Source organism: Vigna umbellata, chromosome 1 (assembly GCF_029865625.1).
Source record: "Vigna umbellata cultivar VRB3 chromosome 1, Vumbellata_1.0, whole genome shotgun sequence".
Lineage (NCBI taxonomy): Eukaryota > Viridiplantae > Streptophyta > Magnoliopsida > Fabales > Fabaceae > Vigna > Vigna umbellata.
In genome coordinates this window covers 28,150,374-28,294,552 of record NC_142165.1, presented here as the reverse complement: position 1 = coordinate 28,294,552, position 144,179 = coordinate 28,150,374, and the positions used below count along the sequence as shown (strand labels likewise).

Genomic DNA, 144,179 nt, shown 5'->3' with positions numbered 1-144,179 from the left:
TCTGGGAGTATATCTGAGGTTCAGCCTGTTACACTGGGATTGGGTGTTACACCTTTGCATGTCATTTCTTTGGAACCACATTGCACTAACCCTATTGCAGGAGGTACACATGAATTTGACCAACATGCACCCACAATGGAAGACAAAGGTGCTTACATACACAATAGTTTGAAGATCAATAGGCACCGGCTGAACCCGCTTACCAACAATCACTTCTTCTTAGATCCAACTATTGAAGACATTTCCCTACTCGATCAAATCTGGAGGATGAAGCAGTTCTTCCTTAAAACTTCCTTGTGGGATCCTGTGCTGGAAGACATCTCCCTAATAGTCCAAAATTGGCAACTTCCACCCTAACCTAGGGGAATTTTCTTTTTCCTTCTCCCCCTTTCCCTACTTTTATTGCACTTCTCCATGATCTGCTGACTGTTCTGATTTCGGATCTTATGCTTATGACACATTGAGGACACTGTGTAGTTTAAGTGTGGTCTATTAGGGGAGATTCTGATTTTCTTTGTTAGTTTTTGTTTTTCGTGTTAAAATTTTTTCTTTTCTAGGTAGTTTTTGTCGTGTCTTGTGTACAGTTTTGCATGTTTCTCTTGATTTCTGGACTTTGTTTGGGTTGTAGACTTGTCATTTCCTTCACTTGATTGATACTTATTGGTTTGAAATCCATTGTTTTTCTTTGTTTGGAAAGATGATTATGATGTTTGAGAGGTTGATTTGATTGTGACAAATACCCTGTGTGAGATTTGAGCCACTTTATGTTCTTTCTTGTGTGTGATATGTGTCTTGATTGCTTGCACATATGCCTTAGCTTGACTCTTGTTCGTAATTCTTGATTGATATGCATGTTTGGAAGTGATAAAGGCAGTTTTGTCTTGAGCCTCTCTAGCCAAATAAGCCTACCTTGTTCTAATCCTTTGATAACCCCTTTTAAGCCTATACTTTCACTGGTGCAAAAAGGACTTTAGACGTTTGTTATTTTGGGCTTTTAACGTCTGATCTCTGTCCAACGTCTATATGGGTGACGTTAATGAGACGTCAGACCCTTTAGGTTAGACGTCTCTATAGACGTCGGACCTATGTAGGACCGACGTCTATAGAGACGTCCGATCCATACAGGTTAGACGTCTCTGAGGTTGCTCCTGAATCATGGTAATTCGAGTTTACAACTTTATATTTTAGTTGAAGAGAATGTATTGTACATTTTTTTTATTGGATGGTTTTAAAAACGTAGTGGAGGGAATTAGAGGAGTACAAAACGCAAGAAATCACTACCATAGAACGCCTCCTAAAGACACGAGAATAACTGCACCAAAACCCAATGAAAACGCATTTTAATCGGTTCAAATGAAAGATAATGCATCAAAGAGTGATGTAATCAGAGTAAAATTAATTTAAAATGGTGCAAAAGTAAGAAAACGAACCTGAAAAGCGTAACCTGTAGAGAGAAAACGCGACGAAGATGATGAATAATGAGTACGCGTAACGGTTGTCTCGCGTTTGTCACAACCGGAATCGCGACGGGACGACGATCCAAAAAAAGAAACGGGTTTTGAAAAGAGATTTGGAGTCGCCACCATAGTTTATTCTGGAAAAGTACGGAAAAACCATAAAATGATAAGACACGGTCCACGAAAACCAGAGATTCTGTGTTCGATCCCCAGTGGAGTCGCCATCTGTCGCAACCGGAATCGCGACGGGACGACGATCCAAAAAAAGAAACGGGTTTTGAAAAGAGATTTGGAGTCGCCACCATAGTTTATTCTGGAAAACTACGGAAAAACCATAAAATGATAAGACACGATCCACGAAAACCAGATTCTGGGTTCGGGAGTCGGTTACGCGTAGGGAAGGTGCTAGCACCCTACAACGCCTGCCCTAAGGCAGTACCTTTAACTAAATGCACGAATATGATGTGGTTTTCAAAATGTTTAACTATCCCATAAAATAAAATTCTAAATAAACAAAATGTATTTTTTAGTTTTTTGGGCCCGACAAAGATTGACCTTGCTCCTATGTATTCTCATCCAAAATGAGAAATCAGGGTTACGTAGTTCTTTTGAAACTGTTTGAGAAGTTTGTTTGGAAATTGTTTGAAAATTTGTTTTGAAATGATTTTGGATTTTTGGAAAGTGAACCTGACAAGGACTAGCCTTGCTCCTACGTATCTCCACTTTTGATGGAGAATCAAGGATCACGTAGTTCTGGCGGAAAGGTTGATTGTTGTTTAAAGATGTGGATGTTTTTAGTTTTTTCAAGATTTTATGCTTTTTTTAAATATTTTCTAGAAAAGAAGGTAAAGAGCACTAGGCCGACGCGGACGGTCACACGAGCACTCATACCATTATTTAAATTTATGTAAATAGGAGAGAAAGGTATCGAACACTAGGACGATGCGGATGATCTCACGAGTGTTCGACCTTTAAAACATATTTTTGTAAATTTATTTAAGAAAGAAGAAAAGGTTTTTAGCACAAGGACGACGTGAGCGGTCACACGTGTGCTTAAACCTCAAAACGTATTTTTGTAATTTTATTTTAAAAAAGAAGAAAAATGTTTTTAGCACAAGGACAACGCGAGCGGTCACACGTGCGCTTAACCTTTAAAACATATTTTTTGTAAATTTTATATAAGGAAGAAGGGAAGGTTTCTAGCACAAGGACGACGTGAGCGGTCTCACGTGTGCTTAACCTTTAAAGCATATTTTTTGTAAATTCTTTTATTTAAGCTATAAATATTGTATTATTAAATATATATTTTAAAATCAGTAGATATTTAGAATAAATAAATAAAATAAAATAAAACAATAATAAAAACCAAATGAAATGAGAAAAATAAGGAACAAAATAAAAGAAATAAATACAAAGCAAATAAATAAATAAATAATAAAAATAATGTAAATAACAGGGGTGTCTAAATGAAAAAAAAGGGTGTCTAAACTATTTTTCCTTTTATAAACAGATTGGGCCTAAACCCAAACTGAAAGGGGGTGTGGAAGTGAGCAACAGGGGTGTCTATACTAAAATGATTTCTAACAACAGGCTGGGCCTAAGCCCAAGTCGAAAGGGGCGTGAGATACGAATAACAGGGGGTGCAAAACAAAAATTGCTTTTTTTTGTTTATGGGCTTGACCCAGCACTGGCCCGGGGGTGATATGGGGGTGCGCGGGTGAGAAAACAGGGTCTACAGAACGGAAAAACTTTCTATTATATCTTTTGAAAGCTAGGTCAGAAACGCAGGCCCAAGGCCTTTTCGTTCCTCAGCTCAGGGAACCTCTAGGGGTTCCTCCCATTCTTCACATATCATGCCATTTCACTCAACTGAGACCCATGGTCTCTTTTCTCTCTGAGCGAGAAATCCTAGAGGTGCTCACCTCCGCCTCTCAACGGCCACGCCGCAGCCACCTTCCAACCAGTCACCGTGAACCGCCCTCGACCGTTCTCAGCATCGCCGGCGACCTCAGGCGCCGCGCCTCGATCCGGCCACCCAGGGAGGGGTTTCACCTCCGTCGCACCTTCACCGTTCAACGACCACGTCTTCTTCCGATCGACCGTCGCGAACCAGACTAGCTACCGCGACGAAAATGGCCACCGCGTCACTGCCTAACTGGCCGCCGCTCACCACCGCGACCCAGCCACCATGCCACCACCTCTTTCGATCTTGGCGTCGGCGACAAACCCAAGCGCCACTGGATCCGTTTCCAACCGCGGCGCCGTCAGCCCTGGAGGCCGCCACCGATGGGCTCTCCTATTCTCCTTTATTTATCTTCCGTTTGAGTTTGGGTTGATTGCAGGTGAGGGAGAGTGACACGGGGTTATGTTTGTTGGGGTTGATGATGAATGTTGGTCGTGTTGAAGATGGTTACGGGTGAAGATGATGATGCTAGAGGTGGTATCCTGTGGGGAAGACGAGATGGATGTGGGCTGAGAGGTAAGGATGAAGATGGGGTGGCGAGCAAAAAGGGAATTGTGTCAGTGTGCTTGAGATCAAGTGTTGGAGGTGAAAACGAAGAGGGAAGGGATGAAGATGATAGGTGTTGGTCGTGGGTGTCAATACGGCTTGTGGCAGTGGGTGAATATGGATGATGGGTGTTGGAGGTTCAGTGAGGATGAAGACACTGTTCTATTGTCTCTGTTACATGATTTTTCTGTCGTGTGTTTTATGTTTACTGTTTCAATTTCAGTATTGATGATTGGAGATGAACAGAGGCTTGGGGGACATAGCTTATGGAACCTACCTCGTTTTGAACTTGCTTGGAATAGAAAAATAAGACCATAGAAGTGGACGTGGGGATGGTGATGCAATAGTGAACATATACATTGGAATGTATTCAAACAACAGTCATACGCAAACAACAACTTCAACAGAAATATGTGTAAGGGCAAACAAACAACTCTCTAAACAACATTACTTACCTCTCGAAGATCCGCTTGCTATGGTCAATCTCGTGCTTCTAATGAGTACTCTTCTCCCTTGAGTGGTTGACTTCTGTCTCTCTTTGCAGGTGCAAAAATGGTGAAAAACTCCTCAGCAATGGATGATCCAAGATGAAGGCACGGAGCTGCGTCAAAATCCCTTTACTTTTCCTCCAAAACCCCTCCTCCAATCTGCTCTCCGTGCTTCTTTTTGTGCAATTTTCTGTGCCAAATTGCTTGTACTGATTTCGTACGCACCCAAATCGCGTCTGCCATCCTGCTCTCCTCCAAAACGTCTCTGCCACCACCACTTTTGCTCTCTGCAGCGTTTCTGTCCCCTTTCGCTCCGCACACACTTTTTTTCTTTTTTTTTAGTTATATTAATTATATTAAAATAAAATAAAATATAAAGAGGTAAAACAAAACAAAAAAAATAAAAAGGAAATAATAAATAAAGGGGAGAATAAAATAAAATAACTTATATAAATAAAGATAGAATAAAAACAAAATAATAATGGATAACAAAAAATAAATAAATAAAAAAAGAAAATAAAAATAAAAATAAAATAAAAAAATAAAAAATAAAAAGTAAATAAATAATAAAACAAATTACAGTAAAGCCAAAAAATCAATCTGGACGAAATTCGGTATTAACAGCGTTCACGGTGTTTTAATGCCAAAATTTAGACGTCGGTTCCCCCAATTAACAGACGTCTAAAGTGCTTTAGAAGTCGGATTGGCGGGATCAGACGTCTAAATAGAGTCAAAAAGTGACTTTTTAAATTTCTGGATTTAGGGTTTAGACGTCGGTTCCCCCAATTAACAGACGTCTAAAGTGCTTCGGAAGTCGGAGTGGCGGGATTAGACGTCTAAATGGAGTCAAAAAGTGACTTTTGAAATTTCTGGGTTTAGGGTTTAGACGTCGGTTCCCCTAATTAACAGACATCTAAAGTGCTTCAGAAGTCGGAGTGGTAGGATCAGACGTCTAAATGTAGTCAAAAAGTGACTTTTTAAATTTCTGGGTTTAGGGTTTAAACGTCGGTTCCCCCAATTAACAGACGTCTAAAGTGCTTCAGAAGTCGGTTCCCTTCATAACAGACGTCTAAATAGAATAAAAAATTATTTTTTTAACTTTTTCGTTTAGTTTTGGCGTCTATTCGGAGGAGCCGACGTATATGAGTATTTAAACGTCGGGCCCTTCCATAACCGACGTCTAAATAGTTGTTTTATTTACGAAAAATGCAACCGGTCATTTTTTACGTTGGATATTCGAGGGTCAGACGTTTAAATGGTGACCTTAAAGGTCTTTTTTGCACTAGTGTTTCCCCATTTCTTTGTTTTGAAGCTCATACACTAGCCCTAAGTGAAAAATCATGATTACCTTAACCTTAGGGAATTTTGGAGCATTGGAAGTGTTTTGGGAACAAGTGTGGTCTCCCTGGGGATTCTTATGAATTGGCTAGTTGGTTCCTCTTCTTGTTTTGTGTTTGTAAATATGTTGTGTATCTTGTCTCTTACAATTGTGTCCTAAAGAGAGAGAAAAGAAAAAAGAGACAAGATGAGAAATAAAAAAAATAGATTTTTTTTTTGTGAATAATGGAGTCAAGAAGATGATTGAATTAAAGGTTTTGGGTGTGATTTGATTGTGTTTTCACTTGTTCCCCATTGCTCATCTATTCTTTTTGGTTTGTAGCTTCTCCTCATCCATATTTATCCTCCCTTGTCCTTGGCCCCATTTCACTCATAAAAGACCTTTTGATTTGAACATGCATATGTTTTGAGTGTTGATATTAGAGGCTTGCCAAGACTGTTGTTGTTTGCTTTCTTGAGTGCATTGAATTGAAATTCTTTACCTTAGACACTTGAGAGAAACACGATAGTGCATTTGTGAGGTTCTGTTGCTTTTGGATTCACCTCTTGAGTTGATTAATCATTTTGCCATGTCTTGAATTGCTTAGATGATTTCATGAGTATCTGTTTTCTCCGATTCCTTCTGTGTTGGATATTGTCTACTGCTTTTCTTTGTCTAGATTTTTTGAGAACTATGTAATTTTATTTCTTTCCTTGTGAGTCTTTGTTTTCTGTGTGCTGAGTTTGTGTCGTACCCCTGATGTCCTCTGAACTATTCTTTGATTTGCGTCTTAATTTTGCCCAGCAGTGCAAAAGACTAAGAGTGGTCTATTTTGATGAGTCAATATTTTCTTGACTTTACTTAATTTATTGTACTAGATTTAGTTAGGGAATTGTGCTTAATTGTCCAATATTTCTCCATTTTTTCTAATTGTTCTTAATTGGACCAGAAATTCTTATTTTAATTAATTTGAATTATCTGAAGCTAATTATTTGCATTTTTAATTGTAGGAAAATTGTTGGATAATATTTTGGAACTTAAAGATAAATGTCTCATCAATTATATTTTAAACTAAAATGAGAAAGAAGGGTGCTACGTCCAGCAGCTCCCGGCCCACAATGGATAAAGGAATTCTTCGGCAGCAGCTTGGGAGGTGTCACGGCCTGGTTTGAAAGCACATTTAATTTCTTTTAGACAAAGTGCAATTCATTTTCTTGCTAAAAAAGGTGCACACGTTCAGGGACTTCATTTATTGGAAAAGAAGAGCGGGGCCCATGGACAAATTAAAATTGGTCCGTCCAGCAAAATTGGAGAGACATCTTTCTTTTTCTTCTAGAATGAAGCACGCTGGATTCATTATTTGAAGGGACATTGGGAACGTTGATTCATTCAAGAAGTGGAGTGTATGGTGATTGGAGAATTCAATTTCAATTGCGGAGAGGTGGCACACATTAAGGAAACGCTGAATCACTTGGGCTAGAAAGAAGCACACTGACTCAATTAAAAAAAGGTTGCACGTCCAGCAAGCTTGGGAAGTGCAAACGGATGAGCTGGAAAGTTGGACGGTGCTGGATCTTGGTAGCGGGATTCACTTGGGCTCTCACGCATGTCACAGCCTTGGTCCAGCAGCAACGGGCTTGGATGGACACCGAGATGGGGACACGCTGTAGCTGCTTGCTTCACTTTGAAATGGGAACATGGTCACAACCCATTGGGAGTGTCCAGCGAGGATGGAGAACGGTGTGCAGCAGCCACACACAAGAAGAAAAGAAAGGGGAGTGACGTCTAGCAACTATGCACACACGTCCAACGTGGGAGAGAAATGGGCAGCATGGCCTGGTCCAACATCCAGCCTTCACACGGACAGCAGGAGCAGCTTTGGATGCACGGTGATTGAATGTAGAAGGGCGTCCAACAAGCACGTCCAGCAACGTGAAAAAGCAAGTCCAGTAGAGAGCAGCGGATTCGGTCCAGCAACCCTTCAGGTCCAGCCGCTACAAGGGCATTCATGATTCTTTCTCACAAGGAGCGGAGGAGAGTGGAACGGTGATTTAAGAAGGAGCTGGAGCAAGGATGGAGGGCTACGGCTGAAGTGGAGCAGTGTTGAGGGGCACAGTGCTGTCACGTCCACAAGGGGAGAGCTCCAAATGAAAAAAAAGTCTTCTTTTATATTGTCTTCACGCTTAACCGAGAATGATTTTTATATTCTACATGTTGAATGCCGGCTAATGTTTTAAGCTATTTAACTGATTCTTCATTTGTGTTTTTTTAATGTTCATCATTATGGAAGTTCATTTTTGCTTTGAAGGTTTGATTGCATTTAATGATTCGTATTCAAGCTCATTTTGTTCATTTAATTCAACAATGAGCTTCGTTATGCATTTATGCTTGTTTCTGATTTCTCTATTGCGATTTAATTAGTTCCCACGTCTTGTTTTAGGACAATTCAATTTTCTGTTTTCGTTCACTATGTTGTTTACTTTGTTCGGCTTCTTTATCTTCTTGCATTTCCAATTTCCTCACTTGCTTTAGAGACCGTCCGGTCTCAATGTAGAATCGTTCAGTCATTTGTAGGATCGTTCGGTTTTCATGCTTTGTTTATTTATTTCAATGTTTTTCAATTATGTTTGGTTGTGTTTAATTTCCATTTTAATTTAATTCATTTCTAATCAAGAAAACACTTTCAAAACCCCCACACTACGTGTTTGACCTAAGTCTCAAACCACATTTGGTCCTTGAGAGACAACCTAGGAGTCACTTCCTAGCACTATACTGCATTCTTAATGCACATCAAATTTGTATGGGATGCGACAGCTCCATCAGGGAATCTCAAATTTGGAGTTCCGAACATCCATTTTAGACGTTCTTTAAGTCGTTTTTAAGGGGTATTTTTGACCTTTTTAGAGCTGTTGGTGAGAGTTTCAAGCCTTTTTTCCCTTGTCTAGTGTGGGTATCAAGCTATTATGACGAAAATTATGTTATTATGTGATTATTATTTCCAGATTTGTTATAAGTGAATTTTATCCTTGAATTACTTTGAGTATATAATATGTTAAATGATGATGATGATGATGATGATGATGAGTATGTTGTGATTTAAGTGAATGGTATTGAGGAACATAAGTCCATGATGCTCGTGGGGAGGTTTCATGGTGGTGCTTGATAATGTTGTTAGTATGAATGACCAGAGTTAAGTTTGGAGTTCATCCTACATTCTAATGATCATCCATGCTTAGTTAGAGAGTGATGAGTCATGTGGTGAGAATAGCAGGAGGTCCTTGTCTATGGCTTTTGTTTTTGTTAAAGACAATTGAAATGGACTAACCTTGTATGATAGCTAGGATTGAGTTAGTAGTATTACCATTACAGGTGCAGGAACCACTATAACTTGACATTCGTACTATATTCGGATGAGTCAGGTCTGTGCGTAATATATGTTGCTAGAATGTTTGTATACTTGGTTTGGTTTGATGATCTATGTAGAAATCATAGTCATTTTATAATGTTTCTATTTACACTAGCTTATCTTTTGTTTGTGCTTGGTTGTATGTTCTTGTGCTATGTGATTCTTGGTTATGATCATTTGATAGATGTGAGGAGAGGGTGAAGAGATATTTGTGAAGCTGGTGTTGGATGGCGAGACAACGAATATTTAGTTTTCTTTAAACTAGTTTCTAGATTTATAGTTTTTGTTCTAAGTTGAATTGGGCGAAGTCAAATTTATAATTATGTTTTGTATAATCCTTGTTTTGTTGACGGTTCTATCTTATTAATTATACTTTAAAATATTTAATTAAATTTAAAATATGTTACAAAAACTAAAAATAAAAACATTAGTAAAAATAATTTTATAAGAAAAATATTATTCAATTTTATATTGTAAAATAGTTACAGAAAAATTTAATTATAATTTTATAAATTTAAAGTTGTAAAATAAATATATTTTAGGCTTAATACCTCTTTTTGTACCTCTTTATAAGGAAAATGTTCAATTTCGTCCTACATTTTTCAAAAAGTTCAATGTGGTCTCAAGTTGTGTAAAAAGTGTCCAATTAAATCCTCTTTGGTCACGGCGTTAAATATTTAACGATCCAGTTGACAGCGTGGACAGATGTGTACAACGTGACTGTTTACCTTCGAAACGTGGCAGTGACAGTGTTTTTCATTAACTGAGAACGTGGCAGTGGCAGTGATTAAAATTTCTGACATCTATGGACTTCACAATATGCCCAAAGATAAAGAAGAGGCATGAGAAAGAATGTAATTTGTCTAGGTTTTGGCTGCCAAGGTAATGTTATCACCACAATTTATATACATTTTGTTATTTACGTTCATTGATGTGCTTTACTTCTTTCAGCTGGGTTGCACGAAAGATTTTTGAGGTTAGGCACACTTCATCTGTTGGGAACAAGTTCACAGTGGATCTGGACACTAAAGAGTGTAGCTGCACAAAGTGGATGATCAGTGACATCCCATGCTGTCATGCAATTGCAGCAATGAACTACTGTAATGTTCATCCAGACAATTTTATACCCACTTGCTTCAGAAGATCCACATATGAAGAGGTGTATGCGTCCATAATTTTTCCACTCAATGGTCCCCAACTATGGCAAACCACAAATTTCAATGATGTACTACCACCACTGATAAGGAAGTTGCCTAGCAGGCCAAAGAAAAAATGCAAGTTGGAGGCATGGGAGTTAACTAAGGACCACACTCAAATGCGTGTTGGAGGGCATAGGAAAAAGTGTACCATTTGCCATCAGACAAAGCACAACAAGAATAACTGCCCTTTACGGCCCCAACCACCAGAAGCAACCCAGCCACCAGAAGCAACCCAGCCACCACAAGTAACCCAGCCAACACAAACAACCTAGTCACCAGAAACAACACAACCAACCCAGCCACCTCCAAGTTCCCAATCGTCCCGTCGAACAAAAAAATTCAGAGTCAGAAGAAAAGATAGATAGATAGATGAATTGGTTTATTATGTGTTGTACTGTCTTTATTTTGGTGACAGACATGTATTGACTTTTTAGTATTTTGGTGACAGATATGTATTGACTTTTTAGTATTTTGGTGACAGACATGTATTGTCTTTTTGGATGAATTGGAGGTTATATGTATTCAATATCATGTACTTTGGTGACAAACCTTTACTGCCTTTATTTAATGAATCAAAGTGGTTTCATCATGTTTTAGTCAAAGCTTCTACTTAGATTTGTAATATGTGCCATTAGTCCTCATTCATATGCCTTATTGGGTTGACCAAATGGGGGACTGATTCGAATAATCTCTACTGAATTTAACTTCATCTATTGAATTTTTAAACCAAATGGGGGACTGATTCCAACAATTTGTACATTGCATTGCATAACTGATGTTAAACCAAAACACCTTCTCATTGTCAACGTACTTTTTTCAAGCATCCAAATACATAACAGGTATTAAGCCAACTTATAACAAACACCCAAATTCACGATCTAACTAAAATCAAACTAAACACAACTTGAAAATTACAAGGTCAACCACAATACACACACAAAGTTACAACTAACAACTTCATCATTTTCTGCAAATCCTTCACTGCATTTTCCAGCTCACTTATTCTCTTCAGAATTGTGCAATCTTTTTCATCCACGTTGTCTTCACAACACCACTTGAAAAAGTTACAACAGCTCCCAATTGAAGATCCACTATGTTATTCACCATGTTAGGGAATCTATGAACAAATGCATCAAATCAACTCAAGAAAACATTAACTGAGAAGGGTATACTTCAAACCTTGTAATGAGGACAACCCCAAAAATTTCTCCTAGCATTCTTCGTAGTTCTGGCCACTTTGATTACTGCAATATCACCACAGTAATAAGTAGGGATTAACCCACCTCCCCTACAAGCACCACCATGGGACGAACGAGAAGATCCTTTGGTCCAGCTTTTCGAAAACGAAGAACACCCTTAGGAACCCATTCCCAATCCTCAAAGACTAATTCGGAGGAAACCAAACCCTAACACTTTATTTAATGAAAATCACTGCCACTGCCACGTTCTCAGTTAATGAAAAACACTGTCACTGCCACGTTTTGAAGGTAAACAGCCACTTTGCACACATTTGTCCACGCTGTCAACTAGATCATTAAATATTTAACGCCGTGACCAAAAAGGATTTAATTGGACACTTTTTACCCAACTTGGGACCATATTGAACTTTTTAAAAAAGGTAGGACGAAATTGTAAATTTCCCTTATAAAGATGGACAAAAAAGGTATTAAACTAATATTTTATTCTTTAAAAAGGCCGTGCATTTGCAAGTTATAATACTGGTTAAAGACAACCTTTTAGTGTCTCCATCCGTTGGTTCGTAGGATCGGATGGATAATACACAGTACAACTATAACTGATAATAAAATATGACCCCTCAAAACAATTGAAAATATCTTCTTTTGTCTTCTTAGTAGTTGAAACCCTTGCACAACAACAAATAGTCTCAAGAGAGCGTAGCAAAGAGTTTATATCAAATGCACACAGCAACGATGAAAAGACGAGTAAGAATACCTATCGTCGTCATCCTTCTACTTATACAAACTTGCGCCGCCGCGCTCAGCTCCAACTGCCCTGCTTCCTCCTGCGGCAACATTCCCAACATAAGTTACCCCTTTCGACTCAGCGGTGACCCATCTCACTGCGGCGACACGAGGTACCAATTGCAGTGTGAGAACAACGCAACTCTTCTTACCCTGTTTTCTGGTAAATACAGAGTCCAAGAAATCGATTACAAGAGATACAAAATCCGAGTGAGTGATGCGGAGGACGGTACCTGCTCCTCCATGCCTCGCTATTTCTTGCAGTCCGGCAATTTTAGTAACGATTTAATTGGTCCTGGGACGGATCTGCTGAAATTGGAACCATTTTTTCAACCGTCGATAGCGTATTTCAACTGCAGCTATCCAATCGCTGATGATCCTAGATATGTTGCTGTTGAAGCCAGTGGTTGCGACCTGAGAGGACACGTGTATGCTTTTGTTAGGGATTCGCAAAACGGTTTTGGTGTGAAGGACATCAAAGTTGGGTGCCAGCTGATGGTGGCTACTTTTGCTGGTGTGGGAGAGCACAAGTCCAACGAAGCAATTTCGTACAGTGAAATCTACAAAATGCTTTCGCAGGGATTTGAACTCTCTTGGTTGTATGTTATCTGTGAAAATCGATGCGGAAAGGGAGTAGATTGTAGTGTTGATGAATCCACACATGAAGTTCGGTGCCAGCAAGACTGCCGTTATATCTATGAAGAACCTAACTCAGTCACATACGAATGCAGCAGCGGTAATTACACCATTTCACTTGATCTGTGTCTATATTTGGTTAAATTATTATTTCAGTTTGTTTTATTGATCAAAAGTTGTTTTATTAATTTTCGTAATCATTTGTAGCTATTAATAAAATGATTTTTCTCTATAATTATTTTGAAATGGTTTTAGATTTAGCTTATTTATTACGTTTTTTTTTTATCACCACAGTCTGTTTTATTAATTTTATTGTTTATATTAAACTATTTGCGATAAATTTAATTATCCTTAAAGTTAATAAAAAATTATTTCATAATTACTTTTTCTATATTAATTTTCAATAATTTTAATGAACATTTTAATAATTATTTTTATTTTAATAGTTGTTATAATGTCTAATTTTTAATTATTTTTATTATTTTAAAAAAAAAGATACACATGTGAATAGAATGTGTTTATGTTCCCATTGATATTAATATAGACATCTATTTAAGTAATTCATTTAGTGGATGAGCTACTAGTCTTCCTATCAAGTTGAACATAGACAACTTGTTAATTAAATACTGGTTCACCTCATTTATGAATACCTCCCATAAGTCAATCTGTCCAATTTATAATAATAATAAAATTTAAAATTTTTATTTTATAACATTCATTTAAATGAACAAATTTATTAATGAGAAAAGTATATTAGTAAATTTAGTCTACCTTTCATTTAAATATTTTTTTATTAATAATATAAAAATTAAGTTTATAAAATAACTAGTAATAATGAAAACATATATTCTAATTTTTTTAGATGCTTAAAATCTTAACAAAATTACATTATAAAAAGTTTTAATAGAACTTTTTTAAAGGGTAGTGGTCCAACTGTGCTCCGTATGGTCGGCTAAGTCGGCAAAGTAGCATTAAATGAGATGAAATTTCCACCTCCAATTATTTGATGATAGTCTGTCTTACATTGTTATCCATGCTTCTTTCTTTCACATTTTATGATGATATAATTAAATGAAAATTATAATATTCTCTCTTATACTTGAATAATTAAATTGAATTTTTTATTCAGAAAATGATTAAAATAGAATAACAAGTAATTTAGTTTTTGTATTTTCTTTGTTTGGTAAAGTAGACATATTTGCATTTTAATATGTTTCATATTTTTTTTTTAGCACTATGTTAGGTATTTTTGTTTTATATACATGCACAACTTTTGGAGAGGGCTGGTACCGTTTCACATAATTGAAGAAGAGACCTCCCTCTTAAAAGTATTGGGATTCCTGTACATTCTTATTTTGTTGAAAGTAGCTTCATCACCATTGAATTAATCCTTTATTTTTTTTGTAGGAATAAATAAAATACATAAATGGAAGCAAACTATATATTGAGAAATTGAATATTTAAAAATGATTCAACTAAATTAAATATAGATTATATGATTTTTTTTTAAAAAAAAAAAACTAAAATAGATTACAAATTGAATGAACTGACCACGTTATGGTGAATTCTAAATTGCATTTATCAACACTTATGCCTAACATGTTCGACAGGTGTTATTACATAGTTAAAAGATATGAAGGTCTTAAATAAATAAATATATTCTGATTGGAAGTTTTAATTATAAAGTAAAATTATTCTGCAATGTCTTTATGTAAGATCTTACAAAGTTCTTCTAAATCTTCTTTCAGTTCCCTGAATTTCATTCTCATGTTTTTCAGGTAGTAATGCAAACATAATATACGTAATAGGTAAGTTTCTATCCTTGTTTATTCCATTGTTAGGTTATTTTCCTTTATACATTTATATATAATCTAGTCCTTTACCTCCTTGTTCCTTAGATTCTACTGGTTTGGTTTTTATCCTTTCAGTTTGTTGACATCGCAAAACTTTCTTGCAGTTTTATTTTGCATTGGTCTTTATAGAGGTAACTTTCTTTTCTTCCTAGCATGTACCTTCGTTTCTATAATGATCACATTTATTATATTATTATTTCTTACAAGAAAACATTTATTATATTATTTAATACATTTTTATCAAGATTAATCTAAATAAGATATTTAAAATGTTGAAAACTAATCAAAGAGATTAGTTTCATATAACCGTATTAACTGTCATCTAGACAGTTTATATACTGGTGCATTTATGTAATGTGAAGTGGTGGAATGAGAAAATCAGTACCTGTTTTCTCTGCATATTTCTTTCCCTCTATTTTTTGTACATCATAAAATATTTTGATTTGGATGCGGGTGATGTAAATTTATGTTCGAGTGCTAGTTCGATGTAAATATGTTATATCGAACCTAGATGCACGAAACTCAAAGTGCATAAAAAATAGGAAAAAAAGTCCAAATTTTATAGTAGAGTATACACTGACCGACATAAATTTTGGACATATTTTTTAATAGCATTTGATTTTAACTTCAAACAAAAACCTGAAAAAACAATAATTCTCAATACAATATAATTTTCTAACTATTTGAATAGAAAATTCTAATCTAGCATATAAAGAAGTCAAACAAGAAAATTACTTAACCTACTCTATATATTTGGAGAAGGAAATTTGATCACTATTCTCTTATTTACTTTACGTCTTATGCAACACCCCTACATATAAAGAAGTCCCACTTATTTTTCTTCAAAACTTTCTCCCCCTCTCACCTAGCGAGACCAGTTGGGAGTTTTCCAAAAACTCAAGCTCGCCTAACACAGTCTCACTTGCTCAACAAGCTACCCTAGAGGTACACTCGTCCAACGTGCCATGAGTCACCAACTACCAATTCCTTATGAGCTTCTTTGGATATCACAGATTTATTTTTGCTTGACAGGAAACCAACTCACTCAATGACCAAACCTTGGATCAAAAACCTAACTAGTTCGCTCAGTGAAACCAATGGCTCGGCGACCAACCACCCTATGCTTTCTCGATTTTTGTAAAAGTATTTTTGCCGAACAACTAAATCCTTGTGAACCAATTTATCTAGGCTCACCCTATGAGTGGAACGACTGGAGCTATATGGAAATTTAATTTTTCATTTTTGCCTAATGACTAACTAGTTGGTCCAATGAGTTAGTATAAATTCAAAACCCTAACACATACACCAATTTTCTTAGTTGCCTTCAACATGCATTTGTTTTATATCTTTTACAATCCATAAAAAGGCACAAATCAACTAAAAAATAGATCACCATGAGCCAATGTCCAAACTAATATACTTAACCTTAATTTGTCCTTAATCACATAATATCATTCAATTCACAACCACCAATATTCAACAAAGAAACGAACATTATCACATCTCAATTCAAACAACATCACTACCCATCATAAATGTATTTCACTTCATCTTCTGAACCAATCACAATTAATCAAAACAATCAAGTTGAGTAGCAAGGTTCACTTACTTGTATTTAGGCTACTATCTCAAAAGGCTATATAAACTCTATGTCACAAAAGAAAAGTCCGATTATTAATTTGAACGCATCCTAACAACCTAACCAAACCAAATAGGGATTCATCTGAAGTATTTTTTGACACATGCATTAGTATAACAATCCTCGGACAAACAAATTCTCAAAATGACTCGAGAAAAGGGTAAAGGATCTTCAAACAAACTGATAGATTGGTTAGAAATTTAGAAAGAGTGTAAAGTAGGAAAAAAGGCTTTTTTCTAGAGAGAGATATCATCTTTTATAAAATGAATCGTCATTAACTAATTTTCTATTTATAGCTCAAGCTTTTTAATAATAAAATAGTCAAGTTTCATTTATAAAAAACTACTTCTACTCTTAGGTATTTTTTAGATCTTACATCATGCTACGATAATGGAGATTAATTATTGAAGACCTGAAACAGTTAAGTTACATTAATATGTAGTAGTAATTTAACATAACTTCCAAGGCATCAGGTAAGGAAATGTATAATTGGAAATCAATAATATTAACTTGAAATACTCTAAAGTCTCATCGTAGCTACATAACCTTCCTTCTCAAATTGGGTATATGGTCAAAAGATTTGGTATGGAATCATTCTACCATGTCATCATCATCAACATGTTGTCCCAGAACTTACTTATCATGACGGAAAAAATCCTAAACAAAGGAAAAACGTTTGGGTCAACATTGATATAAATTATTATAATAAAAACGAAAAAAACAATGTAATACTTGTGCTCATGTTAAAGCCTTCCCAACCAATGGAACCTCTGTATTATGTATGGGCACTCAAGCAACAACATCTTGAACTTCATCAATCACAACATGTGGCTAGTCAGACTGCAGAGGGACATTATGGATGGTTAACCCTCCCTCTATTTGTTGTCCAATTGCGACTACACTTAGGGGATATCTTCAAGATATAACTCACACTGATTTGTTACACTAGTGTAACTATGATCTGCTAAAGGATCTACAACAACACATGACCCTTTGGTACTCACTCAAACAACCTTAGAAAATGTAGAAGTTATTCCTTGAGTTTCTGCTAAGAATGAGCAAGGGACTATAAATTCTCATCAATCTTTTTGCTTCAAGGATTGCCAAATTTGATAAGTTTTTTTTTTTTCAAACTACATCTCAATTTTATGCAAGACATCCTGAGTGCAAGATTTGACAGTTCTTAATGGTGGTGGGCTAAAGTAATCTCAGAGTCCTATGCCCCACCAGTATTGCACAAACGTCTTGGATTCTTTGGTCTTACTTTGCCCATCGTCAAAATATCATCTTGACCACGAGGAATAAATGAGCTTGTGTGCAAACTGAGAAGTCATTTGCCTGATCTGGTACAAGCAACCTTACACATCTCATAGAGGTCAGTAGACTCTAGCCTGTCTCTGCTTGAGCCTTCTTGAGGCTCTAACAATGTATACACACACCCTCATGATAGTAGGTAGAGTGCATCATTTAGTTTTTGTCGGTTTTGGGCGGCCAATCTCTTTTTCTGCAACAAAAAATAAAAAATGAGACAACAAGAAGTGTACCTATACTTTTGTTTCATTAAAACAATTGTAAAAAACTAACCTGCCAAGAATCACCCAACCAACTAACATGAAATTCCGTCAAATCCTCCTGACGGATCTAGTACTTGACACGAGGACTATTGATCTTTATGTTTTCTAAATGCATATTCCTGTGTTAAGAAATTCTTGAAGTCCGTCCATTAGGTGGCAGTGGCAGATGAGATCATCTTTTTTACCACCTTCATGTTCGAAATATCAAAATTTTGTTGTAGAAACAAACTTTAATCAATTTCCTATAAATGTAGATTAATAATGAAATTAACTAATATCATGTTCACATACTTAATATCCTTCCACGTGAGATTCTTCTTTGTCTCTTCAACCTTATCCCAAGTAGGAATGACAATAGAAACATGTCATCAAGTAATAAGTGCCAAATAGCCACTAAACTTAGCAGCATTTGAGCGTGAACATAGACAAGGATTAAAATTAAACCATTGAAATTTAATTAAATATTCAAAATTTAAAACTTAAGCATCTAAATAACATAGACAAGGATGAACAAAAATAATCAAATGGAGATGTTCATATGTTCCTGTGATTGAGATCCCTAAAAACAATGACGATATCTTGTTCAAAAACAAAATTGACGTTTAAACTGCTTATCTCAATGAAGAATCCAACCATTTTATGACATCAAAGTTAGGTCCTCAAAGTCAAAGGAATAAGAAAGGATAAAATTGTAGTACAAGCCTACAAGAAAGAGATTAAAAATGAAATTATGAAGGGCTTTGAGATCGGGAGAATCAGTCTATCAATGAGTTGAGTTAATCATATAAAAGATCACAACACTACCTTCAACCTAAAAATTTAAGTCAATGATTTTTGTGAATCTTTCTCTTTGGATATTGCTTATCTCATTCATAGAGTAGGACTTCCAACTCTACACATGAATGTCTAATAATTTTCTCATAAGTGAGTCCTTGTCCCCACATTGGACAATTTAATTGATATATAATTTTAACATTGTTGTGAATAGTTGTTATTAATTGTAAGCATTGTAACATGATGATAGAAATAAGAAATAGTTTTCAACACAACCATAATAAATTTTTTAACCATGCAGGATTGATGCGAAATTTTGGCTTGAATAAAGCTACAGGATATGATGGTGATATAGCAGCTGAAATAGGAAAAGGTGTCGGAAGGTATATCTTACCGTACTTTATAATACGATTTATATTTGGTGTGGTAGTTTTTGCTGTGTTGTTGATATATAAAGGGGGAAGAAGACATAAATCAAAGTATGAAAATATTGAAGCTTTTCTACAAGAAAATACCCTCGCGCCAATAAGATACTCATATAAAGAAATAAAGCACATGACGAGGGGTTTTAAGGAAAAGTTAGGTCAAGGAGGATTTGGCTTGGTATACAAAGGAAAGCTGCGTAGTGGGTCATTTGTTGCGATAAAGATGTTGAGTAAATCAAAGTCTGATGGGCAAGATTTCATTAGTGAAGTTGGTACTATTGGAAGAATACATCATACAAATGTGGTGAGACTTATTGGATTTTGTGTGGAATCATCAAATCATGCTCTTGTTTATGAATTCATGCCTAATGGTTCTCTTGATAAATATATTTTTTCCAAGCAAGATATTATCTCTTTAACTCAGAGACAAATATACGAGATTTCTCTTGGAGTGGCTCGTGGTATTGCTTATTTGCATGAAGGTTGTGACATGCAAATTTTACATTTTGATATCAAGCCACATAACATCCTTTTGGACGAAAACTTTGTCCCAAAGGTTTCAGACTTTGGCTTGGCAAGACTTTATCCTACAGACAAAAGTATTATCACTTTGACTGATGTCAGGGGAACACTTGGATACATGGCGCCCGAGTTGTTTTATCATAATTTTGGAGGAGTGTCATACAAGGCAGATGTTTATAGTTTTGGAATGCTTTTGATGGAAATGACAAATAGAAAAAGAAACTTTAATCCACATGCAAATGATTCAAGTGAATTTTTTTTTCCTCTTTGGATATACCATCAATTGAGTGGGGAAAATGAGATAGAAGGAGAAAATGTTACCAAGCAAGAATACAATGATGAGATAAAGAAGATGTTTTTAATAGCATTATGGTGTATACAACTGAAGCCAAGTGATCGTCCTCCCATGATCAAAGTAGTGGAGATGTTGGAAGGAGAACTTGAGAATATTGAAATGCCTCCAAAACCTTCTCTCTATCAGATAAATGATCACAAAACTAAATCCTACGAAACCTCTTCAAATGATTATAGTGGATCGACAAGTTATACTGAGGAAAGCATTGTTCATATTTCTCATATTTCTTCTGAATTTTCTACTTGATATTTGTAATGGCTAATAAATCGATTTACACGATGTTTCTTTTGAAAGACACTACTTACTTCTTTATATTTCCAATTTAAAGTTTATTTAACAATTGAAGATCTCACGCTCTAAGTAGTATTACGAATTTAAATATAACATACATTTTATTGATTCAAAAGTAATATTAACAAAATAGTAATTTTATTATAATATTTTAATATTCTATAACGTTAACTACCTTTATGTTGATTGTCCTACTCGCCAAATACATTATTTATACTAACTTTTTACTATGCAAGAAAAATAAATTTAAGTAAAAGAAGTCCTTATCATACCAAATGAAAATCTCATTGTATTTGTTAGTTAGATTTTAAGTTCTCGTTTTTCTGACAAGTTCTTTGAATATACTTATCAACAACGTTATATTTTGTTATACTCATAATTTTTTGAGAATTATAGCAGCTATAACAGACATTTTTAACGGGCGGTAACCTTCATTTGCAATTAAAATCGTGGTAGTTTGCATAACGTTTAGTGCTAAGTGCCTTTACACAAAACATGTATGACCACTTTCACTAAGCTCACGGAATTATATATTAAAAAAAAAAGTTAAACGTTCCTGTGTGGTTTTTTCTCATTTAAGTTCAAGTATTATCGGTTTCTTGAATTTAGTCCTTAAAAAGTGAAAAATTGACTCAATTGAGTCCTTACTGTTAAATTGGGTTAACGGAATTAAGTTTTTTATGACCTAGGACGTTGATGTGGAGAGTTTTTTAAACGTGATATTCACATACGTGAAATTTGATAACATTTAACATTTTAAAAATAGGAATTTCTAAGATGGGAAATAGGGTTCACTGAAATTGAAATTGGGATTAAAAATATGAAACATAGTGTATTGCAACCTTGCGCGTTGGGATTAAAAATATGAAACAGAGTGTATTGCAACCTTGCGCGAAGTCATTAGTGGAGACGATATTTGCTTAATTAGGGCTTTGGAGCTTCGTCATTGGAGTAAGCGTTGGTACCTTTAGGTTCGACGTGAATCGCGAAGTTCAACGTGTATTGCAAGTGGTTGGAGTGAAATTTCATGGAAGGTTAGTATTTGTACTATAGATAGATTTGAATTTAATATTCAATGCTTTTTGTTGTTATCTGACCATGCTTTTTTGAATGTGGGGTTGGGGTTGTCCGAAAATGTATTGTATGCATATTGCGATTGTGGTCCCCCATGTCTCCCATAGTTAAAGTTCCTTTGTTTTGTCTTTATCAATTGATATTCGTTTTAATATACGATGTTTTTTTTCGTTTTACGGTTATTTATAGGTGTAGAATATTGTTGATTATGTTGTCTGTGATGGAGGATGATATATAGGTTGTTATTCACCATGGGGGGAAGTTCGCGAACGACGAGTCCCTCAAGTATGAAGGGGAAATTGATACTATGTATTTTGACCCTGACTTTTGGAGTTACTTTGTTTTAGTGAGTGTGGTAAAAGGGCTTAGGTATGATGGATTTAAGGATTTGTGGTTTTCTGTTGGATGTGGTCCTGTATTAGATGATAGGCTATAAGCCTTGTGTGATGATGTAGGACTCCTGCATATGGTGAATTTAGTTAGGTTAAATGGTTAGGTTCATTTATATGTTGTGCATACTATGTCTCAACCTGATGTCATTCACATGACTGAATATAATGTTGATGAAGGAGGTGAGGAAGTTGCACCTGAGATGCATGAGGGTGGTGAGGGTGTAGTGGTGGATGAAAGGACAGAAGAAGATGATGGTGGTGTAATTGAACAGTTTGGTCAGGCCATAGATGATGGTGGTGTCACACAACAATTGGATGAGGGGGTAGGTGCTGAGGGTGAGAGGATACAAGTTGATGATGGTCAGGCCGAGATAATAGAAGCAGATGATGTTGAGGGTGAGAGAATATAAGTTGATGAAGGTCATGGTGAGGGACGAAAGTAGATGATGTTGAGGGTGAGAGAATACAAGTTAATGAAGATAATGATGATAGGACAAAAGTAGATTATGTTGAGGGTGAGAGAAAAGAAGTTGATGAAGGTCATGGTGAGAGGACAGAAGCAGATAATGTTGTGGGTGAGAGAATATAAGTTCATGATAGTCATGGTGAGGTTGAGGGGAGAGAAGCACATGATGGTGAGGTGAGAGGTTAGAAGTCCAAGATGTTGAGGGTGAGAGGATACAATTACATGATGGTGAGGCTGACAGAATAGAAGTAGAAGAGTTGGAGGACATACAAGTACAAGTTCATGAATGAAGTATATTAGATGATGATGATAATGGTGAGGTGAATAGTATGGATGAGTTAGTTAACATAAATGTCCAGTGTGACTTCAGAGAAAGTGAAAGTTGTGGTAATATGGAGGTTGAAGTTGAATCTGTTTTACTTGGAATAGAGAGGTCAGATTTAAGTGTTGTTTCTGAGTTAGATTTGGAAGAAGATGACATTAGTGATACTAGTTTGTTTAATGATAAATGAGAATCTGAGAACTTAACCTCTCTTAACATCAGTGATGAAGAAAGTGATGGTGAATAGGGTTATGGGAATTTTGTTACATTTACTATGCCAAAAAATATGGTTGATTTCAATTGGGAAGTGGGAACATATTTTGGGCACAAACAAGACATTTTGGATGCCATCAAAACCTATGCACTAGAGAATGGAAAAAATATCAAATTTGTTAAAAATGATAAGAAAAGAATAAGGCTTAAATGTGTGGGAGCAAAAGGACAATGTCCTTGGATGACATATTTTGGTTACATGGACGCAATAGATACATGGCAATTGAGGATTATGGTGGACAGGCACACATGCAGTAGGGAGCACAAGTTGCGTCCATTGAATGCATAATGGCTAAGTAAAAAATTGGAAAAAACAGTAAGAGAAAGAGAGTTGATATTAGAAATAAAATTAGTAGGAAATGGAACATAGGAATATTTAAAAATATGGCTTACCGAGCGAAAGCCTATGCTTCAGACGAAGTGGAAAGGTCCTTTCACTATGCGATATAATAGAATTTATGATTATGCTCATGAGCTATTAGCAAGAAACCCAGGGTCCACAATCAAGGTCAAAGTTGAGGAAAATGATGGAAAGCCAATATTCAAGAGGTTCTACGCATGCCTCAAGGAATGCAAAGATAGCTTTGTCTCATGCAGGCCAATCATTGGCCTTGATGAAGCCTTTTTGAAAGGCAAACATCGTGGTGAGTTGTTAACTGCTATTGCTCGAGATCCAAATGATCAAATTTTGCCACTTCATATGCCATTGTAGAGGTCGAGAACAAGGAGACTTCGACATGGTTTATGGAGCTACTCATTGAAGACGTAGGTGGACCTGAGATGTGTTCTTCACTTACATTGATATCAGATCAACATAAGGTAAATTGCATTATATTTTATTATCTTTTATCTTATATCCATATCTTGAAATCAATATCATCTAACTTATTGTTGACTCGTTGACAAGGACTGTTACCAATTGTACAAGATCTACTTCCTGGAGTTGCACACAAATTTTTTGTAAGGCATTTATATGCAAACTTCAGGAAGAAATTCCCTGGAAAGAATCTTAAGAACCTTATATGGAGGGCAGCTACAACAACTCATCCATAGAAATGGGAGAAGGAGATGAGAAGTATAAAAGAGGTCAACCAAGATGTCTTTCGCCACTTGATAGTTATTCCTCCAAGGTTTGTAGTAGTTCACTTTAGTTTTCTTTTACTTTCTGATAAATTTATATAATGATTGTATGTCTTACATCTTCAATGAAGCTATTGGTTAAGATCAAGGTTCACAAGCACAACTCAATGTGATACCTTGGTTAATAACATGTTAGAAGCCTTTAATAGTGTTTTGGTTCATACGAGAATAAAATCAATAATTACAATGTTGGAGGAAATCAGACTTTACATGATGAAGAGATGGGTCACTAATAGGTCAAGGGTAAGGTCATTTCAATCATCAATTTGTCCAAAAATACTCAATAGACTACAAAAGGAGGCACAACTAACAAAGTATTGGATTCCCAAGTATTGAAAAATTATGGGATATGTATTTCTTTCTTTATTTGTTGCACAACTGCTTTGCATTACTAATGTTGCCTTATGTTCACAGCTGGTTTGCACAAAAGCCATTTGAAGTCAAACATCTATCAAAAAGTAGGGACAAGTTTGTGGTCAACATAGATGAATATTCTACTCCTGTAGAAAATGAAGCATCACTGGAATACCTTGTGTTCATGCATCGGCAACAATGAGGTTTCTCAACATAGATGGAGAGGACTACACACCTTCTTCCTTTCAGAAATCAATGTATGAAGAAATTTACTCCTCTATTATCTATCCTATTAATGGAAACAACCTCTGGGAGATAACCCAATATCCTTATGTCATGCCTCCATCAAAAAGAAAGTTTCCTAGTAGACCTAAGAAGAAAAGGAGGTTAGAGTAGTCGGAGTTGAAGAAAAATACCACCAGAATGACAAAAGGTGGAATGTTGAAGAGATGTAGCCTGTGTAAGGAAGTGGGCCATAACAGAACACATTGTCCCAAGAGAAATGAAGAACCTGTTGTGCAGCCACAAGGAGAAGAACCCATTTCATTGTTTGAGGGTCAATCACATGTTTTATGAACAATGTTTTATGTTTTGTGAAGCGAAATGTAATAGATCAAAGGAAATGTAATACATTACAACATTGTTTTATGAACAATGTTTTATCTTTTAGTATTCTGTATATTGGTATTTGTATCAATAATGGATGACTACATTTTGGTAGTAATATTGCATATGTTATTATGTCCATGATGTGCCATTAACTGATGTTGTACAACTTATGTCTCACAAAGTTATGTTTGGAAAAGACCACAAAAGTTTCTTCTGTACAAATTTTCATCAATTTTCTTTTGATTTAGCCATTGTGATGGCTTTTGGTTACTGTTTTTTCCCTCCCAAGAGAAAACTCACTCTACTGAAGTGGATTTTGAAGAACAGAAAAAAAATTGGAGGCAGACTGTGTTACTGATTCTGAATCCAGATTATTGCATGTTCATAGTTTTAAAAATTGAGCCAAATAAAAAAAAATAATTTGACTACAAGTGTCAACTCTATATTGATCTAAAGATTAATTAACAAGCTCTTTTCAGTTTCAGAGATTTTTGGATATACTGAGAATTAAAGTCTATTGTCACTATCAGCCATAAGGTCATACGTTTTTCAATGGGACCGAGAAAATATGTACAAAAGTTCCAAGTGTATAGAATAATCATTTTTGAGCTTGTTCTTATATAAAGACAGTCTTCTTCAAAAAACGTAACCACAATATACCAAATCGGACACACAGATTCTACTCATTGTTTGGAAATCTTCATTTCATTAAACATTTGGAACTAATACATTGCAACACATCTTCATTACATTAAAGAAAAATACATTAAACTGGCCTATATTACACCTACAACAATACATCATGCCCTTCCCATGAACATTGCAACTACAATAATGTTCATTACCATAGAACACTAACAACCCCTACGAACAATTTCGTCCACCTTTCAAGACCCATCACAACTTTCTTCACAGCAACTATCATCTTCTTATCACTTTCATTTTCAAAACTCTTTAGCAACCTCTCAGCATTTGGTTCCATCACCTCACAGCTAACACTTTTGTCAAATCCCCAATCACTACACCATCTGAAGTAGTTGCATCCAACATTTTCACTTCCAACCTTATACTTAGGGCAACCCCAAAATTTTTTTCCTTGATTCTTACTGGTTTTCGCAGTCCTAAACATAGACTTCTCTCCGCAAAGATAAATCAGTGATGCGTCCTTCCTGTTCTAGCCTCCATTTCCGCGAGAGCTCATAGAGCGGAATTGCTTTCGACACTCATTGCAAGTGGAAGATGAACACGAATGCCCCATAGACATTGTTGCATCTTACACTTTCTCACTTTCATCTTTTGAACCTTCAAATGCTTTCCAATCTTCAAGAACAATGAACCCTAAATCCCTAAATCCTCATGTTTACACCATCTATATGCCATGTTTTAAAATTCACCGACAAACCCTATTTTTAAAAAGTTAAATGTTGTCAAATTCCACGTATAAAGCTCTGTGAATGCCACATTTAAAAAAGTTTCCACATCAACGTCCCAGATCATAAAAAATTTAACCCCGTTAAGCCAATTTAACGACAACGACTCAATTGAGTCAATTTTTACTTTTAAGGACTAAATTGGAGAAACGATAATACGAGGACCTAACTGAAAAAAAGTCACATAAATAAGGACGAAAGTGGTTTAACTAAAAACAATTATCTTTTGATAACTTATTTTCAGTATCATACTGTTTTCAATAAGATAAATATGTTGAAAAAAATAAAGCGAGATTAGAAATAATATAAACGAAATAAAGTAAAACAATGAATGCGGAAAACACTTCTAAAAAAATAACTTTAAATTCTAGATGAAATCATAATATCGAAAAAATTATTATTAAGGTACATTATGAGGAAAATTTGATTCAAACGAAACCGATGGGTCAGTATGTATATAATTTAAATACGGCAACCAATAATTATATATATATATATATAATATAATATAATATAATATAATAACATATTTTATGTGTAATTATTTTAAAGAATACATTAAGTTAATTGAAGTTAAGAATTCAAATTCAATTTTAAATGAAATAGACAATGTATAAAAATGTAAATGATAGACTCTTTCATAAAAGAAAGGATGAGCTATACATAAACATGTTGCATAAATACAATAAAAATATAAAAACTAGACTATTAAAAAAATAAAGAGTAGATGAAATTAAACTATAAAAGATGCAGCATGAAAAAAATGTAAAAAATACTTCGAAAAATACAAATGTTAGACAATACAAAAATATGTAATAATAAATCTAAAATTGCAAAGGTAGACCATGTAAGCAAATATAAAGATTAGATTTCATAAAGGTTTAATCATTTGACATGTCCTAAATTTTTTGTGTGAATCTCAAATTGATCCTCGTTTTTTTCGGCGTCTCAATTAGGTCTTTATTTTGTGAAAATTACAACAGTTAAACCCATGCCGTTAAATTGGGCCCAACGACGCTAATGTATGGTTGACATGGCACACTGATGTGGAATTTTATTTATTTTTATTAAACATTGAAGTGAACCATGTTATCACCCTTGACACATCATCATCTTCCATCTCCACAAACCCTAGCATTTCCCTTAATCTATCGTCGGACACCAATTGCAAAGCTGTCGTAAATCGCCATGGGGATCTTTCATTGCCTCCACCACAGATCAACATCGTCGGACCGCAGCACTCCTCTTCTCCACCATCAATAACTAAAATCGTTCATCTCCATTAAAGGAATTTCTCCACAAAGATTTCAAGCCAGAACCCAAATTACAAGCCCTAATTGCAGGGAACATCGGACCACTACGAGATAGCCATGAATCGCGCTACCTCAATGCCAACCCCAATCCCACAAAGTCGAAACTGTGACCACTTGGTCTCCATGAATGTGGAACCCTAATTGCGAAACTGCTTTGTCTTCGCCTAATTGTGAAACATAATTTGGGGTTGTGATATGAAAATGTTCACGATTTGGGTTCTTTGAGTGTCGCGATTAGGGTTTGCAAAGGCTGTTGGCTTGATTTTCCTGTAGGTTTCCATGGAGATGAACACGAGGAACGAACCTGGTTCTAGATTAGGGTTCCATGGTAGACTCGTGGTTTTGGTTGATGCTCGCACAACTATTGCGACTTGAACGAATTGGGTTTCAAGTGGATTTGTTTTTGGGTTTTCCTCTTTCTTTCCTCTCCAAGTTGATGAAGATGGAGAACAAGCAGTGACGCAATGGAGATGAACTGCACGAGGGATTTTTTGCTTTGTGATTTCTGTGTGTGATTTGATTTACGGCGGTTGCAAATGGTGAGTGTTTTGCAGAGGAAGACGATAGCATTTGTAGGACTCGTAGTGGTTGGCTGATGGTCGTAGAGGTCTAACAAGGATGGTGGCGGTGCACGGAGAAGATGACGGCAGCACAATGATGGTTGCCAATTTCTTTTGTAAAAAAAAATAAATAAAAAAGACATGTCAGAATATAATGAACTCTAAGTCATTGAAAAACCAAGATGACAATGCCACATCAACCTAACAATAACGCCATTAAGCCCAATTTAACGGTAAAGGTGTAATTGTTGCAATATTCACAAAATCAGGACCTAATTAAGACACCGAAAAAGAAAATGACCAATTTAAGATTCTCACCCCAAATAGGGACCTTGTGAATGATTAAACCTTTTATAAAAGTACAAATGTTAGACATTTGGTGGATTCAATCATTATGTTTTAGCAAAAAATCATATTCTAAACTCTTATGTACAATGTTTTCTTGAAATGAAAAATTGTAAATGATATAAATAGTTTAATAATTGACTTTTATTGGAAATAAAATTACATAGAATAAATTCAAAAAGAAAATATGTTTTTTTGTTATTATTATTCGTCTTCGTTATCATTAATTAAATATATACATTACAATATATTTTGACAACTTCATGAATTTTATTTACTCTATTTTGAATTTCATTTTGTTTATTAAATTATTTGTATGCATATTCTATTTTTTATGTATTAGCATTGTCATCAGATGAGATATCTATAAATTATTCAATAGAACAAAAAGGTTTTATGGCATAAGCGGGTGATATATATTTTTTTTAGGATTAATACTATTATTGGTCTCTATTTTTGTCAACTTTGTTCCAAGTGGGATTCAATTATTTTTTTTAGGATTAATACTATTATTGGTCCCTATTTTTGTCAACTTTGTTCGAAGTGGGATTCAATTTTTAAGAATGTTCAATTGAGTCCCTTATATCATAATTTATATTCAATTTAGTCCTTTTGGCTAACGATATTTAAATGCTAACGACTAAATGTCTAGATGAGCAATTAGTGAATGACATGCTACTTATTGGTTGACGTGGACACTTTAAGGCATAGTGAGGTGAACTTATCTTTTTTAAACTTATTTTCTGATATTTAATCACTCCCCCTTAATATTAGGGTTTTTATCAAATTGACGGCCACTATGACATCAATAAACACCTCCATCTATGCCTCTCTTGCCACCAATCGCGCAACCAGAAAAAAACCAATAATTAGATATAAAACATAACTCCTAATCCCAAAGACAACCTTAAAATGTAGCCATCAACCTCAATCGCAAACGTTGAATGATTAAGAACATAAAATATCCCAACTGAAAAACCCTAAATCCCTAGTTTATATTTAGCAAACAAGATTAGTAAAACCCCAAAAAGAAAACCGAAATTCCCTATGCGATGCACCACCCTAGTGGCCGCAAAAGCGTTGATGAATGAAGGCCACCACACCGCGAACATCAGGTCAACTCTTCCCCCTCCACGATAACACCATCAACAGGGTCTCTCGTAGCGCGCCGTTGTCACTCGAATGTTCGCGCCCTACCTGCACAAAACCCCAACTAGAACCCACACCAAAACCCTCCCTAGGCGACAACTTTGCACGAGAGAAAAATGGCGCCCAAGACCAATTCATCCATGAGAAAGGAAGGGAAAGAAGCTTGAAGCTTCTAGGTTTTGCTTACAGTAAATGGAGAAAAGATGAGATTGGGAAAGAATCTCTCTTGCGTGACCCTAAGGCTGGGTTCCCAGATTCTAAAAGAACAAAGTCTAAGGTTTAAAGAAGTCTGATGTTTTCACTATGGTCAACTGTTATGCCTGAGGTTGAAGATGGAGGATGATGAAGTGGCCAGGATGAAAATGACGAGAGACAGCCATGTCAGATAAAATAGGTTACATCATTTACTGATTGCTAACTTTGACACAATTTCGTTAACAATTTAAACGTCGTCAGCTAAAGGGACCAAATTGAACATAAATAATAATATAAGGGACTACATTGAACATTTGAAAAAAATGAGTCTCACATTGAACAAAGTTGACAAAAATAGGACCAACAATGGTATTAAACCTTTTTTATTATTATTTTAAAGTGGGTGTAACATATAAGGAAAAGACTATTAAAATTGAGTCAAAATAAAAAGAATCGTTATCTTTCTAGTTTTTATTCTCTAAACAATTCTCTACTTTATTCCTAAAAAACTCTAATCCCATATATTCTCTTTGTAAATATCTAAGCACGTATGGGAGTTCATAGCAAGAGAGACTTAAATCTTAATTGACATTTTTTAGTCATAAATTAAGTTTAATTTTTGGTTTCCTTTGGAGTAATTTTTGGGTTCACATGCATGTAAACCTAAAGGTGTTGCATGTGGCTGTAATAGGGTCCTTAGATTTCTTAGACCTTTTGTGATTCCAATGGTGTGTTTGGATCACTAAATTAAGAATCTCTTTGTATCTTTAGGGTTTTTAGAGCTTCGATTAAAGTAAGTGAAGTTAGAATTGATTTCCTTTGTATGATCTATTGTTACAATAAATAAATTTGATTAACTACAAGAAAAACACAAATTAATGACAATTTTTTATCGATGAAATAGGATCCATCCATATATGTTAATTATCGATAGATATTTTAGTTACCAACAAAATTACAAACAAAATATGGCTGTTTAATTTACCGTCGGTAAGGTTGTGTGTGAATTTGTTGACAGAATTACCATTATTAACTTATTTGATGAAATCAAATTTGCATGTAAGATTCCCTCCCTCAACTTCATTTCTTCCTCCACTATTTCATATGTATAGGTCCAACTCCCGCTCAAATATGTGACATTGCCCTAGTCATGGCGATCGTGATGTGGCTGTTGCCCAACCTGACCCTACGATGAAAACTTATTTTTGTTTATCGGTTAAGGGACCTTGCCATCGATGGTCTTTGCATTTTTTGTCGCTCTAGTCTTCAAGGGACCCTGTTGTGGTTGGTGTTGCATTGGTCATTGACAGACCATCTCATGTCCTCTATCGCACGGATCATCAAGGTATGTACGATGGAATAATGTATTAAACTTATTATAAGCGTCATTTTTGTCACTCTAGTCGTAGGCTTTGTTGGATTTTTCTTTTAGTGTATAACTTCACTCTCTTTCAGATTTCTCCTAATTCTTCGATAATGCTCTTAAGTTTTCATGATCCTAGATATTTTCTACTAATGCAAACACCATTCAATTCATGACAGAATATAAATCTGATTATGCAACATAAAAAACTATCAAACAATGCAAACAAACTAAGTATACCAAATTTATGAAATAATCTAAGTTAATGAAACAATATCAATGTTGTTAAGATAAGATCGTCTATAAGACTAGATCGTCTAACGTCCTCATATGTTTTGAAGTTTAACAAACAACAATAAACGAAATGAGCATATGACAAAGTATATATTTCATTAAGAAAGCTTTGTGCATAAGTTATCTACTCCACACCCCCATCTCATTTAACTCTATTAACTCCACTGCATGCAATTATCTACACACTTTTTGCCCCACACACCTATTCAAAACCCATGTGAAGCATAAAATTCAATATATAAAAAGAACCCCTAGCACACATTAATTCCTCCTATACTTCAACTACAATTAACCCCTACACTCTTAAACTGTCCCATAACTCCAATCCAAAGGGTCTTGTGAAGCTTAATATGTTATTTCCCAAAGACCAACTTTTACGTGATCATAAAATTTTTACTCTCGTGTGAAATGTGCACGACTTACCAAACGAACCCAAAGCATATAAGATCTTTCACCACTATGTAGCTAAACTTAAATCTCCACTCTCTTTAACTTCTGCTTCTAACACCGACTATGCAAATGCCCATATTATATAAACTCAATCACTACCTCTAAACCACTACACTTTTCACATACATTAAGTTCCCCTTTCCAAAACACAAATTTTCATGAGAAACCCCTAAGATTCCTATTTACGATTGTATCATTTAAATCTCTAGCATTGTCAACCGAAACACCACAATTATACCCCTCCTACACAACTTCTTCTTCTTTCATCCTAACCTACTTACATGCATAAATTGTATTTAACCAAAATCATTGTAAACAAGCATTGTACCCCAAGTATGAATAGAATTAACTTAAATGCACATTCACGTAACATAAAGTCCCTCTCACACTAACAATTGTCAATCAATCACCATAGTGTGTCTTCCGAACAACTCTCACATAAACAAAAGCCCCATGACAACCTAACACATACTACTCACCACAACACATAGAAATTACAAGGTTTAATGTATATTAAGTACATGTGTCAACTTTTTTATAGGGGAACCATGCATATGGCACACAATTATATACCCTGTAATCCCATTATTAATACCATGCAAGGCCTCAAATCTTCCCAATATGTATCTTGAATTCTCATATACTCGTTAACGACCATCAAGTGCACCCAAACCTCTCAGCCTACTATCAAGACAATATTTGGTTACGTCGTTTACCTCCCTTACTTGACTACATTAAACACACTGTTACATAACAACCCAAACTCAACAAAACCACAACCCATATCCCCTATGGTGAACCTTATATGTACCCAACACCAAACTCTAAAACATGGCATTACATAAGACCCCATGGTTTATCCAATAACCACTTGGGGATTATCCACGACAGAAAAAAGAAGAAACTCAAACAAAACGACACTCACATGTAGAGACAAGATCGTCTAGAGAAAGACTAGATCATCTAAAGCATCTCTGATTTAAAAATTTAACAAACAACATTAAACGAAATAATCTTGGATAATCAAATCTCTAAGAAAAAAGAAAGACCATAGATATATCTCGCAAAGAACAAAATTATATTCTCAGGTAGTCATAAGAAAGAGTGTTTGAACACTAGATAATGGACAATATAGAGTCATCTAAGCGTAAAGCCAAGTTAGACTGATAATTAGAGGACCTATTTTTCGCTACACAAGGCGTATAAATATTAAATAATGAAAGAGATAAGTGAAAATGACATGACATATCCTTGAGAAGAAGCATTTGATCAATAGGAAAATCCTACATAAACCATTCAAGACAATATACACTCACAAAGTGATGGGTATAAAAGTGTCTAAGTGAATCTCAGAATGCAAAATGCGAAAACATCTCATATGAGAACATCTCATATGAGAAAATCTATATAATAACATGTGCGTTGTTTAAAGAACTTTTGACACTTTGAACATTTGAAAATTTTCATATATGTTATCAGAGAGTTTAGAAAGAGATTGCAGGTGCGCCTAGTGCTCCAAGAATCAAGATTCAAAGCTTTTGAAGATTTTGAAGAATTCTTGAAGGCTAGCATTAAACGTCTATTGGTTGATCACTTCTACACAATTCAGGTGTATTCTTTACAGATCAGAATTTATTTTGCAATCAAGAAGATTGTTGTTTCCCTATGCATGTTGCTAGGAAGAAGAACTTGGTGTTCTTGGTACTTTGAGAAGGGTCTCAAAGGGTTACTGCAATGAAGAGTATTGTTCTTCTACATGGTGTGTTGTATGCTATATTAGATTGGTGTGAGTTAGAGAGGAGATTTACATTTTGACAGTGGGTCGCTGTAATTCCTTGTTGTAAAAACTCAAAATCTTTATAATGGAAAGTCTTTCAATCTAATGTTGATTGAAAGAGACTGGATGTAGGCATTAAGGCTGAACCAGGATAAAAAGACTGTGTTTTTTTTCTATCCTTAATCTCTTTACTACATTATTTTGTTAATTGTATTGTGCGCTTTTAAAGATCATCTAAAGTTTCCAAAAAGATTTAAAAACAAAACGTTTTTATTGATTACCAATTCACCCCCCCCCCTCCTCTTGGTAAGAGAAACAAGCCATAACTATTCTTACAATATGTTTCTTCCAGTTGGCCTTTATTTGGAATTTTGAGGGAATTTTGTTCAGATTATAGGCCCTCCCTTACCTATAAATAAGAGAGCCTAATGCATGTAAACACTTACTTTAGAGCTTAATGAATTCTTGTTGAAACGAATTGAACTTCCTTTTGCTATTTGGTCATTCAGAGTTTGAAATTCTCTCACTCTCCTCTACCCTCCTTCCTTAGTAGGAAGACCTTCTGAGCCTTGAGGCTTCATACACACACCATAGCTTCACTAAAACCACATCCAACACCTTCATCTATGTATTTTCGTTACACCTTATTGTCCATCTACTGCACTTTGAGTTTGGAGCTTTTGCATTCGTGAATTATGCTTGGAGAAGCTTCTACATTCGTGGAATCTTCTTGGAGGAGCTTCCATCAATACCTTTAAATCTAAAGGATGACACTTCACTCCTAAGTAGAGATATAATTCAAAATGTTGTTGTCACACAATTAATCAGTATTATAAGAGGAGAGGAAGATTGCTAAGACAAGGTCAGGTTGTCTAACATCTTCATGTGTTTTAAGGCTTAACGAACAACGATAAGAAAAATGAGTATTTGACAAAGTATTATCTTTGTGAAAATAATATCGTTAAAAGAGAAGTGTCTTGTGAAAAGGTGTCTTGAGATTTAAATGTTTAAAGAAAAGGTTTATTAAACGAAGTACTATGACAGTAGACGCACTATCAAATGATATCATTGTAAACGCGTCAATATGTCATATGAGAGTTTTGCTAAACTTGCTTGCGATGTACCTTGCTAAACAATACTAAACGAACCCTCATTATGTCTAGCAAAAATAATGTGCCAAATAATGTTTTCAACATTACTCCAAAAACATGTGTTGAACGACATCTTGCTAAATGCGCTCTTGAACTATACAAATATCACTAAAAGTTGTGCTCACTAGTAAAAAAATGAGATACCAACACGCCTATTATGCTTTGTTTACGAGAAAACCATAGCATAACATGGCGCGGTGACATTTTTGCAAAAGTATAGGCATCGGTTCAATAATAACCGAAGCAATAGAGTACATATTTCTTTTTTGGTTTACTACTTCGGTCATTGAAGAACTGAAGCAGAAACCCTACCTTTATTACCATGGTTGTGAACCGGGGCCAAATGTAAACCTTTTTTTACCTCGCCAGTATATACCTCAGTTTGAAAATCGTTGGCTATTGTAAAAAATAATTGTTCTAGTTTCTCTTTGCTGCAGTAATGGTTGTTAGTAAATGCCTTGTATAGGCTAAAGGATACCTTGATACAAATGATATTTTCCTCCAATGATGAAACCTTTATGAAATACTTGATATCTTTTCAAAATTTCTTAAATGGTCAAATCTTGTTTGAACGATAGAAGTATCCACTAACTCTATCATGTACAAGTCAAAAGTGGACATTAGAAACAAAGAAAACATTCATGAAATGTTCTCACCATCAAAAGTTGCGTTGAAAAGTTCGTACAACCTACTTTTGATAAAGTACTGAAAAAAAATGTCTGCTTTGACAAGTTGACTTCAACCTACGACAATTATGAAGATTCGAAGATCCAAAGATCCGAAGATAAAACAACAAGCACTATCTAGCAGATATTTTCTCATGAAGCCTATAAATAGAAGATCCTTGAAGAAAATATCCAGATAATTAACGCACAACCAACGAAGAGAATATCTGAAAAGTAAAACTAATACTAGTAAAAGAACATAGTCTGAAGCCTCATAGAATCATAAGCTTCACTAGTGCAAAATTCGCTTTTAAACTCGCACAATAGGCTTCGATTATATAACGAACCGAGGTAGAAACCCTATATTACCTTGGTTATATAATGAATCGATGCCTAAAACCTTGCAAAATTTCACCTGTCCCTCTACAAAACTGATTTTTCGCCTAACATCTCTGCAACTCACTAACATGGCAGTGTTGTTAGGACGTATGACATCGGTTCCACACACAACCGAGGCAGTATGTCCTATCCAACACTTGATAATTCTAATTTTTGAATGTTTTAATTCGTTTGGTCAACCCCTATGGCCTCGATTCAGTTAGACCCGATGTTAAAAGGTTATTATGCCTCGGTTATACCGTGAACCAAGGCGTATAAGTTAAAAATAATTTCAAATTTTCCATTTCCTTTTTTATTTTGATTTTTCTCTGAGCACTTTCGGCATCGGTCACATTAAGAACCGAGGCGATAAGTGGTATATTGCCTTGCTAATAGGTAGAACCGAGGTAGTATCGCTTTGCATAGTTAACGTTAGACACGTAAACCATTTTAACTTACTGTTCATTATCTTCCTCGCGCTCCTTATTCCTCGTGTTCTTCTTTTTCTTCCTCGTGTTCTTCTTCTTCTTCATTGTGTAGGCTTAGGCGCAACCATTGCTCCTTGTGTTCTTTTTCTTCTTGTTCTTCCTCGCACGCGACCATTGCCACCACCTCGCACTCGTTATCGCCATTGCTATGGTGCCAGCGTTGTTGCGTCTCGTGCGAACTACGTTGTTCATTGCCGCCACCGTTGTTTGTCACTGCCACTAGGTGTTTGCGCAACCATGCTCCCAGAGCCCTTACTCCCTCCATTTCTTCCATTTTTATTTTAAAAAGGTGAACTAAATACTTGTTTGATTTAATTTAAGGTATGAAAACTTTATTGTTTGATGATTTCGGAAGAATGTGAATGGTTTGAGTTAATGATTGTTGCAGTTTGTGTATGATATGTTGGATTGTGATTAAAGGCCGTAGAATAAGGATTGATTAGCATGAATTAGTTTAAGTATCCCATTGTCAATCTAATCTAAATGATATTAACATAAATTAGTTTAAGTATTGATTAGATTAGTTTAAGTATTGATTAAATTACTTTAACATTATCATTAAATTACTTTGTTACATTTTTTACCATTCCAGTGATGTTCCTTAACATTTTATAATTATAATGATATATTATAGTGTAATAGAAAAAACAGGTCATGTGTGTGGTTGCTACATCATGTATTAGATTATGACCACTATTAGTGCCCATGTTAAGTGGATGGAAAACAATAATATTTGATTTTATTGAATTTTTTTCTCTATAGTTTAGAATTCATATACACTACTTGAAATCATTGTGTCTTATGCAGAGATTTAATTTTACTACTTCAATTCAAAAGAAGTCCCTTACGTACATAAGGAAAACACTTGCAACATATATAATTCAACTCTATAATAGTATATAAATATTAGGATATAGTAAGTTCTACATTAGCATATTTATGATTAGGTTAATTTTGTACATTTGATGAATTTATGCTTATAAGTTGCTTTATGATTACAATTCTATGTACGTTGAATTGATTTATGATTTATTATAATTTTCATTCAAAAATGCTTTTGGACTATTCTAAAGTATGCAAGTCTATTTTTGTAGTTGGGATTGTTGCATAAACAAACCTGCTTTTTCTTAAAGAAAACACATAGAATAGGCATCATTTGTGCCCATAATTGAAGCAGTATCCCCTTTATGGCATCAGTTCTGGCCACAACCGACACAAAAAGGTTAACGAAAAAACAAAACAAAAGACAAAAAAAAAACCTACTACCTCAGTTCAACCCCCAACCGAGGTAGAAGACCTCCCCCTACTGCCTCGGTTCACCAGCAACCGAGACCAAAAGTCTGGCGAAAAAATAAAACAAAAAAAGGAACATCTTCTACTACTTCGGTTGCATTTTAACTGAGACAAAAGCATACACCTTTTTACCTCAGTTCTGAACCGAGGCAAAAAGTCTATCACTTTTTGCCTCACCTGTATATACCTCGGTTGCGGAACCGCTACGGTTAGGCAAAAATAACCACTGTCATTTTTCTTTACTACACTAGTGCTTACACTTGTAAGAAGGGAAAAAATTGTACAAAGTTTGTTAGATTGAGTTGTATTGCAAACACATCCTCTCTATGAGAGTAATCATCTAAGACTTGTAAGAAATCTTATTAATTGCACATTCTGAAGAGAATTCAAACACTTGTTGATTAACTTAGTTGAGTTAAATGATTACTAAGCAGCGTATTAGGTTAATACCGGGATTGTCTAGTGGGAACCAAGAGTGGGTGAAACTTAACTAGGCAGCGTGTAAAAAAGATATCAGGATTGTCTGGGGATACCAGGAGTGGTGAATAATACTATAAACCAAGAATGAGTGATACTCAACTCGTCAATGTAATAGGTGTTACCAAGATTTACTAGGAAAACCAAGAGTGATGCTAATACTTAAGCATCATTCCAACTCCAAAAATACTATTCAACCCCCTCCATCTTCTAGTGTTTTTTCTGGAATTTCACCACATTTAAAGATAAACCCAATTTAACATTTCCTACCTGGATAAATATTGGCTTTCTTGTTTGCCCAATGTTCTCAGCCCCTCCTTCAAGCTTCTCCAATGTCTTCTCATGAGCACTTCACATCCTCACAGTTTCTCTTTGCTTTGCACTTCACAACTTCCTTTCTTCTCATGTTGAAATCTTTTCTCACGTTTTTTTCCTTCTCCATCTCTTCTTGTGTATTTATCTTCTTAAAGAACAAACCCTAAAAGATAAACTTCCTCTTTATCTTTATGGTTCATCATCTTCAACCTCCGTTCATCATCTTCAACTATAGCAATTGATGTTCAGGGTTCATCACCAAATTAAGGTTTAATAAAATCGAATTGGGTTCGAGATTAAAGACGCAACAAATCACATATTCATAGAGTTCGAGATTGGAGTGGAGTCCAATGTCTCCCAAGGCCTCTTCTTCAAGATTGGGGGTTTTCTCATGTTTCTGCGTGTGCGAGAGAAATGAACTCGCAATGGGTTTCTGTTTCTGTGTTTTGTTATTTCTCTAGGTTTATAGGTTGATGAATTTGTGAAGAAGAAGACTTGCAAAGATGAAGGATGCGCTGGTTCTCACAATTGCTCGAGGAAGAAGAAACGAAGGCGTTGGAGCGCTCATGGTGTGGTCTCGCGGCGGCGTAAGGAGTTCGCGATTCTGGGTTTTGCGCAACTAGGGTTTAACACGATTTAGGGTTCTGTGTTGATGGAGATGAAGTAGTGTCGCAGCGCCGCTCGCGATTAGGAAAGAGGGGTGGAAGGAGATGGAGGCGCTGTGGCGGTCCGAGGATGGCACAAATCGCCACCATGAATCTAGGTTCTCTCTATTTGTTGAAGGTGGTGGCGGATGATGGCTTTCTGTGCAACGGCAACATTGAGGCACGACGAGATGGTGGATGCGCAAAGAAGGTGGCGTTGATTGTGGCGGTGCAGCGAAGGCGCTACTAGCGTTCTCACGATGGCTTCACGATTTTGGCGCAGCAAGGTGGTGACAACGAGACTGAAGGCTTTACAGCGGCGACGCTAGGGTTTGCTCATTGTGGCTAGGGTTTCACTCTTGAGGAAAATTAGGGTTTCTATTGTTGGGGAAGATGCCACTGACGTAGCAGGAGTGATATGGCAAAAACTGGTCACGTCAACGTCCAAGCTCATTAAAAACTTAACCCTATTAAGCCAATTTAATGACAGGAGCCCTTTTGAATCAATTTTTCAATATAAAGGACCACCATGACGAAACCTATAAGATGAGATCTAACTGGGAAAACTCCACATAAATAAGGACTTATAAAGGGGTTTAACATTAAATTAATAAGTCATTCTATTAATTAAATAGAAAAAATTATATATATTAATTATTCTTATTTTATTTTTATTTTTATTTTTATAAAAAAACTTTAATTATACAATAAGTTGTAATAAAAATATTTTTATATTTAATTAAATCTATTTTTTAATATGTATAGAATGCGAAAAAAAAATTCATATTTTTGCGTTATATTATAAGAACTTATAAAAAAGTTAAATTAAAATTATTAGAAATAATATTTTAAATATAATAATTTAAGTTAAATATTTTTAAATTAAACGACAATTTTATATACTATAAAAGTAATTTTTATAGATTTCATTTTATATGACAGTGAAATAAAATAATATATAAAATTAAAGTGATTGAAAAATGAAATAAAACGTATAATTTTATGTTTTAGCTTCACGTAGAAGTAATTTTTTAATTTGGAATAATATTATTTTATTTATTGTTTAAAAGCCAATATACTATTTTAATTTTAGGGCTTAAAAAATTGGTGAGATTTGCATAGGCCCGTTTTTCAGTCTCTCTCATAAGTGGTACTGTCTGTCTCTCCCTCTTTTGTTTGTTATTGGGTTCTCAAACCTTAAACGTTTTTCCAATCCCAGATTTTAACTAGATTAATGTTTTTGTGAATGGAAACAGACTAAGACAAACAAAATGATAAGTTGAAAAGAAAAAAATGTGAGTGTTCGGTTTCATGTGTTGTTGAATGTTTTCATTGTTTTCTTTAGCATTTAAGGTTTATTTTGTATGTATTTTCTTAAAGTTGAATAAAAAAATATTATTTCTTACTTTATTTTATATTTTACTCCCACTCTTAAAAAAAAATTTTAAAAATTAAAAAATTAAGAATATTACATCTCACACCTGATGTATACAGATATTATGTTATAGTCAATGTAACAAACTAGATCAACTTTAAGAAAAGGAAGATTTGACTGAACCCAAAAGAAATAAAGAGAATATACTGAATCAATCTAATAAATAAGAAGAAGAAAAGATTTATTAAACCTTATTTTAACAAGAAATTGTGATACTTTTATTTTCTTCAAATTCTACACATATCTTCCACTATTGTTGAAAATCTTTAATTATCATATGGCCATTTTCTTAAGTTTTAATATTATTACAATCACAGATCCATAAAAGTATAAGTATAATTTAGAAATTTCAAACTGTTGGTGTAGTTTGGTTTTATTATTATTATTATTATTACTGTTAGTAATAACTGGACTTTTTGTAGTGGACGTTTTTTTTTTTTGGTCCGTCTCTTTCTCATCACACACTTAAAATGAGCACGGCTCTTCAGTGTCTCCAAGTTGAAAACTTCCACATTAGGATTTTACTGTCAAGGTATTGTTCGTACTTTTTGCTTAGCTCGAATCTAGTTTTGATATAACTTTTTGTTGTTGTATTTTATCTTAGAAAACAAAATAAAAAATTGTTGTTAGTATTTGAAAGTGTATTCAAAAGGTGGGAATCTGTGACTTGCTCGGTGATGAAAGCATGTTAGATTAAAAATCAGATGATGCGGGTGTTCAAGTGCTTATTCATCCAAAACCAGTGTTTATGATTTGAAATTGTTTGGTTGATAAAATCTTCAATTTTTTGTGATATCTGGTTTGAAACTGGGTTGGTTTGGCTTATTCCAACACATATTTTTCAGAGAAGAGGGTTTTGCTTGATTGTGAATTAATTTTGTGTTATTTAATGGTACTTAAAAGGTTAAAATTGAAAATAGATTAGTTAGATGGCAGTGGTTACTTATATGTGCTTCCTAAGTTGATGACTTTGGTGAAGAATCTGCACACAAGAAAAGTTTTGGGACTAAATAACCCTAGTATAGGTTTGCTGTGGTGCTTTTCAGTTTTTTGCTGGCAAATCTTGTCTTGCACTGAATTCCATTGTAATCTTGATTTGGTTTTGTGCTTTTATGCGCTTTGGATTTTTCAGTTGCAAATGTATTCGTTTTGTTTTGAATATAGGTAACCTGCAAATTCTTTGTTCGCATGGTGGAGTGTTTGAGGACTGAAGTCTGAACTCTATCCCAAGCTGATCTTTTATTTCTTATAATTTTTATTGTTGTTTCAGCAGAAGGAAAGAAAAAGTGGAACAATCTCTCCCTTAACTGAACAGAATGAATACAGTTCACATTTCTCCAAACCATTCAATTTCTCAACCATGTTACAAACCCAGGCAGTTTTTCAGTTTGGCAAGAGAGAGCATTTTGATTGGAAGAAGTCCCGGTATTCAGATCAGAGGTCGGAGTGTTGTGAGTGCATGTCTTAATATGGATGTTGCTGCACCAAACACTGGGAAGGCAAAATTGGAGAAAATTAAGGATGTGATCGAGATGGAGGGGAAGCTTTTGGTGGGGACATATGCAAGAACAGCAGTGGTGCTTGAGAGGGGGGAAGGTTGCAAATTGTATGACGTTGAAGGAAAAGAATATTTAGATTTGAGTGCTGGGATTGCTGTCAATGCTCTGGGGCATGGTGATGTAGATTGGTTAAAAGCTGTTGTTGAACAGGCTGCCACCCTTACTCATACCAGCAATGTATTCTACACAATACCTCAGGTTTGGGCATGTTACTATATGTCTGAGTTATATCAATTTCTTCATATGTATGTGTTAGTATACAGACTGTAGTTAACCTGCATGGTTTACAAATGTATTGTACAACTTATTTTCTTTGTACTGCAACAGGTTTACATGTAAACTATTTTATTACTTTGTACAACTGTCAGTTCTTATAACAGTTAGTAGTAAACTACATCTATAAATACTGTTGTACTCATGGTTCTAAGTGTGATACAATAATAAAAAGATTCAATTCATGTTTAATTCTCTCCCTTTTCAGTTTCTCTAAGATGGTACTTACAGCTTTTTCTTCAACCATCTAGTCTCTTCAAGTCTTCCGTGATTTCTTCATTGTTCAAAGTACAATTGCTTCTGCTTCTCCTTCTTGTGATTTCAATTGGTTATTTGTATGAGACTGATTCACTTCATCAATTTATGTTTTTGATTGCTGTGAAGAAACCTCCTCTCAAAAGTGTTATTAGTACTGAAGTAGAAATAGTCACTAGGAATACATACAAATCAACAGAAAACAAGGGATCTCAGAGATAAGAGCCCGTAGAAGAGAGATAGCAGTATCATCCTGTCTGCCCCTTTTCCCCACTCTCATTTCCTGATAAATACTATCCTCAGTCCTTCAATCGTGCAGGAATAGTCACCAACAGCTTATTGGACCTAACAAACTCTGGTGCCTCATGCTCTTTATCATTGTGGACTGGCAGCTGTCCCTTGGTTACACTATGTGACTCTCCTACCTTAGCTTGTGAGAAAGTTAATTTTCAGGATTGATTACTGTTTTATACTGTACCATTAGTTAATTGAAGGGAAACCCAGTTGTTGTTACCAGGCATTAAGCCCTAGAGTATAGTGCCTACTTGATTGGTAATTCTGTAAATTAGAATTGTCTAGAACTCTAACAGGGAAAGGGAAACTAAACCAATATATAAAAATGATAAACAAGTTCCCAATGAAACATACATAATGTTGTCAGCCCTTCAATTTAGAAGGAAGGATAATTTAGATATAATGATAAGCCTTGTATTTATATTTTTTAGTTTACAATATGAAAGACTTTGAGTACTCCTCAGTTATTAGTCTTCATAGGTGTTAAAAGATTACTTTACATCTCTCCAATTTTATACTCTACTGTTCATAGAATCCAGAGTGTTGTAGTTTCCCATTATCAAATTTCTTCCATCCCATATATGTTTGCATAAATGCCAGTTAATCTGGCATTATGATTCCTTGATTTTATATTTGTTAGACAAATGGAAATAGATTTGTCAGTGATCATTTGGTTTGGGGATTTCATTATTTATTGTGCTTTGCAGATTTTAGAGTAAAACATGGTCATTGATCATTTGATTTTATTATGTCATTCTGTTATTGCATCTATATTATGAAAAGGAAAGAAAACAACTTATGCTTTATCTAATAAGTATATGGTTCTAATATTATTGGACATGTCTTTATTATAACTTTATTTTTTATCTACCTATTTGTAATTGTTTCATAGTGGTTCCATTATGCTTTACTTTGGTTCATTTCTTGTAGAAACAGGTTATGTGTCTGGTTTTGCATTGCATTCTATAATTATATTTGAATTGTTGCAGGTAGAACTTGCAAAGCGTCTTGTGGATTCCTCTTTTGCTGATCGAGTGTTCTTTTCAAATTCTGGAACAGAATCAAATGAAGCAGCTATAAAATTTGCAAGAAAACATCAGAGACAAACAACTACTAATGCGAAGGAGCCAGCAACAGAGTTCATTGCTTTTAGTAACTGCTTTCATGGGAGAACCTTGGGTGCTCTTGCTTTGACAAGTAAAGTACAATATAGGACACCTTTTGAACCCATAATGCCTGGAGTGACCTTTTTAGAGTATGGAAATGCTCAGGCTGCAACAGAATTAATTAAGCAGGGCAAGATTGCTGCAGTTTTTGTGGAACCCATCCAAGGAGAAGGTGGAATTTACAGTGCCACAAAAGAATTTCTACAGTCCCTGCGCAATGCTTGTGATGAAACAGGGACACTTCTTGTGTTTGATGAGGTATCATGCATCTAATATTTGATATATTACTGTTAATGGTAATGCCTAGTGTTCCTAAACTTTTAAACTTAAATTTGTCTGTGCCACACTCCTTTGATTTTCACTTTTAAGCGTTTTTTTTTTCAATTTATTTCAAACTTGCTTTGGAAAAGATTGTCTAATATGTTGATGACAATGTGACCCAAAAAATGGTCTGTTGGTCTATCTTTGCCATGTTATTGGTTGAATGATGAGAAGAATGACATTGTCACATGAATTATGTTGTTCATAGAGTGACAGAATATAGGTGTCATATGTTGAGGTATAATTATAGCTAATTTAAGTATTATTTTTGGTTTTATATACTATTCTATTAACTATATGGTTTTTGTGATTTTGTAGGTTCAATGTGGTTTAGGTAGAACAGGGTTTTTATGGGCCCATGAGGCATATGGTATCTTCCCTGATATGATGACCCTTGCAAAGCCTCTTGCTGGAGGCCTACCTATTGGAGTAGTTTTAGTGACGGAGAGAGTTGCTTCTTCTATAAATTACGGTGATCATGGAAGCACTTTTGCAGGAAACCCTCTTGTTTGCAGTGCTGCTCTTGCTGTTTTCGATAAAATATCAAAACCTGATTTCCTGTCATCTGTATCTAAGAAAGGTCTCTACTTCAAAGAACTACTCAACCAGAAGTTGGGAGGAAACCAACATGTGAAAGAAATTCGTGGTGTTGGGCTAATCATAGGAATAGATTTAGATATACCTGCCACGCCCTTTGTTGATGCTTGTCGAAATTCTGGCCTGTTAGTGTTAACTGCTGGAAAAGGAAATGTAGTGAGGATTGTACCACCATTGATCATAACAGAGAAGGAGATCGAGCAGGCTGTGGACATTTTGTTCCAAACTTTACAAGTTCTTGATAACTAGGAGGGAGGAGAAAGAGGATTGACATTGCAAGCAAAAGTTAACTTATTTGATTGGGTATTGTTGAGTAGTTGTTTCATATGCCAATCTCACTAATTCCCTTTCATTGAAGAAGTTTCCATTATAAGAATGTTTCAACTATGTTATTAGTAATGCATGCCAGATGAGATGGTTCGTATGAAGTGCAATAATGATTGTAAAATCTTCTTAGTTCCTAATGTAACTATATATTTCCTTTTGTAAAAGATGTTAGTTGTCTATGATTTATCTGGATGATATAACAAAAGATAATATGTCAAATACAGGGCTAAAAGAAAATGACTATTTTTATGCAGAGATTAAAATAGACAATATATTAAACAAATGAACCAAATTCTATAACTTTAGTAAATAGCAAAATTCAATTCTAAACATTTTTCATGTAATGATTAAAATGTAAAACTATTTTTATCTTCGTATTAGGAAAAGGAATGGCTAAGACCTATTTTTGTCTCTATCTTCATAAGTTTTGTTTAAAGTAATTATTGATTTTTTTCGGCATTCAAAGTGGTTTCGATTTTTGTAATTTTTGTTCAGTTTGGTCATTTTCTATAATGACGTCTAAATCGTTAATCACACACTGCCTACATTAGTCATTACTAAATGGGGTAAGTTGTTCATATACGTGACAACTTAAATGAAGGTGACTTGGAATGATGGTAATTGAAAGTGGTTTTTGTGAGAGGCGTTTTAGTTTACTTTAAGCCTTTTTAGTGGTCCCTTGTTGTCGGTTTCCATTTGTAGAGTTAGATTTAGGACGTGTGACAAGAGGTTTGAAGTTGTGGTCCACCATGATGGAACCTTGGTAAAGGAGATTCCCTTTAAATATATTGGTAGGGAAGTAACTTATTGGAATGTTGACCCCGACAAATGGAGTTATTTTGAAGTCGTAGATGCCCTTAAAGATGTGGGCTATATTGAATTAAAGGAGTTCTTTTATAGTATTGAAATTATGATGCATAAGTTGTATGATGATAGGGTTGCAATGAATATGATAAACGTGGAAAAATATTATGGGCAANTGAAGCCAGTGGTTGCGACCTGAGAGGACACGTGTATGCTTTTGTTAGGGATTCGCAAAACGGTTTTGGTGTGAAGGACATCAAGGTTGGGTGCCAGCTGATGGTGGCTACTTTTGCTGGTGTGGGAGAGCACAAGTCCAACGAAGCAATTTCGTACAGTGAAATCTACAAAATGCTTTCGCAGGGATTTGAACTCTCTTGGTTGTATGTTATCTGTGAAAATCGATGCGGAAAGGGAGTAGATTGTAGTGTTGATGAATCCACACATGAAGTTCGGTGCCAGCAAGACTGCCGTTATATCTATGAAGAACCTAACTCGGTCACATACGAATGCAGCAGCGGTAATTACACCATTTCACTTGATCTGTGTCTATATTTGGTTAAATTATTATTTCAGTTTGTTTTATTGATAAAAAGTTGTTTTATTAATTTTCGTAATCATTTTTAGCTATTAATAAAATGATTTTTCTCTATAATTATTTTGAAATGGTTTTAGATTTAGCTTATTTATTACGTATTTTTTTTATCACCACAGTCTGTTTTATTAATTTTATTGTTTATATTAAACTATTTGCGATAAATTTAATTATCCTTAAAGTTAATAAAAAAATTATTTCATAATTACTTTTTCTATATTAATTTTCAATAATTTTAATGAACATTTTAATAATTATTTTTATTTTAATAGTTGTTATAATGTCTAATTTTTAATTATTTTTATTATTTAAAAAAAAAAGATACACATGTGAATAGAATGTGTTTATGTTCCCATTGATATTAATATAGACATCTATTTAAGTAATTCATTTAGTGGATGAGCTACTAGTCTTCCTATCAAGTTGAACATAGACAACTTGTTAATTAAATACTGGTTCACCTCATTTATGAATACCTCCCATAAGTCAATCTGTCCAATTTATAATAATAATAAAATTTAAAATTTTTATTTTATAACATTCATTTAAATGAACAAATTTATTAATGAGAAAAGTATATTAGTAAATTTAGTCTACCTTTCATTTAAATATTTTTTTATTAATAATATAAAAATTAAGTTTATAAAATAACTAGTAATAATGAAAACATATATTCTAATTTTTTTAGATGCTTAAAATCTTAACAAAATTACATTATAAAAAGTTTTAATAGAACTTTTTTAAAGGGTAGTGGTCCAACTGTGCTCCGTATGGTCGGCTAAGTCGGCAAAGTAGCATTAAATGAGATGAAATTTCCACCTCCAATTATTTGATGATAGTCTGTCTTACATTGTTATCCATGCTTCTTTCTTTCACATTTTATGATGATATAATTAAATGAAAATTATAATATTCTCTCTTATACTTGAATAATTAAATTGAATTTTTTATTCAGAAAATGATTAAAATAGAATAACAAGTAATTTAGTTTTTGTATTTTCTTTGTTTGGTAAAGTAGACATATTTGCATTTTAATATGTTTCATATTTTTTTTTTAGCACTATGTTAGGTATTTTTGTTTTATATACATGCACAACTTTTGGAGAGGGCTGGTACCGTTTCACATAATTGAAGAAGAGACCTCCCTCTTAAAAGTATTGGGATTCCTGTACATTCTTATTTTGTTGAGAGTAGCTTCATCACCATTGAATTAATCCTTTATTTTTTTTGTGGGAATAAATAAAATACATAAATGGAAGCAAACTATATATTGAGAAATTAAATATTTAAAAATGATTCAACTAAATTAAATATAGATTATATGATTTTTTAAACAAAAAAAAAAACTAAAATAGATTACAAATTGAATGAACTGACCACGTTATGGTGAATTCTAAATTGCATTTATCAACACTTATGCCTAACATGTTCGACAGGTGTTATTACATAGTTAAAAGATATGAAGGTCTTAAATAAATAAATATATTATGATTGGAAGTTTTAATTATAAAGTAAAATTATTCTGCAATGTCTTTATGTAAGATCTTACAAAGTTCTTCTAAATCTTCTTTCAGTTCCCTGAATTTCATTCTCATGTTTTTCAGGTAGTAATGCAAACATAATATACGTAATAGGTAAGTTTCTATCCTTGTTTATTCCATTGTTAGGTTATTTTCCTTTATACATTTATATATAATCTAGTCCTTTACCTCCTTGTTCCTTAGATTCTACTGGTTTGGTTTTTATCCTTTCAGTTTGTTGACATCGCAAAACTTTCTTGCAGTTTTATTTTGCATTGGTCTTTATAGAGGTAACTTTCTTTTCTTCCTAGCATGTACCTTCGTTTCTATAATGATCACATTTATTATATTATTATTTCTTACAAGAAAACATTTATTATATTATTTAATACATTTTTATCAAGATTAATCTAAATAAGATATTTAAAATGTTGAAAACTAATCAAAGAGATTAGTTTCATATAACCGTATTAACTGTCATCTAGACAGTTTATATACTGGTGCATTTATGTAATGTGAAGTGGTGGAATGAGAAAATCAGTACCTGTTTTCTCTGCATATTTCTTTCCCTCTATTTTTTGTACATCATAAAATATTTTGATTTGGATGCGGGTGATGTAAATTTATGTTCGAGTGCTAGTTCGATGTAAATATGTTATATCGAACCTAGATGCACGAAACTCAAAGTGCATAAAAAATAGGAAAAAAAGTCCAAATTTTATAGTAGAGTATACACTGACCGACATAAATTTTGGACATATTTTTTAATAGCATTTGATTTTAACTTCAAACAAAAACCTGAAAAAACAATAATTCTCAATACAATATAATTTTCTAACTATTTGAATAGACAATTCTAATCTAGCATATAAAGAAGTCAAACAAGAAAATTACTTAACCTTTGGAGAAGGAAATTTGATCACTATTCTCTTATTTACTTTACGTCTTATGCAACACCCCTACATATAAAGAAGTCCACTTATTTTTCTTCAAAACTTTCTCCCCCTCTCACCTAGCGAGACCAGTTGGGAGTTTTCCAAAAACTCAAGCTCGCCTAACACAGTCTCACTTACTCAACAAGCTACCCTAGAGGTACACTCGTCCAACGAGCCATGAGTCACCAACTACCAATTCCTTATGAGCTTCTTTGGATATCACAGATTTATTTTTGCTTGACAGGAAACCAACTCACTCAATGACCAAACCTTGGATCAAAAACCTAACTAGTTCGCTCAGTGAAACCAATGGCTCGGCGACCAACCACCCTATGCTTTCTCGATTTTTGTAAAAGTATTTTTGCCGAACAACTAAAGCCTTGTGAACCAATTTATCTAGGCTCACCCTATGAGTGGAACGACTGGAGCTATATGGAAATTTAATTTTTCATTTTTGCCTAATGACTAACTAGTTGGTCCAATGAGTTAGTATAAATTCAAAACCCTAACACACACCAATTTTCTTAGTTGCCTTCAACATGCATTTGTTTTATATCTTTTACAATCCATAAAAAGGCACAAATCAATAAAAAATAGATCACCATGAGCCAATGTCCAAACTAATATACTTAACCTTAATTTGTCCTTAATCACATAATATCATTCAATTCACAACCACCAATATTCAACAAAGAAACGAACATTATCACATCTCAATTCAAACAACATCACTACCCATCATAAATGTATTTCACTTCATCTTCTGAACCAATCACAATTAATCAAAACAATCAAGTTGAGTAGCAAGGTTCACTTACTTGTATTTAGGCTACTATCTCAAAAGGCTATATAAACTCTATGTCACAAAAGAAAAGTCCGATTATTAATTTGAACGCATCCTAACAACCTAACCAAACCAAATAGGGATTCATCTGAAGTATTTTTTGACACATGCATTAGTATAACAATCCTCGGACAAACAAATTCTCAAAATGACTCGAGAAAAGGGTAAAGGATCTTCAAACAAACTGATAGATTGGTTAGAAATTTAGAAAGAGTGTAAAGTAGGAAAAAAGGCTTTTTTCTAGAGAGAGATATCATCTTTTATAAAATGAATCGTCATTAACTAATTTTCTATTTATAGCTCAAGCTTTTTAATAATAAAATAGTCAAGTTTCATTTATAAAAAACTACTTCTACTCTTAGGTATTTTTTAGATCTTACATCATGCTACGATAATGGAGATTAATTATTGAAGACCTGAAACAGTTAAGTTACATTAATATGTAGTAGTAATTTAACATAACTTCCAAGGCATCAGGTAAGGAAATGTATAATTGGAAATCAATAATATTAACTTGAAATACTCTAAAGTCTCATCGTAGCTACATAACCTTCCTTCTCAAATTGGGTATATGGTCAAAAGATTTGGTATGGAATCATTCTACCATGTCATCATCATCAACATGTTGTCCCAGAACTTACTTATCATGACGGAAAAAATCCTAAACAAAGGAAAAACGTTTGGGTCAACATTGATATAAATTATTATAATAAAAACGAAAAAAACAATGTAATACTTGTGCTCATGTTAAAGCCTTCCCAACCAATGGAACCTCTGTATTATGTATGGGCACTCAAGCAACAACATCTTGAACTTCATCAATCACAACATGTGGCTAGTCAGACTGCAGAGGGACATTATGGATGGTTAACCCTCCCTCTATTTGTTGTCCAATTGCGACTACACTTAGGGGATATCTTCAAGATATAACTCACACTGATTTGTTACACTAGTGTAACTATGATCTGCTAAAGGATCTACAACAACACATGACCCTTTGGTACTCACTCAAACAACCTTAGAAAATGTAGAAGTTATTCCTTGAGTTTCTGCTAAGAATGAGCAAGGGACTATAAATTCTCATCAATCTTTTTGCTTCAAGGATTGCCAAATTTGATAAGTTTTTTTTTTTTCAAACTACATCTCAATTTTATGCAAGACATCCTGAGTGCAAGATTTGACAGTTCTTAATGGTGGTGGGCTAAAGTAATCTCAGAGTCCTATGCCCCACCAGTATTGCACAAACGTCTTGGATTCTTTGGTCTTACTTTGCCCATCGTCAAAATATCATCTTGACCACGAGGAATAAATGAGCTTGTGTGCAAACTGAGAAGTCATTTGCCTGATCTGGTACAAGCAACCTTACACATCTCATAGAGGTCAGTAGACTCTAGCCTGTCTCTGCTTGAGCCTTCTTGAGGCTCTAACAATGTATACACACACCCTCATGATAGTAGGTAGAGTGCATCATTTAGTTTTTGTCGGTTTTGGGCGGCCAATCTCTTTTTCTGCAACAAAAAATAAAAAATGAGACAACAAGAAGTGTACCTATACTTTTGTTTCATTAAAACAATTGTAAAAAACTAACCTGCCAAGAATCACCCAACCAACTAACATGAAATTCCGTCAAATCCTCCTGACGGATCTAGTACTTGACACGAGGACTATTGATCTTTATGTTTTCTAAATGCATATTCCTGTGTTAAGAAATTCTTGAAGTCCGTCCATTAGGTGGCAGTGGCAGATGAGATCATCTTTTTTACCACCTTCATGTTCGAAATATCAAAATTTTGTTGTAGAAACAAACTTTAATCAATTTCCTATAAATGTAGATTAATAATGAAATTAACTAATATCATGTTCACATACTTAATATCCTTCCACGTGAGATTCTTCTTTGTCTCTTCAACCTTATCCCAAGTAGGAATGACAATAGAAACATGTCATCAAGTAATAAGTGCCAAATAGCCACTAAACTTAGCAGCATTTGAGCGTGAACATAGACAAGGATTAAAATTAAACCATTGAAATTTAATTAAATATTCAAAATTTAAAACTTAAGCATCTAAATAACATAGACAAGGATGAACAAAAATAATCAAATGGAGATGTTCATATGTTCCTGTGATTGAGATCCCTAAAAACAATGACGATATCTTGTTCAAAAACAAAATTGACGTTTAAACTGCTTATCTCAATGAAGAATCCAACCATTTTATGACATCAAAGTTAGGTCCTCAAAGTCAAAGGAATAAGAAAGGATAAAATTGTAGTACAAGCCTACAAGAAAGAGATTAAAAATGAAATTATGAAGGGCTTTGAGATCGGGAGAATCAGTCTATCAATGAGTTGAGTTAATCATATAAAAGATCACAACACTACCTTCAACCTAAAAATTTAAGTCAATGATTTTGTGAATCTTTCTCTTTGGATATTGCTTATCTCATTCATAGAGTAGGACTTCCAACTCTACACATGAATGTCTAATAATTTTCTCATAAGTGAGTCCTTGTCCCCACATTGGACAATTTAATTGATATATAATTTTAACATTGTTGTGAATAGTTGTTATTAATTGTAAGCATTGTAACATGATGATAGAAATAAGAAATAGTTTTCAACACAACCATAATAAATTTTTTAACCATGCAGGATTGATGCGAAATTTTGGCTTGAATAAAGCTACAGGATATGATGGTGATATAGCAGCTGAAATAGGAAAAGGTGTCGGAAGGTATATCTTACCGTACTTTATAATACGATTTATATTTGGTGTGGTAGTTTTTGCTGTGTTGTTGATATATAAAGGGGGAAGAAGACATAAATCAAAGTATGAAAATATTGAAGCTTTTCTACAAGAAAATACCCTCGCGCCAATAAGATACTCATATAAAGAAATAAAGCACATGACGAGGGGTTTTAAGGAAAAGTTAGGTCAAGGAGGATTTGGCTTGGTATACAAAGGAAAGCTGCGTAGTGGGTCATTTGTTGCGATAAAGATGTTGAGTAAATCAAAGTCTGATGGGCAAGATTTCATTAGTGAAGTTGGTACTATTGGAAGAATACATCATACAAATGTGGTGAGACTTATTGGATTTTGTGTGGAATCATCAAATCATGCTCTTGTTTATGAATTCATGCCTAATGGTTCTCTTGATAAATATATTTTTTCCAAGCAAGATATTATCTCTTTAACTCAGAGACAAATATACGAGATTTCTCTTGGAGTGGCTCGTGGTATTGCTTATTTGCATGAAGGTTGTGACATGCAAATTTTACATTTTGATATCAAGCCACATAACATCCTTTTGGACGAAAACTTTGTCCCAAAGGTTTCAGACTTTGGCTTGGCAAGACTTTATCCTACAGACAAAAGTATTATCACTTTGACTGATGTCAGGGGAACACTTGGATACATGGCGCCCGAGTTGTTTTATCATAATTTTGGAGGAGTGTCATACAAGGCAGATGTTTATAGTTTTGGAATGCTTTTGATGGAAATGACAAATAGAAAAAGAAACTTTAATCCACATGCAAATGATTCAAGTGAATTTTTTTTTCCTCTTTGGATATACCATCAATTGAGTGGGGAAAATGAGATAGAAGGAGAAAATGTTACCAAGCAAGAATACAATGATGAGATAAAGAAGATGTTTTTAATAGCATTATGGTGTATACAACTGAAGCCAAGTGATCGTCCTCCCATGATCAAAGTAGTGGAGATGTTGGAAGGAGAACTTGAGAATATTGAAATGCCTCCAAAACCTTCTCTCTATCAGATAAATGATCACAAAACTAAATCCTACGAAACCTCTTCAAATGATTATAGTGGATCGACAAGTTATACTGAGGAAAGCATTGTTCATATTTCTCATATTTCTTCTGAATTTTCTACTTGATATTTGTAATGGCTAATAAATCGATTTACACGATGTTTCTTTTGAAAGACACTACTTACTTCTTTATATTTCCAATTTAAAGTTTATTTAACAATTGAAGATCTCACGCTCTAAGTAGTATTACGAATTTAAATATAACATACATTTTATTGATTCAAAAGTAATATTAACAAAATAGTAATTTTATTATAATATTTTAATATTCTATAACGTTAACTACCTTTATGTTGATTGTCCTACTCGCCAAATACATTATTTATACTAACTTTTTACTATGCAAGAAAAATAAATTTAAGTAAAAGAAGTCCTTATCATACCAAATGAAAATCTCATTGTATTTGTTAGTTAGATTTTAAGTTCTCGTTTTTCTGACAAGTTCTTTGAATATACTTATCAACAACGTTATATTTTGTTATACTCATAATTTTTTGAGAATTATAGCAGCTATAACAGACATTTTTAACGGGCGGTAACCTTCATTTGCAATTAAAATCGTGGTAGTTTGCATAACGTTTAGTGCTAAGTGCCTTTACACAAAACATGTATGACCACTTTCACTAAGCTCACGGAATTATATATTAAAAAAAAAAGTTAAACGTTCCTGTGTGGTTTTTTCTCATTTAAGTTCAAGTATTATCGGTTTCTTGAATTTAGTCCTTAAAAAGTGAAAAATTGACTCAATTGAGTCCTTACTGTTAAATTGGGTTAACGGAATTAAGTTTTTTATGACCTAGGACGTTGATGTGGAGAGTTTTTTAAACGTGATATTCACATACGTGAAATTTGATAACATTTAACATTTTAAAAATAGGAATTTCTAAGATGGGAAATAGGGTTCACTGAAATTGAAATTGGGATTAAAAATATGAAACATAGTGTATTGCAACCTTGCGCGTTGGGATTAAAAATATGAAACAGAGTGTATTGCAACCTTGCGCGAAGTCATTAGTGGAGACGATATTTGCTTAATTAGGGCTTTGGAGCTTCGTCATTGGAGTAAGCGTTGGTACCTTTAGGTTCGACGTGAATCGCGAAGTTCAACGTGTATTGCAAGTGGTTGGAGTGAAATTTCATGGAAGGTTAGTATTTGTACTATAGATAGATTTGAATTTAATATTCAATGCTTTTTGTTGTTATCTGACCATGCTTTTTTGAATGTGGGGTTGGGGTTGTCCGAAAATGTATTGTATGCATATTGCGATTGTGGTCCCCCATGTCTCCCATAGTTAAAGTTCCTTTGTTTTGTCTTTATCAATTGATATTCGTTTTAATATACGATGTTTTTTTTCGTTTTACGGTTATTTATAGGTGTAGAATATTGTTGATTATGTTGTCTGTGATGGAGGATGATATATAGGTTGTTATTCACCATGGGGGGAAGTTCGCGAACGACGAGTCCCTCAAGTATGAAGGGGAAATTGATACTATGTATTTTGACCCTGACTTTTGGAGTTACTTTGTTTTAGTGAGTGTGGTAAAAGGGCTTAGGTATGATGGATTTAAGGATTTGTGGTTTTCTGTTGGATGTGGTCCTGTATTAGATGATAGGCTATAAGCCTTGTGTGATGATGTAGGACTCCTGCATATGGTGAATTTAGTTAGGTTAAATGGTTAGGTTCATTTATATGTTGTGCATACTATGTCTCAACCTGATGTCATTCACATGACTGAATATAATGTTGATGAAGGAGGTGAGGAAGTTGCACCTGAGATGCATGAGGGTGGTGAGGGTGTAGTGGTGGATGAAAGGACAGAAGAAGATGATGGTGGTGTAATTGAACAGTTTGGTCAGGCCATAGATGATGGTGGTGTCACACAACAATTGGATGAGGGGGTAGGTGCTGAGGGTGAGAGGATACAAGTTGATGATGGTCAGGCCGAGATAATAGAAGCAGATGATGTTGAGGGTGAGAGAATATAAGTTGATGAAGGTCATGGTGAGGGACGAAAGTAGATGATGTTGAGGGTGAGAGAATACAAGTTAATGAAGATAATGATGATAGGACAAAAGTAGATTATGTTGAGGGTGAGAGAAAAGAAGTTGATGAAGGTCATGGTGAGAGGACAGAAGCAGATAATGTTGTGGGTGAGAGAATATAAGTTCATGATAGTCATGGTGAGGTTGAGGGGAGAGAAGCACATGATGGTGAGGTGAGAGGTTAGAAGTCCAAGATGTTGAGGGTGAGAGGATACAATTACATGATGGTGAGGCTGACAGAATAGAAGTAGAAGAGTTGGAGGACATACAAGTACAAGTTCATGAATGAAGTATATTAGATGATGATGATAATGGTGAGGTGAATAGTATGGATGAGTTAGTTAACATAAATGTCCAGTGTGACTTCAGAGAAAGTGAAAGTTGTGGTAATATGGAGGTTGAAGTTGAATCTGTTTTACTTGGAATAGAGAGGTCAGATTTAAGTGTTGTTTCTGAGTTAGATTTGGAAGAAGATGACATTAGTGATACTAGTTTGTTTAATGATAAATGAGAATCTGAGAACTTAACCTCTCTTAACATCAGTGATGAAGAAAGTGATGGTGAATAGGGTTATGGGAATTTTGTTACATTTACTATGCCAAAAAATATGGTTGATTTCAATTGGGAAGTGGGAACATATTTTGGGCACAAACAAGACATTTTGGATGCCATCAAAACCTATGCACTAGAGAATGGAAAAAATATCAAATTTGTTAAAAATGATAAGAAAAGAATAAGGCTTAAATGTGTGGGAGCAAAAGGACAATGTCCTTGGATGACATATTTTGGTTACATGGACGCAATAGATACATGGCAATTGAGGATTATGGTGGACAGGCACACATGCAGTAGGGAGCACAAGTTGCGTCCATTGAATGCATAATGGCTAAGTAAAAAATTGGAAAAAACAGTAAGAGAAAGAGAGTTGATATTAGAAATAAAATTAGTAGGAAATGGAACATAGGAATATTTAAAAATATGGCTTACCGAGCGAAAGCCTATGCTTCAGACGAAGTGGAAAGGTCCTTTCACTATGCGATATAATAGAATTTATGATTATGCTCATGAGCTATTAGCAAGAAACCCAGGGTCCACAATCAAGGTCAAAGTTGAGGAAAATGATGGAAAGCCAATATTCAAGAGGTTCTACGCATGCCTCAAGGAATGCAAAGATAGCTTTGTCTCATGCAGGCCAATCATTGGCCTTGATGAAGCCTTTTTGAAAGGCAAACATCGTGGTGAGTTGTTAACTGCTATTGCTCGAGATCCAAATGATCAAATTTTGCCACTTCATATGCCATTGTAGAGGTCGAGAACAAGGAGACTTCGACATGGTTTATGGAGCTACTCATTGAAGACGTAGGTGGACCTGAGATGTGTTCTTCACTTACATTGATATCAGATCAACATAAGGTAAATTGCATTATATTTTATTATCTTTTATCTTATATCCATATCTTGAAATCAATATCATCTAACTTATTGTTGACTCGTTGACAAGGACTGTTACCAATTGTACAAGATCTACTTCCTGGAGTTGCACACAAATTTTTTGTAAGGCATTTATATGCAAACTTCAGGAAGAAATTCCCTGGAAAGAATCTTAAGAACCTTATATGGAGGGCAGCTACAACAACTCATCCATAGAAATGGGAGAAGGAGATGAGAAGTATAAAAGAGGTCAACCAAGATGTCTTTCGCCACTTGATAGTTATTCCTCCAAGGTTTGTAGTAGTTCACTTTAGTTTTCTTTTACTTTCTGATAAATTTATATAATGATTGTATGTCTTACATCTTCAATGAAGCTATTGGTTAAGATCAAGGTTCACAAGCACAACTCAATGTGATACCTTGGTTAATAACATGTTAGAAGCCTTTAATAGTGTTTTGGTTCATACGAGAATAAAATCAATAATTACAATGTTGGAGGAAATCAGACTTTACATGATGAAGAGATGGGTCACTAATAGGTCAAGGGTAAGGTCATTTCAATCATCAATTTGTCCAAAAATACTCAATAGACTACAAAAGGAGGCACAACTAACAAAGTATTGGATTCCCAAGTATTGAAAAATTATGGGATATGTATTTCTTTCTTTATTTGTTGCACAACTGCTTTGCATTACTAATGTTGCCTTATGTTCACAGCTGGTTTGCACAAAAGCCATTTGAAGTCAAACATCTATCAAAAAGTAGGGACAAGTTTGTGGTCAACATAGATGAATATTCTACTCCTGTAGAAAATGAAGCATCACTGGAATACCTTGTGTTCATGCATCGGCAACAATGAGGTTTCTCAACATAGATGGAGAGGACTACACACCTTCTTCCTTTCAGAAATCAATGTATGAAGAAATTTACTCCTCTATTATCTATCCTATTAATGGAAACAACCTCTGGGAGATAACCCAATATCCTTATGTCATGCCTCCATCAAAAAGAAAGTTTCCTAGTAGACCTAAGAAGAAAAGGAGGTTAGAGTAGTCGGAGTTGAAGAAAAATACCACCAGAATGACAAAAGGTGGAATGTTGAAGAGATGTAGCCTGTGTAAGGAAGTGGGCCATAACAGAACACATTGTCCCAAGAGAAATGAAGAACCTGTTGTGCAGCCACAAGGAGAAGAACCCATTTCATTGTTTGAGGGTCAATCACATGTTTTATGAACAATGTTTTATGTTTTGTGAAGCGAAATGTAATAGATCAAAGGAAATGTAATACATTACAACATTGTTTTATGAACAATGTTTTATCTTTTAGTATTCTGTATATTGGTATTTGTATCAATAATGGATGACTACATTTTGGTAGTAATATTGCATATGTTATTATGTCCATGATGTGCCATTAACTGATGTTGTACAACTTATGTCTCACAAAGTTATGTTTGGAAAAGACCACAAAAGTTTCTTCTGTACAAATTTTCATCAATTTTCTTTTGATTTAGCCATTGTGATGGCTTTTGGTTACTGTTTTTTCCCTCCCAAGAGAAAACTCACTCTACTGAAGTGGATTTTGAAGAACAGAAAAAAAAATTGGAGGCAGACTGTGTTACTGATTCTGAATCCAGATTATTGCATGTTCATAGTTTTAAAAATTGAGCCAAATAAAAAAAAATAATTTGACTACAAGTGTCAACTCTATATTGATCTAAAGATTAATTAACAAGCTCTTTTCAGTTTCAGAGATTTTTGGATATACTGAGAATTAAAGTCTATTGTCACTATCAGCCATAAGGTCATACGTTTTTCAATGGGACCGAGAAAATATGTACAAAAGTTCCAAGTGTATAGAATAATCATTTTTGAGCTTGTTCTTATATAAAGACAGTCTTCTTCAAAAAACGTAACCACAATATACCAAATCGGACACACAGATTCTACTCATTGTTTGGAAATCTTCATTTCATTAAACATTTGGAACTAATACATTGCAACACATCTTCATTACATTAAAGAAAAATACATTAAACTGGCCTATATTACACCTACAACAATACATCATGCCCTTCCCATGAACATTGCAACTACAATAATGTTCATTACCATAGAACACTAACAACCCCTACGAACAATTTCGTCCACCTTTCAAGACCCATCACAACTTTCTTCACAGCAACTATCATCTTCTTATCACTTTCATTTTCAAAACTCTTTAGCAACCTCTCAGCATTTGGTTCCATCACCTCACAGCTAACACTTTTGTCAAATCCCCAATCACTACACCATCTGAAGTAGTTGCATCCAACATTTTCACTTCCAACCTTATACTTAGGGCAACCCCAAAATTTTTTTCCTTGATTCTTACTGGTTTTCGCAGTCCTAAACATAGACTTCTCTCCGCAAAGATAAATCAGTGATGCGTCCTTCCTGTTCTAGCCTCCATTTCCGCGAGAGCTCATAGAGCGGAATTGCTTTCGACACTCATTGCAAGTGGAAGATGAACACGAATGCCCCATAGACATTGTTGCATCTTACACTTTCTCACTTTCATCTTTTGAACCTTCAAATGCTTTCCAATCTTCAAGAACAATGAACCCTAAATCCCTAAATCCTCATGTTTACACCATCTATATGCCATGTTTTAAAATTCACCGACAAACCCTATTTTTAAAAAGTTAAATGTTGTCAAATTCCACGTATAAAGCTCTGTGAATGCCACATTTAAAAAAGTTTCCACATCAACGTCCCAGATCATAAAAAATTTAACCCCGTTAAGCCAATTTAACGACAACGACTCAATTGAGTCAATTTTTACTTTTAAGGACTAAATTGGAGAAACGATAATACGAGGACCTAACTGAAAAAAAGTCACATAAATAAGGACGAAAGTGGTTTAACTAAAAACAATTATCTTTTGATAACTTATTTTCAGTATCATACTGTTTTCAATAAGATAAATATGTTGAAAAAAATAAAGCGAGATTAGAAATAATATAAACGAAATAAAGTAAAACAATGAATGCGGAAAACACTTCTAAAAAAATAACTTTAAATTCTAGATGAAATCATAATATCGAAAAAATTATTATTAAGGTACATTATGAGGAAAATTTGATTCAAACGAAACCGATGGGTCAGTATGTATATAATTTAAATACGGCAACCAATAATTAATATATATATATATATAATATAATATAATATAATATAATAACATATTTTATGTGTAATTATTTTAAAGAATACATTAAGTTAATTGAAGTTAAGAATTCAAATTCAATTTTAAATGAAATAGACAATGTATAAAAATGTAAATGATAGACTCTTTCATAAAAGAAAGGATGAGCTATACATAAACATGTTGCATAAATACAATAAAAATATAAAAACTAGACTATTAAAAAAATAAAGAGTAGATGAAATTAAACTATAAAAGATGCAGCATGAAAAAAATGTAAAAAATACTTCGAAAAATACAAATGTTAGACAATACAAAAATATGTAATAATAAATCTAAAATTGCAAAGGTAGACCATGTAAGCAAATATAAAGATTAGATTTCATAAAGGTTTAATCATTTGACATGTCCTAAATTTTTTGTGTGAATCTCAAATTGATCCTCGTTTTTTTCGGCGTCTCAATTAGGTCTTTATTTTGTGAAAATTACAACAGTTAAACCCATGCCGTTAAATTGGGCCCAACGACGCTAATGTATGGTTGACATGGCACACTGATGTGGAATTTTATTTATTTTTATTAAACATTGAAGTGAACCATGTTATCACCCTTGACACATCATCATCTTCCATCTCCACAAACCCTAGCATTTCCCTTAATCTATCGTCGGACACCAATTGCAAAGCTGTCGTAAATCGCCATGGGGATCTTTCATTGCCTCCACCACAGATCAACATCGTCGGACCGCAGCACTCCTCTTCTCCACCATCAATAACTAAAATCGTTCATCTCCATTAAAGGAATTTCTCCACAAAGATTTCAAGCCAGAACCCAAATTACAAGCCCTAATTGCAGGGAACATCGGACCACTACGAGATAGCCATGAATCGCGCTACCTCAATGCCAACCCCAATCCCACAAAGTCGAAACTGTGACCACTTGGTCTCCATGAATGTGGAACCCTAATTGCGAAACTGCTTTGTCTTCGCCTAATTGTGAAACATAATTTGGGGTTGTGATATGAAAATGTTCACGATTTGGGTTCTTTGAGTGTCGCGATTAGGGTTTGCAAAGGCTGTTGGCTTGATTTTCCTGTAGGTTTCCATGGAGATGAACACGAGGAACGAACCTGGTTCTAGATTAGGGTTCCATGGTAGACTCGTGGTTTTGGTTGATGCTCGCACAACTATTGCGACTTGAACGAATTGGGTTTCAAGTGGATTTGTTTTTGGGTTTTCCTCTTTCTTTCCTCTCCAAGTTGATGAAGATGGAGAACAAGCAGTGACGCAATGGAGATGAACTGCACGAGGGATTTTTTGCTTTGTGATTTCTGTGTGTGATTTGATTTACGGCGGTTGCAAATGGTGAGTGTTTTGCAGAGGAAGACGATAGCATTTGTAGGACTCGTAGTGGTTGGCTGATGGTCGTAGAGGTCTAACAAGGATGGTGGCGGTGCACGGAGAAGATGACGGCAGCACAATGATGGTTGCCAATTTCTTTTGTAAAAAAAAAATAAATAAAAAAGACATGTCAGAATATAATGAACTCTAAGTCATTGAAAAACCAAGATGACAATGCCACATCAACCTAACAATAACGCCATTAAGCCCAATTTAACGGTAAAGGTGTAATTGTTGCAATATTCACAAAATCAGGACCTAATTAAGACACCGAAAAAGAAAATGACCAATTTAAGATTCTCACCCCAAATAGGGACCTTGTGAATGATTAAACCTTTTATAAAAGTACAAATGTTAGACATTTGGTGGATTCAATCATTATGTTTTAGCAAAAAATCATATTCTAAACTCTTATGTACAATGTTTTCTTGAAATGAAAAATTGTAAATGATATAAATAGTTTAATAATTGACTTTTATTGGAAATAAAATTACATAGAATAAATTCAAAAAGAAAATATGTTTTTTTGTTATTATTATTCGTCTTCGTTATCATTAATTAAATATATACATTACAATATATTTTGACAACTTCATGAATTTTATTTACTCTATTTTGAATTTCATTTTGTTTATTAAATTATTTGTATGCATATTCTATTTTTTATGTATTAGCATTGTCATCAGATGAGATATCTATAAATTATTCAATAGAACAAAAAGGTTTTATGGCATAAGCGGGTGATATATATTTTTTTTAGGATTAATACTATTATTGGTCTCTATTTTTGTCAACTTTGTTCCAAGTGGGATTCAATTATTTTTTTTAGGATTAATACTATTATTGGTCCCTATTTTTGTCAACTTTGTTCGAAGTGGGATTCAATTTTTAAGAATGTTCAATTGAGTCCCTTATATCATAATTTATATTCAATTTAGTCCTTTTGGCTAACGATATTTAAATGCTAACGACTAAATGTCTAGATGAGCAATTAGTGAATGACATGCTACTTATTGGTTGACGTGGACACTTTAAGGCATAGTGAGGTGAACTTATCTTTTTTTAAACTTATTTTCTGATATTTAATCACTCCCCCTTAATATTAGGGTTTTTATCAAATTGACGGCCACTATGACATCAATAAACACCTCCATCTATGCCTCTCTTGCCACCAATCGCGCAACCAGAAAAAAACCAATAATTAGATATAAAACATAACTCCTAATCCCAAAGACAACCTTAAAATGTAGCCATCAACCTCAATCGCAAACGTTGAATGATTAAGAACATAAAATATCCCAACTGAAAAACCCTAAATCCCTAGTTTATATTTAGCAAACAAGATTAGTAAAACCCCAAAAAGAAAACCGAAATTCCCTATGCGATGCACCACCCTAGTGGCCGCAAAAGCGTTGATGAATGAAGGCCACCACACCGCGAACATCAGGTCAACTCTTCCCCCTCCACGATAACACCATCAACAGGGTCTCTCGTAGCGCGCCGTTGTCACTCGAATGTTCGCGCCCTACCTGCACAAAACCCCAACTAGAACCCACACCAAAACCCTCCCTAGGCGACAACTTTGCACGAGAGAAAAATGGCGCCCAAGACCAATTCATCCATGAGAAAGGAAGGGAAAGAAGCTTGAAGCTTCTAGGTTTTGCTTACAGTAAATGGAGAAAAGATGAGATTGGGAAAGAATCTCTCTTGCGTGACCCTAAGGCTGGGTTCCCAGATTCTAAAAGAACAAAGTCTAAGGTTTAAAGAAGTCTGATGTTTTCACTATGGTCAACTGTTATGCCTGAGGTTGAAGATGGAGGATGATGAAGTGGCCAGGATGAAAATGACGAGAGACAGCCATGTCAGATAAAATAGGTTACATCATTTACTGATTGCTAACTTTGACACAATTTCGTTAACAATTTAAACGTCGTCAGCTAAAGGGACCAAATTGAACATAAATAATAATATAAGGGACTACATTGAACATTTGAAAAAAATGAGTCTCACATTGAACAAAGTTGACAAAAATAGGACCAACAATGGTATTAAACCTTTTTTATTATTATTTTAAAGTGGGTGTAACATATAAGGAAAAGACTATTAAAATTGAGTCAAAATAAAAAGAATCGTTATCTTTCTAGTTTTTATTCTCTAAACAATTCTCTACTTTATTCCTAAAAAACTCTAATCCCATATATTCTCTTTGTAAATATCTAAGCACGTATGGGAGTTCATAGCAAGAGAGACTTAAATCTTAATTGACATTTTTTAGTCATAAATTAAGTTTAATTTTTGGTTTCCTTTGGAGTAATTTTTGGGTTCACATGCATGTAAACCTAAAGGTGTTGCATGTGGCTGTAATAGGGTCCTTAGATTTCTTAGACCTTTTGTGATTCCAATGGTGTGTTTGGATCACTAAATTAAGAATCTCTTTGTATCTTTAGGGTTTTTAGAGCTTCGATTAAAGTAAGTGAAGTTAGAATTGATTTCCTTTGTATGATCTATTGTTACAATAAATAAATTTGATTAACTACAAGAAAAACACAAATTAATGACAATTTTTTATCGATGAAATAGGATCCATCCATATATGTTAATTATCGATAGATATTTTAGTTACCAACAAAATTACAAACAAAATATGGCTGTTTAATTTACCGTCGGTAAGGTTGTGTGTGAATTTGTTGACAGAATTACCATTATTAACTTATTTGATGAAATCAAATTTGCATGTAAGATTCCCTCCCTCAACTTCATTTCTTCCTCCACTATTTCATATGTATAGGTCCAACTCCCGCTCAAATATGTGACATTGCCCTAGTCATGGCGATCGTGATGTGGCTGTTGCCCAACCTGACCCTACGATGAAAACTTATTTTTGTTTATCGGTTAAGGGACCTTGCCATCGATGGTCTTTGCATTTTTTGTCGCTCTAGTCTTCAAGGGACCCTGTTGTGGTTGGTGTTGCATTGGTCATTGACAGACCATCTCATGTCCTCTATCGCACGGATCATCAAGGTATGTACGATGGAATAATGTATTAAACTTATTATAAGCGTCATTTTTGTCACTCTAGTCGTAGGCTTTGTTGGATTTTTCTTTTAGTGTATAACTTCACTCTCTTTCAGATTTCTCCTAATTCTTCGATAATGCTCTTAAGTTTTCATGATCCTAGATATTTTCTACTAATGCAAACACCATTCAATTCATGACAGAATATAAATCTGATTATGCAACATAAAAAACTATCAAACAATGCAAACAAACTAAGTATACCAAATTTATGAAATAATCTAAGTTAATGAAACAATATCAATGTTGTTAAGATAAGATCGTCTATAAGACTAGATCGTCTAACGTCCTCATATGTTTTGAAGTTTAACAAACAACAATAAACGAAATGAGCATATGACAAAGTATATATTTCATTAAGAAAGCTTTGTGCATAAGTTATCTACTCCACACCCCCATCTCATTTAACTCTATTAACTCCACTGCATGCAATTATCTACACACTTTTTGCCCCACACACCTATTCAAAACCCATGTGAAGCATAAAATTCAATATATAAAAAGAACCCCTAGCACACATTAATTCCTCCTATACTTCAACTACAATTAACCCCTACACTCTTAAACTGTCCCATAACTCCAATCCAAAGGGTCTTGTGAAGCTTAATATGTTATTTCCCAAAGACCAACTTTTACGTGATCATAAAATTTTTACTCTCGTGTGAAATGTGCACGACTTACCAAACGAACCCAAAGCATATAAGATCTTTCACCACTATGTAGCTAAACTTAAATCTCCACTCTCTTTAACTTCTGCTTCTAACACCGACTATGCAAATGCCCATATTATATAAACTCAATCACTACCTCTAAACCACTACACTTTTCACATACATTAAGTTCCCCTTTCCAAAACACAAATTTTCATGAGAAACCCCTAAGATTCCTATTTACGATTGTATCATTTAAATCTCTAGCATTGTCAACCGAAACACCACAATTATACCCCTCCTACACAACTTCTTCTTCTTTCATCCTAACCTACTTACATGCATAAATTGTATTTAACCAAAATCATTGTAAACAAGCATTGTACCCCAAGTATGAATAGAATTAACTTAAATGCACATTCACGTAACATAAAGTCCCTCTCACACTAACAATTGTCAATCAATCACCATAGTGTGTCTTCCGAACAACTCTCACATAAACAAAAGCCCCATGACAACCTAACACATACTACTCACCACAACACATAGAAATTACAAGGTTTAATGTATATTAAGTACATGTGTCAACTTTTTTATAGGGGAACCATGCATATGGCACACAATTATATACCCTGTAATCCCATTATTAATACCATGCAAGGCCTCAAATCTTCCCAATATGTATCTTGAATTCTCATATACTCGTTAACGACCATCAAGTGCACCCAAACCTCTCAGCCTACTATCAAGACAATATTTGGTTACGTCGTTTACCTCCCTTACTTGACTACATTAAACACACTGTTACATAACAACCCAAACTCAACAAAACCACAACCCATATCCCCTATGGTGAACCTTATATGTACCCAACACCAAACTCTAAAACATGGCATTACATAAGACCCCATGGTTTATCCAATAACCACTTGGGGATTATCCACGACAGAAAAAAGAAGAAACTCAAACAAAACGACACTCACATGTAGAGACAAGATCGTCTAGAGAAAGACTAGATCATCTAAAGCATCTCTGATTTAAAAATTTAACAAACAACATTAAACGAAATAATCTTGGATAATCAAATCTCTAAGAAAAAAGAAAGACCATAGATATATCTCGCAAAGAACAAAATTATATTCTCAGGTAGTCATAAGAAAGAGTGTTTGAACACTAGATAATGGACAATATAGAGTCATCTAAGCGTAAAGCCAAGTTAGACTGATAATTAGAGGACCTATTTTTCGCTACACAAGGCGTATAAATATTAAATAATGAAAGAGATAAGTGAAAATGACATGACATATCCTTGAGAAGAAGCATTTGATCAATAGGAAAATCCTACATAAACCATTCAAGACAATATACACTCACAAAGTGATGGGTATAAAAGTGTCTAAGTGAATCTCAGAATGCAAAATGCGAAAACATCTCATATGAGAACATCTCATATGAGAAAATCTATATAATAACATGTGCGTTGTTTAAAGAACTTTTGACACTTTGAACATTTGAAAATTTTCATATATGTTATCAGAGAGTTTAGAAAGAGATTGCAGGTGCGCCTAGTGCTCCAAGAATCAAGATTCAAAGCTTTTGAAGATTTTGAAGAATTCTTGAAGGCTAGCATTAAACGTCTATTGGTTGATCACTTCTACACAATTCAGGTGTATTCTTTACAGATCAGAATTTATTTTGCAATCAAGAAGATTGTTGTTTCCCTATGCATGTTGCTAGGAAGAAGAACTTGGTGTTCTTGGTACTTTGAGAAGGGTCTCAAAGGGTTACTGCAATGAAGAGTATTGTTCTTCTACATGGTGTGTTGTATGCTATATTAGATTGGTGTGAGTTAGAGAGGAGATTTACATTTTGACAGTGGGTCGCTGTAATTCCTTGTTGTAAAAACTCAAAATCTTTATAATGGAAAGTCTTTCAATCTAATGTTGATTGAAAGAGACTGGATGTAGGCATTAAGGCTGAACCAGGATAAAAAGACTGTGTTTTTTTTCTATCCTTAATCTCTTTACTACATTATTTTGTTAATTGTATTGTGCGCTTTTAAAGATCATCTAAAGTTTCCAAAAAGATTTAAAAACAAAACGTTTTTATTGATTACCAATTCACCCCCCCCCCTCCTCTTGGTAAGAGAAACAAGCCATAACTATTCTTACAATATGTTTCTTCCAGTTGGCCTTTATTTGGAATTTTGAGGGAATTTTGTTCAGATTATAGGCCCTCCCTTACCTATAAATAAGAGAGCCTAATGCATGTAAACACTTACTTTAGAGCTTAATGAATTCTTGTTGAAACGAATTGAACTTCCTTTTGCTATTTGGTCATTCAGAGTTTGAAATTCTCTCACTCTCCTCTACCCTCCTTCCTTAGTAGGAAGACCTTCTGAGCCTTGAGGCTTCATACACACACCATAGCTTCACTAAAACCACATCCAACACCTTCATCTATGTATTTTCGTTACACCTTATTGTCCATCTACTGCACTTTGAGTTTGGAGCTTTTGCATTCGTGAATTATGCTTGGAGAAGCTTCTACATTCGTGGAATCTTCTTGGAGGAGCTTCCATCAATACCTTTAAATCTAAAGGATGACACTTCACTCCTAAGTAGAGATATAATTCAAAATGTTGTTGTCACACAATTAATCAGTATTATAAGAGGAGAGGAAGATTGCTAAGACAAGGTCAGGTTGTCTAACATCTTCATGTGTTTTAAGGCTTAACGAACAACGATAAGAAAAATGAGTATTTGACAAAGTATTATCTTTGTGAAAATAATATCGTTAAAAGAGAAGTGTCTTGTGAAAAGGTGTCTTGAGATTTAAATGTTTAAAGAAAAGGTTTATTAAACGAAGTACTATGACAGTAGACGCACTATCAAATGATATCATTGTAAACGCGTCAATATGTCATATGAGAGTTTTGCTAAACTTGCTTGCGATGTACCTTGCTAAACAATACTAAACGAACCCTCATTATGTCTAGCAAAAATAATGTGCCAAATAATGTTTTCAACATTACTCCAAAAACATGTGTTGAACGACATCTTGCTAAATGCGCTCTTGAACTATACAAATATCACTAAAAGTTGTGCTCACTAGTAAAAAAATGAGATACCAACACGCCTATTATGCTTTGTTTACGAGAAAACCATAGCATAACATGGCGCGGTGACATTTTTGCAAAAGTATAGGCATCGGTTCAATAATAACCGAAGCAATAGAGTACATATTTCTTTTTTGGTTTACTACTTCGGTCATTGAAGAACTGAAGCAGAAACCCTACCTTTATTACCATGGTTGTGAACCGGGGCCAAATGTAAACCTTTTTTTACCTCGCCAGTATATACCTCAGTTTGAAAATCGTTGGCTATTGTAAAAAATAATTGTTCTAGTTTCTCTTTGCTGCAGTAATGGTTGTTAGTAAATGCCTTGTATAGGCTAAAGGATACCTTGATACAAATGATATTTTCCTCCAATGATGAAACCTTTATGAAATACTTGATATCTTTTCAAAATTTCTTAAATGGTCAAATCTTGTTTGAACGATAGAAGTATCCACTAACTCTATCATGTACAAGTCAAAAGTGGACATTAGAAACAAAGAAAACATTCATGAAATGTTCTCACCATCAAAAGTTGCGTTGAAAAGTTCGTACAACCTACTTTTGATAAAGTACTGAAAAAAAATGTCTGCTTTGACAAGTTGACTTCAACCTACGACAATTATGAAGATTCGAAGATCCAAAGATCCGAAGATAAAACAACAAGCACTATCTAGCAGATATTTTCTCATGAAGCCTATAAATAGAAGATCCTTGAAGAAAATATCCAGATAATTAACGCACAACCAACGAAGAGAATATCTGAAAAGTAAAACTAATACTAGTAAAAGAACATAGTCTGAAGCCTCATAGAATCATAAGCTTCACTAGTGCAAAATTCGCTTTTAAACTCGCACAATAGGCTTCGATTATATAACGAACCGAGGTAGAAACCCTATATTACCTTGGTTATATAATGAATCGATGCCTAAAACCTTGCAAAATTTCACCTGTCCCTCTACAAAACTGATTTTTCGCCTAACATCTCTGCAACTCACTAACATGGCAGTGTTGTTAGGACGTATGACATCGGTTCCACACACAACCGAGGCAGTATGTCCTATCCAACACTTGATAATTCTAATTTTTGAATGTTTTAATTCGTTTGGTCAACCCCTATGGCCTCGATTCAGTTAGACCCGATGTTAAAAGGTTATTATGCCTCGGTTATACCGTGAACCAAGGCGTATAAGTTAAAAATAATTTCAAATTTTCCATTTCCTTTTTTATTTTGATTTTTCTCTGAGCACTTTCGGCATCGGTCACATTAAGAACCGAGGCGATAAGTGGTATATTGCCTTGCTAATAGGTAGAACCGAGGTAGTATCGCTTTGCATAGTTAACGTTAGACACGTAAACCATTTTAACTTACTGTTCATTATCTTCCTCGCGCTCCTTATTCCTCGTGTTCTTCTTTTTCTTCCTCGTGTTCTTCTTCTTCTTCATTGTGTAGGCTTAGGCGCAACCATTGCTCCTTGTGTTCTTTTTCTTCTTGTTCTTCCTCGCACGCGACCATTGCCACCACCTCGCACTCGTTATCGCCATTGCTATGGTGCCAGCGTTGTTGCGTCTCGTGCGAACTACGTTGTTCATTGCCGCCACCGTTGTTTGTCACTGCCACTAGGTGTTTGCGCAACCATGCTCCCAGAGCCCTTACTCCCTCCATTTCTTCCATTTTTATTTTAAAAAGGTGAACTAAATACTTGTTTGATTTAATTTAAGGTATGAAAACTTTATTGTTTGATGATTTCGGAAGAATGTGAATGGTTTGAGTTAATGATTGTTGCAGTTTGTGTATGATATGTTGGATTGTGATTAAAGGCCGTAGAATAAGGATTGATTAGCATGAATTAGTTTAAGTATCCCATTGTCAATCTAATCTAAATGATATTAACATAAATTAGTTTAAGTATTGATTAGATTAGTTTAAGTATTGATTAAATTACTTTAACATTATCATTAAATTACTTTGTTACATTTTTTACCATTCCAGTGATGTTCCTTAACATTTTATAATTATAATGATATATTATAGTGTAATAGAAAAAACAGGTCATGTGTGTGGTTGCTACATCATGTATTAGATTATGACCACTATTAGTGCCCATGTTAAGTGGATGGAAAACAATAATATTTGATTTTATTGAATTTTTTTCTCTATAGTTTAGAATTCATATACACTACTTGAAATCATTGTGTCTTATGCAGAGATTTAATTTTACTACTTCAATTCAAAAGAAGTCCCTTACGTACATAAGGAAAACACTTGCAACATATATAATTCAACTCTATAATAGTATATAAATATTAGGATATAGTAAGTTCTACATTAGCATATTTATGATTAGGTTAATTTTGTACATTTGATGAATTTATGCTTATAAGTTGCTTTATGATTACAATTCTATGTACGTTGAATTGATTTATGATTTATTATAATTTTCATTCAAAAATGCTTTTGGACTATTCTAAAGTATGCAAGTCTATTTTTGTAGTTGGGATTGTTGCATAAACAAACCTGCTTTTTCTTAAAGAAAACACATAGAATAGGCATCATTTGTGCCCATAATTGAAGCAGTATCCCCTTTATGGCATCAGTTCTGGCCACAACCGACACAAAAAGGTTAACGAAAAAACAAAACAAAAGACAAAAAAAAAACCTACTACCTCAGTTCAACCCCCAACCGAGGTAGAAGACCTCCCCCTACTGCCTCGGTTCACCAGCAACCGAGACCAAAAGTCTGGCGAAAAAATAAAACAAAAAAAGGAACATCTTCTACTACTTCGGTTGCATTTTAACTGAGACAAAAGCATACACCTTTTTACCTCAGTTCTGAACCGAGGCAAAAAGTCTATCACTTTTTGCCTCACCTGTATATACCTCGGTTGCGGAACCGCTACGGTTAGGCAAAAATAACCACTGTCATTTTTCTTTACTACACTAGTGCTTACACTTGTAAGAAGGGAAAAAATTGTACAAAGTTTGTTAGATTGAGTTGTATTGCAAACACATCCTCTCTATGAGAGTAATCATCTAAGACTTGTAAGAAATCTTATTAATTGCACATTCTGAAGAGAATTCAAACACTTGTTGATTAACTTAGTTGAGTTAAATGATTACTAAGCAGCGTATTAGGTTAATACCGGGATTGTCTAGTGGGAACCAAGAGTGGGTGAAACTTAACTAGGCAGCGTGTAAAAAAGATATCAGGATTGTCTGGGGATACCAGGAGTGGTGAATAATACTATAAACCAAGAATGAGTGATACTCAACTCGTCAATGTAATAGGTGTTACCAAGATTTACTAGGAAAACCAAGAGTGATGCTAATACTTAAGCATCATTCCAACTCCAAAAATACTATTCAACCCCCTCCATCTTCTAGTGTTTTTTCTGGAATTTCACCACATTTAAAGATAAACCCAATTTAACATTTCCTACCTGGATAAATATTGGCTTTCTTGTTTGCCCAATGTTCTCAGCCCCTCCTTCAAGCTTCTCCAATGTCTTCTCATGAGCACTTCACATCCTCACAGTTTCTCTTTGCTTTGCACTTCACAACTTCCTTTCTTCTCATGTTGAAATCTTTTCTCACGTTTTTTTCCTTCTCCATCTCTTCTTGTGTATTTATCTTCTTAAAGAACAAACCCTAAAAGATAAACTTCCTCTTTATCTTTATGGTTCATCATCTTCAACCTCCGTTCATCATCTTCAACTATAGCAATTGATGTTCAGGGTTCATCACCAAATTAAGGTTTAATAAAATCGAATTGGGTTCGAGATTAAAGACGCAACAAATCACATATTCATAGAGTTCGAGATTGGAGTGGAGTCCAATGTCTCCCAAGGCCTCTTCTTCAAGATTGGGGGTTTTCTCATGTTTCTGCGTGTGCGAGAGAAATGAACTCGCAATGGGTTTCTGTTTCTGTGTTTTGTTATTTCTCTAGGTTTATAGGTTGATGAATTTGTGAAGAAGAAGACTTGCAAAGATGAAGGATGCGCTGGTTCTCACAATTGCTCGAGGAAGAAGAAACGAAGGCGTTGGAGCGCTCATGGTGTGGTCTCGCGGCGGCGTAAGGAGTTCGCGATTCTGGGTTTTGCGCAACTAGGGTTTAACACGATTTAGGGTTCTGTGTTGATGGAGATGAAGTAGTGTCGCAGCGCCGCTCGCGATTAGGAAAGAGGGGTGGAAGGAGATGGAGGCGCTGTGGCGGTCCGAGGATGGCACAAATCGCCACCATGAATCTAGGTTCTCTCTATTTGTTGAAGGTGGTGGCGGATGATGGCTTTCTGTGCAACGGCAACATTGAGGCACGACGAGATGGTGGATGCGCAAAGAAGGTGGCGTTGATTGTGGCGGTGCAGCGAAGGCGCTACTAGCGTTCTCACGATGGCTTCACGATTTTGGCGCAGCAAGGTGGTGACAACGAGACTGAAGGCTTTACAGCGGCGACGCTAGGGTTTGCTCATTGTGGCTAGGGTTTCACTCTTGAGGAAAATTAGGGTTTCTATTGTTGGGGAAGATGCCACTGACGTAGCAGGAGTGATATGGCAAAAACTGGTCACGTCAACGTCCAAGCTCATTAAAAACTTAACCCTATTAAGCCAATTTAATGACAGGAGCCCTTTTGAATCAATTTTTCAATATAAAGGACCACCATGACGAAACCTATAAGATGAGATCTAACTGGGAAAACTCCACATAAATAAGGACTTATAAAGGGGTTTAACATTAAATTAATAAGTCATTCTATTAATTAAATAGAAAAAATTATATATATTAATTATTCTTATTTTATTTTTATTTTTATTTTTATAAAAAAACTTTAATTATACAATAAGTTGTAATAAAAATATTTTTATATTTAATTAAATCTATTTTTTAATATGTATAGAATGCGAAAAAAAAATTCATATTTTTGCGTTATATTATAAGAACTTATAAAAAAGTTAAATTAAAATTATTAGAAATAATATTTTAAATATAATAATTTAAGTTAAATATTTTTAAATTAAACGACAATTTTATATACTATAAAAGTAATTTTTATAGATTTCATTTTATATGACAGTGAAATAAAATAATATATAAAATTAAAGTGATTGAAAAATGAAATAAAACGTATAATTTTATGTTTTAGCTTCACGTAGAAGTAATTTTTTAATTTGGAATAATATTATTTTATTTATTGTTTAAAAGCCAATATACTATTTTAATTTTAGGGCTTAAAAAATTGGTGAGATTTGCATAGGCCCGTTTTTCAGTCTCTCTCATAAGTGGTACTGTCTGTCTCTCCCTCTTTTGTTTGTTATTGGGTTCTCAAACCTTAAACGTTTTTCCAATCCCAGATTTTAACTAGATTAATGTTTTTGTGAATGGAAACAGACTAAGACAAACAAAATGATAAGTTGAAAAGAAAAAAATGTGAGTGTTCGGTTTCATGTGTTGTTGAATGTTTTCATTGTTTTCTTTAGCATTTAAGGTTTATTTTGTATGTATTTTCTTAAAGTTGAATAAAAAAATATTATTTCTTACTTTATTTTATATTTTACTCCCACTCTTAAAAAAAAATTTTAAAAATTAAAAAATTAAGAATATTACATCTCACACCTGATGTATACAGATATTATGTTATAGTCAATGTAACAAACTAGATCAACTTTAAGAAAAGGAAGATTTGACTGAACCCAAAAGAAATAAAGAGAATATACTGAATCAATCTAATAAATAAGAAGAAGAAAAGATTTATTAAACCTTATTTTAACAAGAAATTGTGATACTTTTATTTTCTTCAAATTCTACACATATCTTCCACTATTGTTGAAAATCTTTAATTATCATATGGCCATTTTCTTAAGTTTTAATATTATTACAATCACAGATCCATAAAAGTATAAGTATAATTTAGAAATTTCAAACTGTTGGTGTAGTTTGGTTTTATTATTATTATTATTATTACTGTTAGTAATAACTGGACTTTTTGTAGTGGACGTTTTTTTTTTTTGGTCCGTCTCTTTCTCATCACACACTTAAAATGAGCACGGCTCTTCAGTGTCTCCAAGTTGAAAACTTCCACATTAGGATTTTACTGTCAAGGTATTGTTCGTACTTTTTGCTTAGCTCGAATCTAGTTTTGATATAACTTTTTGTTGTTGTATTTTATCTTAGAAAACAAAATAAAAAATTGTTGTTAGTATTTGAAAGTGTATTCAAAAGGTGGGAATCTGTGACTTGCTCGGTGATGAAAGCATGTTAGATTAAAAATCAGATGATGCGGGTGTTCAAGTGCTTATTCATCCAAAACCAGTGTTTATGATTTGAAATTGTTTGGTTGATAAAATCTTCAATTTTTTGTGATATCTGGTTTGAAACTGGGTTGGTTTGGCTTATTCCAACACATATTTTTCAGAGAAGAGGGTTTTGCTTGATTGTGAATTAATTTTGTGTTATTTAATGGTACTTAAAAGGTTAAAATTGAAAATAGATTAGTTAGATGGCAGTGGTTACTTATATGTGCTTCCTAAGTTGATGACTTTGGTGAAGAATCTGCACACAAGAAAAGTTTTGGGACTAAATAACCCTAGTATAGGTTTGCTGTGGTGCTTTTCAGTTTTTTGCTGGCAAATCTTGTCTTGCACTGAATTCCATTGTAATCTTGATTTGGTTTTGTGCTTTTATGCGCTTTGGATTTTTCAGTTGCAAATGTATTCGTTTTGTTTTGAATATAGGTAACCTGCAAATTCTTTGTTCGCATGGTGGAGTGTTTGAGGACTGAAGTCTGAACTCTATCCCAAGCTGATCTTTTATTTCTTATAATTTTTATTGTTGTTTCAGCAGAAGGAAAGAAAAAGTGGAACAATCTCTCCCTTAACTGAACAGAATGAATACAGTTCACATTTCTCCAAACCATTCAATTTCTCAACCATGTTACAAACCCAGGCAGTTTTTCAGTTTGGCAAGAGAGAGCATTTTGATTGGAAGAAGTCCCGGTATTCAGATCAGAGGTCGGAGTGTTGTGAGTGCATGTCTTAATATGGATGTTGCTGCACCAAACACTGGGAAGGCAAAATTGGAGAAAATTAAGGATGTGATCGAGATGGAGGGGAAGCTTTTGGTGGGGACATATGCAAGAACAGCAGTGGTGCTTGAGAGGGGGGAAGGTTGCAAATTGTATGACGTTGAAGGAAAAGAATATTTAGATTTGAGTGCTGGGATTGCTGTCAATGCTCTGGGGCATGGTGATGTAGATTGGTTAAAAGCTGTTGTTGAACAGGCTGCCACCCTTACTCATACCAGCAATGTATTCTACACAATACCTCAGGTTTGGGCATGTTACTATATGTCTGAGTTATATCAATTTCTTCATATGTATGTGTTAGTATACAGACTGTAGTTAACCTGCATGGTTTACAAATGTATTGTACAACTTATTTTCTTTGTACTGCAACAGGTTTACATGTAAACTATTTTATTACTTTGTACAACTGTCAGTTCTTATAACAGTTAGTAGTAAACTACATCTATAAATACTGTTGTACTCATGGTTCTAAGTGTGATACAATAATAAAAAGATTCAATTCATGTTTAATTCTCTCCCTTTTCAGTTTCTCTAAGATGGTACTTACAGCTTTTTCTTCAACCATCTAGTCTCTTCAAGTCTTCCGTGATTTCTTCATTGTTCAAAGTACAATTGCTTCTGCTTCTCCTTCTTGTGATTTCAATTGGTTATTTGTATGAGACTGATTCACTTCATCAATTTATGTTTTTGATTGCTGTGAAGAAACCTCCTCTCAAAAGTGTTATTAGTACTGAAGTAGAAATAGTCACTAGGAATACATACAAATCAACAGAAAACAAGGGATCTCAGAGATAAGAGCCCGTAGAAGAGAGATAGCAGTATCATCCTGTCTGCCCCTTTTCCCCACTCTCATTTCCTGATAAATACTATCCTCAGTCCTTCAATCGTGCAGGAATAGTCACCAACAGCTTATTGGACCTAACAAACTCTGGTGCCTCATGCTCTTTATCATTGTGGACTGGCAGCTGTCCCTTGGTTACACTATGTGACTCTCCTACCTTAGCTTGTGAGAAAGTTAATTTTCAGGATTGATTACTGTTTTATACTGTACCATTAGTTAATTGAAGGGAAACCCAGTTGTTGTTACCAGGCATTAAGCCCTAGAGTATAGTGCCTACTTGATTGGTAATTCTGTAAATTAGAATTGTCTAGAACTCTAACAGGGAAAGGGAAACTAAACCAATATATAAAAATGATAAACAAGTTCCCAATGAAACATACATAATGTTGTCAGCCCTTCAATTTAGAAGGAAGGATAATTTAGATATAATGATAAGCCTTGTATTTATATTTTTTAGTTTACAATATGAAAGACTTTGAGTACTCCTCAGTTATTAGTCTTCATAGGTGTTAAAAGATTACTTTACATCTCTCCAATTTTATACTCTACTGTTCATAGAATCCAGAGTGTTGTAGTTTCCCATTATCAAATTTCTTCCATCCCATATATGTTTGCATAAATGCCAGTTAATCTGGCATTATGATTCCTTGATTTTATATTTGTTAGACAAATGGAAATAGATTTGTCAGTGATCATTTGGTTTGGGGATTTCATTATTTATTGTGCTTTGCAGATTTTAGAGTAAAACATGGTCATTGATCATTTGATTTTATTATGTCATTCTGTTATTGCATCTATATTATGAAAAGGAAAGAAAACAACTTATGCTTTATCTAATAAGTATATGGTTCTAATATTATTGGACATGTCTTTATTATAACTTTATTTTTTATCTACCTATTTGTAATTGTTTCATAGTGGTTCCATTATGCTTTACTTTGGTTCATTTCTTGTAGAAACAGGTTATGTGTCTGGTTTTGCATTGCATTCTATAATTATATTTGAATTGTTGCAGGTAGAACTTGCAAAGCGTCTTGTGGATTCCTCTTTTGCTGATCGAGTGTTCTTTTCAAATTCTGGAACAGAATCAAATGAAGCAGCTATAAAATTTGCAAGAAAACATCAGAGACAAACAACTACTAATGCGAAGGAGCCAGCAACAGAGTTCATTGCTTTTAGTAACTGCTTTCATGGGAGAACCTTGGGTGCTCTTGCTTTGACAAGTAAAGTACAATATAGGACACCTTTTGAACCCATAATGCCTGGAGTGACCTTTTTAGAGTATGGAAATGCTCAGGCTGCAACAGAATTAATTAAGCAGGGCAAGATTGCTGCAGTTTTTGTGGAACCCATCCAAGGAGAAGGTGGAATTTACAGTGCCACAAAAGAATTTCTACAGTCCCTGCGCAATGCTTGTGATGAAACAGGGACACTTCTTGTGTTTGATGAGGTATCATGCATCTAATATTTGATATATTACTGTTAATGGTAATGCCTAGTGTTCCTAAACTTTTAAACTTAAATTTGTCTGTGCCACACTCCTTTGATTTTCACTTTTAAGCGTTTTTTTTTTCAATTTATTTCAAACTTGCTTTGGAAAAGATTGTCTAATATGTTGATGACAATGTGACCCAAAAAATGGTCTGTTGGTCTATCTTTGCCATGTTATTGGTTGAATGATGAGAAGAATGACATTGTCACATGAATTATGTTGTTCATAGAGTGACAGAATATAGGTGTCATATGTTGAGGTATAATTATAGCTAATTTAAGTATTATTTTTGGTTTTATATACTATTCTATTAACTATATGGTTTTTGTGATTTTGTAGGTTCAATGTGGTTTAGGTAGAACAGGGTTTTTATGGGCCCATGAGGCATATGGTATCTTCCCTGATATGATGACCCTTGCAAAGCCTCTTGCTGGAGGCCTACCTATTGGAGTAGTTTTAGTGACGGAGAGAGTTGCTTCTTCTATAAATTACGGTGATCATGGAAGCACTTTTGCAGGAAACCCTCTTGTTTGCAGTGCTGCTCTTGCTGTTTTCGATAAAATATCAAAACCTGATTTCCTGTCATCTGTATCTAAGAAAGGTCTCTACTTCAAAGAACTACTCAACCAGAAGTTGGGAGGAAACCAACATGTGAAAGAAATTCGTGGTGTTGGGCTAATCATAGGAATAGATTTAGATATACCTGCCACGCCCTTTGTTGATGCTTGTCGAAATTCTGGCCTGTTAGTGTTAACTGCTGGAAAAGGAAATGTAGTGAGGATTGTACCACCATTGATCATAACAGAGAAGGAGATCGAGCAGGCTGTGGACATTTTGTTCCAAACTTTACAAGTTCTTGATAACTAGGAGGGAGGAGAAAGAGGATTGACATTGCAAGCAAAAGTTAACTTATTTGATTGGGTATTGTTGAGTAGTTGTTTCATATGCCAATCTCACTAATTCCCTTTCATTGAAGAAGTTTCCATTATAAGAATGTTTCAACTATGTTATTAGTAATGCATGCCAGATGAGATGGTTCGTATGAAGTGCAATAATGATTGTAAAATCTTCTTAGTTCCTAATGTAACTATATATTTCCTTTTGTAAAAGATGTTAGTTGTCTATGATTTATCTGGATGATATAACAAAAGATAATATGTCAAATACAGGGCTAAAAGAAAATGACTATTTTTATGCAGAGATTAAAATAGACAATATATTAAACAAATGAACCAAATTCTATAACTTTAGTAAATAGCAAAATTCAATTCTAAACATTTTTCATGTAATGATTAAAATGTAAAACTATTTTTATCTTCGTATTAGGAAAAGGAATGGCTAAGACCTATTTTTGTCTCTATCTTCATAAGTTTTGTTTAAAGTAATTATTGATTTTTTTCGGCATTCAAAGTGGTTTCGATTTTTGTAATTTTTGTTCAGTTTGGTCATTTTCTATAATGACGTCTAAATCGTTAATCACACACTGCCTACATTAGTCATTACTAAATGGGGTAAGTTGTTCATATACGTGACAACTTAAATGAAGGTGACTTGGAATGATGGTAATTGAAAGTGGTTTTTGTGAGAGGCGTTTTAGTTTACTTTAAGCCTTTTTAGTGGTCCCTTGTTGTCGGTTTCCATTTGTAGAGTTAGATTTAGGACGTGTGACAAGAGGTTTGAAGTTGTGGTCCACCATGATGGAACCTTGGTAAAGGAGATTCCCTTTAAATATATTGGTAGGGAAGTAACTTATTGGAATGTTGACCCCGACAAATGGAGTTATTTTGAAGTCGTAGATGCCCTTAAAGATGTGGGCTATATTGAATTAAAGGAGTTCTTTTATAGTATTGAAATTATGATGCATAAGTTGTATGATGATAGGGTTGCAATGAATATGATAAACGTGGAAAAATATTATGGGCAAGTTCACTTATTTTTGGTCCACGATGTGGATGAGCCATAAGTTGTAGAAAATCAATTGAATGAAGGTTGTCAACTATGCCATGGACCTTTAGAGAGTGGAGAGGGTAGTCATGTTGGTGATTTGGCAGATGTTGAAGTGGAGTTTAGGGGTGGTGATGAAGGTAATGTTGAGGCTGAGGTTGAAGTGGAAGTTGTAGGTGATAATGTAGTTCAAAAAATGAGGGTTAAGAAGAATTACAAGTTGAGGGCACTGTTGAAATGGAGGTGCACAATGACACTTAGTTGTAGGTGTAAAGTGAGCCTGAGTTGTAGGTGTAGAGAGCGGCTGAAGTGGAGGTGTAGAGAGAGGTTGAAGTGTTAGGTGTAGTGTTAGCACGAATTCTAGAGAGAGGTTGAAGTACAAGTGCAGAAAGGGGATGAAGTACATATGCATGTTACTTCAAGTCAAAATGATAAGCAAGTGGAGGAGGCAAATGTAGTGGATGAAGGAGCATTGGGTGAAGGACTAGTAGATATTGATGTAGATATTGATATTGATGTGCATAACAATGTAGAAGATTCTACGGAGGTAGAAGCCTATGCAAATGCAAAATAAAGTGATGAAAAAGATAGGGCTGAAGAACGTGATACCCAAGCAAAAGCACATGCCAAGGGGTTATCGGATGATAAATGGGAGTCTAAAGTTTTGTTAAGTCCAGAAGGCACTGGAAGTGAGGATGAATGTGATGAAAGACAAAGTTGTGGTCCCTTTTGCACATTTAAAAAGCAAAAGTCAATGGGAAAGTATAAATGGGAAGTTGGCACAATCTTTACAGATAAGCATGACTTCAAGGAGGCTATTCGAAGCTATATAGTCACTGTAGGGAGGAATTTGAAGTTTGTGAAGAATGTTAAACATAGGATAAGTGTGAAATGCATGGGTTCCCAACATAGGTGTCCATGGATAACTTATTGTGCTTTTTTCCTTCATGAAAACTTGACAATTAGGGAAAATTGTTGATACCCATACTCGCAATAGACAATTCAACATTAAAATGGTGAATGCACTAGTAAAAAACAAGCTTTTTAACGCGCTATATACGCTTCGGTTTTGCAAAAACCGAAGCGTATAAAAATGCGGTGGCATTTTCGTAGTTGTGGCGACATTATATGCCTCGGTTCATTGAGAACCGATGCCAAACAGATATACTACCTTGATTGCTGCTCAGAACCGAGGCAGTATCTCCTGCCAGAACCAGACATCCTCTTAACCGAATGTTATAATTCATTTTGTCCTGCCACAAGCACACATCCTCTGAAACCGAACGTTCCAAAATCCATTTTGGTAACCTTTATTGTCTTGGTTCCTTCTTAGCCGATGCCGAACGGGTATACTGCCTCTGTTACTGCTTGTAACATCCCAAAAATATAGCATAAAACTATATACAGGTGTCATCATTTAATAATATGATAAAATAGTTACTGGAAAAATAAAGTTAACCTTACAGTTATTACAAAATAACCATAAATTTAAAATTTTACAAAAGTCCTACACTATTCCAAAACTATGTACCTAACCAGACGGTTTTTACTAAGGTAGGATCATAACCGAACGGTTCATACAAAACTATTCACAAGACCGAGCGGTCTTGTACTAAGCCGAGGGTCCTCTCATTCCAAGGACTGCTCCACTGAGAGCTCATCTCCAACTGCTCATACCCACGGGGTGATCATTGCAAAAGAAGAACCGAACAGGAAACATGGACCAAAACAGGAAATATGGGTAAGCTAATGTAATTTAATTGTATACACATACATACATTTCACACAAGACCGAACACTAACACATACCTCCACACCGATTACATCTTCTAATACTGCTCTTTTGAGGACAAACCGATTGATAATGTGGACCTCCACAAGTAAAACACCTCACATTCCCCGAGAAGTTTGGCTGATCATGCGGCACTGGAGGCCTTGAAGACTGGCCTCTAAATCCTGAAGAAGACCGAACATAAGGAGTCTTCCTAGGACCGAGACCACTTTTGGAAGACATCGGTCCTCCAAAATTCTACTGTTGCCTTTGTTGACTTTCCATTTCCAGCTTGGTCTTCTCTAAGACCTTGGCTCTCTCCACCAAAGAGGGAAACTCCTTGATGCACAAACCGGCAACCATCAACTTGAGATCCCCTCTCAATCCATTTCCAAACATTCTACACTGTCATTCCTCGTCCATGGCCAATGTGTGGAATCTGAGTAGATGCTTAAACCGATCGGCATACTCAGACACCGAAATGTTTCCCTGAACCAACTACAGGAATTCCACTTCCTTGGCAAACCGAACATTGTTTGGAAAGTATTCGGTGTAAAACTTATTCTTGAAAGTTTCCCATGAGATGGGAGTACCACTGCCTTCTAGTAGCATCATCATGCTACTCCACTAATGACTGGCTTCTCCAGTCAGCAAGTACTCGGAATAGGCCAACATGTTGTCATCTGAGCACCTCTTGGCGTTAAATATTCTTTCCATGTCACGAAACCACTGGTCTGTTTCATCCGGACTGCACTTGCCATCAAACTTGGCCGGATGGTGTCGAAGAAAATTTTCCAAACTACACTCTTGAGGATGATTGGTGGAAGAAGAACTTGTTGTAGCCCGACCACTTAGCATTAAATCCAAATATTGCCTCTGGGATGTCTCAGCTGACACCCTAGCAGCATCCAATTGTTGTAGAGCTACGATATGTTGATGAACTAATGCAATATTTTGTTGTTGCATTGCTTCCAACATTAATTCCATCATTCTCAGAACGTTGGACATATCAGGATTGTAAGGTGGAGAAGGAGGAGATATATTTGCCATCTTCTGTTTACACATAGAGAAAAAGCCATCAGTCTAGCTCAAGAAGACAAAGACAACCATTATACATAACTAAGAGTACACAAGCACAAACAAGGCACACTCAAAACCTACAGGATTCCTAAGGAAAGAACTGCTCTGATACCATTAATGTAACGTCCCAAAAATATAGCATAAAACTATATACAGGTGTCATCATTTAATAATATGATAAAATAGTTACTGGAAAAATAAAGTTAACCTTACAGTTATTACAAAATAACCATAAAATTTAAAACTTTACAAAAGTCCTACACTATTCCAAAACTATGTACCTAACCGGACGATTTTTACTAAGGTAGGATCATAACCGAACGGTTCATACAAAACTATTCACAAGACCGAGCGATCTTGTACTAAGCCGAGGGGTCCTCTCCTTCCAAGGACTACTCCACTGAGAGCTCCTCTCCAACTGCTCACACCCACGGGGTGATCATTGCAAAAGAAGAACCGAACAAGAAACATGGACCAAAACAGGAAATAAGGGTAAGCTAATGTAATTTAATTGTATACACATACATACATTTCACACAAGTCCAAACAATGCAAGACCGAACACTACAACATACCAAAACCGAATACAAGCATGCATATACGAACCGAATACTCAAGTGATTATGACCAAACGTTATAATCATGCATAGAAATAACACCTGACTTGACCATCCAGATTGTATGAATGTCTAGCTACAGGTGTTTTTGCACTTGTGGTGATAAAACAGCAAGATACCCATCAAGCTACCCCACAAGGTAAGTCCAGTGAAAATTACCTCGATACTCTGAGGTTAAAGGACCTATTGCCATTCTCACACATGAGTTACTCCTCTCTACTTGAGAATGAGCAATCATAGAATATCAGGATAAACACCAGCTTAGCACGATATCCACATTCATACTTTACAATTCAATAACTATCCACGAGACATTCCACAGTACTTAAAATATATTCCTCATCATTTAACATATAATATCATTCAACCATCATATCGTCAATCATACAACCCAGAACCTTGTGAATGTTGGAGACTGAATGGTTTCTCACTACCCAAGGGTGTGACCGAATGCTAACACTAACATAACTACTAGTGTAAGACCGAGCGGTAACATTAGCATAACTGCTAGTATAAGACCGAGCGCTAACATTAGCATAACTGCTAGTATAAGACTGAGCGCTAACACTAGCATAACTGCTATTATAAGACCGAGCGCTAACACTAGCATAACTACTAGTATAAGACCGAGCGCTCCTAAGAAACCATCCTCTCACCTAAGATCGAACGGTCATGAACGGGTAAGACTCCCAAGAGACCGAACCCAGTTAATGACTGAGTACCTGAACATGGCCAAACGGTCAATCAGCGCATGGTCGAGCGGCATGCGTTCTACATAATTCTGCAGAATTACGAAGAACACCAGAATTTACCCAAAACTCAATATTTCCAACTTCTAATCCTCCAAACATGATTTCTACATCCCTTCAAACCTATTTATGGATACCTAAACATCTCTAACCTTCCTTCACCTAATTTCACCCAAAAGCCCACCCAGAAATTTGCATAAACTCAACTCAAGAACCCAAAATCAGATTTTACCACTTTTATACATTTTTTATCATCTTAATGATTCCAACAGGTCACAATACCCTTGTTCAAACTTCTAACTCTCATTTTCACCCTCTCACTTCCTCAAATTGATACTGGTCGAACACTTTTTCTGCATAATACTCCTCAAATCCAGTTCACATAGTTCATTCCTCACATTCAATCAAAAACAGAAATTCAACATGCAATTCAATCAATCATACAATTCATTACAAACATATAAACATACAAGTTAAATTATTTAGCTTCTTTTACCTCTTAACTAGACCGAAAACTCACAGTTGCAGAAACTCGCTCACCACCAAAATTTCTAGAAACCTATGGTTCACCGATTAATGGAAATAGACCATCCAAAATATCATAAATGTGATCAGAATTTAAGAGAAGAAGATGATAAACACATGCAACCAGAAACTTGGCTTGCATGTGCCAGATTACAGAATTTCTAAGAAGAGGATGAACTTACTAGCTCAAAATAACAACTTGATCGGTTCAAAAGAAAGCTCTTGACACCAGGAAAGCTCAAGCACGACCTGATTTATAATCAGATGAAGAGAACGTGAGAATTTCTAGAGAGAAGGAGGAGAAAATGAAATTCAAAAACTTGGAGAGAAGAAGTGCGTAGAGGAGAGTGGCACGGAATTTTGAAAATCCTTTATATACTACCGTCAAAAACCGATGGGTTCAATCAGCTGCATACACTTGTCTTCCACTTTCTCTGAATTTCTGAATCCTTACACTACTCAAAACAGAGGCAGTTCGAACGTTCCAAAATCCATTTTGGTAAACTCTATTTCTTCGGTTCCCTCTTAGCTGATGTCGTGGGCTCTTTATGCTTCGGTTTGCCCATGGACCGAGGCAGTATGTCTTGCCACATGCACACATCCTCTGAAACCGAACGTTCCAAAATTCATTTTGGTAACCTCTATTGTCTCGGTTCCCTCTTAGCCGATGTTGTACGCGTTTTATGCTTCTGTTTGCCCACGGGCCGAGGCAGTATGTCCTGCCACAGGCACACATCCTTTGAAACCGAACGTTCCGAAATACATTTTGGTAACCTCTATTGCCCCAGTTCCCTCTTAGCGATGTCGTTCACGTTTTATGCTTTGGTTTGCCCACGGACCGAGGTAATAACATGCGTTTATGTTTAAATTTCGCAAAGAGAGGCACTTTTAGACATAATGCCTTTGTTTAGGTTTTGCGCCGCTGCTCTCTCTAACCTTTGGGGTTCTCTTTTTCACTCCTATGTCGTGACTTCACAAGAAGGGGGAAACACTCATCTTCATCTTTTTCTTTTCTTCTCGTTTCGTTTCGCCTCATAATGAGGAAGGCACGAACCTCCTTTTCCTCTACTCCAACTATGGTTCATGTTTCGTGTGACACCTGAGCACTGACGAGGGCGGGGAGTGATCGTCGGTGCAAGAGGCACGAAGTGCAAGGGGCACAAACAAGGAGCGACTCCTGGCAGGCTTCCAGTGGAAGGGACACATGGATGAATCGAACATACACCGGATGCGAGGAATCTAGAGACTGTATAGGTATGGGACTATACAGTTGAAGGATAGCTTAAAGGGATTGATTTGGCTACTCATATCACCAAAATGCATTTGTTTTTCGGTAGCCTAACCCATAAGAACTCCACGGTTAAGCATGCTTAGCCTGGAGTAATTTAGCGATGGGTGACCTTCTTGGAAGTTTTCCCGGAAAGTGTGCGAGTGAGGACAAAGCACATTGGAAAGCCTCATGGTGATGATGTGGGGGCAGTCAATATTCCCTGTAAGTTGTCGGGGCGTTACAAGTGGTATCAGAGAATCGAACATACACCGGATGCGAGGGATCTAGAGACTGTATAGGTATGGGACTATACAGTTGAAGGATAGCTTAAAGGGATTCATTTAGCTACTCATATCACCAAAATGCATTTGTTTTTCGGGGTCTTGCTCATTTTCTTTTGCGGTTGGGTCTGGCTGTGGTGGTTTCCATATTTGAAGCAACCTAGACGGTGGACGCAGGTCACAACCGATCAATCTCGCGAGAAGTAGAAAAGCTGGCGAAACCGAACGTAAAAAAAATAAAATAAAAAACACTTTACTCCCTCGGTTCAGGTCCCAACCGAGGTAGTAGAGTCCGACATACTGCCTCAGTTTTCCTCGATTCACAACCGAGGCAAAAAGCCTACCCATTTTGCCTTGCCTGTATATACCCCGGTTGTGGAACCGCTACTTATAAGCGAAAATAACCATTGTTGTTTCCCTTGACTGCACTAGTGATAATAAGTGGTTGTGTGAGAAGTTGGATAGGTCTTTACTAGAAAATCCAAATTTAAGGGTGAATGAAAAACAATCAAAAGCTTTGAGAAAATAGAATATCAATGTTACAATTTTAAAGCACGCAACATAAGGCTAATGACATCATGTCAAGTTGAAGGTTCCTTTAAAGAACAATATAAAAGAATTTATGATTATTGCAGCAATGGAGTTCTTAAATATAGACTTAGAAAATTATATTCCAAGTTATTTCAAACGATCCACGTATGAAGAGACATGTGCTTCCATCATTTATCCTGTGAATGACCACTTGCTATGGAAAACAACAACCTTCCTAGACGTCCTCCCACCATTTAAGAGAAAGTTGTCTAGCAAACCAAAGAAAAAAGAAGCTTAGAGCATTGGGAGCTAAGAAGAGATGAGACGTAAATGACTAAAGGTGGCCATAGAAAAAAAATTGTAGCATATATCGTATAGTTGGCCAAAACAAAAATAATTTTCCCTTGCATCCTCAAATAGCAGAACCAACTCTTGAATCCAAACAACCATCAAAACCACCAACTCAATCAACTCCTTAATCCCCACAACCATCATAACCACCAACAATGCCAACTCAACAATCCTCATTACCATCACAACCACCACAACCAACTGACCAATCCCCTCAGGCATCACATGGACCACCATAACCAACTAAGGAATTGACACATTCATCATGCGCACCACTTTAGCCAATGCAGGAATCCATACAACAATTAAGTCAACCAATGAGAAGGGAGAAATTAGATATTAAGAGGCAAACTGCTTAGTAGTTTGTAAAAGATTATTGGAAAGAAAGTTTATGTCATTTGATTATATACTTTTCAACATTTGACTATCAAACACTTATTTTTTGTGATTGACTATGTTCAAATTACGTTACTAAGTGATTAATGAAACAAAAGCTATTGGTCAGTCTATTACGACTTTTGTTTAATATATTATGTTCCATATCCTTTTTATGTATCAAATTAACACACATAATTGGGACCAAATTGACAAATATTTAAGTAAAATGGGGACTAAATTGAACAATTGATAACCAATTCAAATATTCATCGTCATTTTTTATTCATTGTTTGCATTGCATGTCATTATCATCAATTCGATAGAAAATACTATAAAAATTTGAGAACAAATTTAAAGCATTCAAAACAGTGGGATAAATGAAGAAAAAAACCGTCACATGAAACAAAAGAACTATTAAACCAATAAATTATAAGGATTAACTGCAATTTACATGGAAGAATTAGAAGAACTAGTGAAGCTTAAGTCACTTGACATTGTTTCATCTGGAAATAAAGTAGGCTTTGGAGGTATTTTCAAGCTTTCAATGTCTCCTTCAAGCATTTTAACTACTTTACTCATTGTGGGACGGTCATTTGGTTTCAATTGTATGCACCAAAGTGCAACTATAATCATTTTCTTTACTTCTTCCTTTTCTTCCTCTTTGACATCTTCAATATCTATATCTTTTTCTTTTCCAATATATTTATAAATCCAAAAAGGAAAATACAATTGACTTGAATGTTGTGCATGTGGATTTAGGTTTTTCCTTTTGTTTGTCATCTCCATAAGAAGCATTCCAAAGCTATAAACATCAGCCTTCTGAGATATTCTTCCAATGTTATTATAAAATAATTCTGGAGCCATATACCCAATGGTTCCTCTTGCTCCTGTCATTGTAACAACACTATTATCTATTGGATATAATTTTGCCAATCCAAAGTCCGAGACCTTTGGGGTGAGCTTTCCATCTAGTAAGATGTTGTGGGGTTTGATATCAAAATGCAGAATTTGCATCTCACACCCATGATGAAGATAAGCTATCCCTCTAGCTATTCCAATTGAAATATGATATATTTCATCATAACTTAAATGTATATTTCCATCTTTGGAAAAAATAATTTTATCCAAAGATCCATTAGGCATGAATTCGTAAACAAGAGCACGTTTTGATCCTTCAACACAAAATCCAACCAATTTTACAATATTTTGATGATGAATTCTTCCGATAGTTGCAACTTCACTGATAAAATCTTGACCATTACTTGTTGATTTACCTAACATTTTTATTGCCACATAAGGTCCACTAGACAACTTTCCCTTAAACACAGAACCATATCCTCCTTCACCCAATTTATCCTTGAAACCTCCAGTCATTTTCTTGATTTCCTTGTATGAGTATCTGATAGGCATCAAATTGGCATGTTCCAAGTAATTTTCAATATTTTCGTACATGGACAAATGCCGACTTTTCCATTTGTATATCAATAGTGCAATAAATAACGTCATCCCAAAAAAAAATTTGCCTAGCAAGAAGGATGGTAAAACGTAGTGTCCAATAATTAAACCTAATTTATTGTTGCCGAAACCATCAAATTCTTTTTGTCCTTTTAATGTTTCAACCAGACCTGTAAGTCAATATAATAAAAATAACCATGTTTTAATAAGTAATGGGCAAGTGCAATGAATTGTTAATGTTTGGAAGTTGGATGAAGAAAAGTGGTTGAGACTGTCATATAATCAAAAGTAAATAATAATTCCAATTTATTTAAAACTTTTTGCATGGATACTATATATAGAAGTAGAGCAACTGACCTATCCAGGCAGTATAAATAGTATCTGCAAGAAAAATTAAGTTGAGTGAATACATAGTATGATAAATAATTGTTTGATTGATTATAATGTTGACATGAGATGCAGTGAGTAAGATATCACGTTATTTAAATAAAACATCAATTTGATTCCTAAATTGACACACACTTCCTAAATTGAAATATTCACACACACACCAACGAACGATTTTGTTCCAAGAATTGAAATATCTACATGTATTTAAGGACTTATAACTTTAATGGAACAACTGTAGATGCTAAAAACTTTATGACTACTTAATGTAATTGCATACTGATCAGTTTGATATAGGTTTTTAACAACCTCGTTTGAGTTGGCTACGTATAATTGGCCATTAACATGTGTGCATTGAGTTTATCACATGAATAATGAATTAGAAATTACATATAAATTTTTTACTGTGCATAATGTTCTGATAGTTATCGAAAAAGAAAAAATATAATATGAAAGTTGTGAAGCATAAAATTTGGTTCTTGTTAAAGGTAATGAAGTGGAAGTTACATAGTGTTTTACAGCGCATTATTGAATATGATAATTATCCAAAAAAAAAGAATATGATAGTTGGGAAGAATAAAATCCATTCATGCTATTATGTATGTATCTAAATGAAGCAAAGGTAAACAAACTAAGATGATAAAATTCTTACATCTTGCATATAATAAAAGCTGGTACCATATTGGCGTGCCATCTGAAAGTGAAACAAAATATCATTTTCCGACTTCCTTTTATCACAAAACAATTAAAAGAGATAATTTTTATTCAATTGAAATCAATAATTAAAGAAGAAATCAATTTAATTAAGCGTAAATATTTTTTTACAAAGTTAGAAATGTCTACGAAAATGATTATCTATAGAGAATAAGGAATAAAGTTTAATATACGTAGGTTGAATATTTTAAATGATAATTACATAATAAAGGGCTATACCAAATATTAAAAAAAAATTATAAGTGTACACCTCCACAAAAATACACCTATTTCATATTTTTACTAGTTAGTTAAATTAGTGTAATATTTTGACTAAATTAGTATAACTATTAGTTAATTCCATATCATCAACTTTGTAATAATATGAAAAGTCAATTATCACTCAATTAGAACATAGAAGCATGATATCTTAATTTTTTTAAGATCACAATACTTTGATTAAACCAATACAATATATTAGTTAAATTACAGCATAATTTGAGTTAAAATCTATATAAACAGTACCAAAGGTATATACAATTTAAATTTAAATAGTGTACATCTATCAGCATAAGCATTCATATCTTAAATTTCGCAATGGTCACAAGAAATTCATAATATATAGAATGAAGTATATTTACTTTCTTACCACATATACTCAAAATTGACAGGAACCTGTGGCAGTTGGGCGAGCAATCAACCCTCCCGGAAGTGTCCCATATGCAGGACCTATCCATTGAATTTGCACAAATGTCCTTGCAGGCGCGATTCATCCACGAAATCTCAAACCCATACGCTAGTGCCTTGTGCATCTCACTGTAGGAATATTGATGTGTGCGCAAACCCCACCAAGATGTGGGAGTAACCAGCTTTACATTACAACCAACTTCTAACTCCTCGGATATTAGGTCCCCAGCTATAGCATATGTATAACCTTTGGAGTGCCAATTCACGCAGGGAGCAGTATCTACATACTTACCATTGTCACTCACGGTATGGTTACAATTCATGAAAACTACATGTTCGGAAACCGGCTTTGGACGAACTGCGTGGATTCTTATATGATTAAAATAGATAGTTTCGGATAATCGTTCTTGAGTAATTTGGTATGCATCCATATCGAGGTAATTATAGGTATCACTGAAATTGGATGGAGACAAGAAATAGCGAGGAATGGAGGAGCAATTTGATTGCCGAACACCGGGATCAACCACTCGGATTGTGAAATTATTGTAGTTGATGGCCTGCACATGGTATTTTCCGGAGTACAAAGATAAAATTGTAACGTTATTTTCACAGGCGAGCTCGTACCTGTGGTCGCCGCAGCGATCTGGGTCGCCTTTTAGTCGGAATGGATGCGTTATGTTGGTGACTTTGCCACAGGAAGAAGGGAGACACGAATGAACATAGTGCTTTGTAGCAGAAATTTGCTGAAATCGAAACAGCAGAATCACCAATAACGCACTCTCTCTCCACATACCGTTTCTTCTCGAATCTCAACGATGAAGGCAGAGATTCGCCCTGACGAATTTTGTTTTGGTGGTATCTTTTTCTTTTATCGAGTTTTTATTTAGGCTAATGTTACTATACAATGTTAAACAATGCAAGAGATATGAACACGTTTTAGAAAGAAATTGAAAAAAGATAATATTATATTATATAGAATATTCCACAAACCATTTTACAAAATAGTTTTTTAATATTGAATTATGCTTAAAATTTCTCTTCTTAACCTGTATCAAAGTCTATCTTTTAAAAAATTGATTTATTGAATTTATTGTTGATTCTGTTATCAGTGTTATCATGCTATCAGTTAGTAGGTTCGTGGAAGTTACCAATATACGTGTTGAAGAGTCACGAGTGGGCCTTGCATTCCAAATCGCATTTAAGATTGGAGAAGACTTGGAACAGGGGACTACGTTTCTTTCCTTGGAAAATTCAGCAATAACACTTAAAACACAGACGTAGACTTTGACGAAAAACTGCGATTTTGGATCCTTTCTTTCTAACGGGATTCCTAGGGTGACTGTAAATAGTAATAAAGAAACATATAAAATAGTGCAAAGATAAATCAAGTTTGGTTGTCTCTCGTTTATTTCACAAAAGAGATAAAGCACCTGCAATTCTGGGATGGCGGAGTCTAGTGTGCTACCACTCCAAGGTGAGTCCTTATTGATAACTCTACTGTTAATGTTCTTGCTTATCGTAAGTAGCAGCGGTGAAAAAGAGTGCTCGAAATTGCCTTATTGTCAGTCTGGAGGACCGCCTATTAAATTTCCCTTCCAACTCGTCCAGGGGATGAAAGATGCATGTGATTCTCCTGGTTTGTGTGTATATTGTAGTGAAAATAAGGAGACCATGCTTCTTCACCCTACAGTAAAACTCCGTGTTACAAACATAGACTACCAGAATCAGTTTATTTACTTGACAGATCCAGAAAATTGCCTTCCGAAGAAGTTTCTAAAGCTCAACAATTTTACGATTCCTCCTTACCAACTTGATTTATCATACGAACGAAAAACAAACTACTTGAATTTCTTCGATTGTTCTTCACTTGGACTTCCGCACCTCAGAAACAGTGACCAGATATACCCGAGTTCGCAAGACATGATTCGTTGTCCGACTTACGTTTCTAACTCTGACGAAAGTGTCCTTGAATTGGACCTAACATCTTGTTCCAAGATGTTCAACATCATTTCGCAGGCCTCGGCATCTGACCTGCGGGTGAATCGGTTGAGTTTGAGATGGTCCGAACCAAACTGTGGTGAGTGCGAAGAAAAAGGCAATACATGTAAATGGAAGAAGAACAGCACAACGGAAATCGAATGTGTAGACTGCAGTCCCAAACGAACCATTCAAATTCCCAAATATTCGATTTTCATTGCTACAGGTGAGACCAGACTCTATGACATTACTTGACTTAGTTTCTAATTTTCTCTCTCTGTGAGTGAGTTTAATCCAGTCTCCCTATGCTATTGTAGGTTCTATTGTTTTGGGGCTGGTGGTTATTGCAGTGTTTAAGATGGTGCACCATTTTAAAAAGAAAGAAGAAGACCAAGCTAGAGTGGATAAGTTTCTAGAGGATTACAGAGCAGACAAGCCTGCAAGATTTACCTATGCTGATGTAAAAAGAATCACTGGTGGTTTTAAAGAAAAGTTAGGGGAAGGAGCTCATGGAGCTGTGTTTAGAGGAAAACTTTCAAATGAGATTCTCGTGGCTGTGAAGATCCTCAATAATACGGAGGGAGATGGGAACGATTTCATCAATGAAGTTGGAATTATGGGAAAAATTCACCACATCAACGTGGTTCGTTTGCTTGGTTTTTGTGCTGAGGGACTCCATCGTGCTCTTGTCTACAATTTGTTTCCAAACGGTTCGCTACAGAGTTTCATATTTCCACCGGATGACAAGGACCATTTTCTTGGCTGGGAGAAGCTGCAACACATTGCTCATGGCATTGCTAAAGGGATTGAGTATCTTCATCAAGGTTGTGATCGTCCCATTATTCACTTTGACATCAACCCTCACAATGTGTTACTCGATGAAAACTTCATCCCGAAAATTTCTGACTTTGGCTTAGCCAAATTGTGTTCAAAGAATCCTAGTTTGGTGTCCATGACAGCTGCAAGGGGAACCTTGGGATACATTGCACCAGAAGTTTTCTCCAGAAACTTTGGAAATGTGTCTTATAAATCCGATATCTACAGTTATGGAATGTTATTGTTGGAAATGGTTGGAGGAAGGAAGAATGTTGACATATCTTCAGCACAAAATTTTAATGTTCTGTACCCGGATTGGATCCATAACCTGGTTGATGGAGATATCCATATTCATGTTGAGGATGAAGGTGAAGTTAAAATTGCAAAGAAACTGGCAATTGTTGGACTTTGGTGCATTCAGTGGCAGCCAGTGAACAGACCATCCATAAAATCTGTCATACAAATGTTAGAAAGTGCAGAGGAAAACCAGTTAACTGTTCCTCCTAACCCATTTCACTCAACGTCCTCCACTTCTACTGGTAGACTCATTTCAACAAGACGTCCTATGGAGTTGGATGTGATTCAAGAATGAGGGAATAACAACTTTTACCCTCACTATTTTATTGATGTATGCGTAGTGGTAGAAAATAGTATATTAATTTGTAAAAAAGAAAATCCACATGTAATATCATTACATTCAAACTAGTGTTTAAATGCATTTTCTTTTCTTTTCACACGAAAAAAATTGTTGGGTTTGAGTTAACTCTTAATATAAAGGTTATTCTATATAAAGTAAGACCAACTAAAAATATTTAATCAAATCCATTTTTACTGACAAATACAATTTATGCAATTGTCAGATTTTTTATTTTATTTATTTATTTTTAGATTTTTAATTTTATTTATTTATTGTAGGACTACTCTCAATAATTTTCGTAATATTGATCAAATTTACAAATTAAGTATGTTTATAAGTAAAGTATGTATAGCAACTCTTGATCCTAATTAAGCAGTTGTTAATTAAAAGCTCAATCTAAAACTTATAAATACATATTTAAGGTAAGGAGGTAAGTGATTAAATTTATTGTAAGAATTAACTTTGCTTATTTAACAATCATCTATTGACGCAGCAAAGGAAGATTCTAGCTACTCAAGGAACATTGAGCATCCTTTGTTGGTCATTGAGCATGAACTACTTTGGTTAGGCGAGCTCAATCTTCTGTTGGGCGACCATGGTTGCTTCATCTCCTTTATTCCAAGTGGAAATTGCATGTATTCTTCCCTTCTTGGTAGCATTCTTCCACCTGATTGATCGTTCCTTGGTCAAATTCCTAATAGGAGATTCAATGGTTGCCTTATGCCATCATCTTGTTCATCTTGAGAAAGATTTGTCCTTAAATCTGGCAGGTCGTTTTTATTCTGAGAACTTCGAGATTTATTTTCACACCTCTACGAGCTTAACCTAGCTGCATTTGCATTAACACACCTCAAAATATTCAAAAGAAGAACATTTATCCAACTAAAAAACTATTGTTTACATATTTTTGTATCTCATGATCAATAAACCAAATTATAACAAATCTTAATTAAGATATTCTTTTAAAGTACAAAAACTAATTAAGAATTCAAGATTAAAGGTTAAATGAGGGCATAAATATGCACTCAGCAGTTACTAAAGGAAATGAGGGTAGTCATAGAAAGAACATGTTTCCTTCTAGTTATTGTATGGGAAAAAAGGTTGTGTTCACTAATCATAGATGGAAGAAGTTGCACAATTGTGATCGACACAAAATTAATGACCATAATGAACTTAGAAACTAAACCTCGTCCTAGACCATATAATCTACAATGGTTAAGCAAGAAAGGAGAGTTAAAGATTAAAAAACAAGTAAAGATTGTATTTTCAATTGAGAAGTATGCAGACAATATTATTTGTCATGTAGTTTCTTTAGAAGTTAATCATAGGTTGCTTGAAAAACCGTGACGGTTTAATAGAAAAAAAGAAAAGAAAAACTCAACATAATGGTTACACGAACAAATATATATTTGTTTACTAAAATCACAAAGTCACTCTTATTTACTCTTATTTCTTTATCACCTAAAGAAGTTTGTAAGTATCAAAATAAAATGAGAAAGAAAAAAGAAAAAAAAGGAAAGAAAGAAAGAAAAAAGTTAAAAAGAAAAACAAATGAGAGGAAGAAAAAAAAATAAAACAAGATAACAAAAATATACCGTCCTAGCTTAGCATACATATATATCATATCATTTCAAACATAACAAATTAAATCCTTCTCTTACCATAATATCATCCAACATAAAAAAAAAACACACATTCATAAAGTTAGCTATCTTCGTATGAGAGAGAGTATCATCCAACATAACAAGAACACACATTCATAAAGTTAGCCATAGAGTTAATTTCCCTTACCTTTTTCATCTTAAGATCTCACAACATAATTCTTCAGCCAAGCACTAGGTTACATAAAACAACTCTATAATCATTATTCTGGAACTTCTTATTTAAGTAAGCTCTCTAAAATCAATACTCAGATGAATCTCATTCTGAGAGCATGTACTTATGATATGCAATTCACAAGAGATTATACTTACCTAACACCATACTTTGAGTCCAAAATACAACAATTTCTCTTTTGTCTCAAGTTAAACTTGAATGTTAAACACCCCGTGTTATCAGATTTTTTGAGTGTTTCATCCTGCACCTCCAATTTTCTAAAATGCCCTTAATTAATAAGTGGTTTAAAAGTTTAATCTTTTGATTATTAAAAATTTATGTGCCACCATTGACTCCACCTCCATTTTCCACCAATCAAGAAACATGCATTCTTGCCTTCTGTACCTCTTCACCCCTGCACCCCTTGCACCCTTCACTCATGCACCCCTACACCTCGTGCATCCTACACCTCCTGCATCCCATTTCATTTTTATAAAAGAAACCCTACGCTCTTCCACAACTCTTCACAGCTCTTTGATAATATTTTTTCTCTTGAGAGTGATTGAGTATTGTCTAAACAGAAGGATTGTTCGAGTGTGCACTTTGGAGTGGTGTATCGGCAGCTTGACTTTGTGTTGGTGCAGTTTCGGTGTCTTTGTCTTCTTTGTGCTTTTTCTGTAGAGAAAGGTTAGTATTTGTTTTTAATCTGTGTGCATAGATAGATTTCATGGTTGGAATGTTATTGATGGAGATGTATTTTATTTTTGTTAATTTGTTTGCATGCTACCAAAACTAAAGGAAAAACGAAAAAACAATATGAAGTCATCGACTACGAATAGCCGATGCATGCCGATCGGATGTGGAGATCCGATGGATGCGGATCGGATATAGACATCCGATTACAGGAAATTTCGGATATAGATATCCGATACTCTAACTTAGATTATATTAAATATTATGTATGTTTACCTTATTTAGTTTATTTATTTTTAATATTTCCTTTATTAGTTTAAATTAATTTTTTTATTTTACATATGATTTTGAAACAAAATAAGAATAACCGAATGCACAGAAATCGGACTTGGAGATCCGATGGTGATTCGGATATCAATATGTGATACATGTTTAATTTTATACATAAAACTTTAATTATGTTATTGTTTTAATTATTTTATTAATTTATAATTAATTTTAAAATTATGTATGATTTTATATTAGTCTATAATGAAATTAGATATTTTTTAATTGATATAAATTTTTTTCTGAATTTATTAAAATTAATAAAAATAATTTAGAATAAATATATATATATATATATATATATATATATATATATTTATATATTTTTTAATTGATATATATATATATATAATTATATATTTTTAATTGATATATATATATATATATATATATATATATATATATATATATATATATATATATATATATATATATATATTGGATTTCCACATCAAGATGTAAATTTTTTCTCGCAGTGTCTATATTATTTGTAACATGCTTGTTATTCAGCTGACCATACATTTTTTATCTGGAAAAAGTATTTTAATACTCAATTATTACAAGGATTAGCATTTATTTAAAAAATTGATGGAACAATAATCATGTATATATTAGATTTTCATAACATATTCGACAGCCATTCACTTATTTATATAAATTTTTAGTTATTTTACTTATTATTTTATTATTTTATTATTTTATCATTATATTTAAGTTTATGTATACTTTTTATGAATTTATAATATAATTAGATAATACGTAATTGTTAAAAAATAATTGTTACGAATTTTTCATATTTTTGCATGTTGTTTTATGAATATTATTTAAGTAGGTTTGTTTTATATAAAAATTTAATAAAACGATTTAACTTTATTTTTATAATTATTAATTTTTGTTAATATAAAAAATGCATTTTAAATATTTAATTTTTATAAGTTTTAGATATAAAAATTGTTATGAAAATTTTTAATAATTTTTTATATAGTTTTAAGTTTATTTAACTTGGTGGATTTTTAAGTTAGATTATATTGTTAATAAATTTATAATTGTATAATTATTGTATTAGTTTTTGATTTTATAATATAATTATAAATTTTAAATTTATTGTATTAATTTTTTATTTTTTTATAGGTGATTATAATTTAAATGGACGAATATTATTATGGGATGGATTCTGAAATAAATTGTATCATGCTATCAGAATTTTCATCATTTATAAATGAGGTTGCTGATGAAGATTTGACGAATAATTTCACAACAAATGAAATTTTTTCTTTTCGGAAAAACTTAATTGAATGGGTAAAAGGGATTGCATATGATCTAGGATTTGTTGTGGTAACTATAAGATCCGATAAAGCTACCGGTCAACCTGGGAGGAAGACATTTGTGTTGCTAGGATGTGAAAAAGGTGGAAAATATAGAAAATACAAACCCGACCAACCTAGTACATATGGCACCCGAAAATGTCAGTGTCCTTTCCAGTTAAGGGGCAAACCATCTGGTAATGGCGATGGGTGGATATTACAAGTGATATGTGGATATCATAATCACGATTTAGCAAAAACTTTAGTGGGTCATCCTTATGTTGGTAGGTTAAATCCTACTGAACAAGCAATACTTGTTAATATGACTAAAACCCAAGTAACACCAGCAAATATTTTGTTGACTCTGAAACAAAATAATTAGCATAATGTAACTACAATAAAACAAGTTTACACAGCAAGGTATACATATAAACACTCATTGAGAGGGTCGAGAACTGAGTTGCAACAATTGATGATGATGTTAGATCAGGATAAGTATATACATTGGAGTAGATGTGCGGAGGATTCTGAGGTTGTCAGTGACCCCTTTTGGACACCTCCTGATGCAATCAAGTTATTGAATGCATTTAATGTTGTTTTGTTAATGGATTCAACTTATAAAACAAATAAATATCGGTTGTCATTGTTAGAGATTGTTGGTATGACATCTACTGGGTTAACATACTTAGCCGCATTTGCATTCTTATCAAGTGAGTGTCAAAATAATTTCACTTGGGCTCTTCAAAAGCTTAGAGGTTTATTTTTGACATCTGAGGTCGGTCCTGTCCGCATCTGCAGCAGCAGGTGGGTCTCGAGGGATGGACTGCTAAAATCCAAACTGCCTCAAAACACGCTCAGGCAAATGTCGACACAATGTCTCACCAATCCTGATCCATCCCGAGAACATACAAACGTCGTAAAAAGAACGACTCTCCCGATGTGACTCCTAAGGGTACCAGATGACTAAATCATATGTCAGCGCATCCAAGTGTACCCTGACCTCTAAGAGGGTGGAACCCTGCCTCGGCGACTCCCACTTTGCAGCACGCGGTCTGTCTTCCATGTACGAAGACATCAGACGCCTTCTTCCCAATGTAGGGAAGTGCTCATATATACAACTCTACAAAACAAAAAATTATAAATTATTTCATAGTCGACGTCAAAAAAATTCAATCAAATCAAATTGTAAACTAAATTTCTACCTGTAACAGAGTCAAATAACCTGTCATCTGTCTGGTTGAAGCCAAGCTGGTATCTCTTAGTTGGTCATACATGTATGCTAGTGCAGCAACGCCCCAAGCATATCGGCCACATGCGTGTACGACTCTAAAGAGCAAAAGATAAGACACGCGAATGGATGTGGCAGTCTTATCAGCAAATATACGACATCCAACTAGATGCAACAAGTATGTCCGGGCAGCATACTCCCACTACTGCTGCTCAAAATGCTCAGCATAGATGTCTCGAAGCCAGTTCACTCTGACTTTCGCACCGTGAGCTGCATGTAACTCAGCACCAACTCTCTCGCCATCCACGCCTAAAAGCTCCACAATGGCGCGTCTACTGTCTTCAAAATCTACTTCCTCTAGATGACATAACTGCCCTAAAACTGGGAGGTGTAGCAATGATGACACATCATCTAAAGTCACGATCATCTCACCCACGGGGAGATGGAAACTGCTGGTCTCGAAATGAAATCTCTCTACAAATGTCAGCAGTAGACCCCTAACGATGTCTCTAATGCCCTCGTGGCAGGATCCTAATCTAGTTAACTTCTTCCCATGGGAGATCATTTTGATCTCCTCCCGTTCCTAAACAATAATATTTAATATAAAATTATTTCAACTAAACAATAATCATTAAAATTAAAGTTTTGCACTCACCCGACCCTGCCATATCGTATAAGCAACATGGTGAATGTAATGTGTCAATACTGAAGCGTCTAATGGACCTCCAGGAAATCCACCTTCAGCAACATCCTCACGATCCTCCTCTTGCTCAATATCATGCTCCTCATATGCATGATCCTCAACTGCATTCTCGTGAAACCTCACATCTCCATGGTCCTCAACATGAATATCAGAATCAACTGCTCCACGTCTTCTACGAACAGAAGCAGTAGGTCTCCACCTCTCACCCTGTGACGAACTCTCTCCACGATGTGAAGAGAAACCTCCTCGAGTACGAGCCATGTCTATTCTAAATTTCTTTATTAACAATAATATTATAATAATTAAAAAAATTGCACTAATGAAAAATATTAAATCATTCAAAATAATTTATTTCAAATAAAATCAATTTTACTAATTCATTATAAAATTAAATAATATATTATTACAAAAAAAAATAACTTAAATCTCTAAATTATTATAAATATTTCAAATAATTACAAAAAAGTAATTAAAACATTTTTAACTAACTGTAAAAATCTAATATTTCAGAAAACAAAAAGTAAAAAAAAATCTTCTAACTATAAAAAAAATTAATTCAAATCTTGATTAAATATAAAATTAATTCAATTAAAACAATTTTATTAAAATAAAAATCAAATAACTATAAATTAAAAAATTATAACAGAAAGTTTAAAATAATTACAACAGAACATTTAAAAAAATTAAAACACGAATTTTTGAAGTTATTATAACAGAATATTTAAAATAATTAAAACAGAAAATATAAAATAATTAAAACAAATAATATAAAATAAATAAAACAGATAAATTAAAATAATTAAATTTATTTAACTAAAAATAAAAAACAATTAATTCGAATCTTTATATAAATAAATAATTAGTTCAATTATAACAATTTTATTAAAATAAAAATCAAATAACTATAAATTAAAAAATTAAAAAAAAAATAAAACAGAAAATTGAAAACTATTATAACAAAATATTTAAAATAATTATAACAAAAAATATAAAATAATTAGAACAAAAAATTAAAAAAATTAAAACGGAAAATTAAAATAATTAAAATTATTTTATTAAAAATAATAAAATTATTTCTTTATATCAATAAATAATTATTTCAAATATAACAATTTAATTAAAAGAAAATTCATATAACTATAAATTTAAAAATTCAAACAGAAAATTTAAAATAATTATAACATAACATTTAAAAAAATTAAAACAAAAAATTAATAAAACATCTAAAATAATAACATTTCAAATAATTCAACCAAACGCAAAAAAAATAAACCCTAAATATTAAATTAAAACATAATATAAACAAAATAAAAAAATCAACCTAAGAATCGAGTACGGAGAATCGATAGGGGCTGAATCGGATCTCCATAATCGATTCAGCATTCATCGGATCTGGACATCCGATAAAGGCTGGATCGATTATGGAGATCCGATTCAACACTTGTCGACTCTCCATGCCTGGTTCACCCAGATCTGCACAAGAAATCTACTAGTTATGTATAAAAACCAACACAAACCAACCTCAGTTGGGTGCTCAAAGGGACTGTGGGTGGGTGTTTCTCTGCACTGGTCGGCGCTGGAGGAGCTCCTTTATCTCTCTGGCGCTCCAACCTCAACACGCAGAATATTTGATTGTGTGTGTCGTGTGCCTGCAACCATTACAGAAAACTCTGAAAACCACACCAGACACCATCTATACACAGAATGAGAGTGGGAGCACTACCTTCGCGTGGACGACCAACGGGACGAGAACGGGACGACCTCTGTGCGAGAATGGACGAGCTCTGTCTGCGACTGCGAGAATGGACAACCTGTGTGTGTGACAATGGAAGACGAAACTGTTGTGTACTGGGTGCTACTGGAAAGAGGAAAGGCAGAGGAGAGGGTGGTGTGTGATGAACTCTGGAGAAATGAAATGTGATGAATGAGAATGAGATGCGAGAGAAAAAGCGTGGAAATAATATTTGTGCTGAAAGCCAGAATCTTTGACCACTTTTAATTTTTTATTTTAAAATATTAAATCCTTCTTAATCATGGGTAATGTAGGTATTTTAAAAAAATTTGGAGGTGCAGGATAAAGCACTTGAAGTTACAGGATGAAACACTCAGATTTTTTTAGAGAAATTTGGGTTGACCAGCATAGGCTATCTGCACCCACCATTTTATTTTTCTGCACCTCTTGACAGCCCCACTTGTTTGTTTTGTTTTTGGGCTGCACTTCTCTTTGAACATGTGTTACTGCTGCACCTCCACTTACACGCCACATCTCATATCATTAACACTCTATTTATTGTCCCCATCCCACACATTACTCATGAACTTCTATTTCTTTTGTATTTTTGGTTTTATCTTTTTTTAATTAAACTCCACTTTTTACACATGTCCTATCTTTTAGAAAATAATAAAAAATATATAAAATTAAAAATATTTAAAAGATGAAGTTATAGAAATTAAAAAAATATGTTTTTTTTCATAAGGTATAAATATTCGTTTAACTGTCCGTGTCGTATATGTATCTCTTAATAAATAACAAATGCGTATAATAACTCAGTACCTATCACTTAACAACTTCTAAAAGTTTGGATTTTTTACACTTTTCCTAATTGCATCAACTAATTTAGTCTCCTCCTAATCCACGGTAGAAAAAATATATAAAAATGATAACCGAATAAATTAGGAAAACCTATATTGAAAGTGAATAAGTTCATATTTTTCAGTTTCCCAATTATAGTAGCCTCTATAATGGATTCGCTGAGCCAATTTACCTCTTGTTTTGCAAAATCTTCAACAATGATATGAGACCACTAGAATGTATGTCAATTCAACTTTCACTCAAGAAAGAATTTTCTATTTCTACAATACATTATTAAGGGTGTGTTTAGTTAAAGGAGGAGATTTGAGAAAGAACGAGTATCGAAAGAATTTGAGAGTAAATTATGTATTATTTTTTTAAAAATATTTAAATATGGTTGAAAATGAATTTGAATGTAAAATTTGTAAAAGATTTGAATAGATTAAAAAATGTTTTAATAGATAAAATATAAAGATTATCAAATTATCATTAGTTTATTATAATTGAAAAATTAAAATATATAAAAGATTGATATAATGATTAATATCTGTATTAAATTGTAAATTAAATATTATAAGATGTTCTATTAGATGCTTTAATCAATTACGCTGAAACCTTTACGTGCGAAAGTTAATAGAAACAATATGAAAGTTTGACATAATAATAAGAAAATATATTATTATTATTAATATTATTATTTTGCTTTATTATTTATTCTTAATATTACTTTCATTATTATTATTAAAAGTAACTAAATTTCGCACTTGGAATTGATTCTCTCATCTATTGGATTCGATTACAGTATTGCAGCCTATTTTCTCACATCCTCAGACGATTCCATGCATTTTCATACATTATTACAAGGGGTAAAAGTGCTTTTTCACTACAATCACCCCGAAATCTCTCCTATAAACTAAGAATGAAAATTTTCTATACCCGATAAATCATCATCAGTCATCACTTTGAAATCCATGAAAACAAACGTAAATTAAACCGTAAATTAGTCAAGTCAAACCATCGTTTACAGTACATCATCCCAAAATGAACATAACATAAGCAAGTTTAACTCCGGCTCAACAAAATATCATTATATAAATTTTTTTTTACAAATGGTGTGATTGGCTCAAAACCTACACTTATAGATCTTTAAGCATTTTCAAGCATTAGAAAAACGTCATTAGCTATATCATTTAAAATATTAATAATATTAAAGATTGAATAATAATCTCTTCAGGATATTTTAGTGTATCCAGAATATTAAATTTCATCAATCTCTCTCTAAACTTCATTATCCAAATTTCAAAATATGAGTCTTGGTTCTTATTGTTTTTAAGAATGATATTCTTGAAATGAGTGGAGGTACATCATTGTCTTTCTCACCCTCCAAGTCCCCAAAATGTAGAAATTTATTGGAAAGATCATTCACTTTCACCAAGAGATCTTCAATTGAAGTAGATGAATTGATAATGCTTATATTAGCCAATTATATCACTACACTATTTCTTTTTTTTTTTTTCAAAAGAAAGAAGAGAAAGGGAAGTATATACATAGTATTTATGGATGTTCTCAATCTTACATGACATTTTCAAATTTGTTATGACTTATAACACACGGAATAACACATTTGTTATGATTAATAATTAAGGCTAGAATATTTTTCGTCGTCTTTCCTATGTAGCATTTTTCATCCTCTTTAAGTCTTCTATTATAAGTACACATAATCCTTAAGAATTTTAGCATATTTAGGATTTACTTAATTACTTCTAAGAGAGGGATTTTCACCTCATTTTATAAAAAGTCTTCAATAATTTAAAGTATAACTTTTCTCCCTTCTTTTTTTATGCGTTGTCGAGCAAATTAAACATGTAAATTTTTTGAAATTGAAGGACAATTAAAGTAGGTAGATTGAGGTGAAATAGGTGCAAATTTTCCATACTTCTGTCTTGTTTTTCATCACTTTTTTGAGTTGGACTAGGATTTTGCAGCTCCTGACTTGTTCCAAGAGCTAAATACTTACATTCTTAGGATTAAGAGTAATTTGGGCAAGTGATTTATCAATTACTTTTATATGTTGTCAGTTTATGATGTTTTTTTATTTTTCCGGTTTGAACGTCTAAAATATTTATGTTAAGTTTGTTTTCATTGAAACTACAAGGTATTAGAAATTATTATTATCTCCTCAAAAGTTACTTTAAGAGATTTTATTTTAATTCATTTAAAGTTTAGGACTAATTAAAATCTTGGTATACTTAACCAAAATGAAAATTTTACCTGAAAATAATAATTGTTAACCATCAATTACCTGAATTAGTTTCCTAATGGTGTTTCACTTCACTTACTATGAGATCTTGATTTTGCTTGATGAAAAATATATAAAAAAGAGCACCGTTTATTTGTTGTGAAACTCTATAGTCTCATGGTATAAACAAGTTTGCGATTATTGAATCTAAATATATTATAGTTTATATTTGTTGTGCTCAAATCTTGTCAACGAAACAACAATTTTCTGATTTTGAATTGAATGGATATCATACCCCTGTTTTATAACAACACGAATAAGAAATATAATTAAGAATCCTATTTTAAACTTTTGGACTAAACACATAAATAAACTTATACCAATTTATTAATTTTCTTTATAAAAGGTTATCTTAGAACAAAAAAAAAAGTTATCTTTTTGAAAATCACCAACTTAACCGTTTTTATTGGTCGACGAGTTTAACAACATAGTTACCATTTAGAATATTATTTCTTTTATGTATAACTTATCTCCTCTATTAGATAAAAAAGTATTTTCTAATATTTACTCAATCAATAAAAAAAATCACATTTAGAAGTTAGATTTCCCAAACTTGACTCCTAACACGTTCCTTTTAAGTGAAAAACGCATTGAAAAGTTGGACACAACTACTAATGAGTTGTAAAGAGAGTCATAATTTTGTAATTAATTTAGAAAAGAGAACATTCTTAAAAAGAAGACTGTGAAGTAGTGTATGAGTTGAAATTTATGAGATATTCAATAAACAGTTGAATAATATAAGTCCCACCACAGCATAAAATTGAGTCACAAGTGTCCAATGAAAGAAGTTAAGGCTGTCGCTAATTGCCAGTTACGTGTGTCTTTTTGATGGAAACTCGGCGCCGCAAGTAGAAAATCGCTGCTGGCATAAGATATTTTCCCATAACTTCGGGTTACACGTCTCATTACAATAATTCACCAAGTAGAATGTACCCAACATTTAAAAAATAAAAAAATTAACAAAACAACACAAAATCAATCATACTACAAAAGTATACCAGTTAGAAAAAAAAAATAATAAATAACATAAAAACAATTTTTTTATAATATTGGCTGGAAAAATGACAAAAACATCCTCACAGCAAAAAAAATCCACAACGAGTATTTAATAAGTTTTCGAAATAACTATATGGAGACACGGGTTTTTCTTTATTAGACAAGCAGAGACGGGTTTTCCGGTACTAATGAGTAACGGCTATCTATACGATTATTGAGATGCTATTATATATATATATATATATATATATATATATATATATATATACATGTATATGTATATTGGAGTATAAGGTCGAGATTAATGATTTAATGTTCAGTGGATTAAAGTTTTTTCTATTAAGAAAATGCTTATAAAAGATATTCTCAATGTAAAGTCACTTCAATATTTGATAATTAAGATATTAATAATGTAATAAATATAGATTATCTAACTTTTTATTTTAAATCTATGTTTATAGATTTTAGAGTAGAATTTTGATTAGTAACGAACTAATTACTACCAAATTGTTACTAATCATAATTTACTTTTAAGTTGTTTAACATTAGAGTTAATTGTCTTAATCATTAATCAAACGGTCAAACTTCTCGATCGATCCTGGTGGTGGTTCATTCGTGCATCTCAATAACAATTGACCAAACAATTATATGGTACACAAGCCTCAAGCTCGAGCTTGAAATGACTGGTGAATGAGTTTATAATTAGATGGGTGGCAGTCACTGTTCAGGTTGTTCATGGGTGATTATGATCCCTAGCTGTTTGTTTGGGGAACCTCTAAACCTTTAAGGGAAGGGCACATGACACTTTGAATCTCACACCAACCAAAATTTGAAGAGTCAAATGTTGTGAGTTCCTGGATCTGGCTTAATCTAACAGTTGAGGATAGTTAACTGAAACGCCAAACAACGTGTCCAACCTTAATGCCTATGGCTAAACACTAAGCAATCTAGCAACACTTCGCATAACCTAAATATTTAGGCAATTAATGGTAAATTTGTTTGGCCACCATCCAAAATTAACCACCAATTATGCTCATAAACCTTTCCTCACCAATCTAGTTTAATTAGGAAGGAAGAAGTCCCTAGCCACCTAGAAACCTATGGAAATATTTTCTTGACACTATAACAAATATTTTAGTATAATTTAGGTTATAACCTTGTATAGTCCTTATATTTGTACTGAAATTTCAATTCGGTCCTCAAGTTTCAAGTAGTTTCAATTGGGTTCTCATTTTTGAAAATGTGATGCAATTGGGTCCTTTCCGTTAGTACAATACTCATAATGTTAACTCAATAACACATGTTAGTGATGACTCCATCTAGTGATGATCTGAAAACCATACTCATTCATGAGTTCATCAGAACAAGGAATAAGTAGTAGAAGACTAAGGAATGAAGGAGAATGGATGCAAATTGAGGTGGAGGTGTGGTGTTTGGTGTATTTCGATGCAAGCAAGCTTGACTAGCTATGGAAGGAGGCTTGAACTCTAGTGACTCTTAGTAAAGAAATGACTGGAGTAATTTCAACAACTTTTCTCTATATAAATGTCAAAGTTCCTTTTACAAAGGTGGAGATGTTGAACTTATAGATCCATTCAACCTTTTTCGTGATCAATTGTGCCCTTGATCATCAGTCCTTAAACAGGATCAAATGCCACATGTAATGATATGAAAAGAGATAAATGTGTCACATGGGAAAGCAAGCCAAAAACCTAATCATGTTCTGAGAGTTGAAGGTTCACACTAGGCGCGATGTCGTGGGCGAAGGAGATGTGCGTTGAACGATTTTAAGCATTTCCAAGTAAAATAATGTTTCTTTAATCCTTCTTTTGGAGTATCTTCTAATTCTTCTTGAATTCTTCTCATCATACTTCTTGTAATATATCTTTGTTAGTCCTATTATATATATATATATATATATATATATATATATATATATATATATATATATATATATATATATATATATATATAAATAAAGGAAGATAAATTTTTTTGTTTTTATTTTATTTTTTTAATTATTATTTTTTTAGTTTTGTTATTTTGATAATTATTTTCTTCAATTCAAATATTTTGTTATTTTAGTAATTATATTTTTAAATTTAGATAATCAATCATAATAAAAACTTATTTACATAATATTATTTATTTTAATATTTAATTTTTTTTATTAATAACTGTATTTATTTATGCTAATATTGATAAGGTATTTCAATGACATGAATATCTTTTAAACTCTTCATAATTAAGGACGAATAAAATTAAAAGCGAAAAAACAAGGATGTTTATAAGGGAAATATAAATTGAAATGTTCCCTATTAATTTTGTTTTATGTCATACATTTTATTAGTAGTTTTTAGAATTTATGTTCTGAAACTAATTCATATATAAATTTGTGTTATCGAAAAAAAAGAATTAAATATGTTTTTATTTCCTAAATTATTGATCGTTTTTGGTTTTCGTCCCTCTTTCAAAATAAGGTATAATTTGATCCTCGTTCTATTCGAAACTTTGGTTTTAGTCCTCGAAAACTAACACCGTTAAAAATGTGGTAGTTTTCGAGGATTAAAACCAAAGTTTCGAGGACTAAAATCAAAGTTTCAAGTACTTTATTTTGAAATAGGAATGAAAATCAGAAACGGCCAATAGTTTAGGACTAAAAACATATTTAATAAAAAAAATTAATTTGCATTTAAGTTTATACTGTTGATTGATCAAGGTAGAAAAGAAAACATTTTCTATTTTTGGAATATCTACTCACTTACGTGAGTATTTCTTTCGAAGTATAATGTAGTTGTCAAAGTGGATACACGAGTGATTCGTAGACATAATGATGTTTCTTCTACGTAGCTACGTCGTACGTTGTCATTCCTAATACCAACTTCTAGGAAACATACAGAAAATAAAAGAGAGAAAGGTGTACAAAAAGATCAAGTAAAGCTATAAAAAATAATATTACTTTTAAAGTACTTAAAATTAAACTAATCCAAAATATAGAATTAAAAATGCATCAAAATAACTTCGTTTCACATTTTTTTAACTTTATATTTTTCATCTAAAATTTAAAATTAAAAACCAAACCTTATTTAATTTAAACATAATATTATACGTGTCTAATGTAATTAGAATGAAACAAACATACATAATATAACTCTTAACGATTACTATAAACAGAAATTATGAATGAATAAATTTAGGGCATAGATCTTTATTTAATAAATTTTTATGAGAAAATTAAAAAAGAAATCAGATGGCAGACACAGAAATGAAAGGGGATGTGTGCTGTGCAGTAGTGGTTGGAAAAAAGAGTGAAATGGTATGTGAATGGCAGAAATGAGAGACGCAACCGAGGTTGAGTGAACACGTGTCTTGGAACCTCGCGGAACTGAACAAAAGCAAAATTTACGGAAAGCAACTTCTGTGATGCCACGTAAACTAACCTATGACTCTGACCTTTCTCTCTCTATTCATATCATTTCCTTTCACCAACTGGCCCCACACTTACCTCATCTTTCACACATCCGTATCGCATCCCCCAACATCAACGCTCCACGTACCTGCCTTTCAATCTCAGTCGTCCACGTCTCCTTCACAAAAATCCAACTCACTGGTCCATAAATATCCACCTGTTACGCCATCACACCCTCCCTTTCAAATCGACGGTCCACACTCCACGCCTCTCAGATCTCGCAATCAAACACTTTAAATTCCCTCCTTCCACGCTACACCTCCTTTCTCTTTATTGCCGTTTTTCTTATTTCCATCTTATTGGCTATTCCTCTTCTGCTGTCTTCTGCTTTGTTCAGTTCGTTGCATGCAAAAACCACTATGAAGAAGCCAAAACACCACTCATCGTCGGCCAACGCTGACCGGCGAGTGGAGCCTGATTCCGGTGAGTTTGTCGCCAAGATGAAGAACGGTCGCCAGAGACGGCTCAAAATCAAGCAAATGAAGTACACTTGCCAGGCGAAGATCCGCATCAGGAATGGAACCGTCGGCGTCTCGCCGACGCCGGCGGAGGACCTGGAGGGAGGGAGCAGAGAGATTCATGAACGCGTGGAGATATCTTTGTCGCTGGCGGCGGCGTCGTCGTCCTCGGAGGAGGAGGAGCGGTCATTGTCGGAGAAAAACGACGGTGTTTTGTCGTACGGGTCAACGTCTGTGATTGGGAGCAGGAAGGAGATGGAGGACGCGGTGAGTGCGGAGATAGGGTTTGCTGCGAAGGAGAAAGGGAAGTACGACTTCTTCGCGGTGTACGACGGCCACGGCGGAGCGCAGGTGGCGAAGGCGTGTCGCGAGCGGTTGCACCGGCTGGTTGCGGAGGAAGTGGAGAGGAGTGAGAGTCCCGTGGAATGGGACTGGCAGGGAGTGATGGAAGGGTGCTTCCGTAAAATGGACAGCGAGGTCGCCGGTAATGCGGCCGTCAGGACTGTGGGTTCCACGGCGGTTGTAGCTGTGATCGCGGCGGAGGAGCTTGTCGTCGCTAATTGCGGTGATTGTAGGGCTGTGTTGGGAAGAGGAGGTGAGGCCGTCGACTTGTCTAGTGATCATAAGGTATAGGTGTTACATCTTAAATTAATTAAATTCTCAAATTTCTACTTTATTTTTTATTCCATAGACAGTTCATTTTTTAATTTTTTTTTGTAAGTTTTGATTTTTGTACATTATTATATGTTAAAAGATGGCGTAGTACCGTTTTCATTGGCAATCTAAATATGTATTTACTCATATACTTAAAAACAAGTCAATGTTCTTCAATTTGATGGCGAAAAGTTTAGTTTGTCAAAATTGTTGCTGGCAAGTGAATGTCTGGAATGCGTGTATGTGTTATGTTTAGCGTCCAGAAGAGAAAGATGTCGTTTTGTCGCATTGGAGAGTCAATTATTTCAATTATTGTTTCGAGATTTACGATCTTCTTTGAAATGAGGTTATAACAGCTTTTGCATTGTTAATTAATTTTTCGTTTCTTTTTTCATCACAAAGCAAAATTTATTGTAAGATAATGAATGACATTGTGGTTCCGTTCTGTATGCACACAGCCCGATAGACCAGACGAGTTGATGCGAATCGAAGAGGCTGGTGGAAGGGTCATTAACTGGAATGGCCAGCGCGTGCTTGGTGTTCTTGCTACTTCAAGATCCATAGGTTAGTTTCCACCTTTAAATCTTTACTCACTATAATACTGGTTTTCAACCGTTAATTAATTAAGCACTTAGCGATGTTGCTTCGGGGTCGTGTGGATTATCCTTGTGGTTTGGCATTTTTTTAACACAACGTTTTTATCTGATCAGCATTGAAAAGACAGAAGAATCTTGGCTCCCTCTGGCTTTTTATTATCAGTGTCGTGAGTATGGCAGAGCAACGTTGACCGAAATGAGTATTATTATTATTATCGGCTTTCTCTGACCTTGAATTTGATTTTTACAATTAGTACCTTTAAACTCTTTAACTACTAAGATGACAAACTGTTGCTTTAATCCCTCCAGTATATAGGAATATTAAAGAATGTAATTAACGATGTTTCTTCTATGTAAAACAAGTTTGCCATAAATCAATGATACGTTGGACAGAAATAGAACAGTTATTCAAAAGCCTTAATTGCTTCTCGTATAGGGTCAATCACATGGAACCCTTAACTAATAAATGGAGAGGGTTTTGTGGTGTGGATATGGTTTACCTCAAGATTAAGGAATCTTGATCAATCAAGTTCCATGGAACAGTCTAATCTCCATTTGTTAAAATATGCAAACTTGAATCATTTATTTTGAGCATCCTTTTTAATTGGTAAAGTTGAATCTGTGCTTTATGTAACAGATCTAGAAAGGATAAATGAAAACCATAATATTTAACAAGAATGACTGTATCTGAACATTGTTTGAAATGCAGGAGATCAGTACCTTCGACCTTATGTGATATCAAATCCAGAAGTGACAGTGACGAAGCGAAGCAGCAAGGATGAATTTGTGATACTAGCAAGTGATGGATTGTGGGATGTTATGTCGAGTGAAGTTGCGTGCCAAGTTGTAAGGAAATGCCTGAATGGACAGATTAGGAGAGTGTGCAATGGAGTTGGGAACCATGAAAACCGTGCTGCCGAGGCTGCAAGCCTCTTAGCTGAGATAGCATTGGCAAAGGGAAGTAAAGATAACACCAGTGTCATTGTAGTTGAGCTAAGAGGAACGGTAACATAACATCTCAGTGTCTACAAAAACATGTATTTTCTTCTCTAATTCTTGCCTTCTGCTTTTGGACTAATATCCACTCAGGTCTTGCATCCTCAATGCCACGAGAGATTATCTACTACCACATAATTACGAGTACTTACATCGGTGTTTCTTCTTTTAATAATGGCCTCTTATTAATTCTTCAAATATCTAAAATGTCGCTAAAGTTTTGCAATTTTTTTTTGCTAAACTAGCTTGGACAATGTAAAGGACAAACATTTGCTTTACTGACAATATACATTTTTAAGAAAATTGACAGTCCTATTTTCTTGAATAAAGGGCTATTACAAGTATAACATTTAAGCTTGAAGATTCATATTTTACAGCATAGGAGGAAGGATATTTTTTCCACAAATGGCACTGTTGAATTTCCTTAATTTGACCAGTTGCAACTTCACTTTCCTAAATAATGTAGAGAAAGGTCCAGAAAACATGCCACACATACATTGAATAATATCGTGTAAATCTATGACTGTGATGTTATGTACAGGGGTATATATTAGAGAGTAAGAAGCAAAAACATGTAACAACAGAAAAATCTAACTTTGATTTGATTATCTAACATTCCTATTCAAGTCAAAAGCTTTGTAACATTTTATAACACCAATCAATTCTCTTATACGGCTAAACCTTTCATATTTTAGAACTTTTGTTAGTATATATTAACTAGCTGAACATCTGATATGCAATGTTAATTCTCTAATTTCTCATTTTTGATATGTTTATGAATGAAATAGAACCTAGTATTTCTCATTTTTTATATGTTTATGAATGAAATAGAACCTAGTTTCAATGTATTTGCTTCTATCATGAATGGTTAGCTTTATTTAGTTTTGTTTTAAACTTTAATAAATAAATAAATTGAATAACTCATTATTTACTTGAAACATTATTTATAATTATAAGGAAATCAAATTAAAGACTTAGACTTTGTTTACTTGAAGGAGATTGGAGGAGATGATTTGGGGAGAGTGAGTAGATGAAATTGAGGGTAAATTTTGTGTTGTTTATTTGAGTGAATTTGGAGGTATTTGGGAGTGGATTTGGAAGTAAAGTTTATAAGAATTAGTGTAGGATTTGATTGATGTGACAAATAAAGAAAATTGGTTTAATTGGTAGAAATTAAAGAATACTAAAATGACCCTAGTTATTAATGTAATATAAAATGATAATGGTTAATGTTATATTTAATTGTAAAAATGTTTATAAAGAGTAAAAAATTAAAATTAATTATTAAAGTAAATTTAAAAAATGTCAAAAAATTATAAATTAGTAAAATGAATTTTTTTTAAATGTAATATTTGTTTGTAATATAATTTACTACCATGTGGTATGATTTTATTTGTTATCGAAGTGAGTTGAATATTTTTGAACAAACAAATAATGAAACGAAGTTAGAATATTACACTACATAAAAAAATGCGAACATAATAACATACAAATATATTTGTCATAGTTTATGATGAAGTTGCTTCGGTGAGGTATGTAAACAATTTATTGAAACGATATTATATTGGCATCCCTATTAGACGTCTTGTATGGGATGAATGTGAAGATAGAAAGTCGAAACACTGTCTGAATAAATTATCATCTTGAATGTTCATAGTCTGTAATAAGTTATGAATTTCTTCTGAAGTTGGATTAGATGAATGAATCCTAGCCGTTAACAACGAATTTCGACGCTCCATGGCCTGTATTTGTCGTTCAAGAATTGCACATAGTCTTCTTCTTTCAGTAATTCCCTTTTACAATTCATCAATGATTCGAGAATCCACCTGATTTACAGTTCATTAAGTTGACAATAAATAAAAGTATGATAACTTATGTCAAAGTAAGTAGAATTGAAATATAGGTAATGTAAGAAATTAAACACATAAGTCAATGTAAGCAAATAAGTCATGTAATAGAGTCATCCAATAGTAAAGAACTTAATCATCTAAATGGTGAAAAATTAAGTTAACATTCTGATTCAGGTTAGCAAATTGTTGGTTAATGTCAAGGGATAAGTTTGCCAAGTTATCTTCAATACGTTAAACCCGCCCCTACATTTGTTCCACATTCCTGCATTCTGTGTTGCAAGTCTTGTACCCCCTCCCACATTTGAGTCATCATATTAGGATTTGAAAGATATGGAGGAGGTTGCACATGGTTGTCATGTTGAGGACTATGATGTTGTGGTTGCTCTTCGTCTTCATCATCACCGACGTCATGTTGCCAAACACCATTCACATTAACAATATTCAACCTCTTCAAAGAATTAGTTGAAAAATGATGTATGGTCCCAATCTGAGTGCTGGCATCGACATCAAAATGTACTCCATTGTAAATCATGATTTGGGTGATAAGGAGACCGTATGGTAAGGGTGTGTCACCAGCCTTGCATTTAAGCATATGCTGCATGATGTGATGAGGTCAATTAATAACTATATTATTTTTAAGCAGCCATAACATAAAGACATCCTCGTGTAATAACTTTGCAAAAATTCCAAGTCGTGGAGTCAACATGTGCACAATAACATAATGCAGAAGTCTATCATTAATATTCAAACAACCAATTGTTTTAACACGTGGACCCTACATTTCTGGTCTAACCATAGTAGTTAATGACATCTCCCAATCATAGGAAAAATCATCTGGGATATTTGCATAACACATATTCTGACCCTCGTACTTCATATGAGCAACATTGAACCAATCAACAGGTTTCAATTTAATTCTTCTCTTGTTGACCTCACTGAGAAGATATTCATTTCTATAAAATCCTCATATTTGAATAAAAGACTTTGATCAAATCCAGATAGAAGGGTCGCTCCAATGTCAAAAAATCAACCACTCCTTGAAATACAAGATGATGTTAAAAATATAAGCCTGAAGGGGCAAATGATTTGAAATTCATTATTTTTGGAACAACAATATTTATTGTGTAGAAATCAATGGCATAGTGTTCCACCTGATGGTTGTCATTGAAAAAACGTTGTTGATCTAATACTTCCACAACAGATGGTCTGACATACTTAAGGGCTTTTGTCTCATTTGTGGGTTCTTTTCCGTTACGGCTTTTTCTAGGCCTTTTGGATGCTGTCATTTACCAATAACTTCAACAAAACAGAAAATAATAACAATAACAAGTTAAGTCATAAGAACAATTCAATATTAGTAATAACAAGATCATTCACAAACCATGATGAGTCATAACCATTACTTAAATATTGCAGAATTTGAAAAAATAACAAGTCATAATTACAATACAATTAAAACTATGGCACAAACAGATGTCGTCAGTCACCTCCCATCATCATCTTGCATAACTTATTCCACCTCTTATATGGTGGAAGTCCCATCAATCTTTTTATAAATGTCGGATTTCCACATCGGAAATCATAACATTGCTCTAGTAAGCTTTCATCTGAAATATTCATTGCATTCAGCATCTCATATATGTCGTCCTCTATCGCCCTCTATGTATGTAAATAACTCGTGCGGATTTTATGGTACTCTATGTGTAAGTTCTTTCACGTGATATGTGACGCCTCTATATGGTGTAAGAATATTACTTTTCATCATAAAACCAACGTCGCCAAGATAGTATTTTCCTACAATATTGTAGATGTATCGGTATTTAGTCACAGTAAACAAAGTCATGAAGATGGCAATGAAGACACTGACCTTGGGGCATAAACAACAAATCATCTAGATCAAGGGCATTCTTTAAAATTCTTGAATCAGATGTTATGCCTTCTCATCCAAATAGATAAAACATTTTGAGTTGGCCAATCTTTTCTTCCCCGATATCTCGGAGCATCTTATTTTGGCACCTTTACTCGAACATGAGTTCCATCTATGGCCCCTGAACAATCCTAAACATAGAATTAACAAGTCATCATAAAACTAAAAAACATCATTCTGCTATGATATAACATCGTCTTAATAATTGTTGAAATCATTACCTTAAAGTACGAGTAAAAGCGACTGTTGCTTAGGACATATGGATGAACCTCATTTCCTAATGGCTGAATTAAAAATTCAGATTCTAGACTAATAATACCATCCAACACATTGTGAAAGTGTTTGCTAACAGTTGCTCCAAATCGATGGAAAAAAATGATAAATTTTGATTCTTAACATTATGGCCAACTATATGAAAAAATTGAGCTACTTGTTTCCACTGTCAACCGAATGGCATCCTTAACATACCAAGTTGTTCTTAGTCTCTCACAAAGATTAATAAATGCATATGGACTCATTCGAATAATGTCGCGACACCGGTTAGTATGCACAAGGTAGGATATTAACTGCTCCCTGTGACGGTCTTTATCCAGTACGAAATTGCTAACACTTCTTGGATCGCTCGAGCACATATTCAATATATTCAACGCATGTCCAACAATGCATAACATTGTTAGTGCGGACAATGTGGTGGTTATTTGTAATTGTCGATGTAGCATTGCGACTATATTGAACTCTACACCAACCACATCATCGTCTATATCTTGACCATCCAAATAGGAGGGATCTAATTGTTCTTCCATCTATATTTACTTAAAGAAATAAACACACTGTAATTAAATAAAGTATAATACATTCAAAATACCATACAGTTAAATAAAGCATAATACAACCAACATAACATACACTTAAATAAAGTATAATACATTGAACAACATAACAAAAGCCTATTACCAAATTCATGCAAATATTCATTACACATAGTTCATTGATATATTCATACATTCATATATCATATATTCATATATTGAATAAACATAATACATCATTACATTCATATATTCATTAAAAATAAATAAAAATAAACATAACACATTAACGCATTCCTATATTCATTAAAAATAAAAATAAAGATGGTTTAAGAATTACCTCTTGAAGACTGATCAAAATTTAAGCAAGATTGACCAAACACAAATTTAGTGAACCTCCAATGTAGTGTCACTCAAAAATTGTCCAAAGATTGTCAAATTGAAATGTCAGTTTTCAAAGACTCACCCTAAAAAACCAAACATGCGAACATAATTAGGATTATATGAATATATTATAGAATGCTTCATTGATAACTTTGTTAAACATCATCTACCTTCAACCAACTTCAACCAAATGCAGACAAAGCTTCACAAATCATTCAATTTTAGTGGATCACTCAAATAACTTGGTTGCCCTTCAATGATACATGACAAATGAACCACAAACAATGCTAATCCAAACAAAGAAACTCCTCCTTAAAACACTTTGACCACCTTCATAAGCCACCAGCCACCCTGCTATTTCCTAACACCTGTAACACTATACATACTTGTTAACAAGGTTCCCACCACTACGAAACTCAGTTAGGTAAAAATCTTCACAGTTTCACCACCTTCGCTATCTTGACAAGTGCACCACAAAGGTCCATCACGAGCTGCACAAGCTTGACAACAACTTCACCTAGCTCCGCAAAGCTTCACCTAACTCTACCACCTTCACGTACCTCCACCACCTTCACAACTCCTTCACCTACAACACAAACACAAACAAAATGAAGGGTTAGGGTGTTGCATGTAATTGTGCTACTTCAATTATTCTAGTGCATCCTCAGCTTCGTCACGCACTTCGACACAGTCTACATCCTTCAGTCTACATCCTCCACCCTCCACCACCTTTGTCACCCTCATGGCATAGTCCAATCTTGGAACGATTTTCAACCTCGAAGCTCGCCCAAGCACATAACGAAAATTGTTAATGGGGAACCAAATACCATGAGCTAAGGACCAAATACACCACTCATCTTGCCAAATGCACAAGCTCGGAATCAAATAACCATGGCTGGAACCGAATACACTAGTCATGCAAGCTGAAGGGGAACCAAATACCATTCCTGGAACCGAATACATCCCCCTTCGATATTCCTTGTTAAAGTGGAACCGAATACTCCTCCTGCGTAACAGAATACAACTTCCTTCTTTCTTCCTCTTCAACCACATATATGCTTCGTCTTCACCATCAAACTCGTTACCTTCAACAGAGAGCACCTCCTTCTTCGTCTTCATCTCCAACAAATGCCTCCAACCTGCAACAACAATTCAAGATCTCACAAAAAACCATTACATGAGATCAACTTCGCTCCTCTCAACCCACAAAAGTTGAACTCAGCTCATACACCACAGTCGCACACTCCCTTATTTGCCTTACACCAACTTTTGTTGTCTCAAAGCAAATAAGCTTCAGTAAATACACACACCAAACAAATGTGCCTACCCAAGTTCTTATTAATGAGTTTTTGTGGTCAAAACTTTCTTTTCAAATTCAAACGCTCACAACCACTATTTGTCCAGGAATCCTTGTAGCACTACAGTGTATTGTTGTGTCAAGCAGAGAATTTCATGTTTGCATAAGCCATCCAGCTATAGCTACCAAAGTAAACACAATAATGCTCGTGATGCATAGGTTGTCCAAGAGTAACAAAGTTACTCGTCACATGTGCAGATCGCTATAACAATACAATTTTTAAATTTATGTTAAGATGTATGGAATCGATTATGGTTAATGGGAGGAATTGAATCCTGTAGGTGTTATGGTATTTTAGAAATGAACAAGGGCATACATGCCATTTTGACTAAAATTAGTGCAAATCTCCTCACTTCAGCGAAGATTTCGAAACCCTGCAATCCCGCAAATCTGTCTAATTCCATCGCCTTGTATCCACTGAAGCGAACACAATTTCATTCACAAATCAGTTGCCGCATTTGCTCTTGAACAATGTTATCCACTAAAGTGAACATTGCCTTAGAGTTCCATGAAGGGTAAAATTAAGATAAAAATAGAAGAAAAATAAAGGGGAGAGGCGTGATGATGGAGGTCTAGCCAAAACCGGCCCTCTAAAAAGGGTTTTTCATATGCTTCCCATGAATTTTTCTAATTCTCTTTATATATAAATTAGGTTTGGGACCTTTTTTTCATTTTCTCTTACTGTAATATCTAAAGATATATTTGTCTAAATTATTTTTCATAAAAAAGATTATTATATTATCACTCAAGCCAATTTTGTCGCTTTACCTCATTTCACAATTTTTCATGCTATTTTGCTATCTTCATAAGATGCTTGGTTTGAGTTCTTGTGACTTTGATTATTAGCTAATTTTGGTTTGTTTTTGGAGGTGTCATGAAATTTTGGTCAATTTAGTTTCACAATTTCACGAGCATATTTTTTGCTGCAATTGCACTAACACACATTAGAATATCCAAAACATATTTATGCAACTAAAATGTTTTTTTAACATGATTTTGTAACTTATGCTCAGCAAGCCTAATTGTAACAAATCTTAATTAAGATAATCTTTTAAGTACAAAAAACAATTAAGAAACAAAGATTAAAAACTAAATGAGGGCATAACTTTGCACTTATAAAAAAGGTCAATGGTTGACTTGTTATCACAAGAAACTTTATTATGCAAGTTTATTCATCATTAATTTCCTTCATCAATAAACCAAGCCAAGTTGCTTGACAAGGAACTTCAAATGCAACATATTTAGTCTTATAGGATGATAATAGAACTGTTGGTGCCTTTGTAGAGCTCCATCAAATTGGTACTTCTCTAAGAAAGAAAATGTCTCCAAGAAAGAAAATGTAGCATGTTGTTCTTTTTTTGTCACTCTAATCACCACAATAGTCAACATTTGAATATCCTATTATGTTCACCAACTCATCACCTTCTTTTGGCAACAAAATTCCAAAACTTGAAGTGTCCTACAAGTACCTCAAAATTCTCTTTACAACCAACATAAGTGATACCTTAGGATCTTGCATATAATGACTGATCAATCCCATACTGTAACTAAGATAAGGTCTTTTATTGCACAAGTATCTCATACTCCTAACAATCCTTCATAAAGAGTTGAATGAACTCTTTCTTTACCTGTTAGTTTTTCCAATTTTAAGCCAAAATGAATTGGTTAACTTGTAGAATTGCAAATACATAATTTTTCTAGCAAGTTACGTATGTATTTGGTGTAGTCCATAACCATTCCATTTTGAGTAATCTTAAATTCAATTCTTAGAAAATAACTCAAGTTTCCCAGGTAACTCATCTCAAACTATTTATGCAATTCAACCTTGCAACCTTATATCGGTTCTTCACTACTACCAATAATTAAGAGGTCAATTACATACAAACATATAATGACCTATTCAATTTTGTTGGCCTACCAACTCTTCACGTAGACATCATGTTCAGATTTTATAAAGTCTTTTTTTGATATGTCTATTAAGGAAATTTTATTCAGTTATGTATTTGAGAACCTACACTTAAGAATGATTATGAATCCAATATTTTTAACTGTTTTAGATCCAATTTCAAGATTTTAATTGTGATTACGAAGATTTTAAGTTCTAAGGCGTTTTAAGGACTATCAGAATTGGGGTGTTACAAGATTGATACGTGACACCTAGAGAGTTTGGTACTCGTTGTAACTTGGAGTAGTTTGTACCCGTGATGCATGGAGAGGTTAAACTTATTGTAACTTAGAGATGTTGATATTCATGCTAATAAAAGGTATTGATTGGTGAATATTTTAAGTAGGTGACTTAGGAGAGTAGACGTAGCCTTAAAGTGTAGGTGAATCAGTATAAATCCTTATGTACATTATTCTCTTCTTTACTCCTTATGTTAGGTGTATTTGTTGTATTTTGTCTGTTAGACATATTATCTTTATTTTTTATCTTTAGTTAGTTTGTTATTATTTCTTATTCGTATTTTGGGTTTAGCCCATATTTCTTCTATTACAAATTGAGTATCCTATATGTATATTCAATAGAAGGGAAATTAATCTCATACATAGTTTTCACTATATTCAACATGGTATCTAGAGAAAAAGATTCTTTTGAATAAAAAAATTGTCGACTTTAAAACTACACTTGTCGTTGCTGACGACAATGTCGTTCATCACTATTGCCAGTGGCGCCACCTTCTACTGTTGTTGTCGCCTTCTATTGTTGTCATTGTCAAAGTTTCAGTTTCGATCAACGATCACATTGTTTTGATCATCTCGGCCAAGCAACCATTATACAGTCAACGATCGCCCTAATAATTTTGTAGTTCTTTACATTTTCTTTTTCATTGTTGTCAATTGTCCATTGTCATTGTCCATCACCGTTCCGCATGAGGAGGAGTCTCTTTCTAGGTTCTTTGATGAACAAAGGAGACCATTATTTTGAAAAGTCAGATTTTTCACCTTCACTATCTGTCATCGAAATATTGTTATTTTCATTGTTCTCCCGTGAGGGGTAGTCTATTTCTATGTGGTTAATATAGTCAATGCATTTTATCGTTGTTAGCCACTACAGACTACCATAAGTTCTAATGACAATCTAGTCCCTGCAGTTTGTTGTTGTTTGCCACTATCGATGGTAATCTTCTTTTCAAAGTTATTATTATAGTTGAAGTTTCACGGTAGTCTACTATTGCCTAATACTATTCTCCACAATTGTTGTTAGTAGTTTATCAACCTCTATTCACACTCTATATCAATTAGATGTCAATAATGCATTTATCAACGACGATTTGTAAGAAGAGATTTTTATGAAGCAACATCCCAAATTTGTTGCTCAAAGGAAGTCTTCTTGGGGTGTATTTCGTCTTCACAAATCATTAACAAATTGATATCACTCGAGTGTAGAAGTATATATTTTCACTAAGTCTTTATTAATTATATTAGTAGCAAGCTTGGTACATACGATTTGTATGCACCAACTTGAAGGAAAATGTTAGATATATTATATTTATCTTTTATCTTTAGATAGTTTGTTATTATTTCTTATTTTTAAATTTTAGGCTTAGCCCATATTTCTTTTATTATAAATAGAACACTTTATGTGTATATTTAGCACAAAAGAGATTAATCTCATACATAGTTTTCACTATATTCAACCATGTCTATGCGAAAAGATTGTCAAATGTTTACAAACTTTATTCAACCCCCTTTCTAAAGCCACTTTGCACCAATAATCTTTCCCTTCCTCTTATGAGCTTGATGGTTAAGGATACATTTAATGCACTATGTGTAATATTAATTGATCTTTCTCCATTTATGTAATATCGCAATAGATGGATGTGCTTATATCCTTCTTGAGTAGTGTGTATTTCCTTAAATTAACTTAAGTTATCATGTTGTATGAAGGTGACAATTTTTCCAAAGTTAACAATGTTTTGTTTAGGCATTTGCTGAAGATATGTATCTCCTTGATGAGAGATCTTCTTATGTGTTATTCTTTGTTAAATGGATCCCTTTATTAGATGGAAGAAATAAATATTTCCTACAATCATAGAGTAAGCATATATATTTTTCATGTGATGTGAGATTAACTCACTTCTTTGTTTTTTTTATTGTCTAAATATTTTTTACTTTATCAAACATTATCCAAGATTGCACCATGTTTTATCTCCTATCAAATGAAACACTTGTCTTACGTAATATATTGTTTGTTTATCACATTGTTTTATACACAAAGCATGATCATATTTCATATTTAGTTGTTTTTAATACTTAACCAAAATGTTAAACTTTTTTTCTAACAATTTCATCTAATTAGTTCATCCAACAAGTTATTTAGTAAGGATAATAAAAAACATGAGTTCCTAATTACATAAACATAAAAATAAATTCAAAAATTCCAACGTAGGTTGAATATAAAATTACACATTTCCTCATCCATTATTTAACTTCAAATATAGTTTTACGTCTCCTTCTTAAATCTTTATCAACTATCATAATCGTTATGATCTCTTTTTACAATAGTGATTATTATCACTAATTTTGTTATCATCATCACCAATTTCATATTATTATCATCTCGAAATTATTATTGCTATCATTCCTACCACTATTGTCACTCTCAAACATTTTATTATAATTTGAACCTGATTATAATACACATCAAATATTTGACAAAATTAATGTTTACTTTATGTTTTTATTTTATCATTATATTCTATCAAATCATGACAATTAAGAAATTCCTAAAATTCTAACCTTGACAAAGTCACGATAGTACAACTTTCGGCGCTAAAAAGAATCAGCCATAAACTTATCTTACATGTAAAACATAATTTAAAATGTGCTCAAAGATATCACAAACTCAAAATTGTTATTCTTGACATCACGAACTACATTATTAAATTGTCCATAAATACCATTTATGTAATATGATAGCAAAGCATACATTCGATTATAACCTTCAGGTTTGAGTACTCATTTAGTCTTTATAATGGTATAAACTATCTTTTAGTCTCTATTATATCATTTTAATAATTTTTGTTCTCTTTAATGCATAAAATTTTAATCTCTTTTAGTTTCTATAGTTTAAATGTATAGACACTAAAAAAGATTAATTTATAACAAAATGATTTTTAAGTAGAGACTAAAATATAAAGTTTATATCATTATTATAATACCAAATAAGTAGTTTAACCTAATATTTATTAATAGAGTTTTAATTCTTTCCTCAAAAACGGCAAATTAAGTCCAACCATGGGCTCCAAGAGGAAGGGCCCAATCCTCAATATAATCTGGACTGCTACCAACAGTCCTTCTGGACTGTGATCGAATGCCATTGATTTTTGGGCCTGGACTTCTTGGAATTTGGTAAGCGGTGATTCCTCCACCTGAACTGGACGAGTCACAGGTGGATCCTCCCTTAGTTGAGGAGTTCCACTGAGGCCCAGTTGATACCCGAGGTTTAGATGGGCCTTGAACCCGAACCTTGGCTTTTGCAGACTGAGTTGGGGCCATATAGCGTCTATTTGGGCTTGGAGGTATGTGATAATTGTGCCTATTGGAGAGTGGGCTTGAATCAATAAAGTCTAGGTTTATGGGACTGATGCTTCTGACATTGGTTGGGCCTGGAGTTGCAATCATATCCATTTCCACGGTCTTCTCAGACATGTTATCTGTGGTGGTTGACGTTGTAGAAGCAGGAGTAATGTAAGAGGTCTCACGTGGTCCCATGTTCCTCACATTATATGGCTGTGATGACATCCAACGCTCCAACCAGTTCCAACCCCATTGCCCTTTTTCCTTTATTCCTATATCATCCTTACCCTTCGATTCAGCCAGTAAATATTGTTTTTGCTGCTCTTGCTGTAAACAAAATAGTTCTCCACAATGTTTACATATTCTTTAATGAAGTGAGTTTTTCCCTATTTTTTAATATATATTAACTGATAATAAAAAAGTTATTAAGTAAAACTTATAACTGATATTACGTATACACACGTAATAATAACAAACTGTGATATTTCGAAATATTAATTTTAATTTTCTATTAATCAATCAAAATATTTTATCTCTATTTACTTAAGATATGCTCAATTCCAAACTATCAGCACATTTTTTATTTTTTTATTTAAAAGAAAGAAGCTTAAAATTATAAAAAGAAGTGCATACTTAATATGAAAAGTATATGATTTAAATGATATAAATTATCCTACAGATATGTATAGATGAATTTTTTTCACAAAGACTTCTAAAAATAAGTAAGAAATAAAATTAAAACTAACTTCTCCACTATAATTTTTTAATTTTTAATTACAATTTATAAAAAAGTATTTTTATTTTTTTTCTAGAAGTTCATTAAAAGAAAAACATATATTATAGTTTGCAAAGATACCTGTTGAAAGTTGAAAGCGTATGCGAGAGCTCTCTCCCTCTTCATTGCAGCCTCATGTTTCCTCAAATCGTTTTCCTTAATTTTGTAGCTACTTTGACGCCTATTGTCCCAATCATTATTGATGGGTGTCCTTCTCATGGGACTCATGGGCATGGGTTTGGGCTTGGGCTCGGGCTCTTCCATCTTCTCATACTGTTGTCTTTCGTCGTCGACGTGACTCAATTGGAGTCGGCGAGCCCTTACTCGGGCCTGCACCCTCACCAGTGCTTGCATGCATCGCATCGTCATTTGGGCTTGCTTTCTCACATTGTGTCCCCTCACGAGTGCTTGCAGCCTCACCAATCCCTTCAGTGCTCGCAGTGCTCGTCGAGCCTTCATGCAATTAATTAATTAATTAATTAATTCAACACCCCATGCTACTATTCACTTTACTCAGCTAATTTTTTCAATAAGATTTTTCACACAATTAAAATACAATTGCTGATTTCTTATCAATTGGAAGTAAATAATTAAGATTGATAGTCCCAAAAAGGGATATCCCACTTCGGAACAGGTGACATGAGATTAGTATGGTAGTCAAAATGATAAACATTATAGTTATTCACGCTTAATGAAAGATAAACCAGCCTTAGAACATAGGATGTTTGAGAGATCCATACCAAAAAAGTCTATTAGTATGTTCATATAAAGAAATGTAAAAATTGTCTTCGCCTTCTGTCATTGAAATATTTATGTTAAAGTTCAAACCTTCATTCAAATATATTTTTTTAATTCAAACTAAGGCTAAAATTTTCGTCAATTTTATCTAACATATGTATATTAACTATGAGTATAACTTGCGTTTTTATAACTAGAAGAAATAAAAAGCTATGTAATCAATATAGATAAGTATTATAAACCATCAAAGAAGTTGCATAAAGAAGAAAAAATCAATTAATATTGCATGACACATTTATTAGATAACAGAAGTGTTACTATATATATTTTAAGAGAAAATAAATATATTTTAAGAAAAAATAAATATTAATAGTGATGATTAAATACAAAAGTATTAGATGATTGTATAAAAGTGTAAGTGATTTGTAATATGTAGTTTTATTAACGTAATTATTTTTCAGCATTTAAATAATTATTTTTATTTTTTTAATTTTAATATATAAGTAAAGATAAAATTAAAACATGAAACAATTATTTTATCATTAAAACATGAAATATTCCATGAAACTACAAACATTAGTTATCCAATTTGTATTCTCTATTACCTATTCCAGACAACTATACATAATAGAATAGACCAGTATAAGACTAATAATGATTAGTAGTAAACAAAATAATGATCAATCTACGTTCCAATAAATAATTGTTTCGCTAAGTTTATGATATAGATTTTCTTGAATAAAGATAAGAAGAATTTTTTTAATGCATCATTACATATTATAGATTAAATTAACTTATTCAAGTAAAATATTTCTTATACAATACATTATATCACCAAAAAGGTTATAAATTGAAATATAATAAATACAAGTTTCAGAAAATATTGATCTCTTCATTTTAAAATGACACGTGTTTTCGTATAAAAAAATCTTATTACTTGTTTAAGTTTTTTAAAATAATATTTAAGCTTTTATTCTAAGATTGTAAAAAACACCCAAAAAAAAGAAGCTTATACAATTATCAATCTTTTAACCAGACCGGAAATAATAAGTAATTAATTAATAGTAAAACTATTTCAAGAAATAAGTTATTATTAGTTTTAATTGTACCAAAACATTAATTGAGCAACTATAAAGTATCCTATCAATAATAACACCCTTAATAAAATATTGCTATACAGGACGCACTATTCAACAAATAACATCTCACCGGTCGCACCGTAAAAAAAAACACCATTTAGGTCAATATTTTTCAAAACTTATCCAAAAGGACATATTTAAATAAATTACTAAAGTGAAATTTTTTTAAAACAGTCGATTGTAGAAGATAATATTTTAAATTAAAATTGTGTCATTTTTATTAAAATTGAATTAAAATCGTATATCATCTAGAAATATTTTAATTAAAATACACTAAATTAAAGTTGTGTTATATTATTAGGACTTTAAATTCATTTTTCATAATGAATTTTTCATACTAAATTTTCATTACTTATTCATTTTCATAATTTTGTTGTAATATCTTAATTTCAGTAATTTTGAGAAAAAAAAATGTCACTGACAGACTTGTATTTTTTATAAAATTAAATAAAATATTTTAACAAATTAAAATTAAATTATTACAAATTAATTTATGACAACATAAATTAATAAGTTTCTTTATGATCATATATTCCTTTATTGTCATCATAATTCTATAATTAATGTTAAAACTAAAATAAAGTATAAGTTTTTAATATTTAAAATGTATAAAGTAAAAATAAAATGTGTATTAATAATAAAAAAATTATATATAAAATAATAAAAATGAAAATATATTATTTATTTTGATCATTTTAAGATCAAATTTTAAAATAGTGGTATTGTTATGAAAATTTTAATCAAATCAATTTAAGATCGATTTTATCAGTTTCAACATATTTTTTTTATTCTTAAAATGTTTATTATTTGGTTTAATATATTACTTGACCATGTTGGATTATTAAAAAAAGAAGTTTATATTCTAAAATTAAAAAAGAAAATGGTTAGAGATTGAGCAGACAGATAGAAGGTCTTACTAGATAGCCTCTGTAGTATGATTGAATGAGTATTGCTGCTCTTTCTTCCTTGGAGTGGCGTCCATAACCGGCCAATCTCACCACTCTTGCAGCTGCTTGAGCAGCCGCCACGGCAGCTTCAGCAGCGGCGGCAGTTGCTGCTGCAACGGCAATGGCGTGGCTTCTATCTTCTGTAAATGGAGTTGAAGTGCCACTCTCTTCATTTGTCACATTATTATCTGGAGAACTCTCTACTGGGAAATGCTCAAAAGAAACCACCTCTGCCACTTCATGCTGTAATTTCTGTGTGCTATCTTTCTGAAATTGAAAACCACACAATTTGTGATTATAAACAACAAAACTCTTTATATGCATCAACATCGTTCAACAAAAGTACTTTTAACAAATTTTCTTCTATATTTTTCTTTCTCCTTTTCGCCTTTTTTTTACATGATTAAAAATCCTGCAATTTAGTCTTTCCACCATACTTCTAGCTACATTCTCTGCACAAGTTTTTGACTAAATAATCTTGAGCACCAAAATCCCATCTGACTTAACGAGACAAGGACAAAAGAGAAATATATAGATGCCACTAATTTCATATCAGATAAAACTTTAAATGTGAGAAATTTCTTACATAGACATTGAATTAGTCTTATTTCATTTACACAAATTATGGACATCAATTTTCATGCAGAAATTATAGAACAAATATCCACCACGAATGCAATTTTTTGTACATAGTCTTGCAACAAACAAAATAAAGCAATTCATCTGCTGAAATGTCGTCATCATCATCAACCCACTATTCTGCCTTAGTGTTTTGTTCATAAATGATATAGTAAAGAAATTAAAAATCAGAAAATAATATTTTTTGAAATAATAAGTTTGCAAAAATCATCTTTCGTATTTTACACTCCAAAATAACTACCTATCTACCAACTCCATTGATAGTCCCCCTGATTATACAGTATTTTCCCCCCATTTTTCTGTTCTTATAAAAAAAATAAAACTAGAAGAAAATATCCATACATACTATGTTTTCTAATTCAAAGAAGTACATATTACAAAAGGACTGAGGATTTCGGTGATTTGCAACAGCTTGAGAAAAGCACATAATGAAATATCATTGCCTTTATGTTTGTTTAGGATGATGAATAACATATAACTTAGAAAGCACACGATGTTCAAGATGAATGATGTGATGGGTTTGGTGGTATGATAACTATGTGTCACACAAGCTAACAAATGCATTTGATACGTGTTGACTTAGTCGGGGACCATACATACATATACATAATTACATGCTGTATCAGGTTGATGGTCCCGAAAGCTGAGAAATTGCCAGGCACATCACGCCATTATTGTGGAGGAGCGCACAAAAAACACAAATTACATTACAGCAAGCAAACCAACTTTTGTTACTCAGCCTTGGATAAGGTTTTGGCCTTTAGTGTGAAAAGCTGAAATTGATTATCATCATGACATTCCCTGTGCAGCAGGCATATAGATATACACTTTTCTTTTTCTTTGTTGGTTGTGAATTGAGGAAAGCCCATAACTAGTTCAAGAACTTTTGATCGATGACATAATAAGGGATTGGAGTCGATGATTTAAGGGCATATTAAAACAACACATTGCTCACTACCCTAATGAGGTACCAGTTTACGCTGATGTCTTCACCCTCTAATTGAAGTGAAAAAATAAAGATGCTAAGAACTCCATTTTGTCTCGTAAATGATTTGAAATTTTTAAACTTGTAAGAACTTCTAAATCTGAAACTAGGACAGAAGTGACATATTCTTATTTTGAAATCTGTGGTAACTGTTAACATCTTGATGAATTAAAAAAAGAAATATTTATAAATTATTCTTTTAGACATTCAACCACACCTCATACTCATATTCCGGTGTTGAAGTTTCCAAATAAAGTAAAAATATGATTAATGGTGTTTATAGTCCCAAAAAATCCCAAACACAAATGCTCCAAATCTTTAAGAAACAAAGTGAAAAGTTATGATAACAGAGCACCTGCAAATCATCTACTAAAACAACACAAGATTAAAAAGAACACATGAACAGGAAGAGGAGAATGGATTACCTTCTTCTCAGGCCCTGGCAAGTCTTTAGAAGATGACTTGAAAACTTTCTTCACGGACGAGAACCAGCTGCTTCCTTTTCTCCCCATCTATGAACAAAGGATCTGTTTCTCATGAACATCAATCAACATCGTACACATTACCGTTTCATCCATGTCAAAACATTATAATTCATTCAACTATCACTACCACTCAAAAAATCCTTTCTAACGCACGTAAACTTCTGAGCAAGGCATAAATCTAACAGTACCAAGCTCTGGACAATGAAACTAACCTGGCGAAACAATTGGTGTTGCCGTTTTGCATCACTTCACATGTTGTGCCTGACATTTTCGAGATTCATGGTAAAGAAATGTTTTGTTGATTAGGGATTGTGAGGGCAGAATTCAGAGAAAAATAATGAGGACGCTGAGAGAGAGATAGAGAGAGCGTGTGTGTGATTAGTAACTGTGTGCCCGCGCAACCGTCGTTGGTATTTATCAAAATCACGGATGTGTTGGACTCGGTAAGTAAGAAGGAACAATAGCAACTATACCACCACCATGTATTATTATTATTTATTTTATAACCATAATTATTAATAATCTATTCCATTAATTACACAATTAATTCAATTATCTTTATAACTGTTTTATATACACAGTTTCGTATAAGTAATTACTCTGTTCGTTTTTATCCTTATAAATATAACTAATTTTATTAATTTTACAATATATAAAAAAATTATCTCTTAATAAAGATAATGGCACTTTTCCTGATATTATAATTATGTAATTATAGTATTCTAACTTTAATCCGCAGGCCCTAAGTATAACAATTGTGTGACTTTAATCATTCAACATTTTACATCATTAAATTTCTATTAAGAGGAAGAGTAAATTGCGTCATTATAATTTTAGCGTCTAAAATCTTATATTTATAATATTTATGTTACTCAATCGAGATAATTAAAACATAGGGACACAGTTGCACAGAGAGGTTTGATTAAATATGTCTGTGTTTAACGAAATTTAGTATTTATTTTGGTTTCATCATTTTGAACATTTAAATGTTTGTATGATTATTATTTCTATTATTATTAATAATAATATCACTATTATTATTATTATTGACTTTATTATTTAATAACTAAACTATAATAAAATCCATTCAAAATTTAAATGATATATATTCGATCCAAATGTGTTAAGCCACACAGTCTAACAAGCATCAATTATTAAATCTCAATAGTTTTATTATATTTTTCAATAGTTATTAATGTCTATTAATATCATCTATCTAACCAAAGATATTATCTATTTAATCACATGAAAACATAAAATTCACATACTCTATAAATACATGTGATATTTTATTGTATTTTGAAATTCATACTTGATATTTTATTGTATTTTTTTAAACAATTATTATTTTTATAAGAAATTCAAAGTACTTTTACTAGAAATCTAAGAGTAATTTAATTAATTAAAACTATATAATTTTAATTATTTGAAGAAGACGTCATCAACTAGCAATGTTTTTAGCAACGTTTGCCAATATTTCTTTTAAATCAAACTCAATCATATTTATGTTTTTATCATAAGTTTTTCTAATAATACATATTAATAAAACTTAAAATTGAATAAATTTGAATTATTCTATTCAAATAAAATATTTAAAATTTTAAACATGTAAAACAAAAATTATTAAATTTTTATATTTAAATTTAAACAAAGAGCTCTTTGTTTTTCAATAGAAGAGTAGTGTGATTAGATTCATATATTAATAAATTTAACCTCCTTACGACAACATACAAAGTTCCTATCCATGTCAATTACTAATTAAGGGCAAACAGGTAAGAAATACTGATGAATTTCTTAGATATAATTAAAAGTAAGAAAAATATTCTTTTGTATTTGAATATGGCGTGTGTAATAAAAATATAATTTTGAAGCTAAAAGTAATTGCTGTTAGGAGAAGAAGAGAGGGCTATCATATTGCTTAATGTTAGGTTAAGTTTAGGCTTGAAGATTACTGAAAAGCAGTAGTTAAACAATTCTTGTCAGTGCGTAGCAAGACCAATGGAATGTTTCTTTCAGCAATGATTAATAATAGGATAATGTGTCACACTTTGCTTTGCTTATTTCTAGCTAACATACATTTTAGCTCATTTTGTTTTTAGTAGATCTAGTTTTCGTTATTTTTTTTTTCTTTTTCTCTTTCATGTTTTAAACATTTAGTTTTGGTCATTTCATCACTTTGATTTATAGTAATATGATTAATATTTTAATTTTAAATAATTGACTTCAATATTGCAGTAATTAAATTTTTTAATATTTCTATAGCGCAGGATTTTTGGCGTGAAATCTAAAACATCAATTTCGAGTTAGTTAATTTCAATATTTATTCCAAAAACATGGTCTTAATAAGACACTCTCCAACTTCCTCGAGTCGTCGTTAGTACAAAAAAACAAAAGGATGTTTGGAGAACATTGTCGAACGCATGCAACTCGTTAGTGTGTTAGAGTTGAAATAAAACTTGAACCAAAAATTTTTACCCTACAAATACAAGTTCAGAAAGTGTTAAAGGACTTTTCGAAAATTATAAGGAAGGTATAACATAATGAGTTCACTATGTCATTTTTTAACTTTATAAAAAATACCATAATAAAAAACTGACTATAACAAGGATGATTTATTGCCTTTAAGGAGTTACAAGAATGTATATATTTGTTATACTGGTGGTTATTCACAATCTCAACTTAAAATTGTTTTTTAAATGATATTCAATATTAAGCAACTAGGACTATTGTCTTTATTTTGTTGTAGTAGGATAAAAGGTCTCATTTCTAAGCAACTAGAATATAAATATTTGTCTTTGTTATTTTGTTTAAATCCTATTATTGAATTATGATTTCCATATTTATAAATATAGTTGATATATTAGTTTTAATTTTAAAACATTTTGAAATACTATTGAATTATGATTTTTGTATTTATAAATATAGTTGATATATTAGTTTTAATTTTAAAACATTTTGAAATATTATTGAATTATGATTTTTGTATTTATAAATATAGTTGATATATTAATTTTAATTTTAAATCCGTTGAAATAATATTGTTAGGATAAATTATTACGTTTAATATAAGTTTGGAATTTTGTTATTATTTTATTTTTAAAAGATATCTTAAAGGGTTATTGAGAAAAATATATTTAAATTGTTTTAACTTTAATTTTTAAGTGATGGGAATAGTCTCCAGTCGAGAGGTAAAAAGAAGATTCGTTTTGAAACTTTTTTTTGTTCCACGGTAATATTTTGACTCCAATTCTAAAATAATATCGTCACACCAGATCTCATATATTATTTTCTTTGGTATTTTGAGTTTGGATAATCATTTGACGATATTTTTCTGATATATTTTAATATTATTTATGTATTATTATGTGATTGATTCATATTAATGTTTATAAATTTTATTATTAATTGTTGAATAATTTTAGACCAATCTGACACATAGATAATATTAAAATATTATTAAAAAATATTGTTAAACTATCATTAACCTTTGAGTTTTATCATTAAAAAGTGTTATGAAAATGAATATGATTCTCTCAAGATAAAAAAAAAAAAATAGTATTCTTACGAAGATAAATTTGTCCCTAAAGAATTGATTGTGGAGTTGTTAGTAAAGATTAAGGAAAAATTCACGTGTATAATGATGATATATTATGGCTATATTGTACTTCAAGATTTCATTCAAATCAGGGAAGGAACTATAAGAAATTATAATCATAAAGAGTGTCTTATTACATTGCAGTCTCTTGTCCACTACCTTAGTAGCGGGTGCTGGAGATGATGCCAGCAGGTTTTCCTGCAAGCTTTTGTGTTTTACGTAGACACTCGGTAGCATCAAGAAAATGTCTAATTTCCAAGCAACTGGAATAAAAAAATTTGTTTAAATCCTATTATTGAATTATGATTTCTGTATTTATAAATATAGTTCATATATTAGTTTTAATTTTAAATCAGTTGAAATATTATTGAATTATAATTTTTGTATTTATAAATATAGTTGATATATTAGTTTTAATTTTAAACCCGTTAAAATAATATTATTAAGATAAATAATCACGTTTAATATATTATCTATTTTGAAGTTTGGAATTCTATTATTGTTTTATCTTTAAAATATATTTTAAAGGACTAAAGGAGGAAAATGTATTTTAATTGTTTTTTATAAGTGATACGAGGCTATTAGGTATCTAGAACAAGTCTTCAATCAAGAGACAGAGGAATATTCATCTTTTAAACATTGTTTTTTTCTCATAAGCGACTCTAATATTTTTAACTCAAGTTTGAGATAATATTATTAGGGTCAATCACCACATTTGATGTATTATCCTCTTTGGGATTTGGAGCTTTATCATGGTTTTATCATTAAAAGATATCCTGGAAATGAACATGATTCTCCCAATATAAGAATAAAGGTATTATTCTTAGGAAGACAAATTTGTACCTTAGAAGATTGATTGTTGAGTTATCAGTGAAGATTAAGGAAAGATTTGTTATAAATCAGGTAAGAGGTATATTGAGATTAATATGAGAGAATGTATTTTATTAAATAGCAAAGCAAGGCTTGTATAAGCTTATACATCAAAAACTACTTTGTATAATTGGCTGTTATTAGAATAATAAAAATGTCACCTATCTAGGAATAAAAATCTCATATAGACTAATGACTAATTCTCCGTAATAATAAATAAGAGATTTAATTTAAAACATTAAAAGCTTAAAAAATAACTAACATTCTATCTCTTAAGCTATATGCATGTGTTGCATTTAGCTTACTTCATTTATGTCCACAACTCCAAGCATGCGACGTAGGCTTTCAAATCGCTTAAGCTTCAATTCTTTGGTTCTTATGTTAGCCAATTGTTCTTTAGAACAACAATAACTAAGACAAAAAACTTGGTCTTTGACCAAATCTCTAAGAAAATGAAATTTTGCTGCAATGTGTTTACTTATTACATGGAAGGCAGGATTCTTGGACAATTGAATAGTAGAGTTGTTATCACATAGGATTCCTATTGCCCCTTCTTTTGATCCGCAATGTTCTAAAATTCTACAAAGCCAAATACATTAACATGCATAAAATGTTGTTGTAATGTACTCAACTTCAGTTGTACATGGGTTGTTTCTTTGAAGCCTAAGAGACAACTCTAGTACCCATTAAAAAATTGAACCAAAAGTAATCTTTCTATCATCTAAGTTGTAACATCTCAGTATCTCACATTTGATAATTCATAATTGATATATTGTAGCATTACACAACCATTCATAAGGAACATAAAGGATTTCACACATGATATATATATTTAAACTCATATTTCAACTACAACACTTATAAATATAACTCGAACTCTTATCATTTATTCTTCTGTCTCTCTTTTCACTGGCACTGGATCAGACAACATTCCCTCATCTACTCCCATATAACACACACGTTATACGATCATCATAAAAATAAAAATACAAACACAAACAAGTAGGGATGAACTAACATGTAACAAATGATTCATCCAACATGCATAAATATATTACTACACCTAACAAAAATCATATTATCATGCAAGAATTATACTAGATTTAATCATCACACCATACAATAATCATACTAGATACAATCATTTCATCATACAATAATCATGTCAAAGACACTCATCTCATCGTATAATAATCATACCATACACACTCATCTGGATGATATGTTGATGCACGATCACGGGAGGTTGTGCACTTGTGGTGATCTCTATTTTTCTTTACAGATACACTTCCAATACAACACTTCATGTTATCCACAAGGTAAATCCGTTAACACCTATGCTTAAAACCAACACATAGACTAGGACCTTCTGCCCCTCTCACCATATATCCTTCTCTACTTGAAACTGGATGATTATTAGAGTATCAGGATAACCTCCAACAACAGGACCCTCAACATCAACATGTACACTAATTACTTACAACCACAGAGTCTCTCTACGAGACCCCTGACCAATCTCACATCATATTCATCAACCCATTCATCATGCAATACATTTTTTATCCAAAATAAGGTTTGTAGCTTAGCATAGAATAATGTTTAAGTCAATGATACAATCAGACATACAAATCAATAAATAAAATTACTCAAAATTTCACCCAATATAATCAAATATTATTAACAATTTAAACTGTTATAAACCACTAATTAAAAATTTGTCCGATTAAAATAAATAATAACATGTTTAGAACCTACTGTAAAAGTTTTAGTTAGATCCAACAGTTAATGAAGTAGGAATCTTAATTTTACTTAGCTTACTCAAAAACAGAATTTAAGGTGGGATAAGTTATCTAATAAATCTAAAATTATTTTCTCTAAACATATACATCCAATTACAAATCCGAGTGGTCAAGGTGAATAAATATGTCTTAGGAACTACATATTAAAATTTTAGATTAATCTAACGGTTAATTAGGTTTAAATTGAAGTTTTATCGTAGTAATTTAAAAACAGAATTTGAGTATTTTTCAGATCTATCCAAAATGCGAAATTAATTACTCTAAGCACATACAACCAATTAAGAATCTGAGAGCTCAAGATGGTTTTATACGTCTTATAGATCATATATCAAATTAGGGTTAAATATGCTTTTAGTCCCTCAACTATCAATCGATTTTAGTTTTCATCCCTCTTTGAAACTTTGGTACACTTTGATCCTTGTCCTTAAGGAAACTATAATTTTTCGTCCTCCAAAACCAACGACGTTAAAAATAAGCTGAGGTGGCTAACATTTGGCCATGTGTGATGACATGTTTCCTTTCTAATATTTGCCATGTGTTCGATTACATGTTTCCTTTCTTACATTGCTTTATGCCATGGCGGAAGAGGAAGAAACTCTACCTACGTTGCATGATGAAGAAGCCCAGAGCCGTTGCCTTCTCCGAACAACCAAAATCACTGGCTCTTCACTCAGCGCCACCCTACGAGTCAACGTTCTAGATGCTCGTCACCACCAAAACCGCAATTGCAAAGAAATCCTCTTTTACCCAAGGTTGGGTGGTCCGCGAGCAAGGAGCAACAGAGAAATTGGGAAAAAGAAAAATAGCCAAAGATACTTGAACATAAAACAAAGTCATTGTAACATCCCGATTTTTGGGATGCCCCGATTAAGAGTAAAATCATAATACCATCGCGAAAATCCACTTACATGATACCAAAATTTGGTAAAGTAAAAACGAAATAAAATAAACCTGATTACATTGTCTCTAACATTTATAGTACAAAAACTTTAAATAACCCAAATATTTTTCCCACTCTCGCATCTCTATCATACATCTGGAGCATCTACAACATCTACTCCCGTATAACCAAAAGTTATACAATCATCGTAAGACACACACAACCACAAACACAAACAAATATGGGTAAACTACCATAGCACAACCAATAACAATAAAATATGTACATAGGAAGCAAACACAACTCAATAACAATTCAATCATCTACAGTGCTATCCTACTAACAAAATCATCTATACACCATGATCATCATCAACATTCTCATTATCTATATCATGACTATACCATCAATGTCATCCTTATCAACATCGTCTTCAAACACATCATCACTATGAATCATCATCACATGTACCTCCATCAAAACTATCATTGTCATCAATCCTTCATCATGAATAACACCATGAGCATCCGCAATACCATAACTCCATAGTGAAAAGAATTAGTCACACTCTTGTACCCTACCTCAAACTTATAGCCTCCCCATAGGTACCCTGTAGCCTCTCCTACAGGTTTGCTCGAGTAGTCCCGCTTACCTGGCTAAGGAACATGTTTCCTGTCACACAAGGACAAGGCAAACACCATCTCCCCAATACAAAGAAGGTTCAATACCCGAGCACCCGCTTTTTGCACACAAGGCCAAAGAGAGTCGCTATCTCGACTAATCGATAGTCTCAAGCTTTACTAGGTACAACAAGTGGACTTATCCCACACTCTTATGCTCATCAACCACACACTCAGGTACAACTCCATCACTCACTCATTCCACTCATCAGTCAAAGTTCATCATTATCTAAAGTCTCATTCAAAAATACAATGTGCTCAATAGATTCCACTCAAACAATAAATGACAAACAATACATAAATATAATTCAATATCAATCCAAAATAATACATCATTTATTACTTTAATCAATCATAAAAATCAAATTTCCAATTAATTTAAAATCCCATAACTTAATTTCTATTTTCAATTTTAATTTAAATTAATTTGATTGCCAATTAATTACTAAATCAATAATAATAATAATTTTTTTCTCAAAATTATAATAATTATCATTATAAATTAATGTTTTCTCACTCTCAATTTATATTTTATTTTCATTAATTAATGTCAATAATTAATTCATTGTATTTCTCCTTTAATTTTGAGATATAAGATTTATTTTAAACCCTCTTGTCTTATTGTTAAAACTTTCAAAACTGTCCAAAAAGTGTAGTCCGAGAGTTGCTCCCTCCACCACCCTAAGCATTCCCTACACCTCCATACTATTTTTATTATTCCAAAAATATCCTACATTAATTTAATTTAATTTATCTTTTTTAAAATCCTAAATCTCTGTACACTCCCTCACCTGCCACGTCAGCTTTTTCTTCTACACCGAAACCCTAATTCCATCACCACCAACCTTGCCTCCGCTGCGACTAACCTTGCCACCGCCAAACCCTATCTCCACCACCATCAACCTCGCCATCAGCCGCAAATCCTCCATTGACGCCGACAAACCCTAGCGTCGCCACCATCCTCACAGCCAGTCCTCAGCAAGCCGCCTCCGCCATTAATGCACCAGCGCCTCTCCATGAGCTACTCGCACCAGGCCGCACCACGAGAGCCACTTTGCGTTGCCGTCGCACTATCTATAGCGACAAGATCATATTCTTCACCAGAAACCTCCATTGCGAAACCTTCACCAACCTAAATCGCTCCGTTGCGCGAGCGTCTTCTTCTTCATCATCTCCTCCATCGCGTCTTCATCTTCAACCTTGCACTCAGAAAAACCAGCCCAAGAACCCTAAATCAACCCAGAACAGAACCCTAAAAACCCAATGTCGCCGCTACGACTCGCGATACATGCAAGAAGACACCAAAGCAAACCCAAAACCCAATCGCTCCCGTGATGGTCAGGATTGACGAGAGGAAGGTCGGGGTCGGGACGTCGTTTTCGCCGTTGAAGAGTGTCCCCGGCGCCAAAAAGTCTCCGAAATTAAGAGGGTCGCCAGAGAAAGAGGAGCGACCACTGAAGTTTTCTCTGATGCTGATGAAGAAGGAGATTGAAGAGGATTTCATGAATTTGAGGAGGAGACCCTTTTCCCTGGTCAGTGGTTGTCGGAGGTTAATGTTGATTGCTAAAGGTTCCTGATGAAGTTGAGACTGACAAGGTATGCACAATTCTTTTGTAAAGTTTTCATTTTGATGTTGGCTGTGGAGGATGCATATGAAGCTCTGATGGGGGATTTCATGGATGGATGGAATTGGTGGTGTTTCCTAGGACCAGTTGGTGGTGTATCTTCATGTACTTTGATTTTCCCGGTGCACTCTCCATTAAGCGGACGTCGACATCCGTTTGTCTTGACGTTGATATTCGTACACGAATGTTTACATCCGTGAACGCATATATTGAAGGGTAAAATAGGAATTGGGAGGTGCAGGGAGTCGTGTGTGGTGGTGGAGGGAGTAACTCTCGTGTAGTCCAAACTAGAAGCCTAATGCTGGTTTAGAGGCTTAACCTAGGCCCAAACCTGACTGTCACCTGAAATCTTGGTCGCAACTTACCATTACCACCATGGTTGCTCTGCTGGTGCAACCACCACCGACACTACATACCAGAGATCGTGAGTATCAGACCCACAACATTTCCCCAATATGAAACCCTTCAAGAAAAAGCCCAAATCCAAAAATCTCAAAACACAACCACCAATCTATAAAGAAAACAGATGTATCAAACCCCAGAAATCCCTAATTCAATTTCAGAAAAACCCAACCCTAGTGTCGTAATGGTAGGACTCCAAATTGCGTTTCAAAAACTGCAGAAAAGGACACTAAACGCATCCACCCAAATTGCAAGCCGTATGCAAGAATAGAAAACCCAAAATCCCAAACGAAACCTTCACCGTGAAACGCAGAAGCCAAGTCGCGCCCTTACCTGGCCTCCGTCGTACTTGAACGCGTAACCCCTTCCTAAAACCCTTTGTCGCAACCGGAATCACGACGGGACGACGATCCAAAAACATAACGAGTTTTGAAAAGAGATTTGGAGTCGCCACCATAGTTTATTCTGAAAAACTACGGAAAAACCATAAAATGATAAGGCATGGTCTAGGAAAAACCAGATTCTGGGTTCGGGAGTCGGTTACGTGTAGGAAAGGTATTAACACCCTACAACGTCTGCCCTAAGGCAGTACCTTTAACTAAATACGCGAAGATGATGTGGTTTTCAAAATGTTTAACTATCCCCTAAAATAAAACTCTAAAGAGACAAAATATATTTTTTAGTTTTTTGGGCCCGACAAGGATTGACCTCGCTCCTACGTATTCTCATTCAGAATGATAAATCAGGGTTACCTAGTTCTTTTTGAAACTGTGTGGAAATTTTGTTTAGAAATTGTTTGTGAATTTTGTTTGGAAATGATTTTGGATTTTTGGGAAGTGAAAGAGGAGAGGTTTTTAGCACAAGGACGATGCGTACGATCACACATGTGCCTAAACCTTTAAAACATTTTTTTATTATTTTTTTTCAGAAGAGGAGAAGAAAAGGTTTTAGCACAAGGACGATACGTGCGATCACACATGTGCCTAAACCTTAAAAACATTTTTATTATATTTTTTTTAGAAGAGAAGGTTTTAACACAAGGACGATGCGCACGATCACACATGTGTCTAAACCTTAAAAACATTTTTATTATTTATTATTGTTTTTTTTAATTTTTTTAGAAGAGAATGTTTTAACACAAGGACGATGCGCACGATCACACATGTGCCTAAACCTTTAAAATATATTTTTATCATTTCTTATAAAAGTGCATTTAAAATGAAGATAAATATTTAAAATGGAAACAAAAGAAAAAAGAAAAATAAAAATAAAAATAGAAATAAAAAGAAATAAAAAATAATAATAATAAAAAAGAATAAGAATAACATGAAAATAAAAATAAAAATAAAATAAAAGGATAAATAAATAAATAATGAAAATAAAGTAAAAAGTAAAAGGATAAAATAAAATTAAAATAATAAGTAAAAAAAAAAGGTGTGGAGGTGCTAAATAAGAAACAAGGGTGCTTAAACAAAAAAGAAAAAGCGAACTGGGCCAAAGCCCAGGCAGAGAGGGGTGCGAAAACGAGAATAAGGGGGCGTAGGGAAGAAATTCGGTTTTTGTTTCTTAAGAACAGAACGGGCCTGAGCCCAAGGTAAGGAATAGACGTAGGGGTGTAAAGGTGAGAAATGGGGGGTACGCGTAGGAGAGAAAGGGTTTTATTTATTAGTAGCAGAATGAGCCCAGACCAAGGGAATGTATAGAGGGTGTGCGGGTGAGAAACGGGGGTGCGCGAAGGAGGGAAATGTTTTTTTGTATTATATACATATGAATATTTTTAAGCTGGATCAAGCCCAAGGCCCTTTTCACTTCTCAGATTTGGAAAACCCCTAGGGGTTCTCATGTCCCAACTCACTTCAGACGTGCACTCCAGAGATTCAAGCTTCTCCCCATGGACGAGAAACCCTAGAGGCACTCACCACGCACTCTGCCCAGCCTCCGTTCAAACGGCCGGCCACCGTGACGGACCCCCGCTCAACCCAAGGCGTCACCGGTGACCAGGCGCCACCGGAGCCGCCGCCAACCCTTTCCCCCTTCTTCTTCGCGCGCGGGAAGTTCTCTCCCTTCCCCGACGAACACCGCCTAAGCGAGCCCAGACGCCTCGAACCAAGACACCACCGGCGTCGCACGTCACGGCCAAGGTTGCCGCCGGACATCGCCCCCACTGAAACTGGCCGTCGCCGCCTCCGGATCAAGCTTCCCTCTTCCTCTACTCCTCGCGCATGAGAGAGATGGTTCTCTCCTTCGTGAATCGCCCCTTTGGTTACCACAATGATCTTCCCTCTTCCTCTACTGAACTTCTCCTTTGGTTACCACAATGATCTTGCAGGCGCAGAACAATTAAGTTGACTGGGCACCAAAGTTTACAGTCAAGATGAAGGCAGTTGTTTTTTCTTTTTTCTCTGACCCGAGGTCTCTCCCTTTCTAAGTGGTCATCAATGATCCTTTGTCTCCAATGTGATTGTCCCCTTTTCAAAGCCAAAGCCCCCTCCTTTCTGTTGTATACTCTGGGATATCCTCTGGCGCGAGATCTCCTTGCCTCTTTTCTTTCTTCATGTTTTCATGTTTCCATTTTGCAGTTGGCTGATGCTCGTTCAAAACTTTTTCCTCTTCCATGTATGTCTACTGCTGTCGCTTAAGAATTTTTAGCAAGAAAAACAAGTAACTTTTTCACGCTGCCACCGTATAAACACATTCTAAGCATTCACTGCAACTGATGGCTTCAGGAGGAGGGAACAAAGTTTACCTTGAGATTTTACTTTTCCTTTTCTTTCACTTCCTTTTTTTTTATATAAAAAGGTAATCTTTTCTTGAATTAAAAAAAGTAAAAATAAAACAAATAAAAGGAAAAACGACAAAATAAAATAAACATGTAAAAGTAAAATACATAAAAGTAAACTTAACGAAAAATAAAAGTAAACTTAAAAAGAAAAATAAAATGAGATAACATAAAGCAAAAATGGAATAGCATAAAATAAAGGTAAATCAAAGAAATAAGATAAAATAAACAAAATAAAAATAAAACGAAATAAAATGAAGTAAAAATAAAATAAAATAAAATAAAATATAAATCGGAGAGGAAATAAATAAAAACGAAACAAAGTAAAAACAAAGGATAAAAATAATAGAAAAAGGAAAACGAAACAAAACCACCATTTTTTTTAGACTTCGTATCAAATTTATCTTTGCCTGTTTATTTTATTTTATTACCTCTTCTTAACTCTAGATATTTTTTAACTATCCGGACGAAATTGGGTATTAACACCCTTGCCAGAACCAAAGCGAAGAGGGAAGAAGCTCTCTCCCTTGCAACGCGAATCAGAGCAAGAACAGAGAGAAAAGAGTCCCTCCTCCGAAATGAACCAAACCGGAAAACAAAGGAAGAAAAGGGTCTACTCACGCGACTAATAACCCTACGAGTCCATTGCAAGCCGCCATCGAAGGCGAAAACATGCCTGAGTCGCGCCTCCCGCAGTGCCGCCACTCTCGCCGTCTTGAGGTCATTGCCTCTGCTCGAGACGCATAACGTTCTCGCCCCAAGACTGAGTGGTACGCGAGAAGTAAAAGAGTAAGAAGCTTGAAGCTTCTTGTTGCTCGCGTTAGATGAAACTTAGAAGAAATTGGGAAAGAATTTCCCTTTTGCGACTCTGGGTTTTCCCCTAGTTCAATTATGAACCCAATTTCAAACCATTGTTTAGGGTCTTAGACTCAGTGCCCCCATTAGCATTTTATAATCCAAAAAATACAAGGAAATTTTAATTTTATTTAATCTGATGTAGAAGATGAATCAGGAATAACCATTAACATTCATATTAAAAGAACATATTATTAATTAATTTTTAAGTTTTCCTTTACAGAAAAACTTGCTTCTAATCAATTCTTAATTATAATTAGAAGAAACACAAGTCCCTAATTTGATTTCAATTATAATGAAATCAAAATACTAATTTTTAGCATAACCTTGATATTAATAAAAGAACCATAATTTCTAGTTTAAGATTCAATTACGTTAAATCATCATAGTGGTACACCAATGTTTATTGATCTAATAAAAATATAAATTTATTCATGCTTATCAAGTATACCAAATATTCAAGAAC

The 144,179-nt window shown here is 33.8% G+C and overlaps 8 protein-coding genes and 3 long non-coding RNA genes across 16 annotated transcripts; 8 read left to right on the top strand and 3 right to left on the bottom strand.

Annotated features, from left to right (window-relative positions):
• Positions 1-11,155: 11,155 nt before the first annotated feature.
• LOC148205064 (uncharacterized) lies at positions 11,156-11,964 on the bottom strand. Its single transcript, XR_015783096.1, has 2 exons — positions 11,557-11,964; positions 11,156-11,468 (listed from the first exon to the last, which is right to left on the bottom strand). It is a non-coding gene; the product is annotated as an uncharacterized LOC148205064 (long non-coding RNA).
• A 176-nt stretch (positions 11,965-12,140) lies between these two features.
• LOC124838999 (rust resistance kinase Lr10-like) lies at positions 12,141-20,477 on the top strand. The gene is made up of 4 exons (XM_088102546.1): positions 12,141-13,095; positions 14,774-14,803; positions 14,953-14,979; positions 19,137-20,477. Exons 1-4 carry the CDS (start codon positions 12,294-12,296, stop codon positions 20,381-20,383), a joined length of 2,106 nt encoding a protein of 701 aa, XP_087958672.1. The 5' UTR covers positions 12,141-12,293; the 3' UTR covers positions 20,384-20,477.
• A 2,456-nt stretch (positions 20,478-22,933) lies between these two features.
• Positions 22,934-25,194, top strand: LOC148205063 (uncharacterized). Its single transcript, XR_015783092.1, has 2 exons — positions 22,934-23,774; positions 23,863-25,194. It is a non-coding gene; the product is annotated as an uncharacterized LOC148205063 (long non-coding RNA).
• Positions 25,195-41,208: 16,014 nt separating this feature from the next.
• LOC148205062 (acetylornithine aminotransferase, mitochondrial-like) lies at positions 41,209-45,751 on the top strand. Of its 2 annotated transcripts, none has more exons than XM_088102535.1 (4): positions 41,209-41,312; positions 42,054-42,537; positions 44,151-44,585; positions 44,967-45,751. In XM_088102535.1, exons 2-4 carry the CDS (start codon positions 42,097-42,099, stop codon positions 45,492-45,494), a joined length of 1,404 nt encoding a protein of 467 aa, XP_087958661.1. In that variant the 5' UTR covers positions 41,209-41,312; positions 42,054-42,096; the 3' UTR covers positions 45,495-45,751. The 2 variants fall into 2 exon arrangements, with proteins under 2 accessions (XP_087958661.1, XP_087958665.1); XM_088102539.1 differs by having other exon boundaries at positions 41,226-41,312; positions 42,051-42,537.
• A 382-nt stretch (positions 45,752-46,133) lies between these two features.
• LOC148205061 (rust resistance kinase Lr10-like) lies at positions 46,134-54,217 on the top strand. The gene is made up of 6 exons (XM_088101202.1): positions 46,134-46,138; positions 46,275-46,437; positions 46,509-46,893; positions 48,573-48,602; positions 48,752-48,778; positions 52,920-54,217. The coding sequence occupies exons 1-6, from the start codon at positions 46,134-46,136 to the stop codon at positions 54,164-54,166; spliced, it is 1,857 nt and encodes a 618-aa protein (XP_087957328.1). The 3' UTR covers positions 54,167-54,217.
• A 2,499-nt stretch (positions 54,218-56,716) lies between these two features.
• Positions 56,717-58,977, top strand: LOC148205060 (uncharacterized). Its single transcript, XR_015783089.1, has 2 exons — positions 56,717-57,557; positions 57,646-58,977. It is a non-coding gene; the product is annotated as an uncharacterized LOC148205060 (long non-coding RNA).
• Positions 58,978-74,995: 16,018 nt separating this feature from the next.
• On the top strand, positions 74,996-79,538 carry LOC124838997 (acetylornithine aminotransferase, mitochondrial-like). Of its 2 annotated transcripts, none has more exons than XM_088102519.1 (4): positions 74,996-75,099; positions 75,841-76,324; positions 77,938-78,372; positions 78,754-79,538. In XM_088102519.1, exons 2-4 carry the CDS (start codon positions 75,884-75,886, stop codon positions 79,279-79,281), a joined length of 1,404 nt encoding a protein of 467 aa, XP_087958645.1. In that variant the 5' UTR covers positions 74,996-75,099; positions 75,841-75,883; the 3' UTR covers positions 79,282-79,538. The 2 variants fall into 2 exon arrangements, with proteins under 2 accessions (XP_087958645.1, XP_087958651.1); XM_088102525.1 differs by having other exon boundaries at positions 75,013-75,099; positions 75,838-76,324.
• Positions 79,539-88,309: 8,771 nt separating this feature from the next.
• On the bottom strand, positions 88,310-92,262 carry LOC124822877 (LEAF RUST 10 DISEASE-RESISTANCE LOCUS RECEPTOR-LIKE PROTEIN KINASE-like 2.4). 2 transcript variants are annotated; one of them, XM_088102503.1, is made up of 4 exons: positions 91,096-92,262; positions 90,406-90,447; positions 89,724-89,747; positions 88,310-89,536 (listed from the first exon to the last, which is right to left on the bottom strand). In XM_088102503.1, the coding sequence occupies exons 1-4, from the start codon at positions 91,922-91,924 to the stop codon at positions 88,359-88,361; spliced, it is 2,073 nt and encodes a 690-aa protein (XP_087958629.1). In that variant the 5' UTR covers positions 91,925-92,262; the 3' UTR covers positions 88,310-88,358. The 2 variants fall into 2 exon arrangements, with proteins under 2 accessions (XP_087958629.1, XP_087958634.1); XM_088102508.1 differs by lacking the exon at positions 90,406-90,447.
• A 137-nt stretch (positions 92,263-92,399) lies between these two features.
• On the top strand, positions 92,400-94,660 carry LOC124847640 (rust resistance kinase Lr10-like). The gene is made up of 2 exons (XM_088102516.1): positions 92,400-93,336; positions 93,428-94,660. The coding sequence occupies exons 1-2, from the start codon at positions 92,577-92,579 to the stop codon at positions 94,516-94,518; spliced, it is 1,851 nt and encodes a 616-aa protein (XP_087958642.1). The 5' UTR covers positions 92,400-92,576; the 3' UTR covers positions 94,519-94,660.
• Positions 94,661-110,204: 15,544 nt separating this feature from the next.
• LOC124841304 (protein phosphatase 2C 51-like) lies at positions 110,205-112,820 on the top strand. 2 transcript variants are annotated; one of them, XM_088102493.1, is made up of 4 exons: positions 110,231-111,054; positions 111,540-111,645; positions 111,792-111,844; positions 112,387-112,551. In XM_088102493.1, the coding sequence occupies exons 1-4, from the start codon at positions 110,329-110,331 to the stop codon at positions 112,411-112,413; spliced, it is 912 nt and encodes a 303-aa protein (XP_087958619.1). In that variant the 5' UTR covers positions 110,231-110,328; the 3' UTR covers positions 112,414-112,551. The 2 variants fall into 2 exon arrangements, with proteins under 2 accessions (XP_047173507.2, XP_087958619.1); XM_047317551.2 differs by lacking the exon at positions 111,792-111,844 and having other exon boundaries at positions 110,205-111,054; positions 112,387-112,820.
• Positions 112,821-123,838: 11,018 nt separating this feature from the next.
• LOC124841303 (protein IQ-DOMAIN 21-like) lies at positions 123,839-130,628 on the bottom strand. Of its 2 annotated transcripts, none has more exons than XM_088102484.1 (5): positions 130,441-130,628; positions 130,169-130,270; positions 128,090-128,386; positions 125,377-125,748; positions 123,839-124,847 (listed from the first exon to the last, which is right to left on the bottom strand). In XM_088102484.1, the coding sequence occupies exons 2-5, from the start codon at positions 130,253-130,255 to the stop codon at positions 124,227-124,229; spliced, it is 1,377 nt and encodes a 458-aa protein (XP_087958610.1). In that variant the 5' UTR covers positions 130,256-130,270; positions 130,441-130,628; the 3' UTR covers positions 123,839-124,226. The 2 variants fall into 2 exon arrangements, with proteins under 2 accessions (XP_087958610.1, XP_087958613.1); XM_088102487.1 differs by having other exon boundaries at positions 130,169-130,255.
• Between the last annotated feature and the right edge of the window lie 13,551 nt (positions 130,629-144,179).

Excerpts from the sequence above, each read along its gene's own strand:
- LOC124838999 (XM_088102546.1), top strand. The coding sequence starts at position 12,294 with ATGCACACAGCAACGATGAAAAGACGAGTAAGAATACCTATCGTCGTC. Across the intron at positions 14,804-14,952 it reads AAACATAATATACGTAATAG|TTTTATTTTGCATTGGTCTT; the intron begins GTAAGTTTCTAT and ends ACTTTCTTGCAG. Across the intron at positions 14,980-19,136 it reads TTGCATTGGTCTTTATAGAG|GATTGATGCGAAATTTTGGC; the intron begins GTAACTTTCTTT and ends TTAACCATGCAG.
- LOC148205062 (XM_088102535.1), top strand. The coding sequence starts at position 42,097 with ATGAATACAGTTCACATTTCTCCAAACCATTCAATTTCTCAACCATGT. Across the intron at positions 42,538-44,150 it reads TATTCTACACAATACCTCAG|GTAGAACTTGCAAAGCGTCT; the intron begins GTTTGGGCATGT and ends GAATTGTTGCAG. Across the intron at positions 44,586-44,966 it reads CACTTCTTGTGTTTGATGAG|GTTCAATGTGGTTTAGGTAG; the intron begins GTATCATGCATC and ends GTGATTTTGTAG.
- LOC124838997 (XM_088102519.1), top strand. The coding sequence starts at position 75,884 with ATGAATACAGTTCACATTTCTCCAAACCATTCAATTTCTCAACCATGT. Across the intron at positions 76,325-77,937 it reads TATTCTACACAATACCTCAG|GTAGAACTTGCAAAGCGTCT; the intron begins GTTTGGGCATGT and ends GAATTGTTGCAG. Across the intron at positions 78,373-78,753 it reads CACTTCTTGTGTTTGATGAG|GTTCAATGTGGTTTAGGTAG; the intron begins GTATCATGCATC and ends GTGATTTTGTAG.
- LOC124822877 (XM_088102503.1), bottom strand. The coding sequence starts at position 91,924 with ATGTGGAGAGAGAGTGCGTTATTGGTGATTCTGCTGTTTCGATTTCAG. Across the intron at positions 90,448-91,095 it reads GTCAATTTTGAGTATATGTG|ATGGCACGCCAATATGGTAC; the intron begins GTAAGAAAGTAA and ends TTTCACTTTCAG. Across the intron at positions 89,537-89,723 it reads TATTTATACTGCCTGGATAG|GTCTGGTTGAAACATTAAAA; the intron begins GTCAGTTGCTCT and ends ATTGACTTACAG.
- LOC124847640 (XM_088102516.1), top strand. The coding sequence starts at position 92,577 with ATGGCGGAGTCTAGTGTGCTACCACTCCAAGGTGAGTCCTTATTGATA. Across the intron at positions 93,337-93,427 it reads TTCGATTTTCATTGCTACAG|GTTCTATTGTTTTGGGGCTG; the intron begins GTGAGACCAGAC and ends ATGCTATTGTAG.
- LOC124841304 (XM_047317551.2), top strand. The coding sequence starts at position 110,329 with ATGAAGAAGCCAAAACACCACTCATCGTCGGCCAACGCTGACCGGCGA. Across the intron at positions 111,055-111,539 it reads ACTTGTCTAGTGATCATAAG|CCCGATAGACCAGACGAGTT; the intron begins GTATAGGTGTTA and ends GTATGCACACAG. Across the intron at positions 111,646-112,386 it reads TGCTACTTCAAGATCCATAG|GAGATCAGTACCTTCGACCT; the intron begins GTTAGTTTCCAC and ends TTTGAAATGCAG.
- LOC124841303 (XM_088102484.1), bottom strand. The coding sequence starts at position 130,255 with ATGGGGAGAAAAGGAAGCAGCTGGTTCTCGTCCGTGAAGAAAGTTTTC. Across the intron at positions 125,749-128,089 it reads CATACTACAGAGGCTATCTA|GCTCGACGAGCACTGCGAGC; the intron begins GTAAGACCTTCT and ends AATTGCATGAAG. Across the intron at positions 124,848-125,376 it reads ACGCTTTCAACTTTCAACAG|CAAGAGCAGCAAAAACAATA; the intron begins GTATCTTTGCAA and ends TTTTGTTTACAG.